General features: G+C 42.8%; 6 protein-coding genes across 9 annotated transcripts; 3 read left to right on the forward strand and 3 right to left on the reverse strand.

Moving 5' to 3' along the window:
* Nucleotides 1-6,543: 6,543 nt before the first annotated feature.
* On the reverse strand, nt 6,544-29,029 carry ipo9 (importin 9). Of its 3 annotated transcripts, XM_068315065.1 has the most exons (25): nt 28,755-29,029; nt 26,425-26,486; nt 26,177-26,263; nt 25,888-26,089; nt 25,225-25,313; nt 24,946-25,032; nt 24,613-24,732; nt 24,361-24,461; nt 24,176-24,234; nt 23,926-24,077; nt 23,729-23,827; nt 22,070-22,176; nt 21,752-21,891; nt 21,395-21,557; nt 20,930-21,156; nt 20,623-20,771; nt 11,717-11,845; nt 11,524-11,612; nt 11,337-11,451; nt 11,047-11,213; nt 8,226-8,359; nt 7,938-8,057; nt 7,635-7,754; nt 7,475-7,551; nt 6,544-7,358 (listed from the first exon to the last, which is right to left on the reverse strand). In XM_068315065.1, exons 1-25 carry the CDS (start codon nt 28,912-28,914, stop codon nt 7,248-7,250), a joined length of 3,066 nt encoding a protein of 1,021 aa, XP_068171166.1. In that variant the 5' UTR covers nt 28,915-29,029; the 3' UTR covers nt 6,544-7,247. The 3 variants fall into 3 exon arrangements, with proteins under 3 accessions (XP_068171166.1, XP_068171165.1, XP_068171167.1); XM_068315064.1 differs by having other exon boundaries at nt 11,337-11,612; nt 21,395-21,554; XM_068315066.1 differs by having other exon boundaries at nt 11,337-11,612; nt 28,755-29,022.
* A 7,307-nt stretch (nt 29,030-36,336) lies between these two features.
* LOC137595103 (guanine nucleotide-binding protein G(s) subunit alpha-like) lies at nt 36,337-78,532 on the reverse strand. Of its 2 annotated transcripts, none has more exons than XM_068314945.1 (12): nt 78,183-78,532; nt 75,303-75,375; nt 72,859-72,913; nt 72,569-72,688; nt 61,962-62,059; nt 43,962-44,016; nt 43,772-43,845; nt 43,477-43,535; nt 43,188-43,308; nt 40,758-40,888; nt 40,095-40,162; nt 36,337-38,716 (listed from the first exon to the last, which is right to left on the reverse strand). In XM_068314945.1, the coding sequence occupies exons 2-12, from the start codon at nt 75,335-75,337 to the stop codon at nt 38,570-38,572; spliced, it is 963 nt and encodes a 320-aa protein (XP_068171046.1). In that variant the 5' UTR covers nt 75,338-75,375; nt 78,183-78,532; the 3' UTR covers nt 36,337-38,569. The 2 variants fall into 2 exon arrangements, with proteins under 2 accessions (XP_068171046.1, XP_068171045.1); XM_068314944.1 differs by having other exon boundaries at nt 76,926-78,532.
* A 21,395-nt stretch (nt 78,533-99,927) lies between these two features.
* tubb1 (tubulin, beta 1 class VI) lies at nt 99,928-106,403 on the forward strand. The gene is made up of 4 exons (XM_068314897.1): nt 99,928-100,048; nt 100,951-101,059; nt 101,165-101,275; nt 104,832-106,403. The coding sequence occupies exons 1-4, from the start codon at nt 99,992-99,994 to the stop codon at nt 105,962-105,964; spliced, it is 1,410 nt and encodes a 469-aa protein (XP_068170998.1). The 5' UTR covers nt 99,928-99,991; the 3' UTR covers nt 105,965-106,403.
* Nucleotides 106,404-113,105: 6,702 nt separating this feature from the next.
* Nucleotides 113,106-118,246, forward strand: LOC137595099 (PRELI domain containing protein 3B-like). The gene is made up of 6 exons (XM_068314941.1): nt 113,106-113,265; nt 114,687-114,855; nt 115,932-116,021; nt 116,329-116,399; nt 116,487-116,589; nt 116,997-118,246. The coding sequence occupies exons 1-6, from the start codon at nt 113,234-113,236 to the stop codon at nt 117,114-117,116; spliced, it is 585 nt and encodes a 194-aa protein (XP_068171042.1). The 5' UTR covers nt 113,106-113,233; the 3' UTR covers nt 117,117-118,246.
* Nucleotides 118,247-125,342: 7,096 nt separating this feature from the next.
* aurka (aurora kinase A) lies at nt 125,343-131,368 on the forward strand. The gene is made up of 9 exons (XM_068315477.1): nt 125,343-125,617; nt 126,046-126,108; nt 126,391-126,730; nt 126,813-126,855; nt 126,956-127,147; nt 127,562-127,700; nt 127,788-127,936; nt 128,081-128,255; nt 130,634-131,368. Exons 2-9 carry the CDS (start codon nt 126,064-126,066, stop codon nt 130,814-130,816), a joined length of 1,266 nt encoding a protein of 421 aa, XP_068171578.1. The 5' UTR covers nt 125,343-125,617; nt 126,046-126,063; the 3' UTR covers nt 130,817-131,368.
* A 903-nt stretch (nt 131,369-132,271) lies between these two features.
* slc32a1 (solute carrier family 32 member 1) lies at nt 132,272-136,113 on the reverse strand. Its single transcript, XM_068316083.1, has 2 exons — nt 135,721-136,113; nt 132,272-134,692 (listed from the first exon to the last, which is right to left on the reverse strand). The coding sequence occupies exons 1-2, from the start codon at nt 136,111-136,113 to the stop codon at nt 133,505-133,507; spliced, it is 1,581 nt and encodes a 526-aa protein (XP_068172184.1). The 3' UTR covers nt 132,272-133,504.
* Between the last annotated feature and the right edge of the window lie 8,066 nt (nt 136,114-144,179).

Below are 144,179 nucleotides of genomic sequence, written 5' to 3' on the forward strand. Positions count from 1 at the left end.
CACCGGCTGACGAAGTGCCCTGGCTGACCACAGTAGATACAGAGGTTCAAGCGCTGTCTTCTCTCCCTCTCCTCAGGTGAGAGGCGAGTGCGGCCAAGCTGCATTGGCTCCGGATCCCCCTCACACACAGGGGCGACTGAGGCAGACAGGAGAGAGGTCGGCGCCGCTGTAGGCTTGGGGCGAGGAGGACTGCGGGGACGGGCAGGGCGTGGCTGGAGCTCAGAGCGTCTCTCTCTCCGGCGTGCCTGGATGCGCAGATCAATGTGGGTGGCGAGTTCAATGAGGCGCTCCAGTGTTGACGGCAGCTCATAAGCGACCAGCTCGTCCTTGATGTATCCAGCCAGGCCCCGCAAAAAAACATCACTGAGGGCGACCGGGTTCCAGTCACACAGAGGGGCCGTAGTACGAAAGTCTATAGCGTAATCCGTGACTGAACGGCTGCCCTGGACCAGATCCAGCAGTTCTCGTCCGGCGTCGGCCCCCAGAGGTCCAGTACCAAAAACCTTCCGGAGCTCGTCGGCGAAGGACTGGAAAGAGCGACAGGCGGGAGTCCCTCTCTGCCACTCCGCAGTGCCCCACAGACGTGCCCGCCCGGTGAGGTGATTGACGGTGTAAGCCACCTTAGCCTCCTCCGAGGAGAAGGTGAGCGGCTGGAGGGAGAAAAGGATGGAACAGTTGCAGAGAAAGGCATTGCAGGTGGCAGGATCGCCGTCATAACGCTCCGGTGCTCCCACGTTAGGCTCCCGGATCGAAGGCGGAACGGCGGCGACACCCGCTGAGGCGGACGGCGGAGCAGCAGCGCTCGCCGAGGCAGGTGACGAGAACGTGGCTCCCGGTGAGACAGACGGTGTGAGCCCCAGGACCTGGGTGCGGGCGTGGAGACTTGCTACATCACACCGAACTTGTGCCAGAACCTGCTGGTTTTCTGCTGCAGCCGCAACAGAATTCGCAACCAGCTCGTTAAGCATGTCCTCCATCCGGGAGATCCGGTGATCAACCTGTGCTGGATCCATTTATGGCCAGATTGTACTGTAACGGGTCAGAGGTAGGACCCACGTACAGCACAGACTGAGACCAGATCAGGAATAGTCCAACAGTTTATTCTGGGGGTCGCACAGAATGGCAGCAATATTCCAGACAAACAGTCTCCGTAAACAGGAATCCCAGGTGACAGGTATCAGACAAGGAACGAGCAGGCAGAGTAGTCAAGGACAGAAGGCTGGTCAGTTTACCGGGGCAGAGACGAGGAAGACGGGTCGAAGACAGGCAGGGTCGAAACCGAGGAAGCAGTCCGGAGATCAACACGAGAGAGCTATGCATGACACAAAGACAATCTGGCAGAGACTCAGAGGAATGGGAGGGTATATGTACTGAGCAGGCAGGTGCTAATCAGGTGAGGAAACACAGGTGAAGGCAGTTGCACTGATGAGTTTGGAGTGGAAGGCAGGTAGAGCTGGGCGGATGAGGGGAAAACCAGGAGCGGATTGTGACAGAACCACTCTTTGTCTGGCCCTTCACCTGAGACCTGTTTGCCTTGGGTGACCCTACCAGGAGTACAAGACTCCCGACAACATAGCTCCCAGGATCCTTAGGGCACACAAACCTCTCCACCACGATAAGGTGATGGTTCCTTGGAGAGGCCACAAAAGGTATTTGATGTGTAGTCGCTAGGGCCGTAGGCGGTGGAATCTCAATAGCCACTGGCGGTCCACTGGGTGGTGAGGGAAGAGGATGGTCACATGGAGGGGGAATTGCGTTTGGATGACTGTAGAGTGGCATGGGACTGAAGATTTGGTCTGTGCAAGGAGGTCTAAGGTCACCGAAGAGGGCCCTGCTGTGGTTAGGTCCAAGGCATAGAAAGTGGTAGGCGTGGACGGACTTTCGAGGACCAATAGCGATGTGTTGTCCACTTTAGAGACTTTGAGCGTCGTCCCATCAGCAAGAATACTGAGGCCGAGTGCTACAAGGAGGTCTCGGCCTAAAGGGTTGACTGGACAGTGTGGGCTTAGAACGAAGGTGGTCGTGACCTCTGTTCCATCTTCGTCAATGACTTTACATTTTTTGGACCAGGGGTTGGGCGTTGGTTTTCCAGAGGCCCCTACCACGAGGATGCTCCGACCGGAGGGTTTCAGACCTGGAACTTCATCCCGGATGAGAGACACTTCAGCTCCAGTGTCACAGATGAAGGTGACGGCTGTCTGCAGTGGGCCTACTAGAAGGGTTCAGGTGGCTTCAGTTGGAATTACTAGGGACGAGAAGATGGCCTGCAGGTCTAAGATCTGGAGGGGTGTGTCTGGATCTGGTGTGTCACTTCCTTCATTGTCCGCACCGCGGTCCCGTGCTAGTCATTGTGAATGACTGGGGTTGAACGGGGGGTCTCGTCTTGAAGGGCCTCTGTATCCAGTTTTGGGAAGGGGGCAGTCCCGGGCGAAGTGACCTGCCTTGTTGCAGCTATAGCAGATGTCGTCTTGAGTAGCCGTGCGGCGTGGGTAGCGTCTGTGGTCCTGGTTGGGACGGCCTCGTCCTCTGCTGTGACGGGCGTTTTGGTAGTAAATGTCAGTCGGCTCTGGGGGGGTCGACCGTGGTGAGGGCGTCGACTCCTTCCAGGATGGTCATGAGTTTAGCTGTGGCGCTCGAAGCTTTGCATTTTTGTTGCACCTCAGCGGCATGCATTGCCCACTGGACGATTTCCTGGACTGTGGCAGTCCTCCAAGTAATGAGGTGTTTCTGGATGAATCCTCGGATGGTCTCTTGCATGCCATCCATGAGGTGACTCTTAAGTTGGCTTTGGTAAGCACCATTTGGGTTTTGGTCATCTCGGAGGCCACTATTGGCTTTAAAGACCTCTTCCAGGCGGGCTCTGTATTCCTCTACAGACTCAGAGGGTGTCTGGCGGCATTGGCGGATCTTTGAGTAGTCTGGGACTTTTCTGAAGGTTTGTTCCAACTCTGTGGAGCTGTGGCTGCTGTCCTTCCGGCTAGGTCGTCTGAGTTGTGTGGGAGGGGGGCGCCATCGGTTCCGTTCGGGTCGAAGGAGCCTCACACTCTGCTCCAGCGATGTCCTAGAGCAAATTCTAAGGGCGCTTTCCATTTCTCTGCCGTTGAGGTGGTAGCTAAGAGCTAGGCTGCGGAAGTTCATTGTCCATTCTGTGGGGTTATTTTTGACGTCCCCAAGGCCCTTGCAGGCTTCGGCACATTCCTGCTGAGTCCATGGGCGGTGCACTAGGATGGTTGGCGGCTGGCCATTCGGCTGGCCTGTGTAGACCGGATTTGCAATGGCGAACATGGGGTATTGGGTGACGGCTCCAGGTGATTGGGCTGGGTTTTCGAACCATGAGAAGGGGCCGTCAGCTTTGGGGAGTGGTTGAAACTGTGGGCTGCCTGTGTATGCTGGAGGGCTACTGGTGGCGATGGGGTTGTTCATTCGTTGGGGTGAGGTTTGCACGCCCTTTTGTGGCAGCTCAGGATACAAACGTTCTTGCTGCCTGCGAGCATGACGGGTGAGGGAGGGTGAGCTATCATCGGGGAGGCGTGGGTTTGCATTTCTTTGAAGGCGGTTCTTTTGGGTCCGCCCCTCGAGGGTGCTCTGAGGATCTTCCTATTTCTCGTCAGACTTGCTTTGGCTTTCGTGGCGATCACTTGCTTCAGTCGAGTGTTCGGATGGCTGTTTGGGCGTTGTCTCGTAGTCTGGGGAGATGCCTAGCGCAGCTATCGTGGCTGACTGTTTTGCCTTCTTTTTCTCGTCTTTCTCTTGGATGGCGAGGACTCTTTTTGTGCTTTGTTCGAGCCAAAGTTTGGCCATTTTCAGCTCCTCATCTTTCACATTCGTTTTCTTTCCTTTCCTCAATTTTTCCTTTCGCTCTTCTCACAATCTTCGGACCAATTCTGTCATTTCCTCAAGAGTTCTTCAAACATGGGTTGAATCCGTGTTTCTTGATCCATTTTTTCAGAAATTTGCAGGAGTCCGTATGACATTGTTGCATAAAGCGGACGTCGGGTTTGGTTGCAAAGTCTTTTGCTTGGGTCTGTCCCATGGTGTAAATGTTTGTGTGTGTGTGTGTGTGTGTGTGTGTGTGTGTGTGTGTGTGTGTGTGTGTGCGCGCGAACAGGACTTGGGGTGCGTGAACGGGCGACGCGTGTGAACGGAACAAACGCTTGTCCACAGACACAATCTGCCACACAGCACAGAATGGATCCGCTGATCCGATGTTAGTTTATCATTCACTCTTAACTTTCACGTTTATAGCCAAGCAGTGGACACATCGAAGACAGACATGACATGAAACATTGAAATACTTTTGGGTTCGAACTGTTATAGTGCACTTTTCCTTCTCTGGGCTTTTAACATATTTTCATATTTCATATTTAACATATTTTCTGTGAAGGCTGAACCAACGTTTGATTCTTAAAATTTAGGGTTTCTTTATAGTCGACTCTGGTACGCGGAAACGTTGCACCGAAGACACACTACGTCGGTCTTGACGGACTTTTAACGTGTTTTGCCGCGGAATCAGTTTGAGACACCGTGGGTCGGTTCCCGGAACTCGACGCGCACTGCCGTGAATGCAGGAAGATTCAGGTCCTAACTCAACTCAATAGGCACCCCTTTTCCAGCTCTCACGAGTTACTTTATGTGGGAGGGGGCCTGGTCAGTCGTCCCGGACGGACTGAACCTATTAGGAGCTCTCTTGATTGTTCAAATTGGTATTTTATGGTCCAGCCTTGCAACACAACAAAATTTCATTTGAATTCTTTTTATTCATCAGATTTTACCTTGTCCAATGTTGCCCTGGTTCTGGGGGACCCATCACCGGAGCTTCTCCTCAGCGCAGGAAGTCGAGTTTGGCCTCTTTCAGAGTGACGAACGTGGTTTGATGGAATGTGGTTTGGTTTGGTTGGCCTTCGCGTTCCCGTGTCGATTTGAAGTCCAGGTCTTGGGTCCCGCGTTTCGGCACCAGAGAAATGTTGGGTCTAAATCTCGAACACTCACTCAAAAACTGTTCTAAGCTAGACCAGGGTCATCAGACAAAGGCACCCAGAGAGGTTTTAAAGTTTTACCAGCTGCAGCAGGGAGAGACACAGAAGCGATGCACTTGACTTAGTGCAATTCGAAGTAGACTCTGACTCTGTCCCACCCGGCTGCTTTCTTTTATTAAAAAATGGATTGAGCAGGGTTAGATAAAGACGCGGGCAGGCGCCGTAACAGTTTAGATCACACACAAGGTCAAGAACAATAAGATGTTTTTCTACATGTCGGGAGTTAACCTGTGGTTATCTATGTTGGAACATTCTAATCGTCATCAAGGTTGTAGCTGTCTGCAGTAGGTGATTAACCGGAACAGGATTTGCTTGTCAGTACATTTGGGTGCAGCACTTCTAAGGTAGATTATGACACTTTAGAAACACACATATACTTCATTTAAATTTTAGCTTATCTTACAGTATTATTCGTTATGTAATGCCTGAGCAGTGGATATATACAATTTCCTCTGGGATTAATAAAGTATCTATCTATCTATCTATCTATCTATCTGGCATAGGGCGTGAGGCAGGGCACACTCCGGGCACGACGCCAGTGCACCCGCGGAACCACATACAAAGACATACTAACACGCACACACACACTCACTCCCATGGGCAATTTGGGATTGGCCAATCAACCTGAAGTGCATGCTTTTGGAGGCGGGAGGAAGAGCAGGACTCGAACCCGGACCCGCCACTGCGCCATCGTGCCGCCCACGTATAATATACGTAAATATTTTTTAAATATATTAAAAACAAACTAGCGGCTGTAGTCAAACTATTCATCCACTAGATAGAGCATTCATGACTGTGAGTACCTTTAATCAACTGTAAACGCCCCCAATTGTTATGTCAATGAGGCCATTCTGATAACGGATATTTTAAAAACTTTTAAAGAAACCTTTTTTGTTGCGTTTACGCCTTATGTCCACACGACAACGCAGATATCCGGAACGAAAACGCAACTTTTTAAAAACGCTGGGCGAGGTGTTTCTGCAGACTAATAGAATGGACCGTCACTATATTCCAGTTTACAGCACTGACACTCGACATTGGCATTTTTTAGATTAGGTTTAAAATGGGCTATTTCCGGCGCCACACTGGTTGGGAAATACTGAGATAAGTCAGTAAGTCAAACTTTATTTATAGAATTGTTGAAAATTCCGTTTTGCTATGTTATGGTAGCCAGGCACCAGTACTCTCCACAGGCTGCTCTGCCATCAGACAAGCAGGTCAGTGAGAGCCGGGATTTAGGCGACGCCCCTGACTAGTTGTTAGGGGGCATAGGCCAACCACAGTGCCTTGTGTGTTCTCTTGTGGTGTAGGGCGGCCTGACTGCCAGCTTTGTTTCAGCGATCTTGTTTTAAACCAATATTAATATTAATCCATATATATGGCGCTTCGGATTATAAGGCGCAGTAAAGGGTTATGGAAAAATGATAGGCTTTTAGGTGCGCCTTATAGTGCAGAAAATACTGCAATTTGTTCTTGCAGACAACAGAGGAATCTGGACATCTTTCTGGAAATTGTGTACTTTTTGTACTTTTATTTAGAAACTTTTCCAACTTTTAGTGGGTACAAGGAAATGACCATCACCATGGTAATAGTGTGAATTCCCCAACACCCACCATATCCAAGACATGACAGCCGGATGAACAAGTTTTCTTTTCCTGTCTGGAACCGTCCATATTTGTGGAACACGAGGCCGCCTGCGGTATCACTGATCTTCTCCACTTTCTTTCAGTGTCTCTTGGAAGCGCTTTCCATTATGCATTTTATGGTTTATACAGAAACACAAAAATAATGGGCTAAATTACAAATAGTACATGGCTAAATAGTCTGTTCATGTTTCATGGTTCATCTGTCCCACCGTGAAAACCCCAAACTTTTATTCAATCCGTTCAACCAGACTGAAATTGCTCTACAATGGAGAGTCCTCCAATTTCTTCAGAAACAGACCTGGTCAGTCTCTCTCTCCTTGTCTTCCTCCTCAGTTCATCTGCAGTCCTTCATCCCACCACAATTAAACAGAAACAGGACAGTTCTGAGTGAGTGCATGTCTGTTCTTTTCAAAAATGTTCCTTTCCTCTGCAGAGCCCGTTCGTGTTTTTTTCTTCTTTTAATTTGCCGTGTGGTGGATTGATCATGAGAGCAGATGTGACAGGGCAGTACAGGACAGGGCGGTGTAAATTGGAAGAGGATGTGTTGGATCGGTAGACGGTCGGGCTAGAGGCCGATGGACTGAAGAGTTTGTCTCTCTGTGCTGTTGAGGTGACCTGAGAACATGCTGTAACACGGTTGCTGGGAAAATTGTGTCAAGAAGTCTGTCAGATACGCCTGGAACAAAGAATCAGACATACAGTCCAGGTGTACAGTCCAGTTACCCGTGTTAGGTATTATTACAGTATGCTACAAAGATGACACTGGTGACTAATATAGGGTTTAGTGTGTACCTGCATGTCAATCAGGTAGATGGGATCCTTCAGAGCATCTGGATCATCTTCCTCATCATCCTCATAATAATCGTCATCTGTAAGATAAGATATACCAGAATGAAACCAAGCAGAAGCAAAGAGCCACATTTAACACGGCAAGCTTGAATGATGCTTGTACCGTATTTGTTGGATGCAATCAGATCAGACAGCAGCTGCCCTGCAAGGCCTTCATCCACCTCATCATCATCATCATCTTCCGCCTCCTCCACCTCATTGTCCTCCCACATTCCAGTGGAATCTGAGACAAACAACAGCTGATGACAGAACTGTCTGTTGTCGTTTTTCATCCGTGGATAAAAAACTGAACTGTTTCCTCCCATTGATTTACCAGAGACACGAGGCCCCAAACAAGTCCCCCCACCTCATCCCCAGCAGTGATCAAGTCCCTCAGAAGTAATTCATCCCCATCAGTGAAACTCACCTTGGCTCCAGTCACCGGCATTTGCCCTGCTGGCATTTATCTCCACCACCGTTGACAGCTCATTGATGATCAGTTTAAAGATCTTTACTAACAAAGGAATGTTGGTCCACCTCTCCGGGTCTGTAGAGGAGAGGCAGATACAGAGCTAACTGTAAGCAGCACGCACTCCTATGATCACTGCTTGATACAACTGCAGGGAAGGTTGGTCCAAACTCAAGCTGTAGGTTAAAAACACATTTACTGCAAGGTCACAATTCTAGATTCTATCTCTAGATGTTTGCTTCCTACTCTTGGCAGATTTGGAGCGTGTGCGGATGCCGTCTTCAGGGCCGTAGAGCTCTTCGCCCTTCACCATGATATCCTGGAGGCGTTTGTCGTCAGTGTTGAGCCCGTGCTGCAGCAGCTTGCAGAGAGCCACCGTGCTGCAGAATAAAAGCAGAGATAATGAAAATACGAGATCAGTGGTGAGGGTAGAGCAAGCAGTTCAAGATTCATTAGCGGAGATTCTATCCCACATTCAATTCCTGTCGTGAGCAAAAGCTTTAAATATACTACCTATACTGGAAGAAGAAACTATGAGTAACAGCTATGGTTGAGCCGAGTACTCATGTCAGTCAAGTATCCGGTACGGATGCAGTCTAATAATAAATGATCTGCAGTGGTTTTATGTAAAATGCGAACATCAACAGACAAACCTTTTTTTTCTTAAATTGATAATCAACATCTCTGTAAATTAAATTATTCTAAGAAAAAATTATATTAACTCAATTCAAGTGACTGCACTGATGAGGTCTATTTTGAAATATAGCGACTTACAATCAGTGCATTCAACGTAGGAGAAATACTGATTATTTCCAATAAAACAGTGAACAAGTCAATCAAATAATAATTATTACAATAATGAGAATTAGTGGTTGGAGACTGCTGATTTAAAGGTAACGGGAGACAATGACACCTGAAGTGTTTTCTGCACGTACGGTCTACTCCGCAGTTCGGTTTTCTTTACGGTTGCAAAATCCTGCTTTACAAAGACAGGAGGTTGTAAGTGGGAGCAGGATTTTCAATACTTTTGGGTGATCTCAGGATAATCTACCGTGACTTTAATCTAGGACACTGGCGCAGTTGTGGGTGCTTAATTTAAGGGTAACGGCTGGTAACCTGTCACATGACAGAGACCTGTCAAGCGGGACAGACACATGCATTCGTCTGTGCATCATTCCGCACAGACGTAACTTTTCAAAATAAAACATCTTTAGACTGGTAATCAATTAAAAAAAAAAAAAAAGTTAAACATTCTGTCCCGCCCAGTGGTTGGGGACTACTGACATAGTAGCTCTCAGTTTGACACTTTCTCACGTTAGATCAAATTAGTAATTTCTGTACTGTACGGATATTGTAACCATTACTCTGTCTTACTGCGGCCATTACTCTGTCTTACTGCGGCTATCCTTCACCGTCAGCATGTGCGCGCACACACACACACACACACACACACTGTCTCCATCTCTCTCTCTCTCGCTCTAAATATTTTTAAAAAGTTAAAAAGAAAAAGAAAAAAAATAGAAAGTTGTGTTGAGTATGACAATTCTTGTTCATGCAAACTTTGTACAGTAGTTCATAATTTTCTATTGCATAATGCACTATTCAATATTGTACTTATGAGTTCATAAAAAACGAAATAGTTCCTTTGCTATTGTGATCAAAAGCATCAAATCAATTCTGAGGCTGTTCCGTAAATATTCTTTTATACACTTCAGAATATTCATCCTCTGAGTTCATAAAAAACTTGTCCATAAAAAAATAGTTCACTTTTGTGATGGAAAACATTGATTTGAATCCCAATTTTGTAAACAGTTTCAAAATTAACGATAAACCAACTTCTGATCAATTCATATCAATTTGACTTTAAATAATGTACCGATGTAGGCCCCACCCATTTCAGGTCAAACTACACACACTTCCGGTTTAAGTACCGCCCATTCCGAGTACAGATACAGATAATTTAGATGGTTGACCAGATACAGATAGTGGTGTACTCGCTAATCCCTAGTTAAAACGGAATATTAAATAGTCTTCTTTTATTAATTAAATACTGTTCAATCGATCGGTAGTCCAGTTGGAGGGGAGGTGCAGCTATTTGCTGCTGCATTGTGTGTCCTAAACAATTTTAATTGTTTTTTAATGTCAGCCTGCTAATTTACTGGCAAATGTGATGCTGTTTTACACGTAGAACTGACTTTAACATCGGTGTCTCACCGTTGTGAATATCACCACACGTTGCTGCCAGACAGAATACACAAGCCTAAACTGCGCCCCTCCGCCGCCACCCCAGAGCTATCAACTACATTTGCAAATCAATTGCAGCACACCAGGCACCTTTGTCCAGGAGTGACTCTGCTCTTCAAATTTCAGAAAAGGCTGGAAGTTCAGCTTTGAGGGTCTTTCATTCACCTTTATGCCAGTTTCTCTGTGTGTTTCCGCAGACTAATAGAATGGACCGTCAGTAGATGCCAGATTACAGCACAATGGCATTTTTTAGACCAATTAAGTTTAAAGTGGGTTATTTCCGGCACCACAGTAGTCTGGAAATACTGAGATCAGTCAGTCAGTCAAACTTTATAAATAGAATTGTTGAAAATTCCCTATGTTTTGCAACGTTATCTTAGCCTGTCACCGATGCTCTCCGCAGGCTGCTCTGCCGTCAGACAGAGCAGCTTTGGCGACACCCCTTGACTACTGTTGTTAGGGGATGAAGGCCTGAGTACCTTGTGAGGGTGCCCCTGGTGGGGTAGTGTAGCATGACTGCCGGCTTTTTTTGTGCGATTGTTTTTAACCAATACTAATATTAATATTAATCAATATATAAGGCACAATGGATTATAAGGCACACTAAGGGATTATGAGAAAATTATAGGCTTTTAGGTGCGCCTTATAGTGCGGAAAATACTGTAAACTATCTGACCATGAAGCCAAGTGTAAAAAAGGGTCATGTTTCCATATAAATGGAGCTGCCTTGGCAGAGGACCGTTCTCCCCAAGTATCTTTTACTGATTGCATTGTTTCACAAGTGTGAGAGGATAACTTGAAGATAATCTAGGTGCTATCTGACCTGACTTTACCCTCGTACTGTCCATAGAATAGGTGCTGCCGGCTCATCCACTCTGTCATGACAAACTCCAGTGCAGGCTTCCCGGTTGGGCCCGGCAGACTGCACAGGAACTCCAGGAGAGGCTCCAGCTGGGAGTGGACCAGGTGGGCAAACACCATAATCAGTGACTACAGACAGAGGAAGAGAGAAAGGCAAAGGCAATGACAACCAGTTACGAAGTATAAGTTACTGCACAATCAGCGGATGTAGCTTATGAATGAAGACCAGCACCGTCAGCATGTTCCCTTTACCTGCATGACACTCAGTGTCTCCGCCTGCTGCATTTTGCTCAGGATTGCTCGGAGGATCTGGTCTAGCTGCTCCCCGAGTTCTGTTCCTGCCCGGGAGATGAGTGTGGACACCAGCCTGCCCACAAAGGCAGCCGTGAACTCCGAGGTCCGGGGGTCCAGAAGCTGGTTGACCACCTGCATGACGTACCAGAGGCCGCTATTGCCCTGCTCGTCCCTCCACTGAGCGATCTGCTCCAGCGTCACGGAGACGTAGGCCCGCAGACACTCCCCTCCATTCTGGAGACAAAAGGGAAAAGAGGAGAGCAGCATCACAGATCTGATCAGATCACTGGAAAACAAATTTTTACTGAAGTGTCCATCACTTTGAAATCATTGGTCACCTGCATTATAGTGTTGTCATCCGTGCGTATGGTGCACTGTGCTACCACAGGAAATGCTTGGCACACCAGCATCTCTGACAGAGGGGGTTTGGTGTTTCGGACGACTGTGGTCAGGATGTCAATGGATGTCTGGTTAAAAACAGAAGAAGAACGGTCAGATTTTCTTCAAAACCTTGCGTTTTTCATTCTTTTATGTTTATGTAACATATATATGTATAACTCATATGATTAATTATGGACAGGTAAAGTATCCATGTCCTCTTTTCCTTTCGGCTTTTCCCTTCAGGGGTCGCCACAGCGAATCAGTTGCCTCCATCTAACCCTGTCTTCTGCATCCTGTTCTCTCACACCAACTACCTTCATGTCATCTTTCACTACATCCATAAATCTCCTCTTTGGTCTTCCTCTAAGCCTCCTGACTGCCTGATATTCAATATCTCTCCTCTGGGCATGTCCAAACCATCTCAATCTGGCCTCTCTGACTTTATCTCCAAAACCTCTAATATGTGCTGTCCCTCTGATGTACTCATTCCTGATCCTATCCAACGTGGTCACTCCCAAAGAAAACCTCAGCATCTTCATCTCTGCTACCTCCAGCTCGGTCTCCCTGAATTTCCCTTGGGATCATTGAAGTATATATCTGTCTTTTCCTCAGTGAAACTGTCTCTAGACCAAACAACATCGCTGGTCTCACCACAGTTTTGTACACCTCTCCTTTCATTTTAGCTGAAATTCTTTTATCACACCTGACACTTTTCTCCACCCGTTCCATCCTGCCTGAACACGCTTCTTCACCTCTTTTCCACACTCTCCGTTGCTCTTGACTGTTGACCCTGGTACTTAAAATCATCCACCTTCTTGATCTCTTCCCCCTGCAACCTCACTCCTCCACTTGGGTCCCTCTCATTCACACACATGTACTCTGTCTTACTGCGGCTATCCTTCATTCCTCTCCTTTCCAGGAAAAACCTCCACTTCTCTAGCTTCTCCTCCGCCTGTTCCCTGCAGATCACAATGTCATCTGCAAACATCAAAATCCATGGAGATTCCTATCTAACCTCATCTGTCAGCCTGTCCAACACCATAGTGAACAGGAAGGGGCTCAGAGCTGATACCTGGTGTAGCCCCACTTCCATCTTGAACTCCTCTGTCACACTTACAGCACACCGCTCTAACATACTTCTCTGCCACTCCAGACTCCCTCATACAATACCACAGTTCCTCTCTAGGCACCCTGTCATAAGCTTTCTCCAGATCTACAAAGACACAATGCAGCTCCTACTGGCCTTCTCTGTACTTCTCTATCAACATCATCAAAGCAAAGACTGTATCTGTAGTACTTTTTTGGCAAGAAACCATACTGCTGTTGAGCTTCCACTACTCTTTCTTATAACTTCATTGCATGGCTCATCAGCTTTATTCCTCTGTAGTTGCCACAACTCTACACATCTCCCTTATTCTTAAAAATGGGCAAACTTCTCTATTCCTGAGGCATCTTCTCACTAAGATCCTGTTGAACAACCCAGTCAGAAACTACTGCCACCTCTCCTAGACACTTCCATACCTCCACAGGTATACCATCACGACCGACTGCCTTTCCACTCTTCATCCTCTTCAATGCCCTCCTCACTTCATCCTGACTAATCTTTGCTACTTCCTGGTCCACAACAGCCACCTCTTCTAGTCTTTGTTCTTTCTCATTTTCCACGTTCATCAACTCTTCAAAGTACTCTTTCCATCTTCCCACCTGTCAATACACTTCCATCTCTATCCTTAATCACCCTAACCTGCTGCACGTCCTGCCCATCTCTGTCTCGCCAACCTGCATAGATCAGTCTCCCCCTCCTTACTGTCCAATCTAGCATATAAGCCATCATAAGCCCCTTGTTTGGCCTTTGCCACCTCTACTTTCACCTTATGCTGCATCTCCCTGTACTCATATCTACTCTCCTCAGTCCTCTCAGTGACCCACTTCTTAGCTAACTCTTTCTCTGTATACACTCTTGTATTTCCTAATTCCACCACCAAGTCTCCTTATCTACTTTCCTTCCAGATGACACACCAAGTACTATACCTATCTCCCTGATCACATTAGCTGTAGATGTCCAGTCATCTGGAAGCACCGCCTGACCATCCAGTGCCTGTCTAAACTGTTAACATGTTGCTCCCCTACTCGGTGCTTTACGGTAAATGAGGTGGGGGGGCTTTACACACGAGAACGCGGGAGTCATGGCGGACCTATGTTGCTCACGTCAAGAGTGAATTAAGTTCTGAAGAAATATAAACGTCCTGTTTATCAAGTCTAACATTAACTCCATTCTTAAAGTCATGCAACACTCTTCCTTTTTCAGCTTCCACCCTTTCGTCCTCTACTCTGCCTTTGCCCTCTTCATTTTCCACACCACTGCAGTCATCCTACATACCACCATCCTATACCGTTTGGCTACATTCTCAACTAACACTACTTTGCAGTCACTGATCTCCTTCAGATTACACCGTCTACATAAGATGTAGTCTACCTGTGTGCTCCTACCTCCACTCTTAAAGGTCACCCTATGTTCCAGACTCTTCTGGACGAAAGTACAGTATTTTCAGCACTATAAAGGCACACTTAAAAGCCTATAATTTTCTCATAAACCCGCAGTGCGCCTTATAATCCGATGCGGCTTATATATGGATTAATATTCATATTAATATTGGTTAAATACAAGATCAATAAAAAAGCCGGCAGTCTGGCCGGCAGTCATGCCGCACTACGCCACCAGGGCAGGGGGGCGCATTTAGGCTTATGTATTCTGTCTGGCAGCGACATGCCGTGAAATTCATGGCGTCGAGACACCGACGTTAAAGTCAGTTCTTAGTAAAACGGAGCATTATTTGCCAGTAAATTAGCAGCCTGACATTAAAAACTAGAGCATCAGAGCGTAAATATCTACTTCGAACTTCAGATCAGGAAATAATCCACCCTGTTCGAACAGAGTGGTCCACTCGTAATGAATTTAACCAGTTTTTAATGTCAGGTTTTTTAATATGGCGTATTTTGCCAGACAGAGTGGCAAATACGCCTTTGTCTGGCTGATAGAACTGACTTTACATCGGTGCCTCACCTCCGTGAACCTCACTACACATCAGTGAGCGCTATAGAAATAAAATGTAATTTGAATATGTTTTGAGATAATTTTGTCCTACAGTATTTTGTAGTACTTTTATCAGTAAATCTCAACAGCTAAGAAAAAACCCCAAGCGTGTTGACTTCTTTCTAAGGCCCCGTCCGCACGATGACGGATTTTTTGAAAGCGCAACTTTTCTGTTGCGTTTACGCCTCCCGTCCACACGACAATGCAGATACCCGGAACGAAAACGCAACTTTTTAAAAACGCTGGACAAGGTGGATTCTTTAAAAAAACACTGTTGTGTGGACGGCCTATATGCGACTTTTTAAAAACGCTGACGTCTTGCCTGCAACGAAAACCGCTGTGATGTCATATTTATGGGCCTGTGTGTTGTGACAACAAAACACGGAGGATTCCTATTGGATAAAATTTGACTCAATACTGCCACCACATGGTTTGGCATGCTTATAGCAGTCTTCGAAAACGCACTGTTGCGTTTACGTGTGGACGGAGATTTTTTTAAAGACGCTGTCGTGTGGACGCAAATCGTTTTCAATGCGTTTTTTTAAAAAAAACTGTCATCGTGTGGATGGGGCCTTGAAGTCACAGAGGTCCGGTTATAAAAATTTCCTCTTAGTCAAAGGTCCGAACCCAAGTCCAGTTTGTGTCTTGTAGTCACATATCGGTGTCCACATTATCATTTATTATCAATTTTCAATGCAGGATATGTTTAACTGAGTACACAGCTAGCTCTTTTACCATACATAAAAGCAGCCCAGGCAAATGCATTTCAAACGTTTGTTAAATTGAAAAACACACAAACCTCAGATTAAAAATAAAGTGCAAAAAGAGCTGAATAATATTTTTTCTCGTAAATTAGAGACATCCCAGCTTGAAGAACTGAAGACCTACACTTCAAGTAAAAAAACATTAACATGTTCAGCATGAATAAAAACTGTCTCTTTCAGGGGAAAAATGCAAACAGAACTTTCTCCATGAGAGAAAGGGGCATGTGGCCTGCCAGTAATTTACGTGTACACAAGTAACCTTGTGGTGGTCACCTTGTGGTGGTCTCTCATCTGTGTTGAAATAGACCACTGGACGTTGTCAGCATGTGTTTTATTGCTGGTGTTTTATTGCTGGTATAGTGGTGTTACACTCAGAAAGAGCTCCTTATCCTTGTGAATCAACCTGACAAACACTAGCTACAACTCATCAATGGCAACAGATATGCATGGTGCTCTCTGAATAGCTGCATCAAGATGTTGTGGTGGAAAGTTTTTAATACACTAAAATAATATAGTAAAACAATATCATCTAAGTGAACCAAAGATCTGGATTGTTGTGTGTGTCATATTATTCAGCGCTTGTGAAGGTGGCCCCAGGATGTCTCGAGGTCATGAAGACGCTGCATGAAAATAATTCCTGTTAGACCATATTTGGAAATACTTGCATGACTGTGGGTATCCTTGAAGAAGTTAGACACTGACAGAAGTAGCTAGCCAGATCATTTCATACACTGTACCTGAAATTAGAATGTATGTTTCTGCACAGGGTCATCCAGAGAATGTCTGCAGCAGATCCTCACAGGGTTCACGTGACTGATTATATTATGTCATCAAATAGTTTTGTGAAACTGTCAACTTGATATTTTTGGTAACGTCTGGAGGTCACGACGTTCCAACTGAGAGCCCGTAAAGAACTGGTTGAAAGCAGATGAGCTGAGGTTAATACCTCCCCCTAGTCACACCTTTAGGGTATAAAAAGAGATGTGATCCATTTTTTAGTTTGTACTTGAAGTTTTTCCTGTACCCAGAGTACTCTGCAACAACACACCGGAGGACTTTTTCATCGTCTCCAGAGCTCTCATCATGCTTAGATAAGTATTTTTTTAACTTGTCTGTTTGTTGAACCTGTCTGTCTGTCAATATCATTGATGATATTATTGGACTCATACTCAACCTATTGATATTATTGTACTGCTACTCAACCTATACATGATTTGAATGGACAAATAAATATCTTGTATTTTACACTGTCTCCTGTCCTTAAGAAAAACGAAACCCCCACCACAATGTTAATATTTCTGATTTACTGGTTGCTGTTGAAGCTGACATTAGGAGTTTTTCCACACGTCTCATCTTTGTTTTCCCTCAAACAATGTGTCAACAACAGCTTTTAAGCACTTATTCACAACTATGCCATCACTAAAAGATGTTTTACGTTGCCCCAAAATCCACAATGCCTTTAGTGAACATTCGTTTGCATTTTTCTCGGTTACTTTGCCCTCAGCATGGACTTCAGGTGAAAATTCTGCGCAAAAGCTCGGTGCTTTGTTTCGTGGTGGCGTTTTTCATTTTTAATTAATTAGTGCCACGTGTTCAGACTATATGAGGTAAAATGGTTTTGAACTGCCTGACGGAAAAATAAACAAATTTCGTCCATAAACTGTGAACCAGCAGTTTTCCACATTAACCTCCCTTTGTTTGGAGCTATGCTGTCCTCACCGTCTCCCCTCCTCTTTGCTCCTGTCGCGGTAAACTCAAAGCGGTAGCGGCAGCGAGCCGTCTCACTGCCGCTACTGCTCTGCGCTGACAGAGCAGGTAAACAAACGATCTGATTGGCTTAACTGAGTGGCGCTATTACCATATTAACTGGAGCAGCAGCGCCCACCATCTGTAGCCACGACGGTCAGTAAAAATGCGCCCAGTGTTCTCGTTTGCGTGCGTCCTTGCATCTTTCACACACAACTTTTGACGGGGACGCACGATCGTCATAGAGCATGCGTCCCACGGACGCAAGCTTTAAATGCTGACAAAAAAAAAAGTCGATGACACCGATATAATATTGGGAAAAATGCAGGTCCATTCAACAAAAGATATTCACAATTTATCAATTTCTCCACTTTAATTTCGAACCCGGAAATTGCCATTCTGTCTCGCGGTATTCAGCCCCATTAAAATCGACTTGCATCAAGAGTAACGGCAACACGACGTCTGCTCATTTTGCATGCAGCAGTGAGAAAGCTTTGAATAAATGTTATATTATCACCATGCCTCCGATAAAAAACAAATGACAATCAGTTCTTTTGTGGACAAATATCAATCATAAATTTATGAAGACAAAGTGAGATCTTTCTGTGGACAGTAAGAATTAAGAGGCAGAAGATAAACGTCATGCTGGGATGCACAAATTTTTGTTGCAGCGCATCCCAAGGATGCAATACTTTCTTGAGGTAAAATGAACTCTGTGCGCCAAGAAAATCTACTCGTGAATTTATCATGGAGTGGTCACGGGTCCGGACAGAACCCTCAAGCGGTCCGGATCCGGACCACGGTCCGCCTTTTGGTGGCCCCTTGCTCTAGCTAGTGGACCGATAGTTTTTTAAATCTATTTCAATTTTTTTCATTATATGTGACTTATAATCCGGTGCGCTTGACTGAGTTGTTCAACAGGATCTTAGATAGTGAGAAGATGCCTGAGGAATGGAGGAGAAGTGTGCTGGTGCCCATTTTTAAGAACAAGAGAGATGTGCAGAGTTGTGGCAAATATAGAGGAATAAAGCTGATGAGCCATACAATGAAGTTATGGGAAAGAGTAGTGGAAACTAATCTAAGGGCAGAAGTGAGCATTTGTGAGCAGCAGTATGGTTTCATGCCAAAAAAAGAGTAATACAGATGCAGTATTTGCGTTGAGGATGTTGATAGAAAAGTACAGAGAAGGCCAGAGGGAGCTGCATTGTGTTTTTGTAGATCTGGAGAAAGCTTATTGACAGGGTGCCCAGAGAGGAACTGTGGTATTGTATGAGGAAGTCTGGAGTGGCAGATAAGTATGTTAGAGCGGTGCAGGACATGTACTGTAAGACAGTGGTGAGGTGTGCTGTAGGTGTGACAGAGGAGTTCAAGGCGGAAGTGGGACTACACCAGGGATCAGCTCTGAGCCCCTTCTTGTTCGCTATGGTGTTGGACAGGCTGACAGATGAGGTTAGACAGGAATCTACATGGACTTTGATGTTTGCAGATGACATTGTGATCTGCAGTGAAAGCAGGGAACAGGTGGAGGAGAAGCTAGAGAAGTGGAGGTTTTTCCTTGAAAGGAGAGGAATGAAGGATAGCCGCAGTAAGACAGAGTACATGTGTGTGAATGAGAGGGACCCAAGTGGAGGAGTGAGGTTACAGGAAGAAGAGATCAAGAAGGTGGATGATTTTAAGTACCAGGGTCAACAGTGAAGAGCAACGGAGAGTGTGGAAAAGAGGTGAAGAAGCGTGTTCAGGCAGGATGGAACGGGTGGAGGAAAGTGTCAGGTGTGATGTGTGATAGAAGAGCTTCAGCTAAAATGAAAGGAAAGGTGTACAAAACTGTGGTGAGACCAGCGATGTTGTTTGGTCTAGAGACAGTGTCACTGAGGAAAAGACATGAGACCGAGCTGGAGGTAGCAGAGATGAAAATGCTGAGGTTCTCTTTGAGAGTGACCACGTTGGATAGGATCAGGAATGAGTACATCAGAGGGACAGCACATGTTAGAGGTTTTGGAGATAAAGTCAGAGAGGCCAGATTGAGATGGTTTGGACATGCCCAAAGGAGAGATAGTGAATATATTCCTGCCAGGCAGGAGGCCTACAGGAAGACCAGAGGAGGTTTGTGGATGTAGTGAAAGAGGACATGAAGGCAGTTGGTGTGAGAGAAGAGGATGCAGAAGACAGGGTTAGATGGAGGCAACTGATTCATTGTGGCGACCCCTGAAGGGAAAAGCCGTTGGAAAAGAAGACGATAATCCGGTGCGCCTCATATATGAAATAAATTATAAAACAAACAATTCATTAAAGGTGCACTTTATAATCCAGTGTGCCTTATAGAGCAGAAAATACTGTATTCACTAAGGCCGTTTCCATCCTTTTTGTAAAGTATCTATGTCCATTGGTTAATAAAAAATGTTGGGGTTTTTTCAGTTCATGATTTCAGTTACTTTAAATGGGGAAAATCTCTTATTTACAAGCTCAGTCATGGAACAGATTAAACTTATATCTCAAGGCATCACTGTATGGCTTGTTGTGCTCCAACAGACTGAGGTTACTGCTGACATGTGATCAGTTGTACAGGAACTTGTTCATTTGCGCCTTGTGTCCAGTCTGCGAAGTGATCTGAACATTTTAAATACAAAGAATCTGCATCCCAATTTGAGATGAACAGTCAGTTCATCCCAAATGGATAACAACACCTCCCCCCTCAACTAAAACCTCGTTTATAACAGATTTCATCCAAATAAACAAGTCAATTCTAAATCTTTCAGGGCTAATGTGCTTCCATGATCCCAACAAATTGGCATAGATGCCTCCACCAGATTAGAGGCGAATGAGGCTTAGTTGCTTGGCAACAGCTGAAAATTAAATTCAGTTGTTTTTGGACTACACTGAACTCTTATTGTTTGGCTAATGAAGCACAGAACCAGATCAACTGGTGTGAGTGGAGACAGAAGTCAACACCATCAGAATACAGAGATCAGCTCGACAGAAGAGGACGGCAGCTGCTGACAAGGAACATCTGCAAATTTAAGTATAACTGGACCATTTTAAGAAGAACGCTGTCACATCAAAATGTTGGGCCATTGTTTCATAGGCTTTATTTTATCTTATGAGTGGCTTTTGAGGCTTCAATATCTGGATGATAGAATGATGGGGTAACTGGTCTATTCTCTGCTGCTCAGGGCGGATCTAACACTTACTGCAACGCCTGTTCTGCTGGAATCTGACTTTCTATACACTCGTATGTCTTTTTGCTGCCTTGTCTACTTACAGCACAAAGTCCAGAGGGAATTTTGTCAGGGGGGGCCTGCATGATGCTGACCAGCGTGGGAATGAGACGCATCTGCATGGGGCCTTGGCAGCCCTCAATCTGAGCCAGCTCCTTAAAGATGTCCTGAGCGAGGGACGCCACTACAGGGTCTGTGACATAAGATAAATCAATCAGTCTTTTATGGAACAAGTAAGAAAAACATGTAATTTTTCAAACAGAAACATGTCAGGAACTTGAAAGTGCCCTCAACCTTTATGAAAGACTAAGAAAATAATGACTAGCTGTGGTTAGCGGAGCTTGACAATACCATTGTTGTATTTAAGGAAGATGGCGATGGTGAGGGGGCATATCTTGTTTTCGGCACTTGTGGTGAAGGCTGGATCCACAGTGCAGACAATGCATAGAGTCTCCATGACCAGGGTGAGCACCTCGGAGCTGAACTGAGCTGCCAGTTGGACCAGTCCCTCCAGGACACTGGGGAGGAACGGCTGGAGAACGTGGGTGCTCTCTGAAAGCTTCAGTTGATCACAATACCTAGAGAGGAACACGGCTAGTTAACTAAAACCAACAGACAAAATGCAGGGCAGTTAGGGTTTAGTGAGGCCAAACTATTTCATGACAGAATGTGCTCAGCTAACTCCGCCAACATGCTGTTAACCTAATATAGTTTCCCAGACAATAGTTCCTACTGCAGTTTCTGGTTTTGCGATACCACTGTTCAAATCTGCCTGTGTTTGGAGGCAGCGTGATGAAAAACAAATGGCGTGCTCACCCCCAGATGGCCCTGACAGCTGAGATACGGACCGAGGGTGGCTGGCTGTCGTGGAGGCCACTGACGGTGGCCTGGAGGAACTGCTGGATGAGCTCGGGGGACATGGCGGCCGTAAAACGGCTGGCCGCCCACAGAGCTCTGCCCAGGAGGAACGGAGACGCTGCTGGGGAAGAGAAAACAAAAAAAGGTAGCAGTGAGTAAAAACGAGAAAAAAAACAGCATGTCCCTTCCCTCACCCACAGTGACATTCAGTTATTGAATTGATTGCAGTAACGTGTTCCTCCTGAGGGTTTGGAAAAGTGTAAAAGGAACTTCAGAGTAATAAAATTTCTTTTAGTAAGGTTGGTTTGGAGTCACCTCCTAAATTGAGATCAGCCAGGATGACGCTGACCAGGAAACCGTGCATGTCAAACTGGATGCGACCGTTTTTCACATTCTCTGTGATGATGGTTTTGACCGAGCCGAGGGCCAACATGCAGGCCTCGTGGATCTTCCACCTGGTAAACAACAATAAATTGACTTTATGAGCACAGGTCTGCTCAGAAGAAGTCAAACACTAGAAGCAGAATAGCAGGTGGTTTTATTAAGGTATCTGTATTAACTGTTTGTCCTTCCTTCTGCAGGACCGTGGCTGAAATTCAACAGAGATCAGTCAGACAGGCGGTTCCTCCTCACCAGTGTTCGTTGCCGCTGTTCTTGGACTGCTCGGCCTCCTGGAGATGTCTGGTCGCCGCTGCCGCTAGAGCTGCCGCGCTCTCATTCTGAAACTCTGCAGCAACAGCCTGTACGCAGAGGTCAAAGCGTATCGTAATTAGACACTGACGATTGACAGAGGCTAACTTTTACACTCCGGACACTTCTGACATGCATGACATGTGACTGCTCAGCCAAGCATCCTCACCATTCAACAAGGTAAATAAAAACTTGATGAGTTAACAACAATTTCCAGGTTTGAATGCTCTCCTCTTTGTCCTTAGCCTGACTCCTAGGTGTGGAGTCAGATTTAAATACATCTTACAATCAGAACTTGTTCTATATCTGGATGATTTTCTAAATGAGACACAAGACAACAGTTTCTGCGACACTGCTTTCTGTCAGTCACTTTATTTACATGAAACAAATGAGTAATAGGAGAAAAATTAAAGTCTTTTGGCATAATTAATATTAACACAGTATTGATTAAAATCTCAACACAAATTAAACTTAAACATTCTTGACCTGAAAAGAACTAATATGATCAGCTGATTAAACCTTAACTTCGCCCAAAAAGGGACTAAAAAACTAACTAAAAATTATAAACTATTAGAGACATTTGACATAAGACAAATAACAAATCACACACATACACACACAAGCTAAAAAATAAACATTAGACCAAACACTACACACCTGTGAGGACCCTCATGGCCCCGTGAACAGCGTTGACATTTCGACTGACCAGCATCTCCATCAGTAAGGTGAAGAGCTGAGGCCAGGCTTCAGGCCAGTCCCAGTGGGCAACATATCAATCAACAGTTCGTACAAAACTCCTGTCGGTGCTAGTTTAACAGTTCAATAATGGCCTTTGGATATAAGGTAATAGTTGTTTTCCCCATCAGCAAGGTTTTGAGTTGAATCCAAGGCCATGTCCACACGTAGCCAGATCTTTTTCGAAAATGCAATTTTTTTCACCCCACATAGAAAAAGATTTGCGTCCACACGACAACGTTTTCGAAAAAATCTCTGTCCACACGTACAGTATCTGCATGAGTGCATTGATCAACACGTTTTTAAGCAGAACTCTGAGAACTACAGGAGAAAGGACCGGGACGTTTGGAAATTCACGCTATTTCTCCTGGAGGATGACCTCCATCAAAGTTCTCCCACCAGCTGGCAGTACATCCCAGTCTGACCCAGAACTGGTGTTGGCATCTTTGGCAAGGAACGTGGATGAATGAATAAATATATAAACTTCATGACTCAAAGAAAGAAACAGACTAACAAATATTTAACTGTCAAGTCTGTTTATCAACGCGTCTTCGACGTGGAGCTGTTACACGTCAGAAAATAGCCAGTTTTAGCTCTGTCCATTCTGTGTGCATATGCAGACACGGGTACACAGACACAGACACACACAGATGTCACAGCAGTTTTTGTCGTAGGGAGACACCCCCTGAAGAGAAAAAGTTGCGGATACAGCATCCACACAACAATGCAGACCCGGCGTCTTAAAAAAATTTCACTTTGGCCAGTGTTTTCAAAAAGTTGTGTTTTCGTCCAGGATATCTGCGTTTTTATGTGGACGGAAGGCAAAATCGCAACAACCATGTGGATGGAGCCTTAATTTGTTCTCACCAGCAGCAGGTCCTGAGCAGAAATCCTGACGGAGTAGGAGAAGGTGTCATCATCCTCATCCTCTACAAACTGCTGCGGGTTAGCTGTCCACACCTTGATCTGCAGAAACAAGAGTCATGACTGACACCAGAGCATCACAAATACACACACAGCTAATGATCCAGATCAGAACCAGTGTTATGAAGGTCACTCCTCACCTGGTCCTCAGTGATCTGCATGTATAGGATGATGTAGTAGATGAGTTCAGGTAATGCTTTCTTCACTGTGCTCTTGAACTTGTTGTTCTCCAGCAGTGTGTGGACAAACTCAAAGATGCTGAACACCAGATTCTCAAAACCCAAAACCTCACCTGCAAAAAAGCAACACAAAAAAAACCCCCCGACAGTAAAAATGTTCAAAGCCTAAAAACAAAGAACACGTACTTGGACTGGTGTGAATTCTGCTGACCGTCAGAGTCTACAGGGTCATCCACCTCCTCTGTGTAGTTGACTTCTGTTCTCACGTAAGTGAACATTCAGTTAAAGAATACCAGACAAAGTTAGAGTCCTAATCTTATATTAAAACAGACAATGTGAGCTACTTTTAAACATGGCTCTAAATATATGTGGAACAACACACGATTGTTGGGATATAAAGCGGCGCTCTCTGTCAGTGTGTTCCAGACAATAGGGAGTATCTGCTGCATAGAGGACACCATTGGTTTGGGGAAGTTCTTCACCAAAGCTGTTACCGCCTGAAGAAAAAAAAAATGAAACTGATTTAATGTTACTTTCAAAATAATTAAGAATCACTTCTTGTTTCTTGAGGGAATAATTACTGCTAGCTGTTACAACTGAGAAACACATCCACTGATTCATCATGCTTTGGTCCACAGACTGTCTCACCTTGAGGACTTCCATCTTGAGGCCGCTGTCGGACGAGGGTCCGTCAGGCATCTGCAGGGCCTGGATGAAGGCTTCTGTGAACTGCTGCACCACGGGGAAGATCAAGGCTTTAGCTGCACCCTGCACACAGAGAGGGATGCGAAACGTGAATGAGATGCTAGAGAACACGAAGAGGCACTGATATCTTGAAACAGTCAATCTGCTGATGGAAGATCTCTGGTTTCATCATACTCACAGTATTCTAAAGCAATGTAAAGTAAGAACAACGGTTAAATGAAAATGAATGAAAATGTATTTTGTGACCATCATGGTTCTGACGTGTGAGAGTCTCACCCTCTCCAGCTCCTCTATAGCACAGATGAGGTTCGCACAGGTGGTGAAGATCTCCACGGCTCTGGATCGGGTGCGAATGCTATAAATCTGTGACATAAACTCGCATTAAAGATGACCCACAATTCACAATTCATGTGGGCCGGTGATATGATCATTTTTACAAAACAGTTATCGACTAAATGCTTATTTCCAATAAAACATTACACAAACGCTGCATATTCCAGTTTAGGTAGGGAATGTAGAAAGAATCAAGTAGAAGATCTGTTAAAGTTAAAATACCTCAGCCATGGTGAAGATCTTGTACATTTCAGGTAAAATGACAGGAGCAACCAGCGGCATCTGTGTGTCCGTCACTTCCCGAGTAAACTCTGGACAACAACCACGTTCAACACAAACAAAAAGAAGTTTCAGTCTGTAACACATACTGTACATGACAAGATTTGAATGAAACTTGCTAGAAGGGATGAGCTTGTATGAACAAATACGAAAAAAAGTTCTGCGTTCTTTGAGTGCTGTCAGTTTATCTTCTTTTAAAAAAAATATTTCAGTAAAACTTCCTTTCGGCTTCTCTTGTTAGGGGTCACCGAGCGAGTCATCATTTCTTCCATTTCAGATGACCGTCATATTTGTTTGGAAAAGTTTTTTACACTGGATGCCCTTCCTGTACAAGTACAGTACAAGTCTCTGTATTTATCTGGGCTTGGGGCCGTGCTACAGTTGACACTGACTTGTGCCCCCCAAGGGCTGCAGATAACGCGGGTTAAACCCGGGGCAGCACACATGTGAGGCACGCACTGTACCACTGAGCTACATCCTAAACACAAACAAAAAAAACCCCTCATGCTTTTTAAAAAGTGATTTTAAGGAAACGGCAGTATGTTTTATATCAAGTATGTGTACAGCTCCAGTGCTCGACTGTGTTCTCAGGATGTCACTACACACCTGTGAGGACCCTCATGGCTCCGTGAACAGCGTTGACATTTCCACTGACCAGCATCTCCATTAGTAAGGTGAAGAGCTGAGGCCAGGCTTCAGGCCAGTCCCAGTGGGCGATAGCTGACACAGCGTACGCAACACTGGAGCGGACCTTGCTGATTGCCTCTCGCAGACCGCTGGGCAACAGCTCCCTGATGGCAGCTTTAGCCTGGAGGGAGATGACAACAAACATCTACAGAGATCAAATTGAGTGTACGGAAAAAGAAAAACACACTGACGACAAAGGAAACATCACCTGATCTGATGTCTCCGGAGTCCGGAACTTCTCTGACTGAGAACACCAGTGAGTCTCCACATACTGCTTCAGAATGACTGATGCTAACTGCAAACAGCGGTAAGAAATTAGATTTATTCTGTTGCAGAAAAGTCACAGAACCAAAAACAGCACAATACAAACAGATTGTAATCACATGTCAGACAAACAGAGGTCTTGGTGTGATGGACCTACTTCCCTCCTTCGCAAATTCTTTTTTTAACACTTACCTGACGAATTGCAAGCGCTCCCTGAGGATCAACCGTGAGTTCTGCCAGGTGAACACCAAACTCTACACAATGAGCATATATTAACAACAAAAAAAGATTTCATTAAATTAAGAATTCCCAGAACACGCACCATACAAATAGTGAATCCTATCAAGTAACACCATGGAGGAAAAAATAGAACTGATGATGGAAGCCAGGATTTGTTGTTTTCAGCCTGATAACCTTTTTTTTATTGTTCAGGTAAGTTTTTTAACAGGTCATACCATCCAAAATCAAGGCTGTAAAGGTGCAACAGCACCGACATTTAAAACACTGAGCATTGAGCGCGCTCCTTAAACCTGGCCTGACAGGCATGCTGGGAGATTGGCATCAGCCTCAGCTCTGACATCACGTGCAAGAAGACAATGTTAGTGCTGACCATCCTGCATAGTGGCTGCCTCAGGGAGAGGCCAGCGGAAAGGATCAGCTTTGCTGCAACACCAGCAAGTGTGCACAATTCACTAGGGGCACGAGGCCCTCAGGACAAAGTGAGGTTAGACGCCCCACCCACCAAACCAACCAACTGTAATGTATAGTTTTAATAAAAGAGATTTGATTCTCAGGGCACCTTACACACTCACAACCCCCCCCCCCCACACACACAGGTCTGATAATGGAAGTAACACGTTTTTGTACCTATAGAATGACAAGAGACAAACTTGTGCTTCTCTCAATGAATCTCCTGTGTCCTGATGATGATGAGGGAAACTGGCAGTCTGATCCATGGGTGACATATTTGCGGGTTAATCTGTTATCAGACAAAAGGCTACAACCGCGGAATTAATTCGTAATTATAGCTACTTTCGAGATCTCTACCGAGGGTTTTGTATGCCACATGCTATCTTTCTGTGTCTAAAGAGTATAATAGCATTTCTTCCGGACAGCCAGCGGTATAGCTGGGTGTACTACTAGAACCGAACCACATCAGAGTTCCGCTGCTTCATTGTAGAGCAACGGTCCCCAACCTTTTTTGCGCCACGGACCGGTTTCATCTAAAACAATATTTTCATGGACCGGTCTTCATTTGCTCGATTATGGTTAATGATGCCAGGACAGCTGTAGTCCAATAATAAATCCTACACAGTGGTTTTATGTAAAATGCAGACATCAACAGACAATAAACCTTTTTTTTATAAATTGATGTCTCCAAACGAAATAATTGTAAGAAATAATTGTATCAAAAACTCGATTCAAGTGACTGCACTGATGAGGTTTATGTTTAAATATAGCGACTTACAATCATTGCATTCAACGTAGAAGAAATACTAATCAGTTCCAATAAAAGTGTGAATAAGTCATTCAAATAATAACAATTACAATAATGAAAATTCGTGGATGGGGACCGCTGATCTGTGGGTAACGGGAGACAATGACACCTGAAGTGTGTCGGGACGTCTGGTCTCCTCCGCAGTTTGGTTTTTCTTTACGGTCATTGCAGAAAATCCCGCCCCACAAAGACAGGAGGTTGGAAATGGAGGCAGGGTTTTCGATACTTTTTGGACGATCTCAGGATAATCTGCATTGACTTTAATCCAGAACACTGGCGAAATAGTGGGCGTTTAATTGTGTGGGCTGGTAACCTGTTACGTGACCGAGACCTGTCAAGCACGACAGACGCATGCATTCGTCTGTGCGTCATTCCGAACAGACCTCACTTTTCAAAATAAAACATCTTTCAGACTCCGAAACAAATAAAACGGATGTAAATTATTTTTTCTTTCTGTGCGGCCCGGTACCAAATGACCCACGGACCGGTGCCAGTCCGCGGATTGGGGACCACTCTTCTAGAGAGTGCGTCTGTGTTTGGTGTGAATAAATGATGGACACGTAAACGCAGCATCACCCTGGTAGAAGACTTCGACTCCCAAGCCTCCACCCTGTTGCTGCTGCCGGGTCCATGAAGCCTACATGTGCTTTACTCCACACATCAGAACTTCCTCACCAGCAGCTAACCTGACTACAGTTGATGTTACATGGTTAGCTGTGACTTATTCAGACTAAGTCCAGGCGACTAACCCATGAAATCAAACACGGAACGTGCGCTTTAATTAAGGAGTTTCATGCTAACGGAGTCGTCCTTAACTTCTGACAAGATGGCCTAGCGTTAGCTAGTGGCGGTCGACACACAGAGTAGACCACCGTTATCAGTGTTAGCTGCTGCTCAGCCTTGCAAATCCAAAGGCAGTCCCGGTAAAAACAGCTGTCCATGTCGTCTCCTCCGCTGGGGAGGCCCGTGGTGTTACCGTGTGAGCCTCCGAGCAGGGGTAGCCGAATGCTAGCGCATCACTCACCCTCTGTCACTTCCAGCACTTTGATCTGTTCCTCTGCGGAGGCGCGCACTTCTTGAACCGGGGACAGGATGGCCGTCAAGGTGTCGATGAGCGCCTCTTTCAGCCCCTGCTGGACTGGCCCCGCCGCCGGACAGGGCCGGACACCACCCACCGCACTCATGCCTGCTGTATTTTCAGCTGCAGCTGCTACAGAGCCAGCGTAGCGCGCTGGGAAGAGCGGAGCAGGGGCCACACGGGTGAAGCGCGCCAATGCATGTAAGCAGGGGGCGGGGCTTCAAGAGGAAGTAGATTCAATGTCCGGTTCGACCCACGTGTTATAGATCGTTTTTTCTGGAGTAACGACTCTGGTTCCCTCTTGTGGTGCGGAGGGGTAGGAGGGGATGGTTCCTTTGACTCCAGGAACTGTCTTTTTTTCTTTTCGGCTTTTCCAGGAACAATAATTATCGTTTTAAAGCTATTATTTTTTACTATCGTCCAACGGAAATTTGAGAGTAAGTAACCCACATGCTTTTTTTTTTTTACAGAGTAACACACTTCACAACTAGGCATTGATTCATCTATAACAGTACAATAATTACCAGTTTGCCCTCCTATCTATCAAATGATTTACCAATAAAATGGTGCATAATGACTGTATTTTGACCCAGTCAGTGGAATAAATCTTGTTATCAGCAAGAGGGTGACGGTTTAAAGCGTGAAAGAGTTGAAACCACTATCTTTTGTGTGGAATAAGCTTTGAATAGAGCATCAAATTCACTTGTATTAACTGAAAAACAAATGTAGTGTATATAAATACACTTCAGATCACAAGTTCCCTGTGGCCACATCAAGCCACGAAACGCACCTTCTTTGACTGATTTAAGTTGTAACAATCAGCACATTTAAGATCTGGAAAAAGCTTATGACAGGGTGCCCAGAGAGGAACTGTGGTATTGTATGAGGAAGTCTGGAGTGGCAGAGAAGTATGTTAGAACGGTGCAGGACATGTATGAGGATTGTAAGACAGTGGTGAGGTGTGCTGTAGGTGTGACAGAGGAGTTTGAGGTGGAGGTGGGACTGCATCAGGGATCAGCTCTGAGCCCCTTCTTGTTCGCTATGGTGATGGATAGGCTGACAGACGAGGTTAGACAGGAATCTCCATGGACTTTGATGTTTGCAGATGACATTGTGATCTGCAGTGAGAGCAGGGAGCAGGTGGAGGAGAAGCTAGAGAAGTGGAGGTTGTCCTGGAAAGGAGAGGAATGAAGGTTGGCCACAGTAAGGCAGAGTACATGTGTGTGAATGAGAGGGACCCAAGTGGAAGAGTGAGGTTACAGGGAGAAGAGATCAAGAAGGTGGAGGATTTTAAGTACTTAAGGTCAACAGTCCAGAGCAATGGAGAGTGTGGAAAAGAGGTGAAGAAGCGTGTACAGGCAAGACTGAACGAATGGAGAAAAGTGTCAGGTTTGATGTGTGATAGAAGAGTTTCAGCTAAAATGAAGGGAAAGGTGTAAAAAACTGTGGTGAGACCAGCGATGTAGTTTGGTCTAGAGACAGTGTCACTGAGGAAAAGACAGGAGACAGAGCTGGAGGTAGCAGAGATGAAGATACTGAGGTTCTTTTTGGGAGTGACCAGGAAGAGGAGGATCAGGAATGAGTACATCGGAGGGACAGCACATGTTAGAGGTTTTAGAGATAAACTCAGAGAGGCCAGACTGAGATGGTTTGGACATGTCCAGAGGAGAGATCGTGAATATATTGGTAGAAGGATACAGAGTTTTGAACTGCCAGGCAGGAGGCCTAGAGGAAGACCAAAGAGGAGGTTTGTGGACGTAGTGAAAGAGGACATGAAGGTAGTTGGTGTGAGAGAAGAGGATGCAGAAGACAGGGTTAGATGGAGGCAATTGATTCGCTGTGGCAACCCCTGAAGGGAAAAGCCAAAAGGAAAAGAAGAGAATCAGCACATTTAATCTGGTTAAATGCTGACAATTCAGTCCATCCGTCTTCTACTCTCAGCTTTTCCCTTCAGGGGTCGCCACAGTGAATCAGTTTCCTCCATCTAACCCTGTCTTCTGCATCCTCTTCTCTCACACCACCTACCTTCATGTCCTCTTTCACTACAGCCATAAACCTCCGCTTTGGTCTTCCTCTAGGCTTCCTGCCTGGCAGTTCAAAACTCAGCATCCTTCTACCAATATACAGTGGTACCTCTACAAACGAAATTAATTGGTTCTGGAAGAAATTTCCTAAGTAGAAAATTTTGTAAATTGAGACGCCTTTTTCATGCAATGCCCTAATCTGTTTCAAGCCCCCCAAAATTCAGACATGTTTTATAAAGCATAAAAATGCATCAAAACATGTAATAAATACATGTTATGATTAGATTATGACACAATGAGAGTTGTGCATAATGTAAAACACAAAACTGCTGTCCTCAGTATTTTTTGCCCTCTTTGGTTCATGCGCTACTTGACTCAACATGCCAAACAACACAGTGAATTCCAGTTCTCCTTTTGAACTTCTCGAACCACCCACCCAATGCCTTAAACTCCCAGTGTTTTATGGCTTTCTTTTGTTTTAATAACGTGGCGATTGTAGATGCGTTACGGCCATATTCTTTGGCGAAATCAAACGCATTCCTTTTTCATGCTTTTTGTATTATCTCTTCGTTTGTATGGACAAAAAAACTTTTCTTTTTCTCTTTTCCCCATCACTTTCTTCATCGTGAATACTCTAAAAGTTAATATATTTACATAAAACTATCAGAACACTGCATGGGTCGAGGGCTGAATGATGAAGACGCTGCATAGACACCTATCTAGCTACATATACAGGTCCCTCTTAGCCAATAGGATGCCAGGAAGATGCTCAGAAATAGCCGATGACAGAGCAGCTATAAGAATGTTGCGTTCAGGTAACTTTGGGAGCTGCGAGTAACAGCCCATACTGTATTTTCACCTTTCGTATCCTGAAATTTCTTTCGTAACAAGAGGCAATATTTTCCTGTTGAGGCGTTTCGTAACTTCAGAATTCCGTATGAAGAGACGTTCGTAAGTAGAGGTACCACTTTATTATCTCTCCTCTGGACATGTCCAAACCATCTCAGTCTGGCCTCTCTGACTTTATCTCCAAAACCTCTAACATGTGCCAAAACCTCCCACTGATGTACTCATTCCTGATCCTATCCATACTGTCCACTCCCAAAGAGAACACGCTTCTTCACCTCTTTTCCACACTCTCCATTGCTCTGGACTGTTGACCCTAAGTACTTAAAATCCCCCACCTTCTTGATCTCTTCTTTCTGTAACCTCACTCTTCCACTTGGGTCCCTATCAATCACACACATGTACTGTCTAACCTCTCTAGCTTCTCCTCCACCTGTTCCCTGCTCTTACTACAGATCACAATGTCATCTGCAAACATCATAGTCTATGGAGATTCCCTTCTAACCTCGTCTGTCAGCCTGTCCATCACCATAGTGAACAAGAAGGGGCTCAGCTGATACCTGATGCCGTCCCACCTCCACCTTGAACTCCTCTGTCACACCGAGAGCACACCTCACCACTGTCTTACAGTCCTCATACGCTCTAACATACTTCTCTGCCACTCCAGACTTCCTCATACAATACCACAGTTCCTCTCTGGGCACCCTGTCATAAGGTTTCTCCAGATCTACAAAAACACAATGCAGCTCCTACTGGCCTTCTCTGTACTTCTCTATCAACATCATCAAAGCAAAGACTGTATCTGTAGTACTCTTTTTTGGCAAAAAAAACCATACTGCTGCTCACACATGCCTACTTCAGCCCTTAGTTGAGCTTCCACTACTCTTTCCTATAACTTCATTGCATGGCTCATCAGCTTTATTCCTCTGTAGTTGCCACAACTCTACACATCTCCCTTACTCTTAAAAATGGGCAAACTTCTCTATTCCTCAGGCATCTTCTCACTATCTAAGATCCTGTTGAACAACCTAGTCAGAAACTACTACCACCTCTCCTTGACACTTCCATACCTCCACAGGTATATCATCAGGACCGACTGCCTTTCCACTCTTCATCCACTTCAATGCCCTCCTCACTTCATCCTGACTAATCTTTGCTACAACCTGGTCCACAACAGTCAACTCTTCTAGTCTTTTTCTCTCTCATTTTCCACGTTTATCAACTCTTCAAATTACTCTTTTCATCTTCCCATCACATTACTGGAACCTGTCAATAGACTTCCATCCCTATCCTCAAATCACCCTAACCTGCTTCACGTCCTGCCCATCTCTGTCTCTGTCTTTTGCCAACCTGTATAGATCAGTCTCTCCCTCCTTACTGTCCAACCTAGCATACAAGTGATCATAAGGCCCTTGTTTGGCCTTTGCTACCTGTACTTTCACCTTACGCTGCATCTCCCTGTACTCCTGTCGACTCTCCTCAGTCCTCTCAGTGTCCCACTTCTTACCTAACCTCTCTGTATACACTCCAGTACCTCATTCCACCACCAAGTGTCCTTATCTACTTTCCTTCCAGATGACACACCAAGTACTCTCCTACCTGTCTCCCTGATCACATTAGCTGTAGTTGTCCAGTCATCTAGAAGCACCTCCTGACCCTCCAGAGCCTGTCTTAACTCCTTCCTAAAACTCATGCAACACTCTTCCTATTTCAACTTCCACCATTCCGTCCTCTGCTTTGCCTTTGCCTTCTTCATCTTCCTCACCACCAGAGTCATCCTACACACCAACATCCTATGCTGTTTGGCTACACTGTCACCTACCACTACTTTGCAATCACTGATCTCTTTCAGAGTACACCATGTACACAAGATGTAGTCTACCTGTGTGCTCCTACCTCCACTCTTATAGATCACCCTATGTTCCTGCATCTTCTGGAAAAAAGTATTTACAGCCGTTTCCATCCTTTTTAAAAAGTCAACCACCATCTGTCCTCCTGCATTCCTCTCCTGGATACTAAACCTGCCCATCACCTACTCATCACCTCTGTTTCCTGCACCAACATGTCCATTGAAGTCTGCACCAATGACAACTCTTTCACTTCGAGGTATGCTTTGCATCACTTCATCAAAGTCCAACCAGAATTCCTCCTTCTCCTCCAGCTCACATCCTACCTGTGGAGTATACCCACTAACAACACTGAACATCACACATACGATTTCTAGCTTGAGTCATCACTGACACTCTTTTTAACTCCAGGACATTCCTAACAAACTCACCCTTCAAGATAACTCCTACTCCATTTCTCTTCCTATCTACATCATTATAGAACAACTTGAACCCTTCTCATGAACTTCTAACCTTGCTACCTTTCCACCTTGTCTCCTGGACATACAGCATGTCTACCTTCCTCCTCTGCATCACGTAAACCAACTCGCTACCTTTTCCTGTCATAGTTCCAACATTCAACGTCTTTACTTTCAGTCCTATACTCTTGCCGTTCCTTTTCTCTCTCATCCTACGAAAACACTTTCCTCCTCTCCTTCTTCGACCAACAGTAGTCCAATTTCCACCGGCACCCTGTAGGTGTACAGCACCATTGGCGGTCGTTGCTAACCCAGGCCTCGACCGATCTGGTTTGGAAGTCATAGATTTGATTTGCATTTTTGATTTTGCACATGTTTTAAGTAGGATGCCCTTCCTGACACAACCCTCTGTATTTATCCGAGCTTGGGACTAAGCACAGTAAGACACTGGCTTGTGTCCGTGTGCGTCTCCAATTCAGTCCACCCTATTACATCATTTGTTTTTGCTTTTAAAAAAAATCTGTTTAGTTCCTACTAAGGGAGATCTCAGTGATACCCAGCATAGTTGTATTTTTGACTCAAGTATGACTGAAACTTTGTGGTAATATTTTTGGAGATATGTTTGTTTCAACTTGAGAATGTCTCTGTACACTGTATAATGCATTTACATACATTTAAAAATATTTAAGTTTGGGACCAACATTAACTTACTGATCACATCTTCCCAGTTACACCGTAACTGTGGATGTGGACTGTACAACATTATATAGCCCTTGTTGCCTCAGGTCACTTGCCAACTGCAGCAGACAGCAAAACATTCCTGCGTCGGTTGCTGACAGGTGTGATCTCACCTGAGCTTTCACAAGACTTCTCACTTCGTCATTCTTCACATAGAAAATAGAAACATTAAACCGCGGTGATGTGAAACAATGGTGCACTTGTCCATGATGCATGACCTTGAGTCTGCACACTCACTCTGGAGGCAGGTGGGTGGGTCCATTGTCGCTAAAAGAGGAATTACCAGCTTCACCTCGTATTCCTGTTGCTCCACCAAGGAAACAAAAGGAATATCAGAAATTTTACATTTTTTGAAAAGAGAGTCAGATGAATTCCCAGACTGAATGAACCAAAGATTCAAAAGTTCCTTAATATTTAAAGCCTGGTATCTTGTTTTTACCAAGCGCTTCATTCATTCATTCTATTTAAGTCCAATGTAAGTCTTTGCACCAAATGCATAGCAAATCACACAGAAAACCAAACGATACCAGAAAAACTTAAATCCAAAACAATCAGGTAGAGTTTGTTCTTTTTGAGCCAAGATTAGTTTCCCTTACTGAAGCCTAAGCGGTGTTAGAGAACACAGGTGACGTGTTGACTAGAAAACAGTGGATGTAAATCTACTGTAATCTATTCTCTTCCAGAGAAATAGAAACCAACCTCAAATTCAACTCAAATCTTTCTCTAAATACATATTAAACGATGTGTTGAAAAAAAAAAGCCACTTTGTGTTTTAGGATACAGAGTTTGTAGAGCTGGTCTATAATTTGGTGTTTAAATTCCTAATCTGTATTCCTCTCCTTGGCTGTTTCCCTTATTGTGAAAACCTAAAACGCTCAGTCATTTTAATTCTTCACTAGAATGAAAATAAATAAGTGAATATTTCCACAAACTTGACTATGTGACAACCATGATCTTTCTGAGTAGGCCATGGTAGAGATTGTATTCAAAACTAACGGAAACATTTTGAGAATTGGCAAAAATGCCACCTTTAAAACTGATCTTTCTCCAGCCATAAAGACAAAAGAAACAGATTAGAGTCGTTACGTGATAACAAATACTCCTTCTTAAAACTTGTGGTGTTCAATAAAATGTTTTAAATTGTTTTCAGGGATTTGTTGAGTCTGTTTAAAGTTGTTGATTTGGTTTGGTGTGCCTTCAAGAACTTAATGCATATGTTCCACATTTGCCTTTAAAAAGCTGATCTAAATTTGTTTCCCTACTTCTGTTCTGTTGTATCTGAATGATGCTTCCTTTATATTTTTGAAGAACTTTGTATGTTCTTGGTCTGGATAATTGTATAAATGGTAGGATTATTTACTGGATGCAGACTTTATTGAGGTGACGGACTTCAAGTAAGGCGGACTTCAAGTAAGTCCGTCTTACTTGAAGTGAACAAAATATTCGCTCTCACACAACATTCTCTATTACCATCATGAAGGGAGAATCCGCTGCAGGACTGCCGTATCAGTCTGCACCGTAAGACCGAACGCCTAGTCAACTGGCTGCTGAGTGTTGTAATGTGGACTTCAGGGCCTTGCAGCCTGAAAATGAACCAAACACTATAACAACTGTGTATCATCATTTAAGCAAAAGAATTTGGTTTATGTAGAAACAAGCAATGTTTTGCAACTGGATATTTCCCTCTCCTTCAAAAGGGTTAAAGCTCAAATAAAAACAAAAAATGAACACCCATCCCATTTCACCCTGAATGGCCATGAAACAAATGTTACTGACGGAAATCAAAGAAAACCTGAGGGAAAGCTCACAAGGAAGATATACGTGTACAGTACATATATATAAAATATAAAATCTGAAATATATTTTATATATATTAAATTGTGTTAGGGTTCAGTAACTTTCTCTACACAGCATTAAGGTGATGTGTCTGATTATCTTTTTTACCGTGTTTTTTTTTTTAAAATTCCTATTATATAAACCAGAAGAAAGTCAAAACAAAACAAATGAATCAACAAGCAAATGTGGGAGGGGTTGCGGGGGCAGGGTCAAATGGGGTAGGGTTGGGGGGGACAAAACAAAAAAAAATGGAACAAAGCAACAGACGAAGGCCTCTGCCTCGATCCGATGCCCCTCCCCCAGACAGACTTCAATGGGGGGGTGAGCTCGCACGGTCGAGGTGGGACAGACCCGTCCACCTGTACAGCGCAGTGAAACATAACTTACATATTAGCTCATTTTTACACGTACAGTCGTGATCAAGGCACAGGGATCTTCTACAAGTCATTTTTTCTTCAATAAAGTTGTACAAAATAATACATTTTACAGTCTGTACAAGAATAATAGTCCAGCAGTAAAATAAAGACAGAAGTACTTAAAGCTGGGGGGGTGGGGTGGGACGGGGGAGAGGTGAGGGAATATGACAAGAGGCAGGGGTGGGAGTGGATGGGGGGTATTGTGTGGGCAGGGGAAAGGCTGATGATGGCTGGAGCACAAGCTTGTGTGTGTGTGTGTGTGTGTGTGTGTGTGTGTGTGTGTGTGTGTGTGTGTGTGTGTGTGTGTGTGTTAGTGTCTGCAATCCCAGGTAAAAATCTTGAATCCAGTCTTGAAGTAATTTCTTGTACTTCATGCTCTCGTCTTGCATTTTTCCTGATTGGATAAAACCTCTCCTTTTTTTTCCACGTGCTGAACGGTCGTCAAGTAAAAGCAGTGGCAGGAGGCAAGGGTATGTGTGTGTGTGTATATAGAAAGGGTTAAATGGTGCGCAAAGGCAGGTCACACACACACAGTGTACATCAACACACAACATGGGGTAAAATTAAAAACTTAAAATTTGAATTGTGTTATTACAGGAAACTATGTATATGTGCGTATTATATAAATATATATATATATATATATATATATATATATATATATATATGTACGCACACAATCAGACAAACACACATACAGTATATACATACACACACACATGCACATATGTACGCACACACGCACACACACGCACAAATATCTATCTATAGAGTTTGGATTTTTTTTGCACGGGGTGAAGTCCACTGGTACTCATCAACTTCTGCATTTTGTGGTATTTTTCTTTTTTGTTTCCATTTTTTTTTCTGCTCTTCTTCTTCAGCTGACTTTCTGAGGAGTGAATCATGTGAGCTGTGTAGTCTTACAATCCAGTCACGTTTGGGTCCACAGGCAGCCATTAGTCAATTAAATGGTCCGTTCGTAGCCCTCCTCCGTGTGGGTTCACCGTCCACTTGCGCCTGCCGCGCTACTTTTCCTCCTACATCTTCAGCACGCGGTGAATAAATTGCTCTCTCTCAGAATGTATTATCCAGTTTGACCTCCGCCATTGGCTGGAGGACTTGGTTTTAAAAGCGTGTGTGTGTGTGTGTGTGTGTGTGTGTGTGTGTGTGTGTGTGTGTGTGTGTGTGAGACTGATATGAGACATTATCCAAGGGTCCTGGATGTATCTTGCTATAGTGTGTGTTTGTGTTGCTGTGAATGTGTGTTTATGTATCAGAGGTGAAGAAAGCCAAAAGGAGGCACTGCCTGCGTTCGAGTTTCGACCTCCTCACCGGTGTCAACGTGAGAATGAGCACAGCAACCTGCTCTGATTGACAGTTGATGACACTGTTGGTGGTATTTTGTTAATTGTGTGTAAAGTTTTGTTGTAATTGTGAAGGTTGTAAAAGAAAAAATATCTGACGGAAGGGAAGGTAGGTGGTCGCTCGCTTCCTCGCTCATTTGCTATGTCGTTTGGTATAGTTGGTGGCTAACATGTCGTGGTGGGAACATAGGTAGGTTGGTAGGTCGATACGTAGGCTAGATGCCGCTGCCCATCACAACAGCTCATACTGTCGTAGATGCATTCTCTGGATAATGTCGCGACAGTCGTTGAAGACGCGGCGGATGTTTTCTGTGTCCACTGCACAGGTGAAGTGGGGGTAACAGTAATGGCGTCCATCCCCACTGGCTGTGCTGATCCTCTGAAGAAGTGAAACAAACGTATCGTCAAGGGTTATGTTGACCCGTTGTTATATACAGTGCGCCCTAGTTCTTTGCAGTTAATGCGTTCCAGGAACCACACGCGATTCAGGAATTCGCGATCGAGATTGTGATCTATTTATCTTATTTTTTACGGTAATTTAAACATTTATGAACCCTCCCCATACTGATATTAAGGCCCTGTCCACACTTTTCGAAAAAATTTTTATTGCGTTTACGCCTTCCGTCCACACGACAACGCAGATATCCGGGACGAAAACGCAAATTTCTGAAAATGCTGGCAAAGGGGAAATTTTTGAAAACGCTGGGTCTGCGTTGTCGTGTGGACACTGTATCCGCAACTTTTTCTATCCAGGGGGCGTGTCCCTGGATTATCAACGCACTGATGCGGATACGTGTGGACTTAGATCTTTTTGAAAAAGCTGTAGTGTGGATGCAAATCTTTATCTATGCAGGTTGAAAAAAAGTTTTCAACCTCAATCAATTTTCAAAACGTTCCGGCACCACGTGCACAAGGCCTACACCACCTTCTATCTGTATTACCTTTTTCCACACTCTTATCGACTGTTTAAAGCACTTTTGTGTCTCACGAAAGTCTCACGAAAGTCCAAGACTGATGGAACAGAGCACACTTCCGAATGCCGCCAGCCAATAGAATGTGTGTATCACGTGTGATGAGGTGGAGTCGCGTGTGTAAATGCGCGATTGCGCAAGGGCGCACTGTATTATAACCTTGTTATGAACATTATAACATCATTATAACATTATTATATCCATAACCATTTTAACCATTATCACCATTATTACAACATCATAATATTATTATAACATTTGTATAACCATTATAACATATTATAACCATTATAACCACTATTATAACCATTATCACAATTATTACATTATAATAATTATAACATAACTGTAAAATTATAATAACCGTTATTACCATTATTATAACGTAAACATAATGGGTTTGTCAGAGCAGCATAGATTTATGCATTTTTTGATGTCTTTACTGGGAGGTGTGACAAACAGAATGACAGAATGATAAATGTAATAAAATGTTCATGTAACTGTAAAACGTTTTATTTAATATTTAAGAATTCTAAGCAAAGGATGACAAATCAAACGTAATTCAACAAGTTTTTTAGAATTACCCCTTTCTTGTAACAAATATAAGTTAAATCAGTGATGACGTTACCAAAAGTTACCACATCAGATCCTGTAGGGTTTATCATGGGCCAATATCTCCTCTGTTAGGAGAAAAGTTTGGGGGGAAAAAACCCTATTGATCAAAATATTCCATTGTTCTGTGAACCAAACAGGTTGAAACAATCAGAGTAAAAACGTTGTACATACCAGAAATTCATCCCGAATGAAGTACTTTGCTCTTGTGACACGGGGGTCTTCACCCGGCTCTGGTATTGCTGTCGGGGAAGACATGAAGTCATTTTTCAAGCAAACAGGGCAGCATCGCTCCTCCAGCTGAACAGGACACCAATACGAGGAGCAGCTGTTTTAAAATCAAAAACATACCTAAACTATCTTTGTTTTAAAATATTGATTGCCCATGTTTAAACAATGCTGATTTTAGGGGTAATTAGCTGATGTTATGCTTGTGGGACAGACATCAGGATTTTGGGACAGACAGCACCAATGATCACACATTGATCAACAAACTGATGATACGCTGGTCTGCTTTAGGGGTGGAAACTGCCATGTTGTTTAGAGGCTCACTGTGCATGCAAAAGCTTCAGATTGGTCAAAAGTCAGGGAGAGGCTTGATTAAATGTTTTGTGAAACAAAAGGACAAAGGTGGAAGTGTCTGGTGGTTTATTCTGAAATACTAGTGGTATAAACAGAGAATCATAATGATAAATGAATCCCCTTTGGAAATTTTAAGTCACAATGTTTTAATTTTACTGCATGTAAGGTGTCAAAACAAGCTCACAGTTCTGTTTTATAACAGACGAGGCATGATTTCCATAGCTTCTAACCATTTCAAACTGGAAAGCGTCATACCATCATCAGGCGTAGTGTAGCGCGCAAACTCTGGGAAATACTCCTCGATTTTAGATTTCCCTGCTAAAACCTTCTCGGCAAGCAGATCCTGCTTGTTTAGGAAGAGGATTACCGAAATGGTACGTAGCCACCTGTAGAGGGAAAAGAAAATGTTTATTCTGGTTTTAGTTTAGGAAGTAAAAGATCTTCAAGCTTAATGGGGAAGGACGCTACATCCATTTAAATTCTCCGCCCACAATACGTCACAGAAAAAGACACTTAAGTGATACTGTAGTCCACAAATGTCTGGTCTCGCAGCTCAGTATACCCATGATGACATTGCAGCTAAAAGCAATAGTCCCATAGTTTGAGCAATCAAATCATCCGACCAATCAAAACAGGATAAAACACCGTCTCCCTGGTGGCGCTAAGAAGAAAATATCCTCATATCCTCCATCGCAGCAGCATCAAACTGTGTTTCTGTATGAACAGAAGTGGTCCAAGTTCAGCCGTCAGGAAAAGTTTTAAATATGTGATTATGTGGGGGGGGAAAAGATGCAGACCAAATTCTTTTGTATATAATCATAGAATCAACACAAGATGTGCTCTAAAGTCAATCTTCCTTTATCCTATAGGGTTGGAAGAAGAAGAAGATACTCTTTATTATCCCCTTCGGGAATCGTTTTCACTCTAGTCTATTCCAACACACACATATGTATATGGTGCAGGCCCTGAAACACACACAAATAAGGGGTCTGTATGGCATGCAGGTAGATAGTGAGGGGTAGAGCAGCGGGCAGCTCCTCACTGGTACGCCCTATGAGCGGCTTGTGGGGGACGATGCCTTGCTCAAGGGCACCTCGGCGGTGCTCAGGAGGTGGAGAGACACCCCTCTACTGTCTCTATTACGCTCCAAGTTTTTTTGGGATTTGAACCGGCTATCCTCCGGTGCTCCTCCGGTCCCCAGCTGAAGAATTAGTGGACTGAGCTACTGCCGCCCCGTTAGGGTTAGATATAGATTGTTGACATGGAAATAATGACAATTGCAAAGCTGTAGAAACAGCAAAAAACCCACTCTGGCACATAGTGGTGTGTGTGTAAATATTTGAAGTTATATATTTGTTTTAAAGTTACACTCAGGCAAACATTCCACATATTTTCCCTTCAGTAAAAACAAAATTAAAAATCTTCACCACTGTTGGATAAGTTGGTGTGTTAGCAAGTCAAAAATGATAAAATGGGTATAAGAGAAAAAATAGTGTAATAAAGAACCACTAGCAGCAGCAAGAAGAGCTCTAGTGCCATTTGTCAGCACTTCAACTATAGAGTGTCAAACAGAAGGAGCAGCTCTGGAGTGGCTTCACGTCATCAGGGACGGGGGGAACAGATGCGACGGACTGGTTCTGATGATGTAATGCACACAGTAACTCCACTTCTTCACTTTACCCGTGTTCATGTCTTATTACTGAGTTATTACTGAGCTTGTCCTCAACAGTGACAATGAATGCTGATGTAAGAAAGGAGTAAAGAAAGATCCAAAACCCAACAAATTCTGTTTATTTACCTCACCAGTTTCTATATTTCATATCAGTGGAAGCTGTTGTTTATCAATGTACAATCATATGTATCTAAGCAATGAGTTGATAAACCTCAAAAGGAGCTGAAGTGAGAGATTTGCTGTCCAAGAAAGTCTAAGACAGCAGGAAAACATTGGAGTGACAAAAAAAACCTTTCATGTCCAAAGAGGCAGGTAAAGATGATTGGTTCTTTTCTTGCGTTTTTGGACACAAGTCTGTGAGGAAGTTAAATTACTTTCTTGTATTGTCTCTAGGATTCTGGATCTGCGCACCTCTAGCTTCCCAGATACCAGATTTTTTTAAAAACCCACTTGACTAGTTAAATAAATTGAAGGGCAATGCTGTGGGCTGCTTGTTTTTACCACTAATTTGCCAGTGCTGACACAGTGAAGGACAAGAAGTTGAAGAGCTGATGTTAAGTTTTTGATTTTTTTCAACAAGTTATACTCAACAGATGATGTTTTAGCCCTGAATCTCAAAACCTTTGAATACATTCCATAAAGAAATGTGCAAGCAGTTGATTCCGGTTGTACGGCTCAATCTATATGCACTGATTAGAGTTCCTGTTCATGAATACCATCATAAGCTTCATGAATAGACGTCCATCACTTGTATATTTTATCTCTGAAGAACGGCTAGATGATTTCATAAGGCACACATTCTCAGCTACAGGATACAGCAAAGTGTTTTATGTACTGGGTTTACTATCAGCCTCTTTCATACCACGTGCTATCTGGCATGTCTGATCCATTCATGTCTCCTCATCTTCAGAAACGCACTGTATTTGACAACAGTCACTAAAAAAAAAAGAATTTAGATGTGACAAAATTATGCTCGTTCGATGGATAACCATGTTTTGTGACCAACTCCTGACCTGTTGTTCCAAATGTTCTTGAAGAGATTGAGAGCTTCCTGTAATCTGTTGGTCTGATTGTCTTCTCTGATCACCATGTTGTAGCTGCTACTCGCCACCACAAAGATGATAGCTGTCACATCTGTGTCACACAAACAGACATCACAGACTAGGATTATCAAAGAAAGCAAAACTACCTGAGTGTCTATGCAAATAGGTGTATCTAACAAAACTAGAAAACAAATGTCTGGAAGGTCAGACAACTTTCATAGATACTCCTGAGTATTATCGTTACCATGAAGCTTCCTACCATTAAAACACTGGATCCATTTCCGACGTTCATCCCTCTGACCACCAACATCGAACATACTGAGAGACAGACGTGACAAAGCATTTCAACAGTTAGTAGCCATGAGGTTCAAAAATGAAAAATTAGGGCTTAATTCACAACAATTATAACTGAATATTGAAAAATATACTTCTCCACAATTAAAATCTGTCTTTCAAATGAATTCACTCTATTTATTACACAATATTGTCTGTAATTTATACAACGTCTTTCAGTTTGGATCATTCATTGTGCAAATAAATGTGTGGAAACTCACTGGAAATTGACTTTGTCTATTTGAAATCTTGTCTCAAAGATCCCAGATGTCAGCACTCTGCATCTCAACAGGTCCTAAGTAGCAGAGCAGAAACAGAAGGGTGTAAAAGAAAACACAGAGCAGGTAAGCACTGCACAGAAGCAAGCTTTGCACATCAAAGATGGCACTGCAAATGTGTTGCAAGTCTCACCTGATCAGTGGGTGTGTAGTCATTCTGCCTGACCACCTCGATCCTGTCTAAGAAGCTGCAACGAATACAGAATAGAATAGTTACATCTTAATAGCATCACATTATAACATGCTGAAAGTGAGGAAAATGGAAGCGAGGAAAAGATGGAGGTCGTTGATCCTTGAACAGCCACCAGGGGGCGTAGGCTTGAATTCATGGTGAAATCAGAGGCAGCGGGCTGAGTCTCAAGGAGCCGTTGCTCTGTCACACCAGCCTCGTCAATGGAGTAGCTCAAGTACTACTTGCACAGGGGTGTGTGTGTGTGTGTGTGTGTGTGTTCTTGCGTGGGTGGGTAATGCAGGCTTTCCCTGTTCAGGTGTGTTGTGCCACCTAAATGCATGTTAATTGTTCCAATGAGCAGACCCACACTGCTGCTGCTGCTTCAGTGGGTGTGTGAGTAGACCTGCTGTTCTCATGCAGGTCGCGGTATCAGGGTCACCCTCTGGGGGTGTCAGCAACAAGACAGGACTCAAGACAGGCTATAAAGATGACTGATATGATCACATTGACCCAGGCTGCGCCTTCAGACTCAGCCTTTAGTCTCTTTTCTTTAGAGTCTAGCAGAGAAAGGAATAACTAACGATCCCCACATTTGTACAGTACAAGATTACTGAGACAGTCAGGAAGAAATCATTTTATACAACCTGAGGGTATTTACACAATACTGACAATATTAAACAGATGTACTGAAGACACAGTAAGTAAAAAAAAGAACAAAAGCTATTCCTGCAGTGGAAAGAGGAGTGGGCTGAGCTTAACGCTGCAGCACTGGAAGGAACTCCGTGATTCTCTTCCAGATGAAGCGTGTACAGAAAAAGAATCCAGGTGTGATTGTGAATATACAAGCTTTGAATTTATTAAAACAAAAAAAGAGAAAGTCTTAAACTTTTACATACATGACTATGTAATTTCTGGTGAAATGAGGGAAACTTTTCCTCCAAATTTTTTGTCTGTACACAATTTTGTGCCTAAATTTGTTGTATCTGAAAGCGTAGTGCATTAAATATTTACTTTATTTTGGAGTATGTTCCAGGGATTTGCCCCCGACTTAAACCTAAGTTTAATGTCTTTGTTTGCGGGAATTCGGTTATTGTAAAATATTTAAATCCAATCACTTAAATATTCTAAATTAGTCATGCTTAAATGCAGTGAATGATATCAATCCAGTGAAACTCTTTTTTCACAGCAAGCATTTAATGTTTGTGCAGTGACACAGGAAGGCTAACAGGTGCCGTTGTCGCTGCCATCCTGCTCGGTTTGGTCATCTCCAGAGTTGTCAATGTTGGTGGATGCAGGCTCATGGGACATTTTCTTTAGTTACAACGTCTCTGAATTATTTGACTTCTTACCAAGTGTAAACTAATGTTAATTTTTTGTTCACACTTCTCTCTTGGAAAACGGATCTATTAATAATTCCAATAGGAACTCGTTTTCATAGAAAAGACCCCATATGTAATTAGGGGAGTGACTGTTCACACGCACAACAAATTAACTTCATAGGTAACAAGAACAGTTGGGTCAGGGTGATGCATAGCACCACAAATACTAATTTCCTCAGTACACCTGGTAGCGTTTGATTGCTAAAACAGATTTTGGCCCCTGTGTGACGGTGATGGCTGGATACCAGCTAAAAAGGCTGCTAACCTAGACAAACACTAATTTCCTGTTTGATTCCCGCTTTGACTGATGGTCTGTCACTGCTCTTATAACTAAAAATGCTAAATGCTTGCCAGTAGCTTCCTCTCAGGGCAAAAGTACGTAACCCCCTCTGAGATGAGGAGGAATGTGGCAGACAGGAGTGGTATGTGACAGAAGGGTTGCAGATAGGTAACACACTGAGAATGGGGTCAATGGAAACTGCAGCAGCCGACCCACAGACCAGCACCAGGTGGAAGGAGAGCTGAAAGGGGACAAACATTCTCAGCAGTCAAGAGATGTTTGTGTACAAACATAAATTACATGGAGAATCAAGAAAAAAATAACAAAAACAGAGAGCCAAGTAATACAGGTCAGCAGGGGCAGAGTGGCTCAGGTGTTCCCATACCAGAGACTCGTGCATCAAAGCCAGAGCCTCAGAGGACAACTGTTACTGCCCTGTGTCTGCAGCCCCAGCGTTTGTGTTCATCCTCAGGTAATGTTCATCTGCCTGAGCTCCCGAACGCACCGATACCCTGGATGTGACGGACTCTAAAAGCTCTAATGATGGCAGAGTTAACACGGTTGCTGTCGCTAGCGGCATCCGCAGAGGCCAAACTCCTGTTTATCTACAGGCACTGATGCGGCCAGGGAAAACAAGGTGCTTAATTTTTAGCAGTTCTCCCTATTAATAGGAGAAGCACCAATAATAACCGAGAGCCTCGTAAGTTGAACTAAATAAAAGAGGCTGCCCCAGTAACAGAGAGGACTGCGGCGTTATGAATAACCTCCCAGAGTTATTCTGGGGTGGCAGACGGGCTGATTTACACTCTAAATACTCACAGGACTCTTGTCTGGTCCCTGAAAATAACCCAGTGTGTACAAAATATAAAGCACATTTTCAGCTTTTTACAAACTTGGTGTCACTTTTGTTGCTGAAACAACTGTTTGTGCTTAGTGTAAGTGTGTTTCAATGTGGGGATTTAAGTAGGATAAGAAGAGAAAGATTACATTTTTTTCTATTTCTTTTAATCTGCTATTTTTGCTTTTTTTACAAGGACATCAACAATGTGTCGCCGTATAAAACCCCCCCACAAAAGGTCAAATGTACAAGTTCACTAAAATGTTTTACAATTTGGACAAGTTTAAAAATACTTGGAGATAAAAATTCAGACTTTCAAAAGATGAAGAAAATAACTAGCAATTTTCTTCTCGATCTTAATTTTAAATGGCATAAAATCTAAAGTTTCTTTGTAGAAGAGACTTAAATATGGGTTTCATTTATTCTTTTCCCCAACAATCTACCATCAAACAATCTCTCCATGCTGGAGGGAATTAAAAAGCTGCAGCATCAAGACAGATTTGTAATTCCTTCACGTAGTTAAAGTAGGAGTGTTAAACACAGGATTACCAGACTATGATCTACTTCCTTAGATCTAAATGGGATTAAGCTAGTCTGGTCTGCTCAATCCTCCTGATTTAACTGTCCTTCACTTATAAAGCTGGAAGTGGAAAATGTACTGTTAAAACTGTTAGCTTCAGCTGCTTGAAAAATTAATCTTAATTTTTTCAACAAGATTTGGATGAAGGAGCGTTTCAAGATACATAACTAATATTTCTGGTTGCCTATATTTGGAAATCATCAGAACATAGTTACTTCATTTGTATTACAATATGTTAACAAGTGTCAATGTTTTATTTTAATTTCTTTTTAACTTAAAACTTAATTTCTCATGATACAGAAAAGTGAAAAAACACACTTGTCACAATTTGCATGATGTGGTTATGGACAGGTTGTGTGGTTTTAACATGAAACACACAACATCTGCAGACCTTCGACCGGCATCCGAGCTAAGCTGTGACACACACACACACACACACACACACACACACACAAACGAGCTGGAAGAATTACACCCAAAAACAGTCTCTTTTATATCCGCCAAGTCAGCTACGCCCCCCCGATTTTCACAAATTCAACAAACAATTTAATTTCTTTTCAAAAACAATCAATTATCTTAAACACGTTCAAACCAACTGAAGCAGAACAACACAGTGAAACAGACTGAAAAACTAAAAAAATATTGCTGTTTGTGTTACATAAATAAAAGTTACAAGCATGAGATACTCAGAAACCACCTCTCTTTTGTATTTCACAGAAGAGAGATGCCCGGAAAGGAAATAATAAACCTGAATCTGCTAACTGAAATTCTTGTAAATGAAATTTAACTGGAATATCATTCAAAAAAATATAAAATACAAAATATCACGAAGTACAGATCAGAAGAGGTAAATCTTTGAGAAATGAATATTGAACAGTCAAATCTCTTGTAACCATAGAAAGTGTTTGAAAAACAAAATCCTCCCAAAAAAAAGAAAAAAAGGCACCACTTCCGTTCTTGGTTGTTGTGTTTGATACTCGAGAGCTATAATAGCCCCTTCCTCATTTACTTCCGCTGGGGCATAATACTGAGGCAGCACATATATTTCTACAACCATGTATTTATGCCCATACAGATGTATATTTATACGCAATTATAAAAAGGTACTGTTCAAGTAAACACAGTTAATGTTATAACATTTATTTAGACCTTTCCCTTGTTAAAACTAATGTAAACGAAAAGGCCAAGGCCAAGTCCTAAATTTCTCACATTGCACATTTTGAGTTCACCAAGATAGTGACTTATTCCAGTTCAGTTGCACAAGTTGGATATTACACACAAATTCCTTTGTAATCACTGCAAGCACTGATTTTCACACTTGAATTTGTTATTTCAGGAAACTGAAATCCCTGTCTGCAGGAGCGAAATCTGACACCAAACTGACAACAACTGGTCAAGTCAGAAATTGGTCTTGGTACTTCCTCTACTGGGGGAAAAGATCACACAGCCTGCCGAGGACAACAATTCGAGGGGCTTACGGCTTCTTTGTGCATTCAACACTTTAAAGTTGGGAGCCGACCGAGCCAAAGGCTCCACGAGCCAATCCTTAATCAAACACATATACCGTCCAGAAACGAGAGAAAGAGAGAGGAGGTTGTGTCTGACATTACAGCGCTGCTCCAAAAATAGCTCCCTGGCGCCCTGGCCTCCAGCTTGGTTGTCATGGTGACAAAACCACAGGCGCTATAAATAGTCAATCGGCTCCAAATCTTGTGCAACTGGAGTGGGGCCAGAAAAAGGGAGAGACAGATGGGGAGAGAGAAATGAATACGGATAGAAAAAAAAGATTTGGGTAACGGGGAGAGAAACCGCCAGCAGAAAATACAGAAACATAGGGAATGGCGTGGGTTAGAAATAAGGGATAAGATGCAATGAAGACAAAAAGGGAAAAACCACAAAAAAAAACACCACAGTATGAAATGAAACAAAAAAAGTGAAAATTAAAGACTTAACAGAAAAATGAGAAAAAATTTTTTTTTGCAAAAACACTTTAATCACATTCAAACATTTTACCATTTTACATTAGATGAAAGCACTAAAGTGCTTCAGAAGAAGATTTTTTTGCAAAAAAACTTTTTACAATTTTTCATTAGATGAAACTTCAAAAACACTAAACACTCAAAAACACTAAACATCAATAAACAAAAGGAAATACAATTTAAAAATTAGTGCATTACATCAGGAAGTTTGCAAAAGTGAGGTGGTCAACAACTAAAGTGCAGAGGACACCCTTGTAACACCAGATGTTCCTAGAAAAAGAAGAATGCAATGAAACAATAGCAAATACAAATAGAAAATATCAAACCATCTCAAACCATCTGTCTTCCCTGTCCAAGATATGGAAATCTGAATCCTGAAATGAGTGTCCCTCTTCCGTGAGGTGAAGGAAGACAGCCGAGTCCTGTCCTGGTGAGTTGGCACTTCTGTGTTGAGCCATGCACTTGTGAACTGTGTAGTGGTTGTTTGGTTTCCCTTTTGTAGACATCTGAGCATTCCTTGCTGCATATACCAGATTGCTCTTCTGACCATGTGGTGTGAGGTCTTCTGGGTGGACCAGTCTTTGTCTGAGGGTGTTGTCCAGCTTTCCGTGGACGCATTCCGTCCACACGACAACGCAGATATCCGGAACAAAAACGCAACTTTTGAAAACGCTGGCCAAGGTGAATTTTTTTGAAAACGCTGGGTCTGCGTTGTCATGTGGACGGTGTATGCGCAACTTTTTTTATCAGGGGGGCGTGTCCCTGGGACTGAAACCGCTGTGACGTCATGCATGTGACTTGAATCTACATGTACAAATGGAGCTAAAACCGGCTATTTTCTGATGTATAACAGCTCCACGTCGAAGATGCGTTGATAATGAAATTGACATGCTGTGCACTTAAATATTTGTTCGTCTGTTTCATTATTTATGTGTCATAAAGTTTATATATGTATTTATTTATTCATTCATCCATTCATTCACGTTCCTCGCCAAAGACGCCAGTTCTGGGTAAGACCGGGATGCGCTGCCTGCTGGTGGGAGAACTCTGTGATGGAGGTCATCCTCCAGGCGGAACAACGTGAATTTCCACACGTCCCGGTCGTCTCTCCAGTCGTTCTCGGAGTTGTTCTGCATATACACGTGTTGATAAACGCCCTGATACGTTTACATGTGGACAGAGATTTTTTTGAAAACGCTGTCGTGTGGACGTGAATCATTTTGGATGCGTTTTCAAAATGTTCCGGCATCGTGTGGATGGGCTTAACTTTGTGTGAGAAAAAACGGCATCAACATTAGCTGGTAAAAATAAATTGGAAAAAAACGTTTGATCATAAAAAGAAAAAAATTTAAAAAGAAAATTGAAAAGTTGTGTTGAGTATGACAATTCTTGTTCATGCATAGTTTGTAGTTCATAATTTCCTATTGCATTCATTCTGTTCATTAATGCACATCATATTCTGAGTTCATAAAAACTTGCTCTGTAAATAGTTTCTTTAATATTGTGATTAAAAACATTGATTTGAATCTCAATTTTGAGTCTGATCTATAAATAGTTTTAAAATAAACAATAAATATAACAACTTCTGATCAATCCATATTAATTTCAGACTTTATATGTAACAATTTGAGCCTCACCCATTTCTGGTCAAACCACATTCACTTCTGATTTAAGCCCCGCTCATTCTGAGTACAGGTACAGATACTGATCATTTAGATGGTTGAACAGATACAGATACAGATAATGGTGTACTCGCTCATCCCTACTAATGACCCTCATTAGTATACAAAGGTGAAACTCGAATTGCAATGACCCCACCCTTTGACACCTCCGGTCACCCCCATCAACCACTGACCACACCCCACAGGGTTAAAGGTCCCATATTATGCTTTTTTTAAATGTCATTCAGCTGCCAGATGTCCAACTACAATGTATTTGAAATGTCTTGCCCCAAAGTGATCTGTGGTCCTCAATATCTTTGATTGAATATTTATAAATCTATTTCCGCTCTCTAACGCTCTGTTTTAATGGGGTGTAGCTCTAAGCTCCTCTCTGCACCTCTCCCCCCCTTGAGCCTTCCCCATCTCCATCTTCCCTCTCAGTTGACCAATCTACACTGGCCTCCCCTCGTGGTTCACATGCGTTCGTTTACTTGACCACCCTAACATGCCTGCTTACAGATTGAATGGTTGCCATAGTCTGGAACTTTTTAAACTTTCAGTAACTTCGCTGCTACATTTTTCGCTTTGATTCTTATCGTGTTTTCCACTCCTGTTTTTCATGATATAAAAGTGGATTTTTCGGCACTGAGCGTGGACCTGCTTCCTCAGTCATTGCTGAACAAAGACTCGTGGCTCATTGTGTAAACATGATCAGACCGGCCCGTGAGATAATTACATCCAGCTTCAAAGTGGTATATTGTGATTGTTAAAGCTGTTTTTTCCGAAAATCGTCATAGACAATGACAAATCGTGGATAACACGGGAGCTAACGCAAACCAATGAAACATGGAATTTTACCAGTAAGACCAACAACAACAACGACAAACCCCTGTTCACAGCCACACTCAGAAGGCTCGGGTCAGAGAAGGGGGCTGCATTCATAAGTGGGGACAGACAGATAAAAGGAGGCCAAGTACAGATTGGTAAGGAGGTGAGAAGAGCCAAATCTGCGTATGGTAAGAGAATGGAAGAACAATTCTCAGCCAACGACTCTGCCTCTGTCTAATGTAGCCACAAGAGGACACAAGCCAGTGTCTTATTGTGCCGGTCCCAAGCCCAGATAAATACAGAGGGTTGCATCAGGAAGGGCATCAGGCGTAAAACTTTTGCCAAATCAAATGTGAATCAAACCTATGACTTCCATACCAGATCGGTCGAGGCCCGGGTTGACAACGACCGCCATCGGCGCTGTTGACCTACAGGGCGCCGGTGGAAATTGGACTACTGTTGGTCGAAGAAGGAGAGGAGGAAAGTGTGCTCACACGAAGAGAGAGAAGAGGAGCGCCAAGAGTATAGGACTGAAAGTAGGGACGTTGAATGTTGAAACTATGACAGGAAAAGGTAGAGTGTTGATTGACATGATGCAGAGGAGGACGGTAGACATACTGTGTGTCCAGGAGACCAGGTGGAAAGGTAGCAAGGCTAGAAGTTTAGGAGCAGGGTTTGAGTTGTTCTATCATGGTGTAGATGGGAAGAGAAATGGAGTAGGAGTTATCTTGAAGGAGGAGTGTGTTAGGAATGTCCTGGAGGTAAAAAGAGTGTCGGATAGAGTGATGAGTCTAAAGCTAGAAATAGAAGGTGCGATGTTCAATGTTGTTAGTGGGTATGCTCCACAGGTAGGATGTGAGCTGGAGGAGAAGGAGAAATTCTGGCTGGACTTTGATGAAGTGATGCAGAGCATACCTAGAAATGAGAGAGTTCTCATTAATGCAGACTTCAGTGGACATGTTGGTGCGGGTAACAGAGGTGATGAGGAGGTGATGGGCAGGTTTGGTACCCAGGAGAGGAACGCAGAAGGACAGATGGTAGTTGACTTTGCAAAAAGGATGGAAATGGCTATAGTGAATACTTTCTTCCAGAAGAGGAAGTGGTAGGAGCACACAGGTAGACTACATTTTGTGTAGACGGTGTAATCTGAAGGAGATCAGTGACTGCAAAGTAGTGGTAGGCGAGAGTGTAGCCAAACAGCATAGGATGCTGGTGTGCAGGATGACTCTGGTGGTGTGGAAGACGAAGAGGGCAAAGGCAGAGCAGAAGATGAAATGGTGGAAGCTAAAAAACGAAGAGTGTTGCATGACTTTTAGGAAGGAGTTAAGACAGGCTCTGGGAGGCCAGGAGGTGCTTCCAGATGACTGGAAAACTACAGCTAATGTGATCAGGGAGACAGGTAGGAGAGTACTTGGTGTGTCATCTGGAAAGAAAGTAGATAAGGAGACTTGGTGGTGGGATGAGGAGGTACAGGAGTGTTTACAGAGAAAGAGGTTAGCTAAGAAGAAGCGGGACACTGAGAGGACTGAGGAGAGTCGACAGGAGTACAGGGAGATGCAGCGTAAGGTGAAGGTAGAGGTAGCAAAGGCCACACAAGGGGCTTATGATGACTTGTATGCTAGGTTGGACAGTAAGGAGGGAGAGACTGATCTATACAGGTTGGCAAAAGACAGAGAGACAGAGATGGGAAGGACGTGCAGCAGGTTAAGGTGATTAAGAATAGGGAAGGAAGCCTATTGACAGGTGCCAATAGTGTGATGGGAAGATGGAAAGAGTACTTTGAAGAGTTGATGAATGTCGAAAATGAGAGAGAAAAAGACTAGAAGAGGTGACTGTTGTGGACCAGGTTGTAGCAAAGATCAGTCAGGATGAAGTGAGGAGGGCCCTGAAGAGGATGAAGAGTGGAAAGGCAGTCGGTCCTGATGATATACCTGTAGAGGTTTGGAAGTGTCTAGGAGAGGTGGCAGTAGAGTTTCTGACTGGGTTGTTCAACAGGATCTTAGATAGCGAGAAGATGCCTGAGGAATGGAGAAGTGTGCTGGTGCCCATTTTTAAGAATAAGGGAGATGTGTAGAGTTGTGGCAACTACAGAGGAATAAAGCTAATGAACCATACAATGAAGTTATGGGAAAGAGTAGTGGAAGCTAGACTAAGGGCAGAAGTGAACATTTGTGAGCAGCAGTATGGTTTCATGCCAAAAAAGAGTACTACAGATGCAGTATTTGCTTTGAGGATGTTGATAGAGAAGTACAGAGAAGGCCAAACAGAGCTGCAGAGCATGTATGAGGATCGTAAGACAGTGGTGAGGTGTGCTGTAGGTGTGACAGAGGAGTTCAAGGTGGAGGTGGGACTGCATGAGGGATCAGTTCTGAGCCCCTTCTTGTTCGCTATAGTGAGGGACAGGCTGACAGACGAGGCTAGACAGGAATCTCCATGGACTATGATGTTTGCAGATGACATTGTGATCTGCAGTGAGAGCAGGGAACAGGTGGAGGAGAAGCTAGAGAGGTGGAGGTTTGTCCTGGAAAGGAGAGGAATGAAGGTTAGCCGCAGTAAGACAGAGTACATGTGTGTGAATGAGAGGAACCCAAGTGGAAGAGTGAGGTTACAGGGAGAAGAGATCAAGAAGGTGGATGATTTTAAGTACTTAGAGTCAACAGTCCAGAGCAATGGAGAGTGTGGAAAAGAGATGAAGAAGCGTGTACAGGCAGGATGGAAAGGGTGGAGAAAAGTGTCAGGTGTGATGTGTGATAGAAGAGTTTCATCTAAAATCAAAGGAAAGGTGTACAAAACTGTGGTGAGACCAGCGATGTTGTGTGGTCTAGAGACAGTGTTACTGAGGAAAAGACAGGAGACAGAGATGAAGATGCTGAGGTTCTCTCTGGGAGTGACCAGGAAGGATATGATCAGGAATGAGTACATCAGAGGGAAAGCACATGTTAGAGGTTTTGGAGATAAAGTCAGAGAGGCCAGACTGAGATGGTTTGGACATGTCCAGAGGAGAGATAGTGAATATATTGGTAGAAGGATGCTTAGTTTTGAACTGCCAGGCAGGAGGCCAAGAGGAAAACCAAAGAGGAGGTTTATGGATGTAATGAGGGAGGACATGAAAGTAGTTGGTGTGAGAGAAGAGGATGCAAAGGACAGGGTTAGATGGAGGCAATTGATTCGCTGTGGCGACCCCTGAAGGGAAAAGCCAAAAGGAAAAGAAGAAGACTCTGCCTCAGTCTGGAGAGGGCTCAAGATTATCATCAATTACAATCCTAGAGCCCCATCACTCTGTCAACGACCTACGTCTTGCCAACAGCCTTAACTACTATGTCGTTTTGAAAGACAATGGGACAGACCTGACCCCCCCATCACTATTAACGATCAGCTAATGGCCAGCAGCCCCATCCCCTACCCCACTGTCTCGTCTAGTCCTTCACAGCCCCACACTTCGGCGCCACCCTCCCTTCCCACACCTCTCCTTATCAAAGAAAGAGGTGAGGAGTCTCTTCCAATGATTCAACCACAGCAAGGCTGCAGGCCCAGACTCCGTCTCTCCCTCCACCTTGAAGCATTGCGCCAACCAGCTGTCTCCGGTGTTAACTCACAACTTCAACACCTCACTGGAGACCTGCCACATATCAGCGTGCCTCAAGACTTCAGCCATTGTCCCAGTCCCCAAGAAGACAAGGATCACAGGACTTAATGACTACAGAACTGTTGCTCTGACATATGTGGTCATGAAGTCCTTTGAGCGCCTTGTCTTGACCCACCTCAAAGACATTACTGACAACCTCCTGGACTCTCTTCAGTTTGCCTACAGAGCTAACAGATCTGTAGACGATGCTATAAACATGGCGCTACACTTTGTCCTCCAGCACCTGGATTCCCCAGGATCCTACGTCAGGATTCTGTTTGTGGACTTAAGCTCTGCTTTCAATATAATCGTCCCAGCTTTGCTCCATGACAAGCTCTCCCAGTTGAACATGCCCGACTCCATGTACAGGTGGATTACGGATTTCCTGACAGACAGACGGCAGTTCGTGAGGCCACGGAAGCATGTCTCCGACACCCGGACCATCAGCACTGGGTCCCCTCAAGGCTGCGTTCTTTCCCCTCTGCTCTTCTCCCTGTACACCAACTGCTGCACAAGTGGTCACCAGTCTGTGAAACTCCTGAAGTTTGCTGATGACACCACCTTCATCAACCTCATCTCTGATGGGGATGAGTCGGCCTACAGAAGGGAGTTGGACCAGCTGGTATCATGGTGCAGCAAGAACAACCTGGAACTTAATGCTCTCAAAATAGTGAAGATGATAGTGGACTTCAGGAAAGACCCTCCTGCCCCCCCCCATCATCTGTGACACTCCAGTGACCCCTGTAGAGTCCTTCCGCTTCCTGGGTACCACCATCACCCGGGACCTCCAATGGGAGCAGAACATCAGCTCCCTCACCAAGAAGGCTCAGCAGAGGATGTATTTCTTGTGGCAGCTGAAGAAGTTTCACCTCCCTCTGAAGATGCTGATGAACTTCTACACTACCACCATTCAATCAATCCTCACATCCTCCATGACTGTTTGGTTTGTTGCAGCCACAGCCAGGGACAAGGCAAAGCTGCAGCATGTCATCCGCTGTGCGGAGAAGGTGATCGGCTGCAGCCTTCCACACCTCCAGGAACTGTTCGACACAAGGACCCATTAGACATGCAGCCAGGATTGCTGCTGACCCCTCATCCCGGCCACAACCTGTTCCAGACCCTCCGCTCTGGCAAGAGGCTACGGTCCATCCAGACCAGGACCTCATGCCACAAAAATAGCAATGCCCCTTCCCCAAGGTAACCATCGGCTCCTCACCACTCTGCAAAGACAGTTTACTCTTTGGACTTTTTTTTCCCCGCCTGTAAACACCAACCATTTACCTCACCTTAATGTAAATTGTAAATAGTTTTTTTAGTCCTTATTCCTTATTGCTTCTCTTCCACCTTTTAATGCACCGACAACGCGTGAAGTTCCTCGTGTGGTAAACTTTACTGTACCTGGCAATAAAATATTTTCTGAATCTGATTTCTGATTCTGATTTTTCTTTTGTATTCTCTCGTGTGTGTGTGTGTGTGTGTGTGTGTGTGTGTGTGTGTGTGTGTGTGTGTGTGTGTATGGATACACGCAGCTCTCCGATCACTTAGAAAGAGCTAAAGCTGGCTTCACTCACCAAAAAACAGACAATTGTTCTGAATTAGTAATTAATGTGCAACTGGTTATGTGTTCGCTGTGATACTGGGGATAGTCTTGGACGGACACACACACACACACACACACACACCTGATTTAAGCAGCGCTAACTAGTTAGCCAAATGCTAGCTAAAGTCAGTTAGTTAGGAACTTTCAGTGTGTAGCTCTGAGCTACGATATTACCGCACAATTCTACCATAACCTGAACAAACTCCCCCCTTGGGGTTTGCCACGCCCTTGGGCATGTCAACCAATCAATATCGTCAATCACTCTGTCCAATCGCTAGAATGGCCAAATGTGACGTAAATTATGTCAGAAATTGCCATTCTAGCAAAATCAGACAGTTGTGATCGTTTTGATTTGGTCCGGGGCCATGAAGTCCTAAAACTCCAAATAAAAATTGATGCAGGAAGAGTTTGTTTTCCAGATTCTAGGAGTTGGTTGGGTTAGGGAGGACCACTATGTATATGTAGAGACCTGAAAAAGTGTGATTTTCATATTAGGACCCCTTTAAATAGGCTGGGACAAGACCGGCCGCCTTCAGAACAGAAGCAATCTCTTGGATGAGAGGCGAAACATCTACAAGAAAAAGTCCAGTGGATGGATTTAAACAGCTTTGGATAACCATGACCTGGATAACTGAGAACCTACACAGACAAAACTCAGAGGTCACAAGAAAATAAGGGAAAAATACAGACAAGAGAAAGACAAGTAAAAATAAAAAATTGGTAAGGAAAGACAAGGAGTGACAAAACAAAAACAAACAGAAAAAGAAAAATTTAAAGAATGGCAAAGAACAAAAGTCTGAGAGAAAAAACAAAAGAACGAGAGAAAGAACAAAAGAAGGAACAAACACAAACAGAAAGTAAAGGTAGTGCTGGGAACACTGGTTTGATAAACAGCAGCTGAGGGGAGTCACTGGTTCCACAGGGGTCAGGGATCGCAGCAGATCCAATCAGCTCACGGCCCAGACTCACGTTATACATCATTTAACACATGCTGCGCACACACCTGCGCACGCACACACACACCTGCGCACGCACACACACAACAACCTGCGCACGCGCACACACACACACACACACACACACAGCCCCAAAATCTGTCTTTTCCCAACCCTTACCCTCCCTCTTCTCGATGACTCATTTTCTGTCTCTGCAGAAACATCACTACACTCCTCAAAGACGACGGTGGTTGGGGTTAAATGGAGGATGCCGCAGAAGTAAATCAGGGGGGTCTCCGTCACACGACAGCATTTTATCTGTGTGCCAACATTTTAGAGGAATCAACACGCAGACGAGGACGTGACCGCTTGGACTGGACCTCGGCTGGGGGGGGGGGTCGCTGGAGGTGTTCAGTAACTTACTTCCTCTCATCTTCATCATGTCTTAAACCGCATTGGTTGGTTCAGGTTAAGAGCTGATGAAATCCACTTAGTACCGTGTAATACCAGCCCCAAATGTACACAACAACCCAACAGGTTTGTGCTGCACCGGCAGCCAACGCACACTAGAAGGGAATTGTTAGCACTTCAAGTACGCCCAGGGTCTGAGCAGAAACTTTGAATATTGTATAACTTTTACTGACATCATCCTTTATCAAAGTCGTTCAAAACGTTTCCTACTAAGTCAACAATGCATTTCATTGACTCGCTTGTTGTCTACTGTCTGGCATCTTATTCAGGCGTCCAATGGGAAGCTGCATGTTAACTTTTCCTCGGAGCATTAACGAGACTTCAGAACTTTTTTTTTCTGAGGTTGAAATAGTTTCATATACTATAATTATATATCGTAATCTTTATTGTAAAGTATAAAAAAAATAATACAGGCTTGTTTTTTCTAGAAAGTGTTGAGCATTAAGTGTCAACCAGGAGTTCTTTTGGATGTGGGTGGCACAAAGCGCAGCTCAACAGATATCAGATCACATTGGCGACTATTTTTCTACATTAAACGAGGTCACAAGAATGTTATTCTAGGTCAGCTGACACAATCTGAGCTTTATGAAATCTTGCCACAACATGTGGCTTGTGAACAAGATGACACGGAACAATGAACGCCAGGGCGTCGGAGGTCTGTGAAATCATAGCTGTCTGAAGGAAAGTGTACCATATTCAAATGGAGAGACATATTTACTGGGATTGTTTTGACATTTAAAAAGGACAGTTTTAAGGAAAACTACATGTTGAACAATAACATAATGTATGGCATTCAAGGCTAAACTGGAAAGTTGCTAAGTCGGTGCTTGCCAAAAATACAAGGGTGGAAATACCCCCTTCACCCAGTTTTTGAAGGAACAAAAACTGTACATGTACAATAGTATGAGCTAAAATAGATTATATGGTTCAAAAATATCTGATGGATAAAAGCCTATCACTGGTCAAGCTGTCTATGATTACTTGTGTTAAACTCCAAAGCTGAGGAAATGAGAAATCAAACCATCAAAGACATTAAGAAAGTCAGCGGGAACAACCGAAACAGAAGATATTTTCCATCATCTAATATACTTACCAGTCCACTCACTTTTATTACACTTGGGATATTTATGAAGGACAGACACAAGGTTTGGTTTTTCCTTTCTTTTACATTCCTAGATGCTGTGTTTTGTAGGATTGTTCTTCATGATGCAGAGATTACAGGAAAAAAAACCCTCTAAACTTTATGAAGGTCATGTCACGTTAAATAGATGCATGTAGGGAGCTTTTATACTGTGTTTAACTGGATACATAAATATATGTCATGCATTTTAGAATTTTTTCAATCAGACCAAAGCGGGATTGGAGCTATGAATGTTTTCAAAGTCAATATAAAAATGTTTTATCCTAAATATCCCATCAGAGCTTTTTGTTACTTTTTTTAGCTTTTGTTAAATGCTGTTTTTTAGTGACTTCAATTACAAAATGAGAAATGAGGAGAGAAAATATCTAAACATTAAATTCAGAAAGAGGAAAAGATAAACTGACTTAGATAAAGTGTTTTGTTAAGGCACATGAAACTGTCACAATGCTCCACTCACAACCCTCTGATCTCCATTAGGACAGCATCAGATGATGACAACATGGAGCTTATTTGATCCTGATTCTCCATCGTGGGTGGAGAAATGTGGTCAGATGATCTAGTCAGGTTTACAGATTCAGGCTCTGACCATGCAAACTGCCTGCAGACTGGTGTGTGCTCAATCTCTCCATGAGAGATGCAAACAGCAGAGCAATGCTAAAACAACGGTAAACATTCAAATACATAAAGCCCCTCTATTTCCAAATCATGTTGTGCATGAATGTTTGAGAACAGGGAGGAGAAAATCTGAGCAGATTCTTCTCTGTTGTGTTTGATACCACCAGATTTCAAATCACTCCAGATTTTAATTCTTATGGTCAGATCCCGGCTTTAGGCTGTTATAATATTTGGGACTTGTTTGTGAATAGTCTCCAGCTAATACAGCATGACCAAGATTCAAATAACAAGACATCTTCTTAAAACAATGTGTATGACAATTTATAGGGAGCAGGAAGTGTAAATAAAAACTAACAACAAAAACACACTATAGGACAGCGGGACGGAGAAAAAAAATGCAGACGGGCAGCTTCTATCCCGTCAGACAGATATAATGAAGCGCTGTCATCACATCTTTTAGTTCTTCCCTTCTTTAAATAGTTTTCATGACATGACTCGAAGGATATAAGCCGATTTTGTAAGGAGAGGCATGACGGCCCCGATTTCTCCCACACTGATCCATGGCTGATATTTTCATTTAACGTTTACAACTTTCATAAATAATGTTGAAGTTGTCTCTCTCCTCACACAGTCGCTTATTCTTTCCCCTTCTGCAGCCTGCCTGGGTTAAAAATAGCTCTCCCGTCTCTCTTTCTCCGTTTACATAAGCACACAGAGGGGGGAGGGGAGCACTTCCGGTCTGGTCACCCAGCCCAGCATCTGATCCATAACACTGGGCCTGCTGGGAGGGGAGGGGAGGAGAGGTGAGGAGAGTTTCTTTCTGATCACTTCACAGAAATCATCCTCATGACACAACACCATACCACACACACTTGAACCACCTGGGACTACAAATGTGGTTTAAGGACACACACACACCACTGTGTGACAAGGGCACACCTGAAGTCATCAGTTCAAAGTACATTCACTAAAGCACAGAGCTTAAAGTCGGCTTCATGAGGACTTCTCCACACGATAGGAGAACTCCACTGCACGTCAAAAGGAAATCATTTATTTCACTACGTTACACTGAAATAGGCACCTCTTGGCTTGTGACCTCAATAGTGTGTCGTTTGACTGTCTGTAGCTAAATCTGTCACTAAAGAGTCCTAACAGATTTTGACACCCAACATTTCACATATATTAATTCTAGTTCAAAGTTGTAACAGTTAAACCTTCCAAACATTCACCAGAAATTCACCATTCACTGTCAGAAACTAAAGGCACACAAAACACACAAGGAAGCAGGTCAGAGGTTAAGCTGTTGGATAGATAGCTAACTAGACACCAGCTAACAGAGAGTCTCACCTACAAAACTAACCCTCAAGCAAACTTCACCAGTGCTCAGTTTGCAGCAGGACAATCTGTCATCAAACCCAAGTAGATGTAAAATATAATTAAAAAAAAAAAAAATCAATGAAATTACCTCAACCTAAGTTAATTTGGTAAAGCAAAAGCCAGACGTAGATTACTTTGTGACCTTGAACAGCCAAACTGGTCATAGGTCAGCCTTCAGCTAAATATTAACATCAATATTTTTACTTCCTCAAATTAATAATACTAACAGTTTTTAATATTTTTAACTTTTCTAAACTACTCACTTCAGTGACCCAAACCCTGACACTTTCTTGCTGAATAGTACTGATGACTAACAACATGGACAACAGTTTATTGAGTTAATCCCATCACTGCCCACGCTGCTGTACATATGATTACAGTACCTTCGATCAATATGCACACAGTGACTGCAGATAGCACAGCACTGTCACACCATGAACCATAACACACTTCACTTACAATTACCTTCACATAACTAGATGTAAGCATTTTTTATGTGTGTTTTTGAAAAGATCTTTATAGGTTATTATCGTTATCATGTGGCAACCAAAGAGTCAGAGCGTTCACCTGTGCTCGCGAGAAAACTCTTTTAATCTGCAACTGTTGGGAATGAATTAAGGTGAAAGTACAGAGGACAAAAATTCAGACTTACTACTGTGCACAGTCAATGAGTTGATATTCATTGGACCTTTCCCAGCAAGCTCGTACTCCATCATCCTGCCAGAGGATCTTTGCATGGTCATAAAACTCCTGGAAGAGAAGGGAAGTATCTGGATCAACAACACACCACAGTGAACTGAAACTGCAAATCAGCTTCTCGCTTTAATGGAAACGATTCCTGAAAGAAAGACATCACAAATAGACCGACAGCAGAAGTCTTACATTTCTTTGACAAGGAGAAGACAAGCAAAGAGAGGTGAAGGGATCTTCAAAAAGAGAAAAAAAACATGACTCAAGGCAACACAATGTGATTTCCAAACCATCAATTCTTTTTTATGGAACACAAACAATGAACGGTGCTCAATAATCAGTGCCTCAAAAGTTGAAAAACATACATTTATTCAAAGTGAAATTCACAATTCATGTTAGCAGCTATGCAACACGTAAGGTGAAAAGACTCAGAGACAGAGATGCCTCCATTACTGGTTAAAGTTAAAACAAGTAAAAAAACTAAGTCGAAATATGCCTTTGATCGTTAAAATAAGCAAACAGAACAACTCAAATATCAGCAAAGTTGTTGGGATTTGAATGATTCTGGTTCTTTGAGTAGCAGGTTCAAAACTGGTAACAAGCTTGTTTCAGCGAATACAAATCCTTTATACAAGTCATTCAATATAACGCCAGTATATTTCATCCTGACCGACTAGAACTTACATCCCTGCAAACACAAAAACAAACAGAACTTAGTGTTACTAATCCCTCCCAGCGGCGCCACACGTACACAACTCTGTCTCATCTTTGCAATTTGTTACCTCTCGTTGTCCTGTCCGTTTTAACTCTATCATACCATAAATGCATGTTGGGTGGTGAATGGCCAGGGTCCCATTGGCTAACTTAGCTATACACTGTTTGTTCTCCTGACATTCTTCCCTCTGCTGCTAAGGTGACTTGAGCTCAGTGGCACTAAACTGGCTACTTGCATCAGATAACTGTAGACATTCAAACGTTTTCTGATTTTTACACGATGTAGGTAAAGGTGTGTTGTCATGATAGCTGTGTGTCCTCCCTACAAAATGAGTTTGGTGCCATTATTGATGTTTCACTGTTGGTCCAGCATTTTTTATAGCAAACTAAAACTGCATCTTTATGGCAGAGGCCCAGTTTAAAGCACCAGTCAGACCTGAGAAGTGGACGCCAACAACACCAACTAAAATGTGAGCGTAACTGAAGTGGATTCAGGAACTGATTAACATAGTTTTGGAACCTGTTCCCATTTGGAATCGGTTCTGGAGGCCAAATCCTCATTTTGAGATGGACAACTTTAGGGGACAATATGAAACATGCTTTAAATTTCATGAATTGTCAGGTTATTGTTGTTTCTTTGAGAAAAGCAGATGGACTACAGTATTTCCGCTCAGTATGTAACAGACAGATGGAAGTATAAGTATTTCCTTTCATGCCTTCTGTGCATTCGACATAAGAACTTGACAACAAATAAGCGATGAGGTGGTTGCTCGGTGATTTTAGTTTGTTGTGGGTGCTTGTCCATCATTATTGCCCTTAATGGGATCCATGATAGCTAGATAGCTAGCTAGATAGCTATATGCAGTAGATAGATACTTTATTAATCCCAGAGGAAATTGCACATATCCACTGCTCAGTCATTACATAATTAACAAATACTGGATGAACACCATGGCTTCAGCCTACAAAATTCCAAACAAAAACTTGGCACAATGTCTCCAATTTTTTCAGTAAAAGTTTGGGTTGCTTATTTAAAAATTGTTTTAAAATTAACAACCTACCGGTACATTAAAAAGTCCAATCTCATATCAAAAAGTTCATTCATAGGAAATTTTTCAGACCAGTTATTTTGATTGAAGCTTTGACTTATCTTGAATGACAGTAAAATAAATGTATTTGATTTCTGTTTTGCAGACCATACAACAAAAAAATGCTTCAACAACCCAAAGTCAAATCTTTGACAATTTACAGATAGATGAAGCAACTCATGGAAAAACCATCAGCAGAATTATCAGTGAGTCCTGTATTTTTGAAAAGCTCGAGGTTGTGTGGAATATTCAGATGAGGGTATTCTCTGGATCTAGGTGGGTGAGGCTGTGAAAGATGAAGAGTGGCAGTGATACTCCCTCACTTGGTTTCTAGTTTAAGAACAGCTCTGAGAGGAGCAACATAAGACCGGCTACTGACAGCGACAGGAAACAGGAGTTTACTGAGTTCATGAAGAAATGGAGAGCTTTGTCCTGACACAAGGCTGGGCTCTCAGCGCACAGGGGCATATCTCCTCACTGCAATCTTCAGTCACTCACACAAAATGCTGTTGAGCACAAATAAGCTATTCTGAGAGTTATAATTTAAAAGAGCAGGAAGGTTTTACAATGACCAAGTTACTGATGGATAATTTACAGAAAATGTAGACTGGATGACTGAAGCACAGGACGAGAAGAAAATCAAGGTTCATTTAAAACTAGCAGAATCTTTTGGCAGAATGTTTTTCTTACTACAGTACCAAAGTGTCAAACATTAGAAATGGCTGATTATCAGGGAAAGTGCTGAGTTGTCATATTCCGAAGGCTTCATGGAAGTGACTGAGCAGAAAACTCAGAGCGAGACAGAATTCTATGTGTCTTCATGTTGCAGCCAGACAAATAGCGTATGCTAACACTGCAAACACCTACAAAAACTTAGGTTATTCGAAGTGTTTATCATTTAGCAAAAAATATATTCTCTTTGTCACTTGGGTTTCAAGTCAGCCTGTAGCATAAATCGGCCTGAAAGTGTAGAGATGCATTAGAAACAGACTCCAGGGTAATTTAAAGACTCATAAATTATCAGACGTCTTCAAATTGTTCTCCATTTTCCAGATAACAGTCAAAATCCACAAAATACTTGAGTTCAGATTCAAGGAAACAAAGAAAAGCAGGAAGTGAACATGACTGGGTGTATGGAAGCAATTGAGTTTGCAATTTCTGCTTAACAACCAATCGATTACCAACTAGACAAATTCAGAAAGTGAAGGCACACATTTTCCAGGTTATCCCAAGTCACAAAGATGTTGTAACCATTTCAGATGGCAATGGTGGAAAAAAATCTGATCTCAACGTTACTGAAAATTAGTAAAAATAGAGAAACTAACACCACTGAAATGAAACCTTTGTGGTAATGAAAAACAGGTTCTAATAAATTAAAAAAGTTATCAGACCCATAATCAATAATTATAATAAATACAAATTAATATTGATCAATTATCAAACCCTTTCACATTAACCAAGTGCATGAAAAGAGATTTATTTATTTTTCCTTTAAGTTAAAACAGATGTAAGTAATTTCAATGTAAATTCATCAAAATAGATAAAATACATTTTTGTTTTTTCTTTTAACCCATGAAACCAATGAATTAAGCATTTCACTAAACCAACATATAAATTAATAACTAATCAACACACAATTCCCCACCAGGTTTAGACACACATTTAAATCCCATATCCACTATAAAATGACTATTCTTTTTTCAGTAAGTCACATTTATAGCAGTCTTAAACACGCCGTCTGCATATAGAGAAAAAATATTACCTGTTTATCCCATGCCCTCACTAGCAGTCAACATTTACACACAGCACCGGACGCTACAAATAACTTCACCCACACTTCAGATACCTCACATCCACACAAATGGCCGAACTTTCCCGAATTACACACCAACCTCATCCGGGACCACCCAGATGAACACGGGTGCAGACGTGCTCTGCCGGATACGCTATAATGAAAACACAGTTTCCACAGCTAAGATCTGGTTGATCGTGCGCGCTTCAACACCACCATGGTTACGCACACGCGCATCAGCTGACGAAACAGCTGTTTGCCGCTACAGTTGGAAAAGATTCTGAAGGAAATAATTCTGCTCTTTGTGTTATTGGATGAAGGAGAATCATTCTCACAGCTTCTCGACTTTGATAGCTTAATGGGATACCTTACAAATTTTTTATTGAGTCCAACTCAATTAATTTTTGGTATAATTTTCCAACAAATATTTTTTTAATCCAAAATAAAGTTAATAACTCTGAAACAAGTCAAACAGCAACAAGAACCAACAGACTGCAACATCCCGCGACACCCCTGAATTCAAAATTTTACCCTGATCTACTTGCATAGGTCAAAGATCAAAGCTAGTGACTTGACCTACTTTGGCAGAGGTCACCAAATGGTGGACCACGGTCCGAATCCGGATCGCGTGATGGTTCTGTCCGGACCCGTGACCACTCTATGATAAATTCACTAAAGTAGATTTTCTTGGAGCATTTTTACTGACGGACGGCGGGCGCTGCTACTCCAGTTAACACAGTAATAGCGCCACTCAGTTCAGCCAATCAGATCGTTTGTTTAGCCTGCGCTGTCAGAGTAACAGGAAGTGAGAGAGCTCGCTGCCACAGGAGCACAGAGGAAGGGAGACAGTGAGGACAGCATAGCTCCAAACAAAGGGAGGTTAATGAGGAAAACCGCTGGTTAACAATGAGTTAACCAGCGGTTAACCAGCAGTTCAAAACCATTTTACCTCATATAGACTGAACACATAGCACTAATCAATTAATTAATAACGTGAAGCACCACAACGAAACAAAGCAGTTTTTGCGCAGAATTATCTCCAAAAGTCCGAGCTGAGGGCAAAATGACCGAGAAAAATGCAAATGAATGTTCACTAAAGGCATGGTGGATTTTGGGGCAACAGAAAAAATTTTTTTAGTGATGGGACAGTTGTGAATAAGTGCGTAAAAGCTGTTGTTGATACATTGTTTAAGGGAAAACAGAAAGATGAGATGTGTAGAAATACTCCGAATGTCACTTCAACAGCAACCAGAAAATCAGAAATATTAACAGCTTGCAGCCATTCAGAGAGCACCATGCATATCTGTGGCCATTGATGAGTTGTAGCTTTTGTGTGTGTCAAGTTCCTTCAAGAAGATAAGGAGCTCTTTGCTGGGTAACACCACTATGAAACACACACAAGAGAGGACATACATGCAGCAATAAAAGACTTGCTGACAACGTCCAGTGGTCTCTTTCACCACACATGACAGAGACGACCACCCTCTCTTTTCCCACCACCTTGTCATGGTGGGAAAAGAGAGGGGGCCTCGCCAAACAGTGAAGGTGTGCCCGTGCACACCTTGTGCATAAGGCACACCTTTTGTATAGAGTTACTTGTGTACAAGTAAATTACTGGCAGGCCACATGCCTCTTTCTCTCATGAAGCAAGTTCTGTTTGTACTTTTCCCCTGAAAGAGGCAGTTTTTATTCATTCTTTCTGAAGATGTTAATGTTTTTTTATTTGAAGTGTAGGCCTTCAGTTCTTTAGGCTGGGATGTCTTTAATTTACGAGAAAAAATATTTTTCAGCTCTTTTTGCACTTTATTTTTAATTCTGAGGTTTGTGTGTTCTTCAATCTAACATAAAGCCTTGAAATTTATTTGCCTGGGTCTACTTTTATTTATGGTGAGGTAAAAGAGCTAGCTGTGCACTTAGTTAAACATATCCTGCATAGAAAATTGATAATAAATGATAATGTGGACATAAAGACCGGCTATAAGACACAAACTAGACTTGGTTTCGGACCTTTTACTATGAGGAAATTTGTACAACCGGGCCTCAGTGACTTTTAATTGAATACCCCTGATCTATGGTATTACTCACATTGGCCTTCTCCCTCGTCTTTCTATCTTATCCAGTTCCTGAGTGTACAAAAGTTGAAATTTGACCTTGACCTAGTTTTCTCAAAGTCATCATCTCATTTTCATCCCCTTTGCCGCCCGAGTAATGTGATTTTTGTTTCATCTTTCTATCTGCAATGGTTGCGAAGATATTTGGTGGACTAACAGACGGACAGACGAACGAACACACAAACACTGACAATTACAATACGTCACCGCTTTGAAGCGGGATGTAATAACGTTGCAGTTACTCTTTGAACAGTAAATGCATTATCTCCAAACAATTCCTACTTTCCACTGAAATTAAAAAATACTTAAATGTTAAATGCATTATTCAGCATTATTGCCAGGTCGAAATTTTACAAAATCCCCTTTGGCTCTGTTACCATACAAATCATGGTTGCTTTAAAAAAGACAATTAACAGCTTATTCAAAAATATAACAGGTTACAAAAACAACAGTTAGCTGATGTTCTGGTTAGATAAAGCTGTAGTTTTGTAACATTAGAATATGAGTAGAAATAAAGTCAGTCTGAGCAGGATGAAAACTTTCATCTGAGAGAATGTTTCCCTGCTTGAAAAGTAAAAGAATTTATTAATCAAGAAAAGATATAAAACAACGACAGCAACCGAACTACAGCGATAAAAAAAACTGGGTATGGGGGGGGGGGTATTTTAAAAAAATATTTTGTGAAATAAGTGCATGGCCACTGACTTTTTTTCATTTTATTGGAAAAAATAATTCAACCTGCTTGAACAAAAATACATTAAACAGAATAATACATAGAGAAAATGATAATAAACTAATAGATTAAAGAAAGACTAAAGAAAGACTAGTAAGAATATTTGAATAAAAGGTAGGATAATAGAATACATAAAATTATAGATAAAATAATAAAACAATAGACAGTAGATAATAGTGATGAGAACACAGAATAATTTGAGATATAGCTAGAATAAGGATGAGAAAACAAGAGAATCGATAGTATTTGAAACTTTGTGGCTTCATTTAAAGTAAGTTTGATTTATTTTGTGGTACGAGTTTAAGAAAATGCATTTAAACAAACACTGAAAGTACCATTCTTTAAAAACACACACACAAAGTCTCTCTGTATATACACTACATTTGCTTCATGCTTGTCTGTCAGGGAGATGGACGCCTCATTTGTTGCTATTATTGAGTTTCCTCCATCTTGTAATTTCAGGTTTAGGTACAAAATAAATGTGACTTGAGAACAACGTCCAAATGTCTCAGGACTGACGGAAGTAACTGCTCGACAAGAGATCTGAGGCCTGAGCATGACGGCAGCATGATTTCGTTCTGTAAATCAAAGCAAGACAAAACTGGGCCTTGAGTTTCTGTCTCTCTCACAGGGCACAGTCAACCAGTTCAACTGGTTCCCAGTTGGACTGAATGCCAGGCGAGGCGGAGCAGGCTGACGAGGAGGAGGAGGAGCAGGACAAGGAGGCAGAGGAGGAATCAAAAGGGAGGCTGAGCCAATCAGATTACCCTCCACTTCATTCCTGATCAAATACCTGTTCGTTTCAACAGGCGGGTTCGGCTCCACCCATCACGGCGCTTCAGGAAGCTTTGCTTTAGGTAACCAGCTGTCGTGCTGAAGTCATCATTTAGTAAATGGCAAATGATAATGGCATTTTAAAAGCACTCCCATCAGTATTGATCAATGCGTGACTGCAGTGAGTCTCTGCATGTCTGACAGCAGACGTCCAGTCCAGCCAAAGACGTGCTGCACAATAAACCCACCTGAAGCAGCAGAGCTCACACACAACAAAATTCTGCAACCAGCTCCTCACCAGCAGCTTTAAACCATGGATCTGTTACGCTGGGACTAAACCACACGTCCTACTTCCTCCATACCAGCGCTTCTCAAATAGTGGGGCTCGCAACCTAGGGGGGCACGATGCGATCCCGGGGAGGTGCGTATGACCCTGACGACATACTTTTTTTTGCCGCACTGTAATAAAGTGTAACTGCACACCCACTACAGTAGTTAGAAGTGGTGCTCTCATTGTCAGGTGTGCACAGGGAGCTCTATGGTGTCAGGTTAGGCAATATGAAGTGCCGTAAAAAAAACCTAAAAAGACAACATAAAAACAAGGATGAAAAGAAAAGCGGAGAGAGACGAAGATAATGGAACAAAGTCAAGTCCCCCGAAAGCTAAGACGAGGAAATATGAAGAAGAGTCTGTAGCGTTGGGCTTCACTGTGGCTACAGACTAAAGTGTTTACCGTGTCTAAAAATGCTGGCAGCGGACAGCATGAAGCCTGATAAATTAAGGTACCACTTAAAGACATTACACCCCAATGACGCTGATAAGCTGCTGGAGTTTTTTCAGCAAAAACATGCCGAATATTGCCAACAATCATCCCGCTTTCTGAATACTACTTCAGTAAACCAGCGAGCTCTGTTAGCATCATATAAAGTGGCATACCAAACTGCTCAGTAAAAAAAAACCCACAACATAGCTGAGGAGCTGAAACACTGAGCAGGAGCTGAGAGTTAAGTATCATGCTTCAAACCTCGCTTCAAAAAGCTGTGCTCATTGTAGCCATTAATCCTTATTTACTCATTTTGATCAAAAAAGAAAGAATAAAATCAGCACAAATTGTTTTATTTTTGTTTTGTACGTTAAAGTGTTTTATAAATTGTGCCTCTCTGGTAATGTCGCTGAACTGAATTTGAATTTGTTACTATTTATTGATTTTATTTAATTTTATTTTTCAGTATTAAATGGTGCAATAAGCCGGTAAATTTTTTTAATTTCAGGCAAATTTATGCACTAAAATCTTTTCTGTTATAGACTTTTTATATTTTAAGAAGGATACAATGATATGCAGAGGTGTACTTATAACTATTTTATAGACAATTGATATTATTGCAGCGGAGAGTGGGGTGGCACGAATTGGTTTCTTCCTGCTAGTGGGGCGCAACAGAAAATAATTGAGAAACACTTCTCCATAGGCTTCCCTTCTCTTGGAGAAGAGATAGAACCCTGTTTTACCAGGAGTGATGGGTCTGGCTGTTAACTTCCTTGTCATTGCTTCAGCAAGACATCAATGTTGTGTCTTTTCTCTAATGTTTGTTCTTTGATTGATTTAAGCGACATGAACTGCTCAACTACATAAAACAAGTATTTAAATTTGGGAGTAAATTTGGTTTTTATATCAAATCAAAAAGTCCACACAAACTTAACACGATTTTTATACAAATTTACTTATCAATCCAAACAAGTTCTTCTCAAAATGTTTGATAAGACTGCGATTTAAATTAAACAATTTAAATGATGTACATTGCTTAAATGTTACAGACACAGCAACATTAGATTGAGAAATCAACCAATTAATGATTGCAGTCAATGTCCATCCATATTGTGTTTTCTTTTCTGGATTAGCTGCTTTGTTATTTGTCTAACTAGTGTGGAAAAATGTCAGAAAAATGTTTCTAGAGTTGCTTTTTTATATTCTTATTCCCTCTCTATTTCACAGCAGAGCGGCGGACCAGTTAACTGAACTGTATCTTTAATCACACTGAACAAAACGACAGCTTCCCTTTAGCTCCAAACAGAGCAGAACCCTCATGATCACAACCGTTCTCTACTCCTTGTTGGACCTCCATGTGTAGTGACTCACAGGAGACGCCCTGGTCAGGCCGCTGGGACCCGACTGCAGCTCAAGAAGAAACCTTGGAGCCCCTATGTTCCTGGAGGACAGGTCCCTCCAGACTCATTCCCGGTTATTATCAACAATTAGCGCTAATACGCGGGTCGGATCTCTCAGGTGAGAGGCCCGTTCTGCTTATGGCCTCCCATGTGGAAGCACACCTGCTAATTACTCAATCAAAGTGCAAACACACCCGGCTGGTGTGCGTGTGTCACAGCGGACTTACCAACAGCACAATGGAACCGTTTAGCAGGCTGGATATGATTCTCAGTGACATTTAGCAGCAGTTAACACTTGCCAAACTGATTCAGACCCATTCTATAACAACACAGCTCAGAATGGCTGTCTATTAAAGAAAACATTACAAACTGTCAGTTAACTTTAAAATCTACAGACGTACCAATGAGTACTCACATTTATGAAGTTGTTCTGGCATTTTAAATTTCAGAATTAACAGACAATAAATTGTCAAAACTCTGAACAAATATTTGCTGTAAACTGACTGTTAAATTACTCCAACCGTTTTGGTCTATGATTTACTCTGTATGTATGTAAATATTCAGGGGACTGAGCACCAGCCTCTGATTCACACATATCAGTAACTGATGCCCCACCTTCTGATTTTGGGATTTTTTTTTTGTGTGTGTAAAAATGGCTGTAAAAAAAAAGAGCTCAAAATGATGGCTGAGAACATCGCTTATCACTGGGCTACACGGGAAAACAGCTCACGCTTGTTTCTACGTTTTTAAACCAATTTCAATCACTTGACCAGCTTTATGCTGCAGATGCGGTGATAGTCCTTGCAGAAGAGAGCCAGAGGAGAACTTGTTTCTTTGGAACATTTAGGGAGGTGAGCCCTCGCATTAAAATGAGAACATCCCTGCAAAAAGAACTAAGCACTCCTCCTTGACTGCATATCTCTGTAAAAACATTTGATTTTCAGGTCATAAGTTTCCGACTCGAAGGCTATTGCTGCTCCATGTGGGGACGGATGGGGACTTTAAATGCTAACAAATGTTTCCTAAATTTCCTTCTACACAGAAATGACCTACATTGAAGATACAACACTTCGATGAATCGCTAAATGGCATTGGATTAAGAGGTTTTTCATATACAGTGGACATGAGGTGAAGGGTTGACATATTAAAGTGCAGAAGATTTAACAGATCTAAAGAAAACGAGGTGCAACTTACTGTAGGAAACTCAAAATCCTTCTGGTTTACTTGGTTCAGGACATAATCGATTCGGCATTGGTTTGCAGGACTGGCTAACTGGCATGGCGGTGTGAGCGTTGTCATGGCAGCCACAATTGTCTGGGTCAGGGGAGAACAGTGGACGACAAATTACAAAAAATGAATCCGTAAAACCGATCTGTACCTAAATTACAACAAGTACCTTAAATCAAGCATCTCTAATCAAACCTACAAAATGTAGGTTTGAGACTTCACATTGTTAAAAATGGGTCAGAAGATCAGTTTCTTACCTCTATAGCTTCTTTAATGTTGTTCTTAATATCGTGAATTTTCTGCTTTTTCTCCCTGTGGGGGAAAAATCAAATGTTTTTACACAAAAGTAAAAATAAAGAAAATATGATGGATAGAAATTGAAAAAGGTATAATATGCAACCAAATCAAATGACAAGATGATCCATTTAATCCACATTCACAGATTGACTTCTATATTTTGCATTGAGCTGTAACCACACTGGAAACAGAAGATGAATTCCTCCACTCTCACCATTAAAACATAATATTTACATAAAATGTTAAGTTTGTTTTATTTGTTATTTTGACTGAAAGAACCCACAAAGAATACATGTTAATTCTAATAAAAACCCTTGTTTCCAGCTAGTGTAACAGATTATTTACTTGGTTCAGGAATGTGATGGAACAAAACTGGTAAAGGTAAATGACTGCATATCAAATGTTGGTTTTATGGCTGCTCCATTTTGCTGACACCAAAGGAGGAAATGTATTTAGCAGAAAACAGAAAATTTAAAGAGTTGTTTTAACTGCAACCAGCATGAACATGAAGTGTCCTTTCAAAGTATTAACAAATAGAAAGATATCTGTATCCATTTATTGTTTAGAGACAAAAACGATTTCGGCATCGCACTCAGTTTTTGCAATCCTCACTGATATGAAGAGTAAAGCTCGACGTCACACAGCCAGAGCTCTTGTGTCAGGTGTTCAACTCTTTTAAAAGTCTGACAATTGAAAATCAGATCAGATACCGACTTTCCCCCAAAGAAACCACCTCAGAGCTGCTTACACAACCTGGAACCCGGGGTCCTCTGTCCTGAATCACCAACAGCACAATATCTGAAGCTTACCACGTCTGCTCCATGTGTCTGTGCAGCAGACATGAACCAGATGATTTCACTACCCAATCCTGAAACAAGTTGTTCGATTACTGATGGATTTTAGTTTGCTTTTAGTTTCTTAAGTCAGTGAAGTGAAACTCTTGTGGGTTTTGGACTTTTGAAATCCAGGAAAGTATTCTAAACCTTAAAAAACTGAAATAGAACATAAAACCTCCATCCTCTAATCTGTAAGCAGTAAACACAGACGCTCTGAAATCACAAAAGCCTTGAACCGCCGCTTTCTGGAGGCTTGAAATGTTTTATGCTCGTTGTTCAGAAAAGTTATCAAAGTAAGGAAAACAAGCAATCTCATTTTGGAAAATTTACATTCTTAAACAGAAAAGCTAATAAATATAATCTACTTTGTTATTTCCTTAAAAGAAGGGATGAGAATGTCTTCAGACAGCAAGGGTGTCCCCACCCTAAGAGGACATTGTGCCGCCACCCTTCACCCAAAAGGGACACCAAGCAAGGTGGGATGTGGCAGTCCACTGTGTATTTGTCTTTAAAGCAGTGTGTGGGTCTGAGTGGAGCATCTGTTCAACATGACCTGAAAATAACCACATGATAATGCTCCCAACCGCAAATCCCCTTTCTAGGAAACAGACAATTAAGAATAGAAAAAATGTGACTTCTCTTTCCGTTGCATCAATTTGGGATTGAGTTTTAGAAAATTCACAAGACATGGCAGCTTGGAAACACCCAGGGCAACGTTTCCATGAAAACACAAAACAAATAGAACGCTCTTCTTGCTTCACACAAAACTTGAAATATTTACTCCACAAAATTTGCTGAAAACATTTGATTTCCTTTCCTACCTGTGGTCATAACAGATTATGTTTAGAATCTCATTCGAGTTTTCGTATAAGGCTCGGTGGAATTCTGTGTAATAAAATTAACAGAGGAAGCTTTTTACCCCTTTCATATCATTTATAACACAACAACCCACTTACAGAGAAACACAAGGACACACATTTAAGAGCAAGAAGGGGAACCTTATTGGGAACAAGCCACAAATACCTTTACTGGTAAAAAAATATTTTTATAATCCATTTGAATTTTAAAAGCTGAAAGAACTAATCGTTTCATCAATGAATGGCGTTAGTTGGATGTTTTTACTGCTATTATTATAATATGATGAGAGTAAAACATCGTCAGGGATTGGATGACAGCAAATGTTCAAAAGTTTCAAATGAATGATTACATCTATTATTAGCATTTATTTTCTCAAATATTTGTTTTGAATGATTTTGTCCAGAAAAGGTGCAAAATATCAAACAAGGTTCAAAAACTCATCAAATATCCCATTTTGTCTGTAAAATCTAAACACGTTTAATTATCTGTGACAGGCTGAGAAAAACCAGTAAATTTTCACATTTAAGATGCAAAAATTAGATAACGTTAGACGTTTTTTACCAAAAATTCAAATGATTAATTACCAATTAAATGTTGTGTGACCTCTGAAACTTGTAACCTGCCTTAATGATATTTTTGACATTTTTCCCTTGTTTCTTGTGAAAAACTACTAGGTTTGACAGGAAAGCATGAAGAAAACCAGGACTTACTCTGCATTGAAGCCATTGACGTGCAATATTCGCATCTGTTTGACTATCGTGCTTTTCCCGGATTCACCAGCCCCTGAAAGTAGGAGGACAGGAAAACAAGTCAGCGAGTCTTTCACATCGATCAAATATAACTAAATATCCTTCTGGACAACCCGTCCAAATTGGTTCAAGTGTTTCATGTGTTGGTGGACGATCCGTCCACACCAGATTGAAGAGAAACACTGCCAAACCCAAAGGCCCAGACCCTGCCGCTGAAATCTGAACATCACTCAAACAACAACCAACAAAGATGGTGGGACCTCAGAGGGTCCAATCAGAAGGCAAGGTAAGGCTGAAATCATGATGGCTGTTGTTGTTGGCGTCACTTCTAGATTTTGTGAGATCTCACAGAATAGAGTGTATTGTTGAAGGGTAATTACCAACCATTTAAGCCTGAGACAGTGTTTGGTTTGGTGTCACGTTACCTTCCTTCCTCTTCTCTTACTCTGTAAGCAGCCTAGGGTGCCTGGAACGATGCTTTACTAATTCAGGTTATTACGTTCAGGAGATCTGAGCTGCTATTGGCTATAAAAAAATAAGTCCTGGGGAAGTACACCCCCCCCAAAAAAAAACAAACCCTGGATCCATACCATTTTTTGGATATATCTTGGAATCTGATCACCTGTTCTCCTCAAAATTTCATTCAATCCGGGTTAAACCACTCACATTCAAAGAGACAGAGAAGAGCAAAATACACAACACGAAAAAGCTGTTTAGGAACCATTAAACTGTATATTTCCACCAGCATAGGAGGCTGTATTGTTTTTTTTAAACCTGTATCGGTGCTTTTTCTTTGACAATCCGTCGGAGTACTTCTTCCAGAGGTGAGGAGGGTTCTCAGCAACAGGAATGAGAACAGGAAGAATGAGTCTAACGCGGTCGGCTCTGATACACACTCTCACAACTGAATGAAGTCATCCTCTGTGATTCTGTAGTGACACACGAGGTTCACAAGAGACAAGATGCGACGTCCTGCATCCATTCTTAACATCTCTTAACCCAGACACGAGCAGCCGGCCTAAAGACCCGCTATTTACAGCTTCAGTGAGCAAATCTAGGATCAATTTCAGATTAGAACCAACAAGACAGTCATTAACAGAAACTAGTAATCCTAAATTGCCCTCTGTACTCAACAGATTAGTGGAATCCTCGCCCTAGCCTTGATACTTCATACTGTATGGTGACACGGAGGCCTTCACCATGAAGCCAAAAATAGTAGCAGCGAATTAAAAATATGAGCCTGATTATGGGATATTGACTTCCAGGAGAGCTGTGAAGAGGATTATGTAAAGGTGAGCTTGCAGTTTGACAAAACAGCATCAAACACGATCGACACACACACTCCTGTCCATGTGTGGAGAAAAAGATCCACCATGCCAAAATGTGTATAGGTGGCGTCCCAGCCTGTGCCTGTACACAAACGTTTGTGTGCCGGCCTCTCCCATGTTCTCAGAGATAACCCATGAATGCACGACTGGGGCCTGTGTTTAGACTACAAACTGGTGGATCTGTTAACCGGCAAGGCAATCCGGAACAGAGATGGGAAAACACATACACATGAATAATATTTTTAGCAGAACCTACCTAGCAGTAGTAACCGGTGAGTGGCCCGGTAGATCTGTTTGTCTTTTTGCAGCTGCTTCTCTATCTTTTTGTTGGCTTCCCTTTGTGCCTTCTCCTCATTCCGTTGGTCTTCCGTCTTACTATTGCCGAGACAGCCCATCTTCCCCAAACCCAGCGATGGAATCAAGGGGGAGGCAGGGTGGATGGTTGGTTGGGGAAGGTGGGTGTAGGGAAGGAAGGGAGGAAGGGAGGAAGGAAGGAAGGGAAGAAAGAGATCAGTCCTTAAAGACTCGACTGGCAGCACAGAGGAACACCTGGCTCAGAATGAGTGACATTTATGGAGCCAGATGGAGAACCTGGAAACGGTGGGCTGCACCAGGATTGGGCACAATATGTGAGGATGGATGTGGCTATTTACTGGCAACCTATCAAGCAGAGATCACTCAGAAGGGAAGAGAGAATCGAAGCCACCCTCCCAGACGTTTGATTCCTGTGTTTTCCACTGGAAATGCGACATGAAGTCATCAACATGAACGAGTGGATCTGATATGTTCCAGATTTGCAATGGACGTCGGTGGTCGTGATGGATTTTCCTCCGTGTATTTTTCACGCTGCTAATATTCAGTTTTCTCCTCCTGAGTCCATCTTCGACAGAAATCTCTCACTTCCATTCAATTAATTTCCAGAACTATTTTTTCCTCCAACCTCTACCTTTTTCATTAAATTAAAGGATGATATTTTCAGATGTTTTTGTAATGTCCACCTAACCAGAGCACATCAGAGGGCGGGCAAGAAAAAAAATATTTCCTTTTAAAATGACGGCATGTGAATCATCAAGCAACACCGGGGCTTTTTTTTTTCTCGACCACCGATCCGTCACATTATACGCCAACTTGTCGATGTTTAACAACCTTATCAATAATATCCTGTTTGTCTCCGATGTCCAAAATAATTTCCTCTCCCCGTCAAACAGATGCTGGCAGCTGCTTCTTCCGTGGGTTCGACCAGAGCCGACAACAGGCCCCTGCTCCGTCCTTGTTCTCTCAGTGGGGTTAATTTGTGTTTCTCCTCACATCAGAAAGTGAACCAGGCTGCTGGTAGAAACAGGAATGTCCTTGAATAAAACGCGATATCCAGTTGGTACCCGAGGAAAACACGCCGTTATTTCCCCGTTCGATCGGCGCAGGTTCAGCCTGCTGTCAGGTCTCCAGGCTTTTTGTATTCCCCGTGAATCCGTATGGTAGATTCTGGTTACATGTGCGTGAGACATGAACATACCGCGGTGTTTTCAATCACTGGTCCGCCAGCGACGCGCTCATTCGAACCGCCGAGAGTCAGCGTCTGCTCCCGTCAACCGGCCGGACGGATGATTATCGTTTCCTCGCAGTCTTACTCTGAATATTTTTGCCCCTTTTTCTCTGAGAATTGTACATTGAGCTAGATAGCGTTGAAGAGGTGGGGTGGGGCAAACGGCTCTCACGGAACCCTGGGAACTAAGAACAGTAGTCAAGTTTCTCCCGAGGAAAATTACAGCTTCCGGTTACTACTTTCAAAGCAAAGCCGTCATGGACACTTCTTTGCGATGGGTAGGACCATAAGCACAAAATCAACTCAATGGTTTTGGGGAAGAACTAAATGTCGACATTGTCGGGATGACTCGAGTTGGTTTCATGAAATATTAAAATTGATATATTTTTTATTAAAAAATTTAAAAATATCAGCATTATGTAATTTTCTCTGGGATAAATGAAGTATATTAATACATTTTAGTTTAACATATTTGTTTATTAATATTTATTGATATTACAGTATATTAATAAAGTATATCTATCTGTCTGTCTGTCTGTCTGTCTGTCTGTCTGTCTGTCTGTCTGTCTGTCTGTCTGTCTGTCTGTCTGTCTGTCTGTCTATCTATGGGATTGTAATGACTAAATTCTCATTTACAAATGAAAGTATAGTATATAAACGCATAACAATACCCACGTCTTTTATACATCCTTCTGGAAGGCTTTGTTATTGTCTTTAACACTGAATATATAGCACCTGAAGCAGCCTAACTAACCCTAACCCTAACAGCTATAGTCAAGTAATAGGTCATAGCTTTACTTTAATAAAGCTATTACATCTAGAAAAAGAGAAATTATGAAGCACAACATATTGACTAGTAAAGACTATGTTTAATGTCATATGGTGATATTGATGTTCTTTTATATATCATCGATATATCAACTTCATACCAAACATGCATGATATTTGTTTTGGACAAAATCCACAACATTCTTATGTAAAAGTAATATTTTCTTAACCGCAGGTAGTTTGCCTAAGAATATTGCTTTTTTTTAAATGAAATGTTTCAGTAAAACATTTTTTCAAAACAGCAATAAATTTCTCATTTTATACTAATAAATAACTACTGTGTTACTGTATGAAATAAAGAGGATGTGCTATACAAATTATAGAAAAAATTTTTACAAATGAAAGAAATAAAATCAACTTTACTATACCCCTGTGGGGGAAGTTGTTTAGATTAAAGATTAAGATTAAATCTACTTTATTGTCCACACGTGGGGAAATTATCTTTACACTCCCTTCACTCTTTTTGCATGTGGTTACAGTCTTTTTGTTAGTCATGCATACACACAGTTTTTTTTAAATACAGGCCCCTGAACACAACACACTGGGGGCCTGTAGGCATGCTATTAGTAACACATCACAGACAGTAGAGGGAGGCAGAGTGATGGGTTGCGCACAGGGGGTTGCACCCCAGGCGGGCAGCTTGTGGGGGGGGACGGTGCCTTGCTCAGGGGCGTCTCGGCAGTGGCTGGGAGGTGAGCTGATGTCTCCCACTGTCAGCTCACACTCTGAGGGATGTCCTGGTGGGAGCGGGATTTGAGCCACCGATGGCTGGGGCAATCTGTCTTCAAGACATCTGCTCTACCGCTGAGCCACTGCCGCCCCCACCCTAGTATTAGTAAATTCTAACAATATAAAAATATTTTAACTCCCCACCTATATATTTACCGCGGTGCACTGGCGTCGTGCCCGGAGTGTCCCCCGCCTCACACCCTATGCTGTCGAGATAGGCCCCGGCTGCTCGTGACCTTCTGCGGTGGTAATTTGAAGATGACTGACTGACCTATATACAGTATTTAAATAAGCTCACTTTAAAACCTGTCAATCAAGCGCCCAACCAATCATGGTGCCCGACCAATCACGGCGCATCTGCCAGAAGGAATCACGTGAACAATTAGGCGTAAGGCATCAGACAGCAAGGCTTTTTTTTTGGTTACGCCTTTCGTCCACATGACAACACAGATTTCCGGGACGAAAACGCTGGCCAAAGTGAAGTTTGCGTTTGCGTTTTCATGTGGATGCTGTAACCAAAACTTTTTCCGATCCAAAGGGCCTTTCCCTGCGACAAGAACGCTGCGACGTTAGTGTGTGTGATCCATGTTTACATGTACGAAAAGAATGGATGGAGTTAAAACCGGCTATTTTCTTACATATTGTGTGGATTTCCACATGTCCTGGTCCCGTTCTCGCAGTTGTTATGCTTATAAACTTGTTGATCAACACACTTATGTTGCTACATGTTGACATGGCCTGATTCAGGTAGTGGTTCGGTTTGTGCCGCGAGTTTTGACAGCGATATAAGGCCGGTGTTTTCTAAAGCAGGGGGAAAAAAAGAGAAATCACCTAATACCTGCCACAGTGGACAAAAATGTTGTTTTTAAATAAAAACCAATGACATGATTCAACAGTGCTCGAAATTGCGACCATTTTGGTCGCATATGCGCCCACATTTTTATCAGTGCGACTATTAAATATATTTGGGAGCACCGATGCGACTAGGGTAAAAAATCTGGTGCGCCTTTTTTGTCCCTCTTCTCTCTCACTCTTTCTCTCTACATAGAGCAGGGGTCACCAAATGGCGGACCGCGGTCCGGATCCAGAATGCATGATGGTTCTGTCCAGACCCGTGACCACTCCATGATAAATTCACGAGAGTAGATTTTCTTGGCGCATTTTTACTTGCAGTTCGCGGCTACAGACGGCTGGCGCTTCTCCTCCAGTTAATCTGGTAATAGCTTCACTCAGTTCAGCCAATCAGATTGTTTGTCTACCCTGCGCTGTCAGCGTACCAGGAAGTGAAACAGCTCGCTACCGCTGTGAGTTTACCGCTACAGCTGAGCACAGAAGGTGCTCAGTAGGTGCTCCTAAAGTCTTTGCTGGTGCTTCTAACTTCTAAATTTGAGAGCACCAGTGCTACCAAGAAAAAAAGCTAATTTCGAGCTCTGCTCAAGCGTAGTCACTGGCTTGTGGTGCCGAAGAATTGGAGTCAGAGGCGGAGTATTGAAAGGAGCATAAACTTTACTAATGAACATTTGAGCAGGGTAAGACAGAGTGAGCAACACATTAACCCGTCCGTATAGGAACCCCCAAACTACACCCAAAGTACCTGGGTGAATTATGTAACCCCACTACACAAGCCCCCCCAGAATTCACCCATAGACAAAATCCCTCTCCTGGGGGGGAACCACAGGCCGACCCCTGCGGGTGTGAAAAATGGGGGCCGAGGAGGGACAACTGCAAGGCCCGGCAGGGCTGACGGGGGGCGCAGCCATCGGCGGGCGGGGCAACGGGGGTCGTCCCCGGCGCGGGGCGCGGGCCAACTCCAACGGCCAGGAAACATCCATGTGAGCCGGTTTAACCCTATCGACAGATACAGTCTCGGGCCTACCGCCGATGTCCACTGTCAAGCCTTTAGCACCATGTCGCAAGATCCTGAACGGCCCGTTGTAGGGGGGCCGCAGGGGTCCACGGTGGGCGTCATGGCGGACGAACACGAACTCGGCCCCCTGTAGGCCGGGGGGCACCGGAAGGTGGGGGCGCTGTGTTGCAAAGTGGGGATCGGTTTAAACGTCCCGGCGACCTCCCGCAGGGAGGAGCGCTGCTTGGCCGCGGACCACGTGGTGGTGGCGTCTGGGATGAAGTCCCCGGGAACTCTCAGCGTCTGGCCGTAGACGAGTTCTGCAGACGAGGACTGTAGGTCCTCCTTGGGGGCGCACCATAGGCCGAGCATGACGAGGGGGGGGTTATCCACCCAGTCGCCGAGCGTCGGATTATCCCAAGCCGCTCCATATTAGCGAACTCTGCCTTGGCGATCGCCAGTCTCTCCGGATCGTTCCGCCGGGCTCTAGCATAGATGGGAGGGCCCTTAGTGTCGATGTGGTGCTCGACACCATGTTTGGCCGTGGCGGCGGAGAAGGTGTGTTGGGTCAAGTTGGGGAACTCGCTGAGGACGTGCTGGTACTTGTCACCCTCCGAAAGAGAACTGGAGAGGCCGCCGTATTCTGTCCCGTCGTGGACGCACGTCAATGAAGAGAAGGTCAGCGCGTCCACCAGGCGGCCATGTTTGACGTCCACGAGCAGACCGTGAGCACACAGAAAATCGGCGCCGAGGAGGGGGAAGGAGATGTCGGCCGTGACAAACTCCCATGTGAAGCGCTGGCCCCCAAAACACAGTCTAACAGTTTTTGTGCCATAGGTGCGAATCGGGGTGTCGTTGGCGGACGTCAATGGCGGTCCCTGGGCCCCGCCGGCAGTGTCACTCACCGTGGCTGGCAGGACGCTCCTCTGAGCACCGGTGTCGCAGAGGAACTTCAGCCCAGAGATAGTGTCTTTGATGAACAGTAACCGGGTCGTGGCGCCCACGCTCACGGCCTTCACAGACCACGGGCCATAGCTGCAAGGGGCGCGGCACTGCTTCGCCCTCGCGCCGAAGTGTGAGTGGAAGTAGCATAACCCCGGGTCAGAGGTGGTCGGAGGTGGCGGGGGCGTTCCCGTCAGTCTGTGCACTGGCATACGGGGGGCTGTGACTATGTGCTGGGGGAGCGTGACTGCGCGCCGGGGCCAACACATCAGGGGTGAAACGCTGTGTAGCTAAGAAGAAACGGTCAGCCTCCTCTGCTAGAGAACGGGCTTCCGTAATGGTCGTATTGGTGAGCGCCGTCTGCACGTGTGGCGGCATGTGCCTCAGGAAAAGTTCAATGAAGAGGAAATTCGGTTCTTCCTCCCCCAGTAGGGATAGCATCATTTCCATGTGTTCTGAAGGTTTGCTGTCCCCCAAACCTTTAATGGCAAACAAACGCCTGGCTCTCTCAGGTCATGACAGTTCAAAAGTTTTGAGGAGATATGCCTTTAATACTGGGTACTTACCACTCGCAGGTGGGGATGTGATGAAACCCACTGCCCTGGATGCAGTAGAGCTCTCTAGGGCCGCAACGACGTGGTAGTAGCGTGTAGCGTCGTCATCCACGCCGCGGAGGGCGAACTGAGCCTCCGCCTGGGCGAACCATGCCGTGGCAGACGTCTCCCAAAACTCCGGCAATTTCAGGACAATAGCATTGTTTGTCATGTTCGGATCAGTATCGGAAACTTCGTCAAGACTGACGTCGGGGTCACCAGTGTGGTGCCGAAGAATTTGAGTCGGAGGCAGAGTATTGAAAGGAGCATAAACTTTACTGCTGAACATTTGAGCAGGGTAAGACAGAGTGAGCAACACATTAACCCGTCCATGTAGGAACCCCCAAACGACACCCAAAGTACCTGGGTGAATTATGTAGCCCCACTACAGGCTATACCTCAACATTACAAAGGCACAATCATTATCCATACCCCAACCCCAACCACCCTCCCTTCACTGTGCATGTTTACTGTATTTTCGTGAAATTTTCGTCAAGTCCAAATGATCATTTTCCATACTGCCAGTGTGTGTGTGTGTGTGTGTGTGTGTGTGTGTGTGTGTGTGTGTGTGTGTGTGTGTGTGTGTACTGTATATGCAAGCATTTTGAGTTTTATCTAAGGAATTTTTTTATTTTTATACATACACACACAGTGTACTGCTATCACTGAAATAAACAAGTTTTGCATACTTCTTTATTTTGCTGACAGTTTTACTCACAGACTTTCTGCAAAATGCCACACACTTCAAACTCATGCCAAATTATATTTTGGAATCTAGCAGATGTTGTACTAGCGCAATTGAAGACTGATGAAGCTTCGAACTGCAGTGAACCGATTGGGATGAAAAGCTTGAATGCTTCATGGGGCTTCATCTGCCTATCACTAACTATTACTAATTAAACGATTATTTTGATAGTCAACTAATCACCGATTATTTTTTCGATTAGTCAACTAATCAGATCATACGTAAATTGAATGTAAAACATACAGCGTATCGCACCAGCATGAAGTTGCTCTTATATAACCATCAATACTTTTCAGCTTTAAGTGTTTAAGACATATGCTAACTAAAAATAAAGACAATTAAGATGATAGTTCATTAAACCTTTAATGAAATATGCTTGTAGCAACAAACAATTGTTTAACTGTGTAGCATAAAGTGCAAACAGCTGAGTTAAATAAGGAAAAGGCACTTGCCTAAACAACACAAAAATAAATACTTCAGGTTTGTTTTTTAGTTTTTTTCTTTCCTTAATTTGTCTTTGGCATCAAACATAGCAAAAATGAGGTAGGCACCTGTAACTAAGGAATTATTACAGTTTTGGTCTCACTGACTCAAATATAACAAAAGTGAATTTTGTGCTCAGTGCTCACAACTGTATTCAACTTTACTACACTGACTCTATGCAATCCCAAACTGCACAAGGGTCTTGTTCATAGCCAGGAAAGTTAGCATTTCTACATGTCTTGGAGAAAGGCTTTCTCTCTTTGGAGAGCAGATGTTCCCTGCTGCAGAGAAAATCCGCTCCGATGGTGTCCGTCCCCAGCATGTTCAGTATGGACTCAGTCAGGACGTTTGCTTGCTGAGGTGTGCATGTAGCTGGCTTTGTAACAAAGCCGTCCATTGAAGTAGAACATACTTTTTTAGCACTGAAACATAACGTTAGAAAGCATTAGCGTTACCACTTTTCCTATTCAAACACATCACTGTTGTAGCATTAGAGAAAACACATGAAATATGTGTGCTAAGGGCGGCTAATGAATCAAATCGTCATCGCTAATGTTAACGTTTACAGCTATATGAGTAAGTAGTAAGTTAGCCCTCTGTTTACGCTAATATTAGCCGCTAACTACCCAGTGAGCTTACCGAAACGACGGTCCCTCTTCATTGTTTGCACAATCTGCTTCCTTTTCAGGTGCTCGTGCACCGCAGTTGTGCTGCCGTGGAAGGCAACTTCTGTCTTGCAGATATTGCATTGCACACTTTTCTCTTTTGTTTTAGTAAATGCTACCACACTTTTGAGGTCCAGTACTGCTGGGTAGCCATGACACCAGAGCCCCTCTGGTATAACTTCCAGTGACATCACGGCTGGCCCTGATTACCTCTACTGCGCAGGTGTGTCGAGGACAGAAAGGCAGGCGCGGCCGTGGAGGTGCCGCAGCAGTTTTGACAGAAAAACAAAGATAAAAAAAAAAACAAAAACGACGCGTCGACTATTAAATTAGTTGTCAACAATTTTAATAGTAGACATAATCATGACTAGTCGACTAATCGTGGCAGCCCTACTAACTATACATGGACTTCCCAGTTAACACAATTTTAGATTGTCATAACTGTTCTAACAATTTTCATGTTTTTGAGCAGAAAGTCCAAACAGCAAGAACAATGTAGAAAACGGCAATGATTTCTGAGTGAAACTAGCTGGCAAGCACAAACAGTCTGTCCAGCTATGGTTTCTGTTTGGAATGGGACAATCAATGTAGTATCCAAAATTCTTCTTGGGTGTCTGACAAAAACGCTCTTTAAGTAATTACATACAGTTCTGTTCATATGCGAACTGAATATATGACTTCCATATCGGATTAGTCCAGGCCCGGGTTAACAATGACCACCATCTGCGCTGTGGAGGAGAAGGAGAAATTCTGATTGGACTTTAATGAAGTGATAAAGAGCATACCTAAAAGTGAGAGAGTTATCATTGGTGCAGACTTCAATGGACAGGTTGGTGCAGGAAACAGGTGTTGAGGAGGTGATGGGCAGGTTTGGTATCCGGTATCCAGGTGAGGAATGCAGAAGGACAGATGGTGGTTGACTTTGCAAAAAAAAAGAAAATGGCTATAGTAAATACTTTTTGTCCTGCTGGTCACAAATGCCCACTTCTGCTCTTAGTCTAGCTTCAACTACTCTTTTCCATAACTTCATTGTTATGGGCCTACTGGTGGTTCCTAGAGTTTACAAAAGTAGGATGGGGACTAGAGCCTTTTCCTATCAAGCCCCTCTATTGAGGAACCGCCTCCCTACCTCAGTTCGGGAGGCAGACACCCTCTCACTATTTAAGACTAGACTTAAAACTTTTCTTTTTCACAAATTTTACAATTAAGGCAACTTGGGCTACTAGGTTTTTTTATTTTTGGAAGTCATAGATTTGATTCGCACGTTTGATTTGGCAAAAGTTTTTACGTCAGATGTCCTTCCTGATACAACCCTCTGCCGACTTGGGACCGGCACCATAAGACACTGGCTTTTGCTCTCTTGCGGCTACGTTAATAATAATAATAATAATAATAATAATAATAATAATAATAATAATAATAATAATAATAATAATAATAATAATAATAATAATAATGGCTGTTCTCATGTTTCTCATTTTCATCCCATTTGCCGCCTGATTTATGTGCTTTTTCTTTCATCTTTCTATCTGCAACAGTATTTGGTGGACGAACAGACGGACAGACAAACACAAACACTGACAATTACAATATATCACCCCTTCGCGGGATTTCATAGTCATAGTCTTAGTCATAGTCATAGTCATACAGTAGTCAACTTTATTGTCAAATGTACCATATATGCACAGCATACAGCACAGATGACAGTCCTCTCAGACCCACAGGCAGTAAAAAAACCATGAATGAACTGCAATAATTGCACAAATTTGAAACGCTCATATCCAAAGTGAAAGGAATATTACGCTTTTAGTTTGAAAGGAATATTCATGTAGTTCCTATTTCCCCTTGTTGCAGCTTGACGCATCTGGATGGACGCAGGGCTGGATCACATGATTGCCCACAGCGTCATGAAGCAGAGATATCGAAGGGGAGAGGCGCCCTCTTTGAAGCAAAAGGAATATCAGCCTCTACACCCAAAAGTTACTGATCAATAACAGTGAAAACCTAAATAAAACATGAATAAGCCATGAAACTTATCTATAATAGTAAATAAAACGGGAAAAATCCACCAAAGCCTGTTTGATAACAATTATCCAAACGACAGAAGAAAAGGAAGGCTGCTTGTTCACCACACCTTGTCACTCAAGTTGTTCAATTTGACAACATGTGAACATGAGGGCCTATCAGAGGTGAGACAAAGTCATGTTGTGAGTCACAACGAGATGCAGGTCAAGTCCAAGGCTTAAACTCCAGTTGGTCAAAATGTAAACAAAGCAAGTCAACATGGGACATGATTTATGCTGTCATTTTAACTTGCTTTTAAAAATTGAAAAACAAGGTATTTTTTGTGTGTGTTGGTGTTTAATTTGTCTGACAATGTTCAGTTAATCTATTTAACTGAATTTAATAAAGTCTGATTTTGAGCTGGAATATCAGATTACCAGATATCAGACCAGACTGACAAATTTCATAAGGTCCATCAAAACTTAAAAAAATACCCCTAATTTAGATTCATTGTTAGGAATATGTAGCAATAGTGTCTTATAACGTAAATTCTGTCTTTGGGAAGATGCCAGATCATTCCACGTCAAAGATCACTGGTGTTCAGTGACGGAAGTATAGATGATAAAAGTTTTATGGTAACTACCGTATACAGGATTAAATTTTTTTTAACCCTAATATGTCATCATGGCCCACCAGAATCTTCCTGTGATTGACTAAGAATAACTACTGTGTCTTCTCACAGTCAAAGTTGTTTCAGTGAGTTGTTAAAAGTCCACTGTTTATGGTCCTATCTGCCTCACACATGTAGGATAAGTTGTGCGACGCAGACATTTACATTTTAACATTCTTCATATTTGCCACCTAGTTGCAAAAGAAACATTTTTATATGGCTCGTCATACTACTAGTGTGGAGAACATACTGACTTCAAATCAGGTTAGAATAGGTGCAACAAGTTTATGAATTTTTATGAATATTATTGCCATGGCCTTCTGATGACCATCAACATTTCACCATGATGCAGGCATTTAGGTTATTATTTCACTGTACCATGATCTCATCCACACATTTCAAACACGAGACTCAGTCTGACGACATGGTGTGATGATTGTGATGACGCCACCTTGTGGCAACAGGAAATGTGATACGGTATTTCATATTTCTGATGTGCTCCCACAGCCATTCTCCATTCAGTCTGCTCATCCCTAATAACTCCAGCAAACTCTGCTGGAGCTTAATGGCTAAATATTAGATCATTCTTGCATTCATTCTTACATTCTTAAATCTGGCCTGGTTGCTTGGATCCACGACTACCTCACTGACAGACCACAGTTAGTCAGGCTAAAGGACGCCACGTCTGATACTGTGGTCAGCTGCATTGGTCCTCCACTGTCTTGTCCCCAATCGTCTTCTCCCTATACACGGTGGACTTCTGCTACAACTCAGAACTGTGCCACATCCAGAAGTTAGCAGATGACACAGCTATCATGGGATGTATCAGGGACAATGAGGTGGAGGACTATAGATGCTTGGTGAAGGACTTTGTTGACTGGTGTCACAGCAACAGCCTGCAGCTCAACACCTCCAAAACTAAAAAGCTGGTTATTGACTTCAGGAGGGACAGACCCCAACCTAGACCAGTTCTGATAAGAACGGAGGAGGTGGAGGTTGTGCAGGCCTATAAATATCTTGGGCTGTGGCTGGACAACAAGCTGGACTGGATCAGCAACACAAGGCAGCTGTACAAGAAAGCACGGAGCAGGATGTACTTTCTGGGGAGGCTGAGGGCATTCAACTTCTTCAGGAAGCTCCTGTGGATGTTCCATCAGTCTGTGTTTGTCTGTCACCAGCGTCCTGTCGTAGAGCTGTGGTGTGCTGGGGAGGGAGCGTGACTAAGGCAGCTCTCTCCAAGCTGGGGAAGCTGATCAAGTGCGCCAGCTCAGTGGTTAGGATGAAGCCCATTGGCAACGGTGGCAGAGAAGAAAACCTTGGACAAACTGCTGGACATCATGGATAATGTCAGCCACCCTTTGCACACCGTAGCAAACAACCAGAGAAGCCTGAGCAACCGGAGGTTGAGTCTCCAACATGCAGGACCAACAGACTTAAGAAGTCCTTCATTACCCAAGTCATTAAACTGCTCAACTCCTCTCTGGGGGAGATGAAGAAGAAGAGAGTCCACACGAGAGCTGAGGGATGACACTAATTATGCACCAAAACAATGCAAACACTATAGACATTTCACTCTACCCATGCCTAACTAGGCCTGTTTATTTTTTTATTTCTATGCCTATTTATGATTTTCTATTTTTATATTCTTGATGGTTATTTATTACTCTTTCTATTTGGTGTTGGTACTACTTTCTATGTGTTGGTGCTTTCTGTGTGCTTTTTCTGTGTTTTGCGTACTCACTGTGCTGTGTGTGACAGAGATGTTAATTTCCCTGACGGAACCTCCTTAAGGGATCAATCAAGTTATACTGTATTCTCTCTCTACATTCTTCTTGATCATTTTTTATTTGTGCAAATATAACATTGATTATATCTCAAAAGTGAAATGAAAAAACACAATATTCTTTGTTTTTTCTTACAGTCACAGTGATTTCCCACACAACCTGCTATGTTTTTACCAATGAATGTTGGATTTTCTCAGAACTTCCAAATGACTGTGAACCTACGCTCTCCCTTGACGTTTCCTGGATTCTAGAGAGAGTGACATCAAATTAATGTAGAATAAGTAGAAACATTTCACCAATCATTAATGCAGTAGTATGATGTCATTAGGTGACATGTGGTGGTGAGAACTACTAATACAGAAATAATGTAATTTACAACACTTAGCAGCAGCAAAAAAGAAAAAAATTATCTAATGGGCCAATATTTATTGTGGTAACTGACTACTGGACTGTTTTTCTGAGCGCTACTATTAGACTGTGTCTGGTCCTCCTATAAGCCCTGTGGCCATATTGACATTAGCTTTGACACACTGATGGAGTTTTGATGTGAATTAATTTATTAATGAGTTTTCATATCATGAGTGTCATATTATCTATATGTTAGTGTTTCACCAATTTTCAGGTATTTTATACTGATTGACTCAACCGTGTTCTTAGAATTTGAAAGGTGTGCTGTATGAGCATTCACCATCACACAGGAAGTACTGTACTTAGAACTCTGCTCTACATGGTTCAACCTTGATCAAACTTCCTGTGTCGGATGAGAGCGCTGGCCTGAAGACATCCACACCACAGCACGTTAGTGACAGCGCCACATGCTGGCGATAGGAAGTAAATATTTTTAAACATTTAATTCACAGGATTGCTTTTTTTTAATAATTTTTGTGCATGTTTTCATTATTTCTCTGTGACCATTCAGATCTGATTGCTCAGATTTAGAAGTTAGAATAAAGACTGAATTTTGTTTTTCAATTTCACAACTTTAAAAATCATTAATGTGCCTTTTAAAAGTTTGGTTATTATTAATTGTTATGTCCTATGCGTTCACTGTGTAATGAAAGAGGACATGAAGGTAGTTGGTGTGAGAGAAGAGGATGCAGAAGACAGGGTTAGATGGAGGCAACTGATTCGCTGTGGCGACCCCTGAAGGGAAAAGCCGAAAGCAAAAGAAGAAGATGTCCTATGTGTTCACTGGCATTTTTATCTAACTATCCTAGAATCAAATTGAACATAAAAAACACAAACACAAATATTTGATATCAGGGGGGGTTACTTTCCCGCTGTAAATCGAACGTGCCTATTTGCGGATGTGAACCTTGTTTGAGTGTCACGCAAACAAACAGAGAAAACAAAGAGTTCATTGTTGAGGTTGTTTATGACCAATAGTTGCGATTGATGCAGAGAGGTTGATGTATTACGGATGTGCACTCGACACCTGGGGAAAGACCCTGCGATTGAAGCGATATCATCTGAGATAGACATCCAGATGGAACGAAGAGCCTGAATTGGGGGTGGATGAAGCAGCCGCCATCTACAAAACAAGGGATGTAGTGTCTACTGTAACTGCACAAACCCAAAAATGATGGCATGTCTTCAAGCGTCAGATGGCGCAGGATAGCAGAGCGATTAGCTGTGGACACTGCCGTGTGCTGACACAACCTGTCCCAGGAAAGCAACACTGTAATTTCTGTTTGGATACTATAAATCCACATAACAATAATTTCCTCAATAAACACTCAGTGGCTGCTAAACAAATTTTCGGTGTCTCACATGCGAATGAGAGATCATACACATATTGTACTAGCATGCAAACTTCTGGTAACTGCACAACATTGTTTTCAAAGCTTGTTTGAAAATTCCAGGGCTGTTCTTAAATCCTGGCGGGAGTCTAGTGTATTGCAGCTTGACTCTATGATACCAAATCGCAAAGTATTTTCTGGAATCTGGATGCCGAGGTAAACAAAAGAAAGCATTTGCCAAGTCCACAGCCTTAAACAATTTGAATTGAGAGTGAGAGTGACGCCAATACCCCATGTGGATCAGGTACAGGTAGAACTGGAATTAGTGTTTCATCATTAAGGGCTGTCAAATCATGGGCCATTCGATAACTTACTCCATCTGCTTTTTGAACTGGCCTCATTGGTGTTGACCAAGGTGAGTCTTAATCTTCCAGAACACCAGCATCGCACAGTCCACATAGTGTACTCTTTGTCCCTTCGTTTGCTGCTTCTGGTCATGGAAACTGTTTTCTGCAAACAACTTGTGCGTCAGAAATGTTTAGTACAAGAGCAGGGTTATCTTTACAATGCCCTACATCAAATGGACCTGTAGACCATACCCCTTTGGGGATAAAATCTCACTTTACCTAGCTATCCTCATGATCTATTAAGTGTCTGCCATGTTCACGTGAAATGAGGTGATGTTGCAGTGTCGCTGTATCAGTCAACCTAAAATTTTGTATGATTTAGTTGATGGTGAGAATTGAACTTGTGGGATTAGTGAATACTGCCAATCAGTAAGGCTAACTAAGCGTTTGACCACGCGTCCCGGTTTCCTTGACTCATGCCCTGAAGACACAGCCAAAGAAATGTGGGGAACTGATGTGCCTCCCATTTCAAACAACGTGTTCTGTTTTGGTGTCAAAATTGTGCGTGCCACAATGCCTTCAGTTGAAACATAAATGTGTTCGGAACATAACTGCCAACTATCTCCATTCGCGATGTTTGATCTGAACCTATTTTAGTATGTTTCATCTTGGTCCCTGTCATAAAACAGTGTGCAATGTAAAGGATCTACGGGAGGTAGGTAGGGTGCACAGGACTAAATCCAAGGCTTCCACATGGCATACACGGAATGCACGCCAGGGTCAGCGGAGGGTGTCTCAGGTTGAACCTCTGCCCAGTAGATGTCAGCAGTGGGTGAGGTTGGAACTGGTCGCATCAGTCATTGTCCATCATGTCCAGCTTCACTGCAAGAAACTTGAGTGTCCCAATAACACAGTGGGCAACGGTTTGGTAAAGGGCAGACGTTGCGGTTTCAATGACATGCTGTCTGATGTTAACATTGACTGTAGAATAGGTGTATACGTGGTTCCAGTGTCTACCAGGCTGCTGACAGTGTTACAGAACACAGTCATAGGAAGCACTGTTTCCGCTGTTCCATTGCGTCCGCGACTGCCTAGGCATCCCTAGCCTGTCCAGTAGGGGTCCTCATCACCCTGTGGCACCATTTCACCAGTGTAGTATTGACCCTGCTGCTGTGGTCCAGGTGATCCCCTCGGCCACTGGGTGTTCGGTGTCCATGGATAGATGCCCCTTCTGCCACGTGCTGGAGCAGGTGGCAATCCTCTGCCTCGAGGTGCTGGTGGGCCATCCCCTTGTGGTGGACCCTGTCTTTGTCGAGTCTGCGTCCAGTGGCGAGCCCAATGATTAAAATCGCCACAGATGAAACATTCAGGCTGATTACCTGAGTATGAGCCGCTGCCGCAATAGCTTCCACCTCTTCCTCATCCTCCTTGGGCCCCAGACCAGCCGCCACGACCTTGCCACATAACACTGCCAGCGGGGTTAGAGTTTTTCTCGACCTTTTTGTAATTTACTTTAGCCCTAGCTTCAGCTAATTGTAATTTAAGTAATTATGTCTGCATGTATTGTATGTCGGTGTTGTGGTAGGCTTATGTTTTCTGGTAATGTGTTAGATGATGCACAAGGTGATGGCAGAAACACCCTTCTGCCATAATCAAGAAATTTGGATCGCCTGTTAATTTGTTCTTCAGTGGAAGTGCCAAACCAATTCGAGAGAGCTGTTTTAAACAGTGTCTCAGTTACCTCATAACTGAGGTATGAGCTGCTGACCATTTGGCCAGGCAGTTGTTGTGATACACCAATGGTTCCTCCTTACCATCCCATGGGAATGAGGTAGGAATGTTCCCACGGGGTGGGTGTCAGCACGTTAAACAAGACTCTAGCGAATGGTCCGAAAGGTTCTCTCTGCTCCCACACCATTCAGACCTGCTGCTGTTCTGACAGCTGAAACGTTCATAGGGGTTAGTGCCAGTACCTCACAATTTCCGCACATCTCCTACTGCTAATATTGGCCTGACGTTATGGCTAACACGTGTCCAATCCATCAATCCACTCCCTGAGATAGGGGCGGTAATTTTTTTTTGCCATGCCTTTGGCATCAGTAAATGAAAATGGCTTATATGCTCTCAAATTATCTTGCTATCAAGTGCATCTGACGAACCTGTGCACGTGTGTGGCGGGGTGTCTTCTTCCTCCCCTTCATCACAGGGGTGCGCTGCTGACTCAATGTACCATTCATTCACATCTGCAATGTGATTTGTCAATTTATACTCATCTGGAACTCCAAGTGAGATGCCAATAGCATCTGTGTAGACTGGACTGTCTTCCAGCATCGTGGTGTATGAGCTCAGGTGTGACGATGTTGTCACCTCAGCCTCAGACACATTGTAAATATGTATGGGAGAAATGAGACACACAAGTGCACATCTTCCTGCCCAGTTTGGAACAAGGAGTCATTTGTGTCTTAGTCTTGTTAATGTGCAGTTGAGCTTGAATGAATTGCAACTGTATTTTTCATAATTCAGTTTCTAAATCAGTAAATTTCTTTTGGTATTTGTCATAGAAGTGGCAACGTCTCTTTGTCTCCTCTCTTTCCCTACTTGACTTTGCTCTTTTTTCAACATCCTCCACTGTCTTCCTTATCAACTTTCTATCGCTCTCGTGAACTTCCAACAGGGATTGCTGATATCCCCTCTCTCTCACTTACAACTTCCGCTTCTCTTCCTTGTCTTACTTCTTCTAGTTCCTTTCTCATTCTCTACATCTCACGCTCCACTCTCTCTATCTCTTCCCTGTCTTTCCCTCTCTCTTGCTATTATTGCCATTTTTAATTCAAAGAGTTTGACGTGCATCATCTGTTTGTCCGTCCTTCTTTTATGTGCCACACAGCTTGTTGATTAGCTGGACTACCTGCGACATTTGTGGTTGATGGCTTATTTTGTGTTTGCTTTAACATTTCTCGAACCTGGGCTAAAGGCCCACTGGTGAAATGTTCCTCCCTACTTTGAGTTGGCATGTTCCTGAATGGAATGTTACACTTGTTTTCAAAATAAAATGCCTCCTTATCTTTAGTAAAACTATTATCCTTGTTCATGGGTTCTGGCTGCCGCGGGCGGGCCCTATCCTCGCCAGCCAAAACGTTACACACAGGACATGGGGATGCGTTCTGTTCTTTTCTACACAATTTGAAGGAATCACAATTTTGGATCACACCCCAAGTGAATTTCAAATCATCTTCTATTTTTTACAATTTCACTCTTTTCTCAAAAGCTGTTTTAAGACTTGAATGAATAAAGAATACCCAAATAATCCGACAGGGAAATTATTTATCTCTGTTAAGTACACATACAGTCATACGGCATATGTTACACAAGAATACACAAGAATACACCTATCACAGTTAGACAACACAGCATTCACACTAAACAAACACATACTGAAGGGATATATTGATGGGATAAGGAGGACAAGAGACATATAAACACGACTGTACAGACAAATACAACAAAATCTAACAGCATAATTAGAGTGCAGAGATCACAGAAGAGCTCATAGATCCCATTGGATCTCAAGCTAGACGCCCACACGGTGGGCAGGCACTGGATCTCATAACGCCACATGGTACAAGACACATCATCGTCAATCATGTGACACCCAAGTACCACCCAGCAGATCTCCCGTTTATCAACTCCCCCACAATCAGTCGCAGTTTGATGACCTTCCTCTCCTCTTTATTCTTATTACATTTATTATTAGTGAACTCATTGTTCTGGGATCAGAAAACGGTCTCGTCAGACCTTCAATCAGATTTACAGACCATTTGTTCAATCTGTCAATACTTTAATTTGCTTACTTGGTTGGAATTTAGTTAATCTTTATTTTGGCAAGCTTGGATAACATTTTACCCCAGGTATCTGATTTTAACTCGGTGGCTGCCATTTTGTGAACCATTGTCTCCTCAGCTGTCGCTGTTCCGAGCAGTCAGCAGTTCTATCGGTTTAACCCTATCTAAACTAGTAATACACTTTTTTTTTCTTAAGCCTTTCAAACATCACACTCTGTCCCTGACCATTCACTCCATTCATTTCATACAATCCCCATTCGTCACATTCACAGTCAAATTCACCTTCACATAAAACACAACACAATATCAAAATCTCTTTATCACGTTTACCGAATCGCCGTCGGAGGGACTTAAACCTATTATGGTTCTTTACCAAATTGCCATCGAAGGACCTCCAACTTAACCAGAATTTCTATTCTTAATAACCTAATCTTATAACATTATCACTCATCTCCCTGAATTTAGTCAGTTCAATTGCAGAAATTTGGTTATAATTACAGGTTTTCTGCTTACCTTTGTTAATTTTGACCAAGGGGAGATGGAGAACAATGTTTCGGACCGGATTGTCCTAGGTTGTTGTCACTGTTTATGGCCGGTATTGTCATGGGGTTGACAGTCCTTTGTCTCCCCCTCTCACCACTTTGGGCGCCAAACACTGAAGCAGAGTAGTCTTAAAACTTTGTTATTCTGTGGGTTCTTGTTATTGAGGTAAAGTAGGAGACTTAACTGATCGTCGTAAGTTTAAAAAGTTTATTCATGACAACAAGTCTAATACAGATATCCTAGCTTTTCTCAGTGTCCCTGAATGCCTGCAGTAAACGGGCCTTGCGACAGCTGAGAGAGCAGTATCTCTTTCTGCCAGGTGTTTTTTATGAAATTCAGACAAGGAATTTGCATGAGATGATATGATGTCTTCTCGTCCAAATAGATCCGACGAGTGTTCAGGTGCCCCTCCTTGTCAGTGGGACTTGGAATGTGGTTTCCCGTTCCGATTGGAATGTGGTTTCCGGTTCTAGTTGGAATGTGGTCTCTGGTTGCGGTTAATCCTGTGAATAAAGAACTGAGACCGCCACCTATGTCTTATCAATGGAATTGTTATTGTAACTGTGTGTGTGTGTGTGTGTGTGTGTGTGTGTGTGTGTGTGTGTGTGTTTGCATGCGTGCGTGCGTGCATGCGTGCGTGTGTGTGTCTGTATGTGTGTGTGTCTCAGATTAGAGAGAACTGAGACCGCTGTCTATGTCCCATTTGTGTGTGTGTGTGTGTGTGTGTGTGTGTGTGTGTGTGTGTGTGTGTGTGTGTGTGTGTGTGTGTGTGTGTGTGTGTGTGTGTGTGTGTGTGTGTGTGTGTGTGTGTGTGTGTGTGCATGTGTCAAATTAGATGAGTTCAAGTGTATGAAAATTTACTGAGACAGGGTGATGGCAAAATCCTGAGTGTGTGATTAAAATTGAATGCTGTGAAGCTAGCAAAATAGAAAATAACATGTATATAATGTTTAAATCTCCTCAGCATTCAGGAGTCTGATGGAGAAAAACGCAAGCATCACAAATACTGACAGACTGAGGATTAGGCTAAAGACTGTCCACGGCTCTCTGGTCTTCTTCAACCAGGATGTCCCACTCACGCGTGCATCGGTGGCGCAAATCACTGCGCACTGAGGTGACGGCGATTCTACAAACAGTAATATGGAGAAGAAAAGGCAAATCCGTCACTTGATTTTAGCTTTATTAAGTTTTAGGCACGAAAACATCAGGCTCCTGAGGATTTTATTTTCCTTTATTTTATAATGTGAATCTTTTATTAACTTAAAGTTTAAACTCCCTTCTGTGTGGGTTAAAAGAATGAAGCTCCACTGCTTAAGGTTTTCTGTCTCACCTCTTCATTTTATCAGCGTGTCGACAGTTACGAACAGTTAAAAAACAATGTGTGAACAAACATTTAGGTGTGGTGGATAGCGGTTCATCCATTTATTTCCTTTTTAAAGCAAGAATACAAGAATATAAACATTTGATTAACAGCTGATTTTTCTTCTTTATGTCAGCTCTGTGAACTTTTAAATGTAAGATAATTTATGTGTTTTCCTCTTAAACTAAAAGTTCTCTGGAAGTGAAACTGCTCCTAAACACCACACAGATGGACCCACATCATGTGTGTGTTTGCCGTGTTGTCACAGAAAATCACAATCACTCCCTCCACATTTACAAGTCACAGTCCATGAATACAGGTAAACAACACAGAGACCCACGTGATCTTCACTTTTTCAATACTCTGAGCTCTGAACGTGATGTCATTTAGTTTGACATTCAATTGAATTTTAAAAGTTTATTTAGGATCTTCAGCATGTCTCATACAGTATGTTGTAGTTCAATATTTCCAGCAGAAGAGGGAGATTATCCAATCCTTGTGGTTTTAGAACTGCAAGATTAATCAATGAAACGTGTGGATAATTACCAGTGTTATTGCATAACTGTGAAGAGAAAACTTAAACTTAAACTTGTAGGATCTTCTCGGCAGCTCTGAAGCTCTAAAGGCCAGTGCTGCACAAGACACGTTTGAGTATTGTTCCCTTCAGGGTTCATAGAGTTTACCGTCTGTCACCCAAAGCTTCTGTACCACCTCTCAGCGCTGAAATTGGTTCTGAACAGTAATTTTGTTATAGTGCATGTCCTCATCCCCTCTTCTTGCCGCAGGTCCCCTTTGGCAACGTTCCCACCATCATCAATCCCAGCGGACCTGTGAGCGGTATTCCATTGCTCGACTGTCTCCTCCGGACGCCACTCTCCTCCAAACACAAATGTTTTGTCTTGATTGGAAGACTGGGTGGTGTCAGGCAAAGTTCAGTAAAGACATAAAACAGGTCTGTTTCTGTTTTTAGTTTTTTTTTTCTATCTTTCCAGATTTACCTACCAGATTTCTGCAATCTATCTTGACCTTATTCATATATAAACTCAAGGTGCTGAATCTTTGAGATCAATTCTCTGATCACAATCATGAGTAGGAAACATTTTGAATTTTTTTCTTTTTTGGTATATCTGAAGTTCAACATGATAAGAGCTATTAGAACAAGAAACACTCAGCATTTAAATGATTTTTCCTCAAGAAAAAAGACAGTTTTCAGATCAACCTCCTAATTTATATTCTTAAATTTACCAATTTGAAATGTAATCCACAAGCAGAGGTATACTGTTAGTGTGAAACTGTTAAATATTATTAGTCACTTTATTCACACAGACATTTGAAAATAATTGGGTGTAAATCTGAAATCCAGTTAAATTTTGATGTGAGAAGAAGCTAAAATGTGAAAATGAAATTAACTTGCTCATTTATAAATCAACGGGTTTATGTTGTGACCACATTATCCCTCTAGATAGCAGCATCTCTCAGAGATCAGCTCCCTCCTGTTTCAACACACTCCATTACTACTGTATTACACCCACTCAGTAAAGTAAACCTGATGAAGCATTTGGACCTAACACTGAAAATGTTTTCAAAATTATTCAATGAGCTCAGCACATTTTCATATTCATCTTTTAGAAATATTTCAGTAGTTTTGTGACTGAAGACCCTCATCTCTCCCATCACTCTTGGTGGCCAATCAAATTGTGTTATACCCACTCCATTGCCCAAAATATAGCCTGTTCTTTATGGGCTCATCTCTGGGCAGCGCTGCAGTGCAGTAAGAAGTACAGTATTGTCGCGTTACAGCAGAAAGTCCTGGGTTCAAATTTGTTTGGTACTTGACAGTGGGACGTGTCTTGTCTCCATGTTTTCCCTCAGGCTTCCCCAGCTTCCTCCCACTACCAAAAAAACATGATACAAGTAAACTGGTGAGTGTGATTGGTTGTTTTTTTTTTTACGTGACCCTGTGATAAACTGGCAACTTTGTCAGGGCGTACCCTGCCTCCCACCCAGTGTCAGCTGGGATGAGCTCCAGCTCCCTCTCGACCGTAGAAAAACCCTCCAAGTTGGACCTTTAATCATGTGTGTGTTATCAGACAGTGAACAGAGAAGAGAAACCCACTAACTTTAATTCATCCTCTCTAACTTCCTTCCTGTTCTTGTTTGGTGGTGCAGCTCATAGATGTGTTTTAACAATTTAGAGTCATTGTTTTGTTGTGCATTCTTGTACCAAATGACCGATACCAGTTTTCATGTATAACACTAAATATTGAAAATATTTTAAGATGTATTAACCTAGAGAGTTTGTGAAAATTTCTAGTTTTGCTCAAGAAATGATTGTTATTTTAGCAAATAAATTATTCCTTTTTAAAATTATTTACATGAAACATAGTCAAAACCAAAAAAAAAAAAAATCCTGTTATATGACTAAATATAAGGACACATTTGAAAGTAGCCCAACCAAAATGACCTCAAATTTATTCAAACTTGTTTATTTAAAATTCTCCTTAAACATTTTCCTCATGCGGGGGGTCCGCCCCTCATATCACCAACTGGAGTGACTTCCTGAAATGACTGATGAAATCATTTCTTCTGCTGTATAAAAGAGTGGTCAGAAGACAGAGACCGATCGGAGACTCCCAGCTGCTACTGGTGCCTGATCATCATGCGTGAAATTGTACATCTGCAAATTGGACAATGTGGCAACCAGATTGGCTCTAAGGTAATAAAATGAAATCCTATTTCTACTGTATAAGTATCTTGGATGAAGCTTGAATTTGTTGATAATTTTGAGACATTTGTGTACAATATTCTGAATCGACGGCCTGGATCTAAACCACTGACGTCATACTGAAATAAATTTTCAAATCTTCACATCTCTTGAAACTTCAAATGACTGTTCTGAAGATTATGTGCCAATAACTTATTTGGATGGCACTGAAGGAGAAAATGTTTTAACTTCAATATTTCTAAACATTAGTAACTATATTAAATTTTATTTAATTAAGTAGCCATGCTTTCCATAGCCATATGTGCTGTTCTTTCTCCAACGACAGTTGTGACATGGGGTGTTCCCTGTCAAGCATTAAGGGAAAAGATAAGGGCCATAGCACGGCTGACATGGGTGGGACATTTTTATCATGGCTAACACGAAAGAGAGAAAGTGAAGAAACTAAAGTTAAAGAAGAAGTTTTTTTAAAATGCCTCTACTGAAGTAGAAAACATGGCAGCTTCAAAGTTTTACAGTTACTTAGGATGTAGTAAGCACAAGACCAGGAGATGAAGATACCTTATTTAGTCTTTCAACTTCAAAATGAATAAGCAAATATGCCCTTCAAGACACACCCATTAGGAGAGAGGAGGATAGTTAGGGCAGTAATGCAAAAAATATATACTGCCCACCTGCATTAAAAAAAAATCTTCCAACACAAATGTCCACAAAGAAAACAACCCCGTGAAGCTCTGGAGATAAAGAGAATCATTTGAAAACACTGTCATATGTTAATAGTCTGGGGAATTTATTTCATTTGTTAAATGGTTTTAAAAAATGAAAATTTAGACCTAGAATGTATCAGTGTGTTTTCTGACATAATTCGATGACCAACATCTTGGTTTTCTGTATAGTTTTGGGAAGTGATCAGTGAAGAACATGGGCTGAATGCGATCGGCCTCTACGAAGGAGATAGTGACCTCCAGCTGGAGAGGGTCAACGTCTACTTCAATGAGGCATATGGTACTTATCCAGTTGTTATTATTAATAATACTGTATTGCTCTTAAACTTGGCATGAGTTTGTGATGCCTATTGCTGGTGTTTTTTGTAATACATCTTGTTTGCAGGTGGTAAATTTGTCCCAAGGGCCTTGCTTGTTGACTTGGAGCCTGGTACAATGGACAGCATCAGAGGAAGCCGCATCGGAGCTCTTTTTAGGCCAGACAACTTTATCCATGGTGAGACAAAAGAATACAGTCCTGCTATGGAATCCCTGCTAAGACTTTAGTTCTTTTTGTGGTTACACATAATATTTTATGATTATGTAGAAGTGGGAAGATATCACTAATTCACTTACATTCATGGTATGTAATGCTATGGTTACAAATCAATCAATCAATTAATCAAGTTTTATTTATATAGCGCTTAATCACGGCGACGGATATTTCAAAGCGCTTTAACAGACAGAAAAACCCAACTGAACCCTCCAGAGCAAGCATAAGAAACAGTGGCGGAAAAAAACTCCCTCGTGGGAGGAAGAAACTCTGGGCAGGACCCAAACTCTTTGGGGCGACCAGTTGGGTGGAAAAGAAATAGAAGGAAGATAAGGACAGGGTAAGAGAAAGAGAGCCATGGAGAGAGTGGTAGATAGGCCAGATAGAGTCAGTGTCTTTATGGTTACATTTAGATGATGTGATGCAGGCGAGAAAGTCAGGTTGCATTCACTGACTCCTGGGTTGTTGCCTTCAATACATGTTCCCCATCATGTAGTTGGTAAATTCAAGGCACAATTACAGCTGCATGGATGACTGTATGGTGGCACGGAGGAAAAAAGGCAGCAGGACCCCAGCTGATGGATTGATAAGGGGTAATACAGCTGGACTTGGAAGAGCAGGTCTACAGCGGACAGATAGATGAGGGGTGATACTGGTGGGCTTGGGGGAGCAGGTCCACAGCGGATGGTCCACAGTGGATGGGTGGATGAGGGGTGAACCTGAGAAAACCAGTAAGGACATAGAGCACAGGACTCCAGGACAGAAGTTGAGTTAGTAGGGTGTGATTGGAGACTAGGGGAGTGAGCTTGGAGAGGAGTAGGAGCAACAGAAAGGGTCAGAGAGAAGGAGGAGGAGAGAGGAGCTCAGTGAGTCTGGATGTTGAGTCTCCAGCAGTGTAGGTCTATAAGAAAAAAACTTAGCAGCCTAAGCTGCCTTAATTTCTTTTTCTTTGAAAAAGAAATGTTTTAAGTCTAGTCTTAAATAGTGAGAGGGTGTCAGCCTCCCGAATTGAGGGAGGGAGGTAGTTCCACGATAGAGGGGCTTGATAGCTAAAGGCTCTAGCCCCCGTCCTACTTTTATATATTCTAGGAATCACCAGTGGGCCAATATGTTGAGAGCGTAATGCTCTAGATGGATTATATGGAACTAAAAGTTCCTTGAAAAAGGTCAGTGTCTGGCCATGAAGGGTTTTGTAAGTGAGGAGGAGTATTTTAAAATCTATCCTAGCTTTCACAGGAAGCCAGTGCAGAGAAGCCAACACAGGTTTAAATATAGTCTTTGGTACTGGTCCTGGTCAGAAGCATTCAGCAGCATTCTCGATTAGTTGAAGTGTCTTCAGTAACTTTTTCAGTCAGCCTGAAAAAGTGAGTTACAGTAATCTAGTCTGGAAGTAATGAAAGCATGGATTAATTTTTCGGCATCATTCCGTTTTAAAATATGCCTGATTTTAGCAATGTTTCGGAGATGGAAAAAGGTTGTTCTATAAACCTGTTTTATGTGTGTGTTAAATGACAGATCCTGATTAAAGATGACACCTAGGTTCCTCCCAGTGGTTTTGGCCTCAAAAGTAATGCCATCCAAGGCTATTAGGTCACTGGGCACTACATCCCTAATGGATTTTGGGCCGAGCACAATGACCTCAGTTTAACCAGAATTTTAGATTCAAAAGTTATTGATCATCCAACCTTTAATCTCTTTGATACACACCTGTAATTTGCCCAACTGATTGAATTCATCAGGTTTAATCGAGAGATACAATTGCGTATCATCGGCATAACAATGGAAGTTGATGAAGTGTTTCCTTATCAAATTACCTAGAGGAAGCATGTATAAGATAAACAATATTGTACTAAGAACTGAGCCTTGAGGAACTCCATAGCTAACTGTAGTAGACATGGAGGAGTTGTAATTAACGTTGACAAACTGGGATTGGTCAGTTAAATACGACTTAAACCACATCAATGCTGATCCCTTAGTACCAATTGTTTTCTCCCGCCGTGCCAAATGAATATTGTGGTCAGTTGTGTCAAAAGCTGCACTAAGATCCAAGAGAACCAGTATAGAAACTAGTCCTCTGTCTGAAGCAGTTAGTAGGTCGTTGCTAACCTTGACAAGTTCCATTTCCATGCTATGATGTTCCCTAAAACCTGACTGGAAATTCTCAAATAAACTGTTGGATTTAAGGAAATCACATAACTGATTAGCGACTATTTTCTCCAAGATATTAGATAAAAATGGGTGATTTGATATGGGTCAATAATTATTTAGAAGAGCAGGGTCCAGGTTAAATTTTTTGAGAAGTGGCTTGATTACAGATACTTTAAATGACCGTGGTACATATCCAGTTGATAATGACAGGTAAATTATATTAAGGAAGTGGTTGTAAAGGTAAGGCTTTTTTGATGAGTTTTGTTGGAATTGAATCTAACAGACAGGAAGATGGTTTTACTGAGGAGACTATTTTAATCAGCTGACTGATCTATATTGGAGAAAAGACATCCATAGAACCAAAGGGTTCAGGAGTCAGCTGTGTGTTTTCCAGATCTAAGTTATCTAAAGAAGGACTAGAGTTGGTGGAGAACAGGACGCTATTAATTTTGTCTCCGACGAGCAGGATCTCATTATTGAAAAAATTGATAAAATCATTGCTGTGGAGACTTGATGGAATACTACGCTCATATGCACTGTGGTTGTTTGTCAGTCTAGATACAGTACTGAACAAGAATCTGTAATTGTTTTTATTGTACTCGATTAATGATGAATAATAGGCTGATCTAGCAGAACAAAGAGCCTTCCTGTATTTATGTACACTATCTTGCCGCGCAGAGCGGTGTTCTCCTAGTTTAGTAGAAAGCTAAGTTTTCGGGAATGCTCCTTCAATTGGTGGCTATGAGAAATAAACCAGGGAGCTCGCATCCCCTGTTTTATAGTCTTATTTTTTAGTGGAGCAAATAAATCTAAGGTTTTTCGCGGAGAGTCTGTTTTATTGTCAACAACCTCATTAATTTGAGATGGACTAACATTAACTGAGTTCAGAAAGAGCTGTGTAGTTCAGCTGCGGGACTAAATTAAGCATATGTCTCCTAAAAGCTGAAAGAAGGATTTCTTCTTGCATGGTAGTTATACAAGATAGGTTTAAATTAGGTGGATTGAGATTATATACAATTTTAACCTTCTAATAAGAAACACTTCCCAGTGTTGGATGACTACAGTCTCTATTTCCAGCTGTAGTGGAAATGTTTGCAAAGTCTGTTAAAGTGGACCCCAATTTTAACAAATAGAAGAACATGTAAAATACATTATATGTAAAAATGAAAAAAATATTTTAAAAACATCACCTGAAAGTGATTCGAGAGCACTGAAGTATTAAATGAGAATGGAAATATATTGAGTGACAACAGTAAGATCAGAATCTTTGAAATGATACAGTTCTCCATTCATCTATCAACTTCTCATTAGTGCCACAGATACTGGTATGTTTCATTCAAGTCAGGGATGGAGTTTTATTTTGACATTACAGGAAACTCTGGAGCTGGGAATAACTGGGCGAAGGGCCACTACACCGAAGGAGCGGAGCTGGTGGAGCAGGTGATGGACGGGGTGAGGCACGAGAGCGAGAGTTGTGACTGCCTGCAGGGCTTCCAGCTGGTTCACTCTCTGGGGGGCGGCACCGGCTCTGGCATGGGAACACTCCTCATCAACAAGATCCGAGAGGAGTATCCAGATCGTATCATGAACACCTTCAGCATCATGCCCTCTCCTAAGGTCTCAGACACGGTGGTGGAGCCCTATAACGCCACCCTGTCTGTCCACCAGCTCCTGGAGAACACGGACTTGACCTTCTGCATCGACAACGAGGCGCTCTACGACATCTGTTTCCGCACGCTGAAACTGACCACGCCCACTTATGGGGACCTCAACCACCTGGTCTGCATGACCATGAGCGGGGTGACCACCTCGCTGAGGTTCCCTGGACAGCTCAATGCAGATCTGAGGAAGTTGGCTGTCAACATGGTTCCTTTCCCTCGCCTCCACTTCTTTATGCCAGGCTTTGCACCCCTGACGGCCCGCTGTAGCCAACAGTATCGAGCCCTCACAGTACCTGAGCTCACCCAGCAAATGTTTGATGCCCGAAACATGATGACAGCATGTGACCCAAGGCGGGGGCGTTACCTAACAGTTGCTGGCATATTCCGTGGCCAGATGTCTACTAAGGAAGTTGATGAACAGATGCTTGCAATGCAGCAGAAGAACAGCAACCACTTTGTGGAGTGGATCCCCCACAACGTCAAGGTTGCTGTATGCGACATCCCGCCCAGAGGCCTGAAAATGGCCTCCACCTTCATAGGCAATAACACGGCCATTCAAGAGGTGTTCCGCCGGGTGGGTGAGCAGTTCTCTCTGATGTTCAGGAGAAAGGCTTTCCTTCACTGGTATACAGGAGAAGGTATGGATGAAATGGAGTTCACTGAAGCAGAGAGCAACCTCAACGACCTGGTGTCAGAGTACCAACAGTACCAAGATGCGACCGCAGAGCTCGACTGGGAAGCAGAGATCGAAGAGGAAGAGGAGCCGCCCTTGTCATTACCAACTACAAAGCTTCCATCTCGAGCTGAAGTTAAACTGGAAAACAAAGACACTGTAGATGAGTAGAAGACGGGGCATAGAGTGCTGTGTGCAAGTGGACAGCTTGTTGTATGGTAGGAAAAATGTTTGCATGAAAAGGAACTCTTACTTTGTAGTTGGATTCATTCCTATGGTTGATTTAGCAAGCTTTTACTTGACGAAAAGTCATTTGACATTGTTTTTGCTGTATTTGTCCAATGTGTCTGTAAGCGTGTACATCTGTTTTTAATTATAAGTTTTATCTTTTATAGAAAACACTTTTAAAATCATGGGAATTGTTCATGTACCAGCTCAATATAGATAGATAGATAGATAGATATATACTTTAATGATCCCAAGGGAAATTCAGGACACATATAAACTGAGAAATAATAATTTTTAAAAAAAATATCTCTTTCAGAGCCACAGTAAATGTTGCATGGTGTTTTGTATCTATGCTTATGGTGATTAAAAACAGAAAAACCAATGATTTTTTTTTTAAAGCTTCATTACAAGACTGAAAATACCATTAGTAATAAACTAAAGTCAGCTGCAGTGATGGACAACACTCTGCCAGCACAGTGACAGTGATACCTGCTGTTGTGACTCTGCTGTCACACAACTTCCTTCTGCTGGTACAAGTCTGGGTCAGAAAGATTACACATAACTTGACCAGAGTGTCTTAAATTTGAGATAAGCACACGACATGGCAATGTTGCTGGACTCCTGTCAACTAGAGTAACCGATAAAGACGTACAGTATGTAACCCACACTTTACTGATTATTGTGACAGATGCAGTCTAACCTCAGAGACCAATTCAATTGAAGTTACAAGGTGGTCAAAAAGACAGCAGTCACACAACGTATAGATAGATAGATAGATAGATAGATAGATAGATAGATAGATAGATAGATAGATAGATAGATAGATAGATAGATAGATAGATAGATAGATAGATAGATAGATAGATAGATAGATAGATAGATAGATAGATAGATAGATAGATAGATAGATAGATAGATAGATAGATAGATAGATAGTGAAGCAAAGTCCAAAGCTTCTTTATTCCGTGGGTTCTTGTTATTGAGGTAAAGTAGGAGACTTACACGATCGTCATAAGTTTAAAAGTTTATTCCTGACAGCAAGTCTAAAACAGATATCCGGGCTCTCCCACATTCCCTGACTGCCGTTATTACACGGGTCTTACATCAGACGCAGGTGAAGAAGAGAAAATTCTATTTTGGCCCGGTCAAATTTAAACAATTCAGATTAAGAATATGCATGAGGGGATGTGGTGTCTTCTGGACCAATCTGATCGTGACAGGTTTTCGTCCGCATCTTCTCGACGTAATTTCCGTGTCCGGTCTCATCCTGTAAACAATCCTGCCTACTTCCTGATCACCCCATAAGTGTGAAGACTTCCATAAAGGGAACTGTTACCTTGGGTGGGGCTGCACGGTGGCGCAGTGATTAGCGCTGCCGCCTCACAACACGGGTTCGATTCCCGCTCTCTGCGGAGTTCTATACTCTCCCCGTGTCTGTGTGGGTTGTCTCCGGGTTCTCCGGCTTCCTCCCACCTCCAAAAGCATGCGCTTCAGGTTGATAGGCCGTCCCAAATTGCCCGTAGGAATGAGTGTGTGTGTGCTTGGTTGTATGTCTTTGTGTGTGTCTCCGCGGTGCACTGGCGTTGTGCCCGGAGTGTCCCCCGCCACACGCCCTATGCCGCCGAGATAGGCTCCAGCTCCCCGTGACCCGCTGCGGCGAATATAGCGGTGGTAATCTCTGACGATGACTGACTGACTGATCTTGGGTGTGTGTGTGTGTGTTCAAATGTGTACAGACTTCCAGGATGTGAGAAGATTAGATGAGTTCTGTGAGCTCTGTGTGAACCGGGATAGGGTTTAAATGTCTGCAAAGAGTAAATGAGTGTGTTATTAAAGTTGACTACTATGAAGCTAGCAAAATAGCATTAGCAAATAGCATGTGTATAATGTCTAAATCTCTTCAATAGATAGATAGACTTTATCCCAAACTGGGAAATTTAAATTTTACAGTAGCATTTAAATATATGAACAGACAGAAACAGGGAAAAGTTATATTTAAAAAAAAATTAAGATAATAGGGAAAAGGAATAATAATAACAAAAGTACACAAGCATGGCAGGCATTAAGTTATAAATAAGTGTGGCACTCTGTGGCCAGGGCGGCACGGTGGCGCAGTGGTTAGCGCTGTCGCCTCACAACACGGCGGACCCGGGTTTGAGTCCCGCTCTGTGTGGAGTTCTCTCCGGGTTCTCCGGCTTCCTCCCACCTCCAAAAGCATGCGCTTCAGGTTGATTGACCGGTCCCAAATTGCCTGTAGGAGTGAGTGTGTGTGTGAGTGGTTGTATGTCTTTGTGTGTGGTTCCGCGGTGCACTGGTTCGTGCCCGGAGTGTCCCCCGCCTCACGCCCTATGCCACTGGGATAGGCTCCAGCTCCCTGTGACCCGCTGCGGGGGATGTAGCGGTGGTAATATGAAAATGACTGACTCTGTGGCCATACACAGGATCTAATGAAAGCCATATCTAAAACCTCAGACTGGTGGAACTCTATCTGATATTTTAGAGCTGTTGTATAGAGTGATGGCTTGTGGCAGGAATGACTTCCTGTACCTGTCCTTTCGACAGCGGAGCTGTAGCAGTCTATTGGAGAAGGAGGTCCATTGTCCATCCAGTGTGTGGTGGAGAGGGTGAACGGGGTTAACAGTTAGTTCAGAGTCCTCTCCACCACAGCCTCCACAGTGTAACAGTTTGTTTAGGGTCCTCCTCTCCACCACAGCCTCCGCAGTGTCCAGACCACAGCCAATCACAGAGTCAGCCTTCCTTATTTGTTGGTATCGCTGGTCTGATGCTGCTCACCTAGCAGACCATGGAAAAGAAGAGTACACTGGCCACAACAGACCGATAGAAAATCTCCAACATCTTGCTGCATACAATGAAGGATCTCAGCTTCTGTTGTTGATCTTCACACACAAGTACTTGTAGTCCTCCACCTCCTCTACATCCTCTCCCAGGTTGTGTAATGGTTGTGGCATGCTCCTCTTCTTCCTGAAGTTGATCACCATCTCTGGTCTTGCTAACATTCAACCTCAGGTGATTGGCTCCAACCCACTCCACAAAGTCATCTACCACAGCTCTGTACAGGTAGTCGCCGACTTACGACCGCGATTGGGACCGACAGATCGGTCGTAACTCGACTTGGTCGTAAATCGACTCTTAAGTAAAAATTAAATCCAGCAGCGCTGGTACTTGGCTGGGGGTCGTCTGGATTGTCAGCTGGGGCAGCGTGTGGGTTGGTGGGAGCGGGAGACGATCTTTTCATAATCATTGTGAGCTTTGTCTGAATTGTTCGTTTTTCTCCTCATAAATTTCACGATATGGACGGAAAGCGTCGTTTGCCATCCGTTCAATCCTTGCAAATGTTTCTATGTTCTATGTCCATTTCTTCAAAGTGTGCACGGAGTTTATTTAACAGGGAAAAGCCTTCTGACAAGCCTTTGGTGGTGAACATTTTTTCTGTTTCCTCCTCTTCTTTCTCTGCTTCTCTTCTCTCTTCTTCTTCCACTCTTTCTTCTTCCAGCGCGATCAGTTCTTCATACAGCGCGATCATTCGTGAGTTCTCCAAGGAGAGGTTTTTTGCCAGTTTCACTATTTTCTCCCAAATCTGATCAAGTTCTTCGTCACTTTCAAATCCAGCAGAAGAGTTCACGTAACGCTTGACAGTTTTCCCATACGCCATTCATACATTTCTCCGTCACAGCCTCCTAAGCAGCCCAGCCCATCAGTAGTGGGCTGGGTTATTGATCTCACGGTGTGACTGAACAGCGTGTGTGCGCCGTGGGGACTGGAGAGAGCGCGGGAGCCTCAGAGCGTTAGTACTGTGGCTGGAGGGAATGCCCGCATTACCCGGACATTGTGGTCGTAAAGTCGATCGGTCGTAAGTTGCATAGGTCGTAAGTCGGCGACTACCTGTACTCCCCTTCCCTCCCCTCATTATACACCCAACAACTGCCGAGTCATCAGAGAACTTCTGTAGGTGACATGACTCGGAGTTGTACTGAAAATCATTGGTGTACAGTGTGAAGATGACGGGGGACATTACAGTGTCTTGAGGGGCTCCTGTATCACTGACCACTGTGTCGGACAAAACGCTGCCCAGACGGACAAACTGTGGCCTATCTGTTAGGTAGTAGCTGATCAAGGAGACAATGGAGGCGTCGACACCAATCCCCCCGCAGCTTCTCACCCAGCAACCTTGGCTGAATGGTGTTAAAAGCACTGGAGAAATCAAAGAAGGTTATTCCCACAGTGCTTCCCCCACCACCCAGATGCAAATGGGCTCTCTGCAGGAGGTAGATGATGGCATCATCAACTCCCAATTGGGGCCAATACACGAACTGTAGAGGGTCTCTGGCCCCGTCCACATGATGCCGGAACTGAAAACGCAACTTTTTTGTTGCGTTTACACCTTCCGTCCACATGACAACGCACATATCCGGAACGAAAACGCAACTTCTTGAAAACACTGGCCTAGGTGGATTTTTAAAAAAACGCTGGGTCTGTGTTGTCGTGTGGACGGTGTATCTGCAACTTTTTAAAAACGCTGACGTCTTGCCTGCGATGAAAACCTCTGTGACATCATATTTATGGGCCCGTGTGTTGTGACAACAAAACACGGAGGATTCCTATCGGATAAAATTTGACTCAATACTGCCACCACATTGTTTGGCATAGCTGTATTCGAAAACACACTTTTTTGAAAACGCTGTTGCATGGACGTGAATCTTTTTCGATGCGTTTTCAAAAAGATCCATTTTCAAAAAAATCTGTCATCGTGTGGACGGGGCCTCTAGCAGCTCCTTCACCTGAGGCCTCAAGCTGGCCAAGACCAGCCTCACCAGCACCAGCCTCTCCAGCATCAGGTGGGACGTGAGGGCAACTGGTTGGTAGTCGTTCAACTCTGATGGGGCTGACTTTTTGGGGACAGGAACCAAGCAGGATGTCTTCCACAACACCAGAACTCTCTCCTGGCTAAGGCTCAGGTTGTAGTGGTGTGTGATAACTAGAGACAGCTGGGGAGCACAGGTCTTCAGGATCCTGGGGCTGATCACATCAGGTCCAGCAGTATTTCTCTGGTGGAGTCTCTCCAGCTGTCTCCTGACCTGGTCTGAAGTCACCGTCATGTGGGGGAGGGTGCTGAATGTGGGAGGGGGGGTGCTGTGTTCTGAACCTTTTGAGGAAAGAAGAAAACATTCAGCTCGTTGGCTCCATATAAACCTCATGATGGTTGCCTTTGTCTGTCTTTTTTTTTGTCTGCATATGTTCTTATAGTTTAACCCATGAAAGGGGATCAACTTTTCATGAGTTCAATGCTTGTTTTAGTCTTGCAGTAAAATCTTTTATATATTGTATAAAAGTGCGTGCGTGTGACCATCACCAGTCCTTTCTGGGATCTAAGTTGTCAGTCTTTATTAGAATTTCCTACTGTGAGCCAGCGAGGGAAGTGCTGCACCTCTGTGAGTTAAGGGGGGGAGCAAAAGGAGACAGGGAGAGAAAACACAAACAAGGTAATGGATAGGCAGGCAGTGCTGTTGGAGTGAAAGAGGTTTGAGCTGTTTCGTTATATCTCACAACTGATACCTTAATACCAATTTTATAAAACACCAGATTAATGGAGGTCCTGACAGTATAGAATAGGCCACCAGAGGAAAACAGTGCAGAAGGAAGATAGAGGGCATGAGATTGTGATGTCTGAAGAGACTCATCACATTCTGACAGGACACAATGGTTCTCAACAACTGGACTCGACAGAAGCTGGTAAGCCCTGAACCAACATGCATGTGTGATGGAAACCAAAGCCCAGAGAGGTTACTAGAACCCAGCAGGGCCACGCTAGCTGAGTATCCCCAACCACAGCAGCCAGGAGCATCCAGAAGCCATCACCTGAAGAGCCACCAGGGGCGCCGAGAACCACGTAGACCCAGAGACCAAGAGGAGGCAGCTGCTGCTACCGCCAGGGCGACCAGGACAGGCCCAAGGGTTAGCTATTAATGTTGAACCTGAAGAGATTTAAACATTATATACATGCTACTCATTATTTTGCTGGCTCTATAAGGATTTATTTTTAATCACGCAATAAACTTTTCTATCACTATCAGTACAAAAGTACACACACGTACACACACGTACGCACACACACACACACAGTTACAATAACAATTCCATTCATAGGACATACATGGCGGTCTCAATTCTTTATTCACAGGAACCGTAAACCACATTCCAACCGGAACCGGAAACCACATTCCAACACCCACCGAGGTAGAGTGGCTGAACACTCGTCACAATCTAATTGGACCAGAAGACATCATTTCATGCAAATTCCTTATCTGAATTGTACAAAAAAACACCGGGCAGAAAGAGAGTTATAAACTATATGGTGTGTGATATATCATCTTTCTTCCCAGTAAGGATCAAAGCAATGTCTATATCAAACCTCATATCACAATTTTTACATCCTACTTTAAAGTGGTGATGTATTATAATTGTCAGTGTTTGTGTGTTCATCCGTCTGTCCGTTAGTTATTCCACCACTATCTTCGCAACTGATAGAAAGATGAAACAACAAGTACATTACTCGGGCGGCAAAGGGGATGAAAATGAGATGATGACCTTGACAATTCAAGTTCTCAACAAAATAACAAAAACCACATAAAATTTAAAAGCGTAAACCCCCCTCCACACAGTAGTTTAGTATTTTTTTCTCTTTCCTGTCATTAAACACCTCAAGGTCATTCAGATCCAGAGGGTCAAGAAATGTCCTTCAGTCAAATAATGATAACAGATGGTTCCTCTCAGACATTTAAACCTACAGCTATGCTCTCCTCTTGTGTTAAAATAAAAAGCTCACAGTAAAAGTACTGTATTCTAGATGCGTCGAGATCTGCATCAACTACAGACCATTTCATTCTTCCGAGGTTGCCGGGCAGAACCTTCAAACTATGACGACATGGGCTGCAGGTCCAAGTCCACGGACATTCACGTAACATGTTGAATCAAGGCTATGTTGGTTATAAAATCCCGCATTCCCTGCATCAGCAGTCACGTGGGACTGACGGAAGTGCGTCACTTAAGCTACGCATGCGGCTGTTCTGGGACAATGGGCGGAGATTTGCGATTGGTTTTCAACGTGGTTCGCCGTTCTCAGAGAGACTGCGGTTATCTACTGGCTAATCCTCTCCTCCTTCGCGTCCTGTCACCGGCAACCTTACATAAACCATGAAGATCTGGACGTCAGAACATATGTTCCAGTAAGTAGCCGTTTAGCTATAGAGGTAGTTTTTAATCCGTTCATTTATCGAGAGCTCATCAGAGGTTCACTGTCTTGATCAGACGGTGAATAGCAGGTAGCCGGCTTCTGATTTAACATGCTAAACAGTACACGTTTGGGTTACGAAAGCGTTATCTATAAATTACTAGCCGTAAATCGAATGCTAAAGGGAATATGCTAAAAGCAAATGCAGGCGATGTTACATAGCCTTCTTTTAACGACGGTCGCTGCCGCTAATTTTATTAAAATTGTTGCCACACTGCATGAAATCACGCCTAATCACAGAAGTAAATACGTAGGTTAATATAGAAATTGAACCCCGGAATGCAGTGAATGCATAACTGTCACTGTTACTGGTGAACAATGCTGTCAGATTGTGTAATCAGTCCGCTGGACGAGCCCCCCGCGCGTCACCTTTCACCTACATATTTTACTGAGACCGCCTCGTCCGTGAACTATACTGCGCGTTCACGTGTCTCCATGACAACAGCCGGCTGCCGCTACGCTAAACTAACACTTGCTGTGCTCAAGAACGTTCCCGTTCTTTCGTGACGTACTCCATCGTAGGGAAGTAACTGCGTTTCTCTCACATTAAGTGCATCCTTAAAAAAATTGATAATGCAAAAGTAAAATGGTTTTATATTTTAAAAACACAATCTTTGACGTGTTCCTTTGACTGTACTTCACTGTCAGGCAAATGCGGAAAATTCATGAGTCATTACCAGTGACACATTTAACTTGAATCACCATTTTAGTTGTTCAAATTGAAAATACAATGACATACAAAATAGACATGTTCAACATGAAAAAAAATGCAGGTTGAGTTAAATGCTTAATTTTTTTTTGACGTGTGCCTTAATATTATAAAAAGTTATTTATTCTTGTGGATAAAATTCTTTGACTTTTTCTCACAACCATCTTCTTTTCTTTTTGGCATGACCCGTTAGGGGTCAACACAGCGCATCATCCCTTTCCATGTCAGTCTATCTTCTGTATCCTCCTCTCGAACACTAACTGCCCTCATGTCTTCCTCACTACATTCATCCACCTTCTTTGGTCTTTTTCTTGCCCCCTTGCCTTGTAGTTCCATACTCAACAACCTTTTACCAATGTACTTACCATCTCTCCTCTGAACGTGTCCAAACCATTGAAGTCAGCTCTCTCCAACTTTGTCGCCAAAACATCACACCTTGGCTGTTCCTCTGATTAACTAATTTCTGATCCTATCCAACCTGGTCACTCCTCGAGAGAACCTCAACATCTTCATCTATCATCTATCTATCTATTCATTTCAGTAGAGACCCTTCTGTCACTGAAGACACATCACACTTTCCTCCACTTGTGCCTTTTTCTTACGACATTGGAGTAATGTTTCTTTGTGTTTGACTTTTCCCATAACAGCCATCCATGGGAGACTGTGATCAAAGCTGCTATGCAGAAGTATCCCAATCCCATGAACCCCAGTGTGATTGGAGTGGATGTTCTGAACAGAGACATCGACAAACAGGGCTGCCTCCACAGTCAAAGGCTGCTTAGCACAGAGTGGGGTCTTCCATCTATAGTCAAATCTGTGAGTCTGCTTTGTCAAAAATTACTGCAAAACTTTAAGGCTGAACTGCACAAGTGACTCTGAATTAGGAACTCCTGACCAGATGCACAAGTTTGAGATTATGGTTTCATTTGTGTGGTTTAATTACAGCAATGTGGCAGCATGAGACATGGTATGCAACATATCTTCTCACACTTTTATGATAAAATCTGAAAGATTTAGCCCATAATCCACTCATAGCCTGAGATGTTAAACAGATACAGCAGGGGTCTCCACTGCTGCACATGACTTTAACCCTAAGAGGCTATTTTGGTCCAGGTGCAGCAGCAGCAGAGGTGACTGCTGACTGTGACACAAGCGAGTTTATGGCTGAGTGCCACGGCTCATGCTGTACAGAACATTGCTGTACCGTTTCAGTCAAGGCTGATATGTAACCCATGACGGCATGTGATGCAACTGTCACTGTTGACACAAATAACATCAGAGCTCAGTAGAAAGCACAGCGGCGACGGAGGCTACCTCTGGATTTGTGCAACACTTTGTATGAACTTTTCCCCTGTTCCTTTGACAATCTGTACTCAGTAATGATACAGCTGGAGGGAGATAGTATCCTGCTTTTCATTCATGGTGGAGACTGTTTAAACGTTGCCCAATAATCTGGTGTTCCACTGACCTTTTTCTAGATGTCTTAAGACAGTATCAACATCTATGAATAGCACGTTTGATTCCAAGGCATTTGACACAGACGGTCGCAGCAATTGTTAAAACATAAACATAACACCTAATCTGATTGTCTCACAGAAGCTCAGTGCAGGTCTCAGTGTCTGCCTGTAAACTCGGTGCAGCAAATACAATTGTTATTTTGGTTCTCCTCTGTACTCTTTATTGAACCTTTAAATCTTAAAATGTATATTTATATATATCATCACTCAGTGAAAGGAAGATTTCACATCCTCATTGGAACTAAACTGTTAATTCCAAGAAAACCAATATGATAGCAGCTTAGAGCTCAAATAATGCTTGATTAAGTGACAAATGAAATAATGCACTTTCAGCTGTTCGTTACATTTTTCCATGAATTCTCTCTTTGTCTCCAGATCATTGGTAACACAAGAACGCGCACATATATTCAGGAACACTCTGTTGTGGATCCCGTTGGCCAGACTTTTGAACTTAAGTCGTCGAATGTGAGTATTTCTCCATAAGTTTCATTATAAAACCACTGCATTGTTTAGCAAACATACTGTGTGATTGATGCATCAACCTACAACAGCCATGTCCTGTCCTTTCTGCTCTTCATGGCCTCCATTTGTCTGAACACAAAAACTTTGGTGTGTTTTGAAAAGTTTGTTTTTTTTTAACAGTGGAATGAAGGTTCCTGTTGTTTCAGCATTGAACCTTTAATAACGTTGCATTCACATACTGTCACTGTGATCAAAAACAGTTTCTATCCTAACATTAATTTGTTTCTCTGTTTTCATACTTTCTCTGCAGATCACTTTTACAAACTTGGTGTCTGTGGATGAAAAGTTAACATACAAACCACACCCAGAGGATAAAGAAAAGTAAATTCAGTTCATTCTTTTGATTATTTCTGAAGCATTCAAGCCTTTTAAATATAATTTGAATCCATAAACTGCTTTCATCTCTAGAACAATACTGACACAGGAGGCTATTATCTCTGTGAAAGGAGTCAGTCTCAGCAGCTACTTGGAGGGAGTTATGGCCAGCAGTATCTCCACTAATGCTGGAAAGGTAAGAGATCTGTAGAGTACTCTCTCGGGTGGAACGAAAAGTTTTCCATCTGATCAATGTGATGGATTTTAACAGGCCCTGAAATATTGAGAAAAAAAAATCACCAGCTCTGCTACACAACCGAGTCGATCTGATTTCATGTTACATGTAAAAACATTTCTAAAGACATCCAACGATGGCACTAGAATTCCACTGTATGACAGCTTGGTAAATATTATGTTATTTATACAGAGTTCATTTTAATCCCTGGATTCTTGTAGTAGGTGTGTCGTTTATAAAGATTCTGAAATTTTCAGAGTTTGCTCTCCCAATAACCCTTTAGATGGTCCTGTAAGCCACCAAACACATGTTTAAAACCTGTGAGTCTCCCTCCTCTGACCCTGTGCTTTCTGTTCGATCTTGATCAGGGTCGTGAAGCCATGGAGTGGGTCATTAGGCGACTGAATGCTGAAATCGAGGAGCTGGCGGCCACGGCATGCGGGACCTTACGCACCCCAATGGCAGCTGCTGCGGTCACTGAGAAATAACGCCTGCCTTTCAATAATAGAAAGGTTCAAGAGAAGATGCGTACCAGAACAACCAACCTCCCGTTATGATGCCCCGGTGCTGTTTTGGTGCTGTTTTTCTGCACTATTTACGGGCACAATTCAGCCATCTCATAAACTTTTACTATCTATGTTAGATACCTTTTTATTCACACCCAGCAGCAATATAACTGGATAATGTTGAATGTTTTCACAGGACACAGTCTGACAGTAGTGAGACTTGGGGGAACTTAGGGAAGACGTGAACAGTGCAATGGGACACCACAGTTATCTGTGTGTTTGGGACCATGTAGCATTGGAAAAAAGTGTCAGAGGCACTTGATGCACTGAGAACTTGTGTGCCAAAGCAGAAGCACAACTCTTAATCCAGCCATTTAAAAGGATTTTTGCCAGTTCTCTGGTGAATACCTCAGATTACCAGTTGTTTGGTAAAGTGTGACATATGACATGGGTACATGGAAGTGGTTTGGGCTGGTCAGATTAACTCTATTATGGGAAGCAGGACATTATTTAGTGTTTCAGCATCAGGGTTATTTGTGCAAGAGAGCATTACAAACAAAGTTTTCTTGTGGGACCTCAGTAATAACGGCTCTGTACCAGGCAATGTGACTTAGCCTGAATAAAAGCTGTATTTCATTATTGTATGTTAACTAATACAGTTATTAAGGTATTTAAGTGATATGAAGGGATCAAGGTCATTGCCATATTTATATTTTGTAGATATTTTGTTCATGAGTAAATCTGATGTGTACTGACAAGACAGTTAAAACTTTTGGTTACATACTGAACATGTTTGCTGAACTCAAGGAGTTTATTGACATGCATAAGAAGACCGTTCCTCAGTAATGACAGTCCTCTCAGAATGACCTCACAGTGCAATGGTTGAGGCCTTTTATTTATATTTGTACTTACAGAATAATGTTTTTAACCAAGACATGCTGCTAAACATGCTGAAGGTTAATTACTTATCAAGAGATTGAACATGGTTAATCTTTGTATTTGAGGAAGTCCATTTATTCTAATGAAAAACAGTGCAGTGGTAGAAAAAAGTTTCTTCTTTCATGTAAAAAAAAATCATGTCATATTCCTAATTAAAGATCCTGATTTATGCATTTTGTGCCTCTGGAAAATGTGTTCACAACCTCTGAATGTGAAAACAAAAGAAAACTATTTTAAACTGTTACTAGAATTTTTTCTGTTTATTCTTCAGATCAGATACCCACTGTTTCAGGAAAGTACGTGTTCTGTGTATTAATCAACTTTCAATATTAGACAGGATTTAACATTTTCATACTTGTGAGAACCCATGTGAGAACTTAAGCCAAGATATATGATTCTGTGAAGACAGATCAATTGCCTTCAGGAGGTTCAGTCAAGATTCTCACACAATGCATTAGTTCTAAAGGTCATTGTTAGCTTAAGGGTTGCGTAGATGAATGTTGGCAGGCTAACTGGACAAAGAAAGCTAACTAATAGTGAGATTGGGAAAGGAGCTAACGTTACAGGAAAAGACACCTGTCAAAAGAGCATGTGAAACGACATTTTAGAGAAGTGATAGTTCTGTTAGCTGACTATATGAACAGAACTGTACTTAGTTACTTAAATTGCGTTTTTCTCATGCCCGAGGAGCATTTTGGACACTACATCGATTGTCCCGTTCCAAACGGAAACCATTACTGGACAGACTGTTCGTGTTAGCCAGCTAGTTTCCCTCAGAAATCATTGCTGTTTTCTGTGTCGTTCCTGTTGTTTGGACTCTGCTCAAAAACATAAAAATTGTTGGAACAGTTTTCTTCTTTTCCTTTCAGGGGTCACCACAGCAAATCAGTTGCCTCCATCTGATCTAACCCTGTCTTCTTCACTCTAAAATTATGTTAACTGGGAAGTCAATGTATAGTTAGTGATGGGCAGATGAAGCCCCATGAAGCATTGAAGCTTTTCATCCCTATCGGTTCACTGCGGTTCGAAGCTTCATGAGGCGTCACTTGCTCTAGTACGACATGTACTGGATGCTAAAATATCAGTTGGCATGAGTTTGAGGTGTGTGGCATTGTGCAGAAAGCCTATGAATAAAACTGTCAGCAAAATAAGGAAGTATGCACAACATGTATATTATAGTGATGGCAGTACACTTTGTGTCTATGTGTGGTGTGTGAGTGTGTGTGTATAAAAAATAAAACTATTAATAACTCCCATAAGGAAATTACTTTTGTTAAACTCCAAATTTTTGCACACGTAAACAGTACGCACACGCACACGCACACACACACACACACACACACACACACACACACACACACACACACACACACACACACACACACACACACACACAGACAGTATGGAAAATGATCGTTTGGACATAAAGAAAATGAAAATACAATAAAGATGTACATTGAGCGGAGGGTGGTTGGGGTATGGACAATGATTGTGCTTTTGTAACATTGAGGTAGTTGAGCCAGCGATTATGGTCGGGTCATATCATTGGTTTTTATTTAAAAACAACATTTTTGTCCACTGTATACACTCATAAAGAATGACTCATATGACTCAAAGAAAGAAACAGACAAATATCCAACTGTCAAGCACATTTATTAACGTGTCTCTTGTTGGGTAGTGATTACTTCTCTTCAATAATCAACTCCGTATTTAAACAACAATTGCATTTATTAGACTCACTCGTCTGCACACATGTTGGCTCCGTGGCAATACACACAAGTCCATATCTGGCGCGCCCTGGCACCTGGATATGACGTCAGTCCCCAGTAGGGCAAGCACATCAGTACATAACATCCCCCCCTTACTAGGAAGTAGACTCCAATGTGTCTTGCACCAAACATCAGTGAAATAACTTTTTTTTTTCACAACATCAATGTATCACATTCTTTTCTGTTTTTCTTCATAAAGAACAATCCAGTTTCCCTTTCAAGATTTCACCTTGTAAACACTTAACATAAACATCACCATGACTGGTGAGGCACAATCATAATATCACAAACATCACATCTGACATGTTTTTTTTTGTTGTTGTTTTTTTTTAAGGGTCCCGAACAGACTCTTTCATTTTATGACAAAGTCGGTCAAACGCTTAGGCAGTTTGATCTGCCTGTGGGGTCTCTCGTACCTAGCAGGCATTGCAGGTTTAGGTGTGGACACCCTAGTATGAGTCTCCGTGTTGGACTCGATGTCAGGTGTGGTTTGTTCCTCTTCGTGTTCGGTCCATGTTATTTGTGTCTTGCTAGATGACTGTGGAGCAGGATCTTCGGTGTAGTACTTCTTGACGAATGTAGTGTTCCTGGAATAGGTCGCTCCACTTGGTGATTTAACAATCACATTGTTTCCGTCCTTGCTGATCACCTCGTGTGGTGTCTTGTTGAAGGTTGTTGTGAATTTATCAACTTTGTCTTGTTTTAGTAGGACCTGGTCTCCCACTGATACATTTGAGTGTTTCGCTCTGTTTTTGTTGTCAGTGTAGATTTTCGACTGTCCTTTTCTCTCAGCATCGGTGTCTCTGACCTCCAGATCTCTTTGTGGTGTAGTGATGTCTGGGAGCTTTCCTCTGATCTTTCTGTTGAACAGAAGCTCGGCAGGACTCTTACCTGTCATGGCGTGATCTATCGATCGATAGACGGTCACATACTTGCGTAGCTCCTTTTTCCATTCTAGCCCCTCAGACTGTGCGATGCGAATCCTCTTCATCAACGAAGCGTTTTGCCGCTCCACTTCACCGTTGGCTTGAGCCCATTTAGGTGTGGTTTTCACATGCTCGATTCCGTTCTCCTGGCAGAATGCTTGAAATTGTGCAGACATGTATTGTGGTCCACAATCCGAACGAATGGAAATAGGAAGTCCATGCCTACTGAAGATATCCTCCAGACTGTCTATGACCTTCTCCGCAGTGGTCGATTGCAGGATCTCATACTCATAGTACCGGCTGTAATAGTCAATCACAACTAATATGGAATGTCCTGTTGGTAGTGGGCCTAGTAGGTCAGTGGTTAAGTCCTGCCACGGCCCATCTGGAAGTGCTGTGGGTCTCAGAGGTTCCGGCATGTCAGGCCTCGACACTATTTGGCAACCATGACATGACCTCACATATCTCTCTGCTGCTTTATCCAGACCTGGCCACCACACCTTACTCCTGAGGTGTTGTTTTGTGCCCACAATGCCCAAGTGTCCCTCATGAGCCAACTCTAGGGCTCTGTCTCTGAGTGCCTGTGGCAGTATGATTCGTGTCCCTCTTAGCACCAACTGTCCAATTACACACAGTTCATACGCAATACGCGCATACACTTGGCACTTGTCAAAACATCCACTCTGTATTGCACTTCTCAGGTCCCTGAGTTCATCATCCGTCGCAGAGGCTTCCTCTACCTCTCTGGTGGTCAGTGCTCGTGGAGTCGCGTGTGTGGCAACGAATCGCACGTATTCCTCCGCGCCGTGCTTGTGGTTCCCATCTGTCCTGCTCTCTCCCAGTAGTCGCGACAGGGGATCCGCAATGTTGTCCTTTCCGGGTATGTGTAATACTCTGAAATCATACGGTTGGAGCTGCAACACCCACCGCTCAATGCGGGCACATGGCTTAGAGGCTGGACTGTAGATGGCCTCCAGAGCCTTGTGGTCCGTCACTAGGTCAAACGTTTTTCCATATATGTACGGGTGCAGCCTCTCGCACGCCCAGACTAAGGCGAGGGCCTCCCGTTCAGTTTGTGAATATCTGCGTTCACAGTCGGTCAGGCTCCTACTTACATAACATATGGGCACCATCTACCGCTGCTGTTGCTGTACTAGGACTGCACCTATTCCTACTGGTCCTGCATCCGCTATGACTTTAGTAGGGGCTTCTTTGTCAAAATATGCCAGCGTGCCAGCCTCAGCTAACTTCTCCTTTAACACTTTAAACGCATGCTTTTGCTCTGGCCCAAATAGAAAAGGTGTGTCTTTCTTAGTTAGCCTCCTAAGTGGCTCTGATATGCTAGCAAACTGAGGTATGAAACGGCTTGAATAACCCGCTAAACCAAGAAAACTACGGGTCTCAGAAGCGTTCTCAGGCTCTCGTGCCTCTGCTATTGCTCTCACTCTTTCTGTAGTGGGACCTATGCCCTTCTGCGAGAGTAACATGCCCATGAAAATTAGCTTGTCCATATTAAACTGACACTTCTCTTTGTTTAGGGTCAGCCCACAGTCCTCTAACCTCTTCAGAACTGCATGGAGTCGTTTATCATGAGTCTCCTGGTCTGGGCCATGAACAATTATATCATCTGAGATATTGTCTACCCCCTCAATGCCAGCTGTAGCTGTCGCAATTTCATATTGATACTGCTCACTAGCAGATGAGACACCAAATATGAGTCTTTTGTACCTGTAGGTACCTGTGTGTACAGCAAATGTAGTGATACCCCTGGACTCTGGTGTGAGCTCTAGCTGGTGATAGCCCCACTTCAGGTCTAATTTGCTGAAAATGACAGACCCGTTCATTCCCTGTAAGAGCTCATCTACAGTAGGAATTGGGTATCTCCCTCTAATGATAGCTGTATTAGCTCTCCTCATATCCAGACACATTCTGATGTCATCTTCATTAGCTTTTGGTGCAACTACAACAGGGTTCACCCACGGTGTGGGTCCCTCCACCTTTTCAATAATATCCATGTCAAGCAGCTGTTTAATCTTTTTCTCTACTGCTTCCCTTAGGTGAAATGGCACCCTCCTTAAGGGTTGTGCCACTGGTGTCACACTCTCATCAATATGCAAACTTATTTGCTTTGTGTTTAGTTTACCAACACCTTTAAACAGTTTGGGGTATTGCATCTCTATTTCAGACATAACAACTGTCACTGCTGCTATGTTTGTACCCACCCTCAGTACACCTAGCTCAATAGCAGTTTTCCTCCCAAGCAGTGGCTCCCCACGTCCCTGTATTACAGTGAACTCTGCTTCAGTGTTGTGTTTTCCCACTTTAACTTCACATTTGAACACACCCATTACTGGAAGAGGCACCTTGGAGGAGTATGGATACAGAGGTTTGCTAACTGCCTTAGTGGACACACATTTTATCTTTTTACTTTTAAGCCTTTCCCATGTATTTTCATCCACAACGTTGCTTGAAGCACCAGAATCAATTAACATTAGCAAATCTACACCCCCATCAAATGTGACCCTCTCTGTGTTAGAATCATCATCAATTGTAAATGCATAGTCTCTGTCCCCAGTGTCCTGGTCCTCAGTTTCAACACATTGCACACTCTGTCTGTCTTTACCTTGTTTTGATTTGCACATTTTCGCAAAATGATCCTTTCCATTGCACCTTCTGCATGTCTGTCCCTTTGCTGGGCATGCAAAGTCCTTGGCCAAGTGATCTCCGTGACCACATCTGTAGCACACTTTGGTAGATTTATCCTTTCCTTCTCTATGATCTCGAGGCGTTGATCTTCCCTTCTGGGGTCTTCCATCCCTCTTTGAAAAGACGCTGTTCACGGCCGCTCCTCATTCCGCGCCGCCGCCGTCTCCGCCGCTCATCCTCATCGCAGCCATCTGGTTCTCCACTCTCTCACACTGCGCTGCTATCCCCAAAGTGCGCTGCAGCGTCAGCTGTGATTCCTCCAGCAGCTTCCTCCTTACATACTCCGACGTGCACCTGCTCAACACTGCATCTCTTATCTGATTGCCAATGTCCGCATCAAACGCACAGTCTTTAGCAGCCTGACGAAGCCTCGTCACAAACTGCTGCACAGTCTCCCCTGGTTTCTGTGCTACTCGGTAGAAAGCTTGGCGCGCGAACGCAGTGTTTACCTGCGGCACAAAGTAGTCATTCTGCGCCTTGACTGCTTTGGCGTAGTCCGCCGGTCCTCCCGTGTCGGGCAGCGTAGCAAAGATATCTTGCACGTCCGTGCCGGCGTGGTGCAGGAGCAGAGCCCTTCTTCTCTGTTTCACTGGAGCCTCCGCGTCGTCGGCCAAAATCAAACCCTTGCCGTCCGCGTAGAGCTCAAACGCCGTCAGCCACCTTGTCCACCTCGGACCCAGCGTAGCCGGCTCACTGTAGCACTCAAACTTTGGCAGGTGATCCATTTCGCCTCAACAATGTGGTCGAACTCTTCAGATTCAACTTTAAACTGGTATCCTCGTCGCCAATGATGGGTAGTGATTACTTCTCTTCAATAATCAACTCCGTATTTAAACAACAATTGCATTTATTAGACTCACTCGTCTGCACACATGTTGGCTCCGTGGCAATACACACAAGTCCATATCTGGCGCGCCCTAGCACCTGGATATGACGTCAGTCCCCAGTAGGGCAAGCACATCAGTACATAACATCTCTGACGTGGAGCTGTTATACGTCAGAAAATAGCCGGTTTAACTCCGTCCATTCTGTGTGTACATGTAGACAATGGGCACAAAACACCAACGTCACAGCGGTTTTCGTCGCAGGGAGACGCTCCGGGGATATCTGCGTTGTAGAGTAGAGTGGAGTAGAACTTTATTGATCCCTTAGGGCTAGGGTTACGTTTAGCATCCACACGACCATGTATACCCAGCATTTTCAAAAAACTTACCCTTGGCCGGCGTTTTCGTCCCGGATATCTGTGTTGTGTGGACGAACGCCGTAACCGCAACAAAAAGCCTTGCTGTCCAATGCCTTACGCCATATTGTTCACGTGTTTTCTTTTGGCAAATGCGCCGTGATTGGTTAGGTGCTTGATTGACAGGTAGTAGGTGGCTTTAGAAGTGTGACCGCTTGAGTTTTTCAAGTGAGTTTATTCAAATATATAGGTAGGGAGATTCTGTACATTTTAACGTTAATTCTGTTGTTTCCTCGTTATTCTGTCACATGTCGCAAATAAAATATCTGTAACTAATGTATGGAAGCATCAAAGGCGCTTCTTATGCACCGTCCGGCATGCATTGCGGCGCAGCCTTCTTACAAATCGCCGATTTGAAATCGGATTAGCTGATTGTACTCAAGGTGCGTTTTCAGTCGGCCATCCGGATGAAAACGAAACAAGTATAGCACACATAAATGAGAGAAAACCCTCTTCTGCCCTCTACTGCGCTGGAGAATTTCCTCTGACGTCACACTAAGCGTCATATTTCACCACAGCCAATCATGAATGAGTTCACGGCATATCGACCAATGAAAGCTTTCAGTGTATTTAAAGGTTTTGAACGGAGGGATGTTTGAAATCAAACAAACACCGTTTAAAGAGGAAATGTAAGGAAGGCAGCTTCATTTAGGTTGAATTCGCAGAAATCAGTAATTTACTTTATTTTCATTTATATGTTTATATAATATCGCATTGCCTTTTGGAAGGAATTCTATCGTTACGTCGTCCTACGTTACCGTGGATTTTTGTGAAGCCCTAGCATCAGCCCTGGTCATCTTGCCGATGCATGTTAGCAACTAGCTGGTTAGCATCGGTTATCTGAGAGCGACAGGGTAAATAATCGGTCAGTTGTTGCCTCGGTCACTGCAATCATATATTTAGGTAAGCTATGTTACGTCAATTTTTTTCTTTTGCGTTACCATGTTTAGCGTTAGCAAAGGCTACTCTTAGCTCTGAAATATACCTTGTCGCCTAACGTTACTACGTTACGCACTTAAGCCGCACAATGGACATTGCTAACGTTGAATCTATTCAAAATGTCAGTTAAGTTTGCTTCTTAGTTTTCTTATCGTTTCTTATCCAGGTTTTCTGTTAACAAAGAAATCGATCCATCATTAGTAGAGGCTGCATTACTTTTATGATAATAGTTCTTCTGTTCGTTCTGACATGTAAAAGGTTAGGTGAACGTGGAGCTGCTAAAACACTCAATAGGTTCTGTTTTCATGGTGGCGTCTATCACTTCTTTATTTAAATATTCAATAATACATTGCATTGATTAAACATAAATGAACTCCCCTTATTTTCACTAGCTATAGGACATTGCTGCCATGCTCAAGGTAAAGGACACGAAGCTCCACCGGCCTGAGGTGAAGGTAATGGACGATACTGTATTACCTTGAATGAATGTATAAAATCACTGACAGAGTGTAGGTTAATCCGTTTTTACCTTTATCATTGTGTAGTGATGTGTTAAACTTAAGCATTTATGTTAAATTATTAACCACACACAGATCCTTTCAAAGTAGTAATCAGTCTTATCCAAATGAGTTGACAAATCAAAGCTCATATACAATGGTTGGACCATTAGATGTTTAACCTGGGTTTGATACTTTTTTTAAAGCTTGACTGATTGATTTTTCTTTCCATAATTACAGCCAAATGTTGGGCCAAAACGAGTGCCTGTGTCACAACAGCCACAAATGACTGTGGTTACACCAACTCAACATCAACATCAAAATGTCCTCGGTGTGTCAAATGGGCCTCAGCGTATTCAGCGGCCGATCAGCAATCAGAAGCCGATATCCCACGTCTCTGTTGTTGCCAAGTCCACAAACCATGCTGATCGCAATGTAAACCCAAAGGCTCAAAAAAGAAATCCCGCACCCCAGCCAAAAAATATTTCCCAACAAAACCAGCCAATAGTGAATGTACCCAAGGAAAACACAGAGCCGACCAAATCACCATCAGAAACCACGAAGCAGGAGAAGACTCAAAGTAGGCCTTCGATTAAGTTGGTTAAGCTAGTGATTTCAAATTTGTTTTCTGAATTCTAAAATCATTTAAAATTTTTTGTCAGTCAAACCTGCAAAAAGTGGTTCAGAGAAGACTTCTGGATCAAGGTATGTCTATGTCTGAGTATTCATTCTTATTTTGTCAAATCATCTTTGGTAAGAGTGCAGCTTTTTTAGAATTGCTTTGTTCACTTTTCTACTCACACAGCAAGCCGTGGAGCCTGGAAAACTTTGATATTGGCCGTCCCTTGGGAAAGGGTAAATTCGGCAATGTCTACCTGGCCAGAGAGCGTCAAAGTAAGTTTATCTTGGCCCTTAAGGTGCTCTTCAAGAAACAACTAGAGAAGGCTGGAGTGGAGCACCAGCTGAGGAGAGAAGTAGAGATCCAGTCTCACCTCAGGTAATGTGTCTTTCAGATTATGTGATAGTAATACCAAATATGAATCTATAAATCCAGAATGACTGAGCTTTAAAGAGTGAACATTATAATGGTTTCATTACCAAGTGCTGCTACACAAGGTTAATGTTATTTGCCATAACAATGCCATGTAACCTCAATGGAGCAGTAACTCAGATGACCAGTAGAATTTTAAACTGAAGAAATTAACCACCAGGTTTTCACAAGCAGCCACATGCTATCTATCAATTGACTTAAAGGTCATGTTTGCTTTCTGTCTCTATAAGTCTGCATCTTTTACTTAGTGTATTCAGCCAATGCATGAACTCTGGATATCCTCTATGAAGCAGTTGACGAGGTGTTTGCTAAAGTGTTTGCTCATCAGTTTGTTCATTTAACTTTATCCATATCCTACAGGCACCCCAATATCCTACGTCTCTACGGTTACTTCCATGACTCTTCTCGTGTTTATCTCATCCTGGAGTTTGCACCTAAAGGTGAACTTTATGGAGAGCTGCAGCGTTGTGGAAGTTTCCCAGATGACAGAAGCGCAACAGTAGGACTTTTTCTTTGACCTCACAATTCAAAATTAAGAGGATGCTGTTGACCATGTGATGCATGTTGTGTTCCCTCTGCTGTTTAGTATATCATGGAGCTGGCAGATGCGCTCAACTATTGCCATGCTAAAAAGGTGATCCACAGGGACATAAAACCAGAGAACCTGTTACTGGGGGCCAATGGAGAGCTCAAGATAGCAGATTTTGGTTGGTCTGTTCACACACCATCCTCCAGGTATGCTCATGCACTTTTTCACAAACTGTTTCTTTTCGTTTTTACGCTTTCAGCAGAGTGAATAGCCTTTTAGTGATATTTTAGTTATTGTAAAGTTATGGGAGAAACAATATTTTGACTGGACATTTGTCTTTCCTTGTTCAGGAGGTCCACGCTGTGTGGAACGCTTGACTACCTTCCTCCAGAGATGATTGAGGGGAAAACTCATGATGAGAAGGTGGACCTGTGGAGTCTGGGTGTCCTTTGCTATGAGTTCCTGGTTGGAAAACCACCATTTGAAGCAAAGACCCATGAGGAGACATACCGGAGGATATCGAGGGTATAAACAGGAAAAATAGACGGTGTAACCTGAAGGAGATCAGTGACTGTAAAGTAGTGGTAGGCGAGAGTGTAGCCAAACAGCATAGGATGGTGGTGTGTAGGATGACTCTGGTGGTGAGGAAGATGAAGAGGACAAAGGCAGAGCAGAGGACGAAATGGTGGAAGCTGCAAAAGGAAGAGCGTTGCATGACTTTTAGGAAGGAGTTAAGACAGGCTCTGGGTGGTCAGGGGGTGCTTCCAGGTGACTGGACAACTACAGCTAATGTGATCAGGGAGACAGGTAGGAGAGTACTTGGTGTGTCATCTGGAAGGAAAGTAGATAAGGAGACTTGGTGGTGGAATGAGGAGGTACAGGAGTGTATACAGAGAAAGAGGTTAGCTAAGAAGAAGTGGGACACTGAGAGGACTGAGGAGAGTAGACAGGAGTACAGGGAGATGCAGCGTAAGGTGAAGGTAGAGGTAGCAAAGGCCAAACAAGAAGCTTATGATGACTTGTATGCTAGGTTGGACAGTAAGGAGGGAGAGACCGATCTATACCGGTTGGCAAGACAGAGAGATGGAGATTGGAAGGACGTGCAGCAGGTTAGGGTGATTAAGGATAGGGATGGAAGTCTATTGACAGGTGCCAGTAGTGTGATGGAAAGAGTACTTTGAAGAGTTGATGAACGTGGAAAATGAGAGAGAACAAAGACTAGAAGAGGTGACTGTTGTGGACCAGGATGTAGCAAAGATTAGTCAGGATGAAGTGAGGAGGGCATTGAAGAGGATGAAGAGTGGAAAGGCAGTTGGTCCTGATGATATACCTATAGAGGTATGGAATTGTCTAGGAGAGGTGGCAGTAGAGTTTCTGACTGGGTTGTTCAACAGGATCTTACATAGTGAGAAGATGCCTGAGGAATGGAGGAGAAGTGTGCTGGTGCCCATTTTTAAGAACAAGGGAGATGTGCAGAGTTATGGGAACTACAGAGGAATAAAGCTGATGAGCCATACGATGAAGTTATGGGAAAGAGTAGTGGAAGCTAGACTAAGGGCAGAAGTGAACATTTGTGAGCAACAGTATGGTTTCATGCCAAAAAAGAGTACTACGGATGCAGTATTTGCTTTGAGGATGTTGATAGAGAAGTACAGAGAAGGCCAAAAGGATCTACATTGTGTTTTTGTAGATCTGGAGAAAGCTTATGACAGGGTGCCCAGAGAGGAACTGTGGTATTGTATGAGGAAGTCTGGAGTGGCAGAGAAGTATGTTAGAGCAGTGCAGGACATGTATGAGGACTGTAAGACAGTGGTGAGGTGCGCTGTATGTGTGACAGAGGAGTTCAAGGTGGAAGTGGGACTGCATCAGGGATCAGCTCTGAGCCCCTTCTTGTTCGCAATGGTGATGGACAGGCTGACAGACGAGGTTAGACAGGAATCTCCATGGACTATGATGTTTGCAGATGACATTGTCATCTGTAGTGAGAGCAGGGAACAGGTGGAGGAGAAGCTAGAGAGGTGGAGGTTTGTCCTGGAAAGGAGAGGAATGAAGGTTAGCCGCAGTAAGACAGAGTACATGTGTGTGAATGAGAGGGACCCAAGTGGAAGAGTGAGGTTACAGGGAGAAGAGATCAAGAAGGTGGAGGATTTTAAGTACTTAGGCTCAACAGTCCAGAGCAATGGAGAGTGTGGAAAAGAGGTGAAGAAGCGTGTACAGGCAGGATGGTACGGGTGGAGAAAAGTGTCAGGTGTGATGTGTGATAGAAGAGTTTCAGCTAAAATGAAAGGAAAGGTGTACAAAACTGTGGTGAGACTAGCGATGTTATTTGGTCTAGAGACAGTGTCACTGAGGAAAAGACAGGAGACAGAGCTAGAGGTAGCAGAGATGAAGATGCTGAGGTTCTCTCTGGGAGTGACCAGGAAGGATAGGATCAGGAATGAGTACATCAGAGGGACAGCACATGTTAGAGGTTTTGGAGATAAAGCCAGAGAGGCCAGAATGAGATGGTTTGGACATGTCCAGAGGAGAGATAGTGAATATATTGGTAGAAGGATGCTGAGTTTTGAACTGCCAGGCAGGAGGCCTAGAGGAAAACCAAAGAGGAGGTTTATGGATGTAATGAGGGAAGACATGAAGGTAGTTGGTGTGAGAGAAGAGGATTCAAAGGACAGGGCTAGATGGAGGCAATTGATTCGCTGTGACGACCCCTGAAGGGAAAAGCCGAAAGGAAAAGAAGAAGAAACAGAAAAAATAGAAAATCCCAAATCTACATGAAAACAGAGAAAGACAAAAACCAAATTAAGATGGATTTAAACAAGAATAAAATAAGCATCCTTATTAAGATTTAACTTGCTGCTGCTCATGTTTCATGCTTTTTAATGTTTCTCTTTCTGTCTGTTCAGGTTGAATATACCTATCCTGCACAAGCCAACATCAGTGCTGGAGCCAAAGATTTGGTTGCTATGCTACTGAAGCACAACCCTATGCACAGACTACCAATCCATGGAGTCCTCTGTCACCCCTGGGTGGTCCAACATTCCACCAAGAACCCCACAACCCTGACCAATGAAGAGGTCAAGCATTGAGCCTCTGGTTTGTCCTTAACCTGACTGCTGTGCAGTGGTGCAATGCAAAGGCATAAGATACTAACACCAGAGTGCAGCTAATTTGTCTGAAGCTGTTTGCGCCACTATGTCCACTTCCACATCACTTTGGTCAATTCTGTCTGTATGCATTGAGCCAACCTTTTTTTTTTCATCTTCCCACCATAGTTCGTTGTTTTGTCAATGGCATGTCATTGCCTGTAAATATTTCATTGTAGTTGTGTAATTATGGACATTTTATTGAGCTTTCTAAGTGTTGTTACTTGAAATAAAAAGTGAATTATTTTTAATGGAATATGCCACTTTAACTAGTGTCTCTTACAGAAATATTTGTATGTCTTACCTGTATTTTAAGTTTAGTTAATTCAAGTATTTGGTGAGTGAGGCTTTTCACTATCTGTGTGGGAAACATTGTCTGACAAACCCGAAATCCGTCTGATCAGGCACCTGCGGCCTGGCCAGCAGATGGCGTCAGCGGTCAGGCCAGGCCGCGTTCATTTCGTTCACCTTAAAAGACTTGCTCCGCAGAGTGGAATTCTGTTGCAATGAAAATAAAGTGTGATGGCTTTGTAGCTTACAGACTTGCATGTTATCAATTAATTACATATTTAAGGACTTTACTTCATAACGCGTATGCGGAAATTTATCGAAAAATTTATCTGGATTTTCTTTATTCGTATGTAATCACATTTCTGACCACTAGGTTGCACCACAGTTATAATGTTAGAGTCTAGGAGCAAGGAGAAATCTGTTGTTTAATTATATTGTTTGGCATATATTTTTACGGTATGTGCATACCCATCCTTACGTATGTGAATGAATTGCAGTTATTTCACAAAGCTGGCTTTACAAAAAGGCCGTTAAGAATGAAGATGGTTGTCAGTGTTCTTGGCTGTGAACCAGCGATCACGTTAGAATTTTGACGTTTATCCTTAAGCCTGCAGTTCCGTTAGATTTTAACTGGCCCTGTAAATTTAAACTCCATAAGAACTTGTACATGAATAACATCTGTGCATTGGTATGCACCAGGTAGCTGATGAGTCAACAGCTGGACGTCAGTTCACTCAGAGAATAAACCAGATGTTAAAAACGAACAGGCCTGATGCGAGCCTGCAGCATGAAATCTGTCGGGTTTTAAGGCTGAGAGAAAAAAATGTATGCTTCGAATTTATTACTTTAAAATTATATCGTTTTCAATATCGATATAGATTAATCTCGCCGATTGTCACACACCCTGTATTAATTTTCTCACAAGGCCTCTGCAGCCCAAGGATATCGTGATCGCCTCAATTTCAATTGAAAAAAAGAATGCTACTATTTAATCCACTTTTTCTTTTATTATAGAGAAAAAAAATACATGTTCTGACCATTTTTCGTTTTACATAAAACCACACACATTTTTACAATATAATTTCACTTATTCCTTTATTCTTTAATATTAATTTCACGATATATGATAACGACTTGGAGATATACATTCCATCTTTTTGAAACCACAATTACACTACATATACGGTTTTATAACATTTCCACAGGACCCATTGGTTTGCACAGAATGAAAAATGTCTGAATGCACATTTTCCTCTTAAAAGATTTCTATTTTTTAGATTTTCAGACACCGAATTCTCGTGAGAGGAGTCCTTCAAATTAATTTCAGAACAGGCCATGTATAAATGTAATGAAAAGCATTATGGCAAATTGAATGTGTATGAATTCAAATTGGTTTCTCATCTAGATGCGAGTTGGACCAGGATGTGGGGGTTTGAATGTTTTAGTAAAATTCAAATATCAAAGAATATCAAAGCATTAACACGTCCACGCAGAAGAATCGAAATTTGCCGTTTTTTGTATTTCCACTTCTCATTTTCATGTTTAGTGTGTCTGAAATATCATACATTCAATGCATAGTTTGTATAGCTGCTGTGTACTTATGAAATTTTGCATTTCCAGTATTTTAAACTACTCAGGGAAGGTCCATTTTCCGCATTTCTATGCGAAACACTTTTTTTTATGCATTCGTGCGTTTCTGCTGCTGGTTATTGCCGTTATGTTATTTTTCCATCTTGTGTGCCCACAAGCTTTTTTCTGGATTTATCACCACATGATTCACTGCTCCTATTTATATTGCAAATAACCACGAGGACGGAGTGACGTTCCTTTTTCTTTTAGATAAGCTTATCCTAATCATGAGATCACATTTTGCCGTCGAATATGTCCATCACATTTCTGGAGGTTAAACCATAGTGTGGTCTCTCGGTGGGAAGCACCACAAAAGAGACGAAAAGACAAATTGCCCTTTTTTTTTGCAATTTTGTTTAAGGTCAGTGTTGTAAACGTTCACTCCACTGGAAAATATAAATGTGCGCGTTTGTTCGCATATTTATACAACGTGTTTTGTTTATGGTGTGTCGAGGATGCACTGGATTTCCTCACAGCTCTATTTCTCCATTTGTGTGTGTGTGTGTGTGTGTGTGTGTGTGTGTGTGTGTGTGTGTGTGTGTGTGCGCGCGCGCTCATACGCATTTTCTTTTTAATTGATACAAGACTGAATGAGTGCGAAAAACGTCTGCATTTGTTCGGCGTGCTATTTTACGCATGAATTAAGCAAACGGATGGTAAGTCGTAATTTATTCCAGGGTTTGCAGTTAGTATCTAGTTTCTATAATGCATCTAATCTTCTATGTTATATTTGAAAGCCTCTATCAGCCCCTCCATCGAGTGAATAAACCCAGATATGCTGCATATACCTCCTATTACGAAGATAGAGACGTCAAAGAAAACCTGGTGCCACAGCAGCTTTCTCCATAAAAGCTTGAGGTGGAAGAGACTGGGAAGCAGAAAGCATAGGCCCGCACCAGTCAGGCTGCCAGTGAGACCCATTAGGAGGGCGAAATGTGGCACATAGATCGCCATGAGCAAGGTGAACACAACAAGGCTACATCGGAGAGTGAGTCCCCAAGATTTCAAGCGTCCATCGCCTCCGTAGCAATCTGGAAAGTAGGCACGCCCCCCGTCTTGGAAAAACGATTTTTCTAATACTTCAACGGCAGCGAAAAACGGCAACGGGTACGATAGTAAAGCTTTGGCCACTAGGAAGATGTTGACGACAGCGCGGATGGTTGAGGGCAGGTTGTCTGTGATGACCTCCTTGGTTTCGTCAGCCCAGGTCAAATACGCTACCAGAGCGAACAGACCCTTGAGGATGCAGGCAGCGATGTGAGTCCAGTTCATCATGCAGTGGAACTCGCTCGGTTTACTCATGTTCCCCTCCAGCGAAGGCAGGAAGATCTGCGAGGTGTAGCTGAACACGATAATTCCAATAGAGATGGGGAACTTCTTGACATCGATGTAAAATTTGACCTTATCCCAGGCCCAGTCCCTCGCCCTGGAGAGGCAGTACGCTATGACCAAGATGTTGATGACAAAGTGGGCTAATGTGCACAGCAAGCTGAACTTGGAGACGGCTTTCAGGTTCTTGAGGAAGGCGCATGGAAGGAGAGCTGCGGTGGCGATGATGGCCCAAGACTTCTGGGAAATTGGCATGTTGGGGAAACTATTATACATGAGATTACCGCTGACCACCACGTACAGAATGCAGGTCATCACTAACTCTATGATTTGGGCTACATTCACGATATGGCCACCTAAAGATGGGAACCTAGGCGCGCAGCAGGCGTTGGCGATGTCCACATAGGAGTCCCTCACACGGACGAGCTGCCCGTCTTCGTCCTCCTCGTACAGACAAGCAATGAGGATTTTCCCCGTGTAACAGCACACCACGGCGGCGAAAATAATAAGAAAGAGTCCGAGGTATCCTCCATGCAGGATGGCGTAGGGCAACCCAAGAACGAACATCCCCTACAAACAAAAAAAACACATGGTGAACGTGGAGTTGTGGTTTTACAGGAAATTTCATCTTTAAACTTTAAACTCAAGGCTTCATCCTGCCTCGCCCCTCAATAGATGTCACTCCCGTTTTCATGTTGTGGATTTTCCATTTCGCTTTGAGTGCATCCACTCGTATTTGACGTCACCGTGTGTTGGAGGAGACACTCTGACGTCACGGCGGCTACCGTGACTACAGCCTTGATAAGGCATGAAAAGGATCGCGCTCAGGGATTTTGTCGCATAGCCTGCGCAGACTCCATAAATCACCGCTATATACCTTCGTCGACACGTCGCTCTTTACGCATATTTAGCCTACGACAAACTCATGTACTTTCCGGTATTTATTTATATCTGTAAAAGTAAATTATTAGACAATGATCTAATAAGTAACTTTAAATACTTAAAATGTAAATACTAAAATACGTAAAATGTATGTCTTTGTGTCCTTACATCATTGTTATAGCTGTAATTATTGCGGGCCTTAAATTAATCAAAATAAGAAAAAATAATTATAATAATAATAAAAAAAACAAAACAAACGACTGATGAAATTAAGGTTCAGTTTAAAAAACTGTTTTTTTTCTTTGTATGATTCATTCAAGGCCTTGCGGAGTTTGTGTTAGCAGTTATCAGGGACGTACATCAATGACACTGGACATGACTACACAGACAAAGAAGGTGTGTGAGGAGGAGTGAGAGAAGGGCGGGGGTGGGGGCACAGGGCATCACAAGCTCGTTGCGTCGTAACGTCTAGTGCTTTGAAATCCCTCACTGATTCAATCCAAGTGTGTTGAAATGAAAAATAGATTTTTTTTAGCCCGACGTAGGATGAATATGGAAGCAACTTCGTCAAGTTGCTTCAAAGGACCAAAAGCTTTTGGTTTTGTTTTAAAATTTGACCATTTTATTCAATCGCTGCTCAGTTTATCTCATTTTTCACAGCGGCTCACCTAATTAGAACCGAGCGCTGGGACCGCTTGTTTAAAGTGCGTCTTTACCTGGATCGCGTTCGTGACGTTCCATCCCGCCTCCCACGCGGTGATTTTTGGTCTCACTTCAGACAGCTCGTTCGTCGGACCCCCGTCCTTTGAGGCTGAATGCGGTGGACCGGTGCCGTCCCTCTGGTAGTGACTGTCCCCATCCAGTGCGCCTCCGTCTCCACTGCCGTCTCCACCGATCTCATCGGATGTTAAAATGTCCATCTGCATGCCTTGCCGGTGGTCGTAGTCCAGGTCATCGCACGCGGCGAAGCCTAAAGCCTCCTCGTCGGTGGCGGCCTGGAAGCCCATTTTTGCGAACATCCCACTCACCTTCGCCTGGGATTTGTTGGAGACTGCAGTGGCTGCATTTGACAGTTTATTAGAAATCTTGTTTCTGATTAACGTAGCCATTTTTTGCTTCTTCTCTGGATCTCAATTGTCTATAGTTTAACTTGGGGTTTTTTAACCTCCTGTCTGTAGAATTTTGAGGTTATTTTGAATTGGTTATCTGCATTAGATAGAGCCAACGAGGAAAGCTCAATTAATTTCTCAAGACGCCGTCGGTTTTCAGTTGCTATCTCCACTTCTTGGTCAGAATACGCCGGCTGCTCTTAATTATCCCCAGGTTCATGTCACCTTCAGACGTAGCTGCTCCATTTCTGCATTTTGGCTCTGTGCTCTGAAGCTCGACGAGTAGCGCACCTATTCGGTCTCAGAGGCTGTCTGACGGTGTGAGCAAAAGCTTTACGCACGACAAAATTGCGAGCCACAGGTTTCTGTAGGACCAGAAATAGCGTTTTCTTTTCAGTTACAAGGTGGCAGGCAACGTATCCAGGTTTGGCTGTCGGTTTTCAGGTGCCTTTACTGATGCCAATGCGGTACCATGGAGCCCGTGGGGGAGGCAAGGAGGAGACATGTGTCCTCATCAGCCTGCCATGCAAAGCACGTCTCCAGCTCTCCCAGTGCCCCACTAGGAGAAAACGGGAGAGATTTGCTGCATTTCTGGGGGAGGTGCTTGTAGAACCCCCACCATTCCTTCCTAAACCCACAATCTACTATTCCTCAACCAAACATCCAATAACATTCCGGGGGCCATAAATCTTGCATAACTTCACGCATATAAAAGAAGGTTGAAATTTGACGGAAAGCTAAATTCCGGACCAGGTTATTAAATATACAATAGTAGGACTTTAAAATTATTTTTTGACGAGAAGAGGACGTGGGATATCAAAATTGTAAATTAAATTGTTCCAGGATTAAACGGATCGAGTTTAAGCAGTGTGTTTATTGAGGAATAGATATTTTCTTGCATTTATCGTTGCTAAATGATGGTAAGATATAGACGTTCACATTGCACTTATCTTAATACACATTTTGTTAAACCTTTTAAATTGAAGCGTATATTTTGATCTGCTTTTACTTCCTTTCATGCTCTATTTTATGTGACGTGTTCATTTATGACTGTCAACCATTCTTTCAGTCATTTTGCGGCTGTGATGAGAGCTATCAGTTTGTTCATGAAAACGCCGGTCCAGTCAGTTTCTAAAGGAATGTTGGTATTAAATATTTGTTCACCAACATGATTTAGTCTGAAGTCAAAATGCGTAACGGTTATATTTTATACTCTAGATGTCTAAAATATTTTTAAACCAAACAATCCCTAAAACAGTTTGTCCAAATCTTTCTACCTGAAAATAAACGACTTTTAAAAATCGAACCCCGAAGATTAAACACAAGTTCAAGCTTCCCATATTTCAGTCATTCCACTGTCACACATTTCATCTGAAAATTAACACAAAGCTTTAACCCGCCTGTCGCGACTCTATTCTATGAGCCATGCTGCTTAGTGACTCGAAATTTGTATCCTGATTGGTTCTCCTCAGGCTGCAGCATCAGATTCTTCACCATGAGCTGCGGCCTAACTCAGAAAAAAGCCTGAACCGACATGCAGCATCATGTCACACCGCCGCTCTGTGCATTCAATCTCTTTGCTTTGTGCCTAGTATTAAAATAGATAATAGGTCATAATGAAACAATTTGACCTGGTTCCTTAAACAGGGTCAAATGACGAGACCTGACGGACTTTTTAACTGGTGATCAGCACGTGCAGCTTTAAAGGAGGATAAGTAGTTTTAATGTGAAATATATATATTTTTATATCCACAATTTAGAAGTATATTTCTTAACCCCTTCGGTCGAGATTGGAAATTGCATTGATCGTAAATCCGAATTTCACCCCAAAATTAAGTCGATTCTTTTTTTTCTTCTTTTTTTTTTAACATTACATTCTGTAAAAGGATTTTGAGCTATTTTCAAGTTGAACAGAGCCGCATCACGATCCAATCAGTTTAGAGTGGGGGAAGGGGGGGCTGCCAACCTGCGTTGGATAAGCAGGCCTGTGTTCAATCTGCAGCCTGATTGAAGGGACAAGATTCAAATGATAAAATCTGAGGAGAATAAATTGTTGGTCCGCAGCAGGACGCGCCGTGTGTGAGTGTTTTCTTATATTTTCAGCAGTGTGAACAAAAATGGCTGCTCCCCCCAGCCCTGAATGAAAGAGTTAATGACGGAGGCTGTTATCAGTGGGTTGCAGCCCTTCTCTGATGCGCTGTCAGGATGAGAGGAGCAGCCGTGGCATCAGTGAGTTCCAGCGGATTCAGGCCTCCTCACGATCTGACACGCACACAATAATACCACAAATAATACAAATAACAAATATTCGGGTGGTCGTGAACGTGCGTGTGTATAGGTTAAAAAAACTGTGGGTCATGTTATCTTATGATCATCCACTTGTCCGATCAGTGGGAGCTGGGGGACGTCTCTGCAAAGAGCAGGAAAGTGATTTTCTCAGATTATCACCCATCGTGATCGAGTCATCAGGGGGTCGGGGTGCCACGTCCCAGGAGAGGAGGTCCCTCGTCTGTGTCGATACAGATGCGACCAATCACAGCTCAGTAATCCATCTAAGGCATCCGGGTTTGCGCTGTTTTCGTGGCTGACCCACATGTACGACATCCACCAGTAATGATTTATGTTTTTTTTGTAGGGGGGCAAAAATGTCATTGTCATCTCACATTCTCCTCAAAACCATTCTAGTGTACCCACCCCCCACACACACATTTCCACACTCCTCCTCGGTTGCCCATTTCACCCCCGGCTTTCCTTTTTCACATTACACACATGGGTGAGCTGGCACAAGGTTCTCCGCCTCCATGACCCCCCTCACCCCCCCCCCCCATCTCTCCCTCTAAACACAAAAATAGATTCCGTTTGTTCGATTATGATGAAATATCTCTCGTGAAAAAAAGTCTTTACCACTGGGATCGCGATCTAAAAATAAATATTCCACACCTGACATTGCTTTCAGGCTATTTGGTGTCTTGCAGCTTTATGTTTCACTGTACCGGCCAGACTGAACTGACTCTAATGGTTCCACCACAATGTAGGTCTACAAAAGAACATTGTTCTCATCATTGCCTCAACCATGAAATGTTTTCAGCGAGACCAATAATGACAAGGCGTGAGTGTAACAGCGAGGAATGGATCCGATAGGAGGTAGGGAAACGCGCAAAATAAATGCAACAATCCTGTAACTGATTTTTTTTGGTTAAAGGATAGATGGATATTTGTGGGACATGAATCGAGCCTCCTGCGTAACATTACCTGTCATTTAACCCATGATTGCTTTGCTGCCGCGTCTCTCCACCGGGCCAGCGAGGCAGAAAAAGACCCTCAACACACCCCCATTAATAAGGGACGGTGAAAATGCACTCTGGGGAGCGCGCAAGAGGGAAATGAGACTGTATGAGGCTAATCAGAGGACCTCAGAGTCCATTAAAATTTGCATCACAATCACAGTTAGCGGGTTGTCGGTGTTATCGACTAGATTATGTGAGGAAAAAACACATTTCCGTGCCCGAACGTGATGGGGTCCAGATTTCAGGCCCGTGGACAGCGTTTGTTCCTATATATATGTTTAAAGAGGATATTTAGAGCCTTTATAACAATTTATAACAAGCCCAGAGGCCCATTCAGTTTGGAAACGTCTCAACACAAAGTCAACTCACTCCGAGCCTACTGTGTAGGATAGATTTATATTATTATTATTATTATTATTATTATTATTATTATTATTATTATTATTATTATTATTATTATTATTATTATTATTATTATTATTATTATTATTATTATTATTATTAATAATAATAATAATAATAATTCAAACTTTATTGATCCCCAGAGGGGAAATTCTCCTGGACATGACTCCTGTGTTTTAACAGCGAACGTTATACGATGAATTCAACGTGTACACACTACAGATACAGATGACGCTGTGGAAATTACATCCCGTTATATCATCAGATATCCGAAATGAGCGGCAGCATTATGGACGTGAAATCCTGATATTAGTGCACCTGCACAGGCCGTCATTAATAGAAGAAAGTAGAAAGACGAAATGCACTTTATTGATCCCGTAATGAAATTATTTTTTTCATTCATGGTCTTATTTTTGTAAGTATATTGAATCATGCATATACTGTATGTGTGTACAAGCCCCTAAAACCCTGAAACAACCACACACACACACACACACACACACACACACACACACACACACACACACACACACACACACACACACACACACACACACACACACACACACACACACACACACACACACACTCCCGAACACACACACACTCCCGAACACACACACACACACACACACACAAACACACACACACACACACACGCACGCGCGCGCGCGCGCGCGCGAGACATTCTTTAAATAAACCTTATTGTCCATGTGAGAGGTAAAACCTCACACGTGTTTCTGTTTTCCTCCCTTCACCGTGGAGCGGAGCCACCACACAATCACAGCCGCCGCCAAAGGAGCGATTTCATCCAAGTGGCCTCAGAGCCTTTTCGTTAGCCCGGATACGCCTGTTTGATGAGTTGTTATGCGCTCCCGAGGGAGGAGAGGGGTATCTATCTATCTATCTATCTATCTATCTATCTATCTATCTATCTATCTATCTATCTATCTATCTATCTATCTATCTATCTATCTATCTATCTATCTATCTATCTATCTATCTATCTATCTATCTATCTATCTATCTATCTATCTATCTATCTATCTATCTATCTATCCATCTATCCATCCATCCATCCATCCATCCATCCAGATAGATATCTGTCCATCCGTCCGTCTGTCTGTCTGTCCGTCCGTCCTTCCGTCCATCCATCATGAAACGCTCCCCAGACGCCGTTTTGCTCTTGACCTCCCGTGCTCCTTCTCTCTCCATCACCGTTGACGCGCTGCTGTTTCCCGGTGCGCTCGGGTTCAGGTTCTCCTGCTGCGACACATTAACATTGTAATTGCCTTTTTTCAGCACAATAAACGGAGCCGCTCCGCTGGGACCTGAACGACCCGGGGCTGGCACAAAGCTATGCCATCGATTTTTCACACACTGCCAGTAAATAAAAAAGATCTCAGTCTTGAAGAAACATGGACCAGGACATGAATATTTTTCACATTTTCCTCCTTGATGAAATCCCGCAAATGATCTACAGTATCTGGCGCACATCTAACCCTTGCCTCAGGGCGAATGAAATTAACTGTTAACAGCGGAGCTCATTATTGTTTTAGATTGTCTTCTAATGACTTTTATTCTCGGTTGTTATTTTGCCAGACATCATTTGTGAGCGTAAGTCAATAATAAATCTCTGCTTAACATGCACTCTGTTTTGATCACGACTTAAAAGTGATAGAAAATTATCAATATCCATCTTAGTCCACAACTACAGACACCTGCTATTGTTAATACTGACGTGTATGCGCATGTCCAACAAACGCGCGCGCGCGTGTATGTGTGTGTGTGTGGTCTTGTCGCTCAGAGAACAGTCAATAAGGGAGCGGCCAGGCCGGGTCATCGTTGTGTAATAGTTTTGTTCTCATTAAAGTTTGATGTACAGATCGCAGAGACATGTGTGTGTGGTCACACTGATCCCTCACGTTTGACAGTGTTTAGTCGCCAGTCGTTTGCCTTCAGCTCCACCTGCCTCATAGTTCAGTCCAGTGTCATCTGGTCTGTAGTGGGTTCAGGCTTTCTGAGGGCCAGGAGCCAAATGGCAGGCACCAAATGTGGTTCATATAGAAAGTCATGATGTGTTCAAAAGAAATAGTTACAAACCTTGATTCAGATTGAACTTGTTTTACATTGTCACTGCAATAGCATCACAACCGACTGATTTTTTTTTTTTAGCATGCAGCCCATAAGTCTCCATGAAAGGTCACACAGGAAAGCTCTGTCATGTTTTACCTATAAGAGGATGTTTTAATGGCAGTTTTTCCAACTGTGCAGACATCACTGGGCATTACACACAGTCGTAGCGATGACTCACATGTCCTCGTGTATCAGTTAAAGTAATCTCCTCATCTGTTTTCAAAGAAAAGCATGAATTTCAAATATCAATCGGAAACATTTAATGTTGTCCAGGGTACTAAATGTGACCTTGCAGACAGAAGCTGGTTAGTGTACAGTAACAAAAAGATGAAACTAATTTATTTGTTTAACGGTACTTCTAAAGATCACTAGCTAACCAGCATATCACTTATTCAATCCAAACTACAACATTAAAGGCTAATAGTTTCTTAGCTTTGGACAAAGCTAAGCTAGCTAATTATTCTAGCTGTTTCTCAAACCACGTACCTAACCCTGTCAGTTTGAGCATTTGATATTATACTCATATTATACTAAAATGCAAATTGTAGTATAATAAGAGTTTCTGAATGTCCACATCCATATGGACCCAAAAGTTGAGCAGACAAATTTTGACATTTTTCATCCTCAGCAGTAATTTGGTTAGGTACGGTTTTACATTTAATTTTAGACAACAATAAGCTGTCAAAATTCACACACTAAATGTCAGTATACTTACACGTTGTATAATTTATGGTTATGTTTATATTAGACACAATGCTTGTCTCCAGGTTTTATGCTATGCTAAGGCTAACCAGCTGCTGGCTTTGGTTTTGTCTTCAATAGAAAGACCTGTGAACTATTTTCATCTAATGTGTCTCATCCTGAGTGGCACGGTGGCGCAGTGGGTAGCACTGTCGCCACACAGCAAGGCGGTTCTGGGTTCGAGTCCCACTCTGTAGAGTTTGCATGTTCTCCCCGGGTCTGCGTGGATTCTCTCCGGGTTCTCCAGCTTCCTCCCATATCCAAAAACATGCACCTCAGGTTAATTGGCCGGTCCCAAATTGACTATAGGAATTAGATGTGCATGTGTGCGTGTTTGTGTGTCTGTGTGTAGCTCTGCAGGGCAATGGCGTCACGCCCAGAGTTTCACCGCCTCTGGCCCTATGACAAACTGGGATAGGCTCCAGCTCCCGGCGATCTGTGCAAGTGGATGAATGCGTCTCATCCTCAGTATTTCTAAATGTTATCACATATCACAGTGGCTCAGCGGTCGAGCAAACATCTTAAGACCAGTCATCGCCCAGCCATCGGTGGTTCGAATCCCGCTCCCGCCGGACATCTTCGGAGTGTGAGCTGACAGTGGGGGCTTCAGCTCACCTCCCAGCCACTGCCGAGGCACCCTTGAGCGAGGCGCCGTCCCCCCCCCCACAAGGTGCCCATTGGGGCCCACCCCGAAGTCACGACCCATCACTCCGCCTCCCCCAGTCATGTGTGATTATTAATCATGACTGGGGGATTAATCACATGCCAGCAGGCCCCTAGTGTGTTTACAGGGGCCTGTATACAGTGTTTGTGTGTGCTGTGCTACTAACACATACATATATGCATGTAAAACAGGAGTGTACAGATTATTTCCCCATTTGTGTGGACAATAAAGTGTGCTTTAATCTTTAATCAGAAGGTGTCCAATCTGCTGTCATATCAACATGAAGGACAGGCTGCTGAGGATCTTCGGAGGCTAGATTTGCCTCAAAGGTAATTAGAAATTCGACATTGGAATAAAAACATCATCATCCAGCATTTTCTGTCAACGACATCTCTGTAAAGCATTTTTTTACCGAACTTTTTTACTCTAGCAATTTGACACTTCATTACTCAGGAGATCGTCTGCATCTTGCTGATATCGTTGGGTGAGTAGCCCAGGGAAGGCCTGCTTGTTCTGGTGGGTTGTTCCACCAGAACAAGCTGGACCAAAGCTAACCCAAAGGAGCGGCAAGGTATGTGGAAGAGAGAGGTCCGAAAGGTCGGGGAGGAAAACCGGCATGCTAAGGCTGTAGCCATGAACAAACAAGGCACCTTGACAAGATGGGAGAGTGTGAGAGAGAGGGCTCTAACCTGGCAGGACATCTGGAGCATGAATGGACATCGGATCAAGTTCCTGTTGTGTTCTGTATATGACGTCCTGCCTACTCCATCAAATCTCCAAAATTGGGTACTGATAGAGAGCCCCAGCTGCACACTCTGTGGAAGGTCAGCTAACCT

This window comes from Antennarius striatus, chromosome 5, assembly GCF_040054535.1.
Source record: "Antennarius striatus isolate MH-2024 chromosome 5, ASM4005453v1, whole genome shotgun sequence".
NCBI classification, from domain to species: Eukaryota; Metazoa; Chordata; class Actinopteri; order Lophiiformes; family Antennariidae; genus Antennarius; species Antennarius striatus.

What these genes read in the sequence shown, in the direction of transcription:
- LOC137595099 (XM_068314941.1), top strand. Translation starts at nt 113,234, where the DNA reads ATGAAGATCTGGACGTCAGAACATATGTTCCA. An exon ending in ACGTCAGAACATATGTTCCA is followed by an intron (nt 113,266 to 114,686) that starts GTAAGTAGCCGT and finishes TTCCCATAACAG; the next exon opens with CCATCCATGGGAGACTGTGA. An exon ending in TTGAACTTAAGTCGTCGAAT is followed by an intron (nt 116,022 to 116,328) that starts GTGAGTATTTCT and finishes CTTTCTCTGCAG; the next exon opens with ATCACTTTTACAAACTTGGT.
- LOC137595103 (XM_068314944.1), bottom strand. Translation starts at nt 77,064, where the DNA reads ATGGGCTGTCTCGGCAATAGTAAGACGGAAGACCAACGGAATGAGGAG. An exon ending in TCACCGGTTACTACTGCTAG is followed by an intron (nt 75,376 to 76,925) that starts GTAGGTTCTGCT and finishes TCCTACTTTCAG; the next exon opens with GGGCTGGTGAATCCGGGAAA. An exon ending in AAGAACATTTGGAACAACAG is followed by an intron (nt 40,889 to 43,187) that starts GTCAGGAGTTGG and finishes TTCCCTCTACAG; the next exon opens with GTGGCTACGTACCATTTCGG.
- slc32a1 (XM_068316083.1), bottom strand. Translation starts at nt 136,113, where the DNA reads ATGGCTACGTTAATCAGAAACAAGATTTCTAATAAACTGTCAAATGCA. An exon ending in ACGTCACGAACGCGATCCAG is followed by an intron (nt 134,693 to 135,720) that starts GTAAAGACGCAC and finishes TTTTGTTTGTAG; the next exon opens with GGGATGTTCGTTCTTGGGTT.
- ipo9 (XM_068315066.1), bottom strand. Translation starts at nt 28,914, where the DNA reads ATGAGTGCGGTGGGTGGTGTCCGGCCCTGTCCGGCGGCGGGGCCAGTC. An exon ending in CTCCGGAGACATCAGATCAG is followed by an intron (nt 26,090 to 26,176) that starts GTGATGTTTCCT and finishes ATCTCCCTCCAG; the next exon opens with GCTAAAGCTGCCATCAGGGA. An exon ending in GATTGCATCCAACAAATACG is followed by an intron (nt 7,552 to 7,634) that starts GTACAAGCATCA and finishes CTTATCTTACAG; the next exon opens with ATGACGATTATTATGAGGAT.
- tubb1 (XM_068314897.1), top strand. Translation starts at nt 99,992, where the DNA reads ATGCGTGAAATTGTACATCTGCAAATTGGACAATGTGGCAACCAGATT. An exon ending in CTACTTCAATGAGGCATATG is followed by an intron (nt 101,060 to 101,164) that starts GTACTTATCCAG and finishes TCTTGTTTGCAG; the next exon opens with GTGGTAAATTTGTCCCAAGG. An exon ending in GCCAGACAACTTTATCCATG is followed by an intron (nt 101,276 to 104,831) that starts GTGAGACAAAAG and finishes TTGACATTACAG; the next exon opens with GAAACTCTGGAGCTGGGAAT.
- aurka (XM_068315477.1), top strand. Translation starts at nt 126,064, where the DNA reads ATGCTCAAGGTAAAGGACACGAAGCTCCACCGGCCTGAGGTGAAG. An exon ending in GAAGCAGGAGAAGACTCAAA is followed by an intron (nt 126,731 to 126,812) that starts GTAGGCCTTCGA and finishes ATTTTTTGTCAG; the next exon opens with TCAAACCTGCAAAAAGTGGT. An exon ending in GAGAAGACTTCTGGATCAAG is followed by an intron (nt 126,856 to 126,955) that starts GTATGTCTATGT and finishes CTACTCACACAG; the next exon opens with CAAGCCGTGGAGCCTGGAAA.